The following is a 109,055-nucleotide window of genomic DNA, read 5'->3' as shown; positions in this document are numbered from 1 at the left end:
AGATCAGCATGTTGCATGGTTGCCTGAATAAGGGACCAGACACAGGTTGCAAAAACACATTGCTTCTAAATCAACTATACTCCAATAAAAATTTTTAAAAAAAGAAAAATAATAAAAAATTTTTGTAAAAAGCATTACTTCCACTGCTGATTTGTATAATCATGAAGATATTTGCATTTTTATCTAGTCCTCATGATTATCCTACGAGATAGGTATCATTATCCTCGTTTTATTTATTTATTTATTGGCCACGCCTTGTGGCAGGCAGGATCTTAGTTCCCACAGGAAGCGCAGAGTCCTAACCACTGGGCCACCAGGGAAGCCCTTATCCTCATTTTATAATTGGGAAGAGCTGAGGTTCAGAAAGACAAGAGAGGTTAAGAGTGACTTTCTCCATAGACTTCCATCCAGAAAATAGCCTGAGTGCCAGGTAAAAGGCTTGCACAGCCCCATTGAATTTATTTTTTTTTATTTTTTATTTTTTATTATTTTTTATTTTATTTATTTATTTTTTATTTATGGCTGTGTTGGGTCTTCGTTTCTGTGCGAGGGCTTTCTCTAGCTGCGGCAAGCGGGGGCCACTCTTCATCGCGGTGCGCGGGCCTCTCACAATCGCGGCCTCTCTTGTTGCAGAGCACAGGCTCCAGATGCGCAGGCTCAGCAATTGTGGCTCACGGGCCCAGTTGCTCCGCGGCATGCGGGATGCGGGATCCTCCCAGACCAGGGCTCGAACCCATGTCCCCTGCATTGGCAGGCAGACTCCCAACCACTGCGCCACCAGGGAAGCCCCAGCCCCATTGAATTTATATTCACGCCTTGACTTTACAAGGCCACCAAGCTGTAGAGTCATGACATCAACATTCAAATTCCTTGAGTATTTCCATCAGAGAGCCACCAGGTGATAAAGGACTAAGAAGCAGAATGCTCTTGTCTGGTTTTGGGACCCTTTGACATCCTCCCAAATTTTGCTTCCTTCTGTACAGGGAGGGTCTTTACCTCATCATGTGGCAGGCTGCCCACCATTTCTCCTGTACATTTGCTCATGTGGTTTTGCCACAAGACATTTATTTTCCTTCTTTCCCCCATCTATCTACAGCCTATGTATAACCTTCAAGGCCCAGTTCCTAAAATATGTCTTCCAAATGTTCTGTCTCTTCCATTCAGACTTCTTAGAGCACGTGATATAGCTTGCAGTTAGTCAGAATGTGGTATAGTTTGCTGCTGTTTTGGCCATGGTAGTGCTACCTCCAACTTGCCCTGTTTCTCCAGCTCAATTGTAAGCTACTTGAGGGCAGGGATAGTGCCTTATCTGTATTTGTTTTCTCTTTAGGGCCCAGCACAGTGGCTGGCATATGGCAGTACTTGAGCAGAGCAACAAGCATTTGTAGATGAAAGATTAAAACGTCCAGGAAGATTTTACTTAGACTGATGTGGATTGGAACAATTAGATTAGATTAATAAAAAGATGTATGTATGGGTGGACTTTCTGGGAGCGAGGATTTAACCCAGAAGACTTGCGAAGTGTCCTTCCATGACTCCGGCAGTCCTTCAGAAGAGGAGAGCCCCTGTTCCAGTCTCTAAAGAGGGTTAGATGCAGCAGGGCACAAAGGCCCAATTGTAAGCAGAGGCCCAGAGCAGAGGGATAACTTCTAAGACAGGACTGGCCTCACCTTTGGCCTCTCAAGGGAGAGAACACCCAGTCTATGCTCTTGGCCAATGAGGCGGCCTTGTGGGCCAGGTGGCATGGGGTTAGTAGAGGTTGGGCAGGGACTGGGCTGATAAGGGAGCACAGACCCCAAGTCAAAATTGGACTAGTTAAGAGGAGCACGGGGCTTCCCTGGTGGCGCAGTGGTTAAGAATCCGCCTGCCTATGCAGGGGACCCGGGTTCGAGCCCTGGTCCGGGAAGATCCCACATGCCCGGAGCAACTAAGTCCACGTACCACAACTACTGGAGCCCGCGCGCCTAGAGCCCGTGCTCCGCAACAGGAGAGGCCACCGCAATGAGAAGCCCACGCACCGCAACAAAGAGTAGCCCCTGCTCTTTGCAACTAGAGAAAGCCGCGCGCAGCAACAAAGACCCAACGCAGCCAAAAATAAATAATAAATTAATTAATTTTTTTAAAAAAGGGCGCATGAGGGCAGAGAGGATCTTACCTGGCACAGGCAGCTCAGCATCGGGCCCCCTTGCTGGTCTCATGCCAGTCCAGATCAGCAGCCTGGGCTTACTTTGCCTTGATCAGAGGGAGGGAGAAGAGTGGCCAGGCTCTCAGAGAAGACCCCACCTCTCCCAAGTCTAGCAGGAGCGGGGCTTCAGCTTCTGTCTGTTCTGAGCTCTTTCCTGTAGGCGTCTGGAGGGAACACACAGATGGGTTGGGCTGATGGAACTGGCTGAGTTGGGGGGAGGGAAGCTTGTGGCGTGTGTGGCTCCCCTCGTGGGGGAGGTCCTGCCGTCATCATCTTTAGACTTCTGCCCCATGAAAGGCACTGGGCCTTCTGGTTCCTCATCCTCCCCTCCTGCCACATTTGACCAGTGGTGGTACTCTTCCTCTAGAAAACCCTTCTCCCTGGGCAGTAGCCACTACCTGCTCAACCCTAGTTCCTCCACCACTTCTTTGGCAGCTGCATCCCACCTTCTTCATCTGCCTGTCCCCAGGACTCTCTCTTTGGTCCCTCTTCTTTCTCTGGAACACCAAAGCTTTGTTTTGTTTTAAATTATTTAGTTTAGGGACTTCCCTGGTGGCGCAGCGGTTAACAATCCGCCTGCCAGTAAAGGCGACACAGGTTCGAGCCCTGGTCCGGGAAGATCCCACATGCCGCGGAGCAACTAAGCCCGTGCGCCACAACTACTGAGGCTGCGAGCCACAACTACTGAGCCCTCGTGCCAGAACTACTGAAGCCCGCATACCTAGAGCCTGTGCTTTGCAGCAAGAGAAGCCACCACAATGAGAAGCCCGCCCACCGCAACAAAGAGTAGACCTCGCTCTCTGCAACTAGAGAAAGCCCACGTGCAGCAACAAAGACCCAATGCAGCCAAAAATAAATAATTTATTTAAAAAAATTATTTAGTTTATTTAGCCATAGTTAAAAACCCAAAAGGTAGAAAAAAGGCATGCAATGAAAAGTAAACCTCCTACACCTGTTGTCCACCCATCCAGTTCCCCTTCTCAGCAGCAGTCAGTACCATCTCGGCTCGTGATTTGTTGGGTCACAGACCCCTTTGGAAATCTGATGAAATTCGTGAACCTATTCTCAGACAAATGCGTGACTGCACAAACGCATCAGATTGTACCATTTCACAAGAATCACAGACCCCTAAAGCCCATGTGTGGTTTGAGGCTAAGGATCCCAACCTGTACTGCATCCTCTTAGTCTCCCCCTTAGTGAGTCCCTGCTGCAAAATGAAAATGCAGGGTTCCTTCTTCAAGGAGCCTTGTTTAAGCGACAGCAGAGCATTAAACTAAGCATGGGGCCCTGTGTGACTGCCCTGCATCTCATCCTTTCCTCTGGCTTTACTTCCATTGGTATGGCAGTTATTCTCCTATCTGTGTCTCTTGCCCTAACTTGTTTTGAATTTCAGACTCAGCTGTCCAGGGATGTATTTCTGAGCATCTCCAACTCAAGAGTCTCCAAAATGGAGCCATTTACCGGCTACCTCCCCTGCCCCCTAACTCCCAGTTCCTCACCATCCTCCCATCACCTGCAACTTCTCCCTGTCTTTATACCCAGCCACTCAGTTGTCAAGTCCCACAGATTCTGACTCTTAAGTTCCATGCTGCCTCTCCTTTCCCACTGCCATCTCCCTCAGTGTGGTCCTTCATTACCTTCCATGTGTATTACTGTGATTGTCCCCTAAACTCATCTCTTCAGGCCTTGCCTCTGCTGCTCCAGTCCATCTCCTTGCCTCCTCTTCCCAAAGGACCAGCCCCATCATGTCACTTACACACTCAAAACCCTTCAGTGACTCTCACTGCCTACAGAGTTGGGCACAAACTCCTTTGCCTGGCATTTAAGGTCCTTTGCAATAGGGCTCCCAAACTTCTTTTCGGTGCTCATCTCTTAGCCCTCCTCTTCATGTCCCTGAGGTTTCAACGCAACTGTAGGACCATCTGGTCCCTTAATGGGCCCGGTGTGTTTTCCTGCAGTTTACAATTTGCACTGCTGCTGTTCCTGGTCCCCAGAGTTTAGAGCTGGCTTACGCCACTATAGCCATGTAATTTCTCTGGCCCTTTTACCACAGCCACTGCCCATGGCTCTGCCCATAGTGTCCCCTGCATTCTTTCTACTGTCCCTCTCCCTCTTCCCATCATCCTCACTGAAGGGGAACCTCAGATGCAAGGCTGGATACAATCACCATTAAGTATCAAGCAGACGAATGTGCAATCCCAGCTCTATTGCTTATTGACCTCAGGCAAGTTACTTTCTGTTTCTTACACAGTAGAAGAGGTAGTGACACCTCATATAGTCATTAAAGAATTGAGATAAAGTAAATTAAGTCCTAAGGATAGTGTCATTATTCATATCATCATCTCACCACCTGTGCTGGGCTGGTCCCCCTTGGCTCCTCCCCAGCTGCAAGGACTCAGGAGACATCTCATCCCTCTTTCCATCGAGTTCTGGGAACCTGGGTGGGGTGGAGTGGAGGCCTGGCCCTCAGGTGCTCGGGTAGCTGTATTGTATGTCTAGGGGTGAGGGGAACTGCTGCCTCTGCTCTCTTTGTTCACACTCAGCTCAGGCAGCAGCAGGCGTGGGCGTCCCCAGGGGAGGCAGTGACAGCTTCAGCTCTCACAGGGACCTTGCAGGTGACAGCTGGGGAGGTGCAGGCCAACCCTATCACGCCCCAGCTGATGGGCCTCCCTGTTGGATGTGGGCCCCACCTTGAATCAGCCCAGGTCACAGCTGAGTGTAGTTCTGGGTGCAAAATGTAGCCTCCAGCCTGCTCCTTGCCGGATAAGGGGTAAAGTGATGGGGACTTGGTCACTGAGTTACCAAATTAATTCTAACGAGTCCCTGCTCCTCTCCAGGCCTGTTTTTTCATTGGCAAAGGGACAAGCTGGACTCCGTAAACTTTAGGGGCCTTTTGCCCCTTGTTATGACTACTCCAGGACTAAGTCAGTTCCGGAGTCTCCCTAGAACCGTTACAGACAAGAAAACTCAGGCTCAGAGGAGCAAGGAACCTAAATCCACCCATCCCTTCCGTGGGGGGGCTTTGAGAACAGAGAGTCAAAGTGAGCAAGTGCAGTAGAAAAATTCTTTATTGAAAAGGGAAGGGTGGCCCCCTTGCTGGTGCCTCCTGGGACCTGGCTAAAGGCGGGTTGCCACCACTCAGCTCTTCAGGCAAAAGTCTCTGCACACCTTCCCCTTAATAACCTTAAAGAGGAAGTGCCGTGGTGTAACGGTAAATCACAATCTATTCAGAAGAACAGCGCTTCCAGGCCCTTGCCTTTAAGAACTTCTTAAAGGCAAAGTGGACAAGTGCAGCAGATCAGAGCCAGGACGCTTTAGGAAAGTCTCAAAGAAGCGGCTCCGTGTCTTTACCTTTAAGAATCTCTTAAAGTTGAGGCATATTCGCGCCGAGTACAAAGGTGGAAAACTGTAAAGGAGTTTACAAAGCACTTTTCCAGTTCTTGCTTTTAGCATCTCTTTACGGGAGAGGTGGTCAAGCGTGAATTAATAAAAAAACAAAATACCTTGCAGAACTACTTCCCTCCCCGCCCGCCGGAAGCCGCCCCGCCCAACAGTCGCTGCGCGACCCCCGCGGGTCAGCGTCCTCGCCTTCCAGGAGCCCCGAGGCCGGGAGGTAACCGGGGGGCGCGCGGAGCGGGTGGGGCGACGCCCGCCGGGGTCTGGGGGCGGGGGGCCCGGCTCCCAAAGTCACACCGGGGCGTCCCGGGAGTTTCTGGTTTCCTAGACTGTCTTCACAGAGGAAGCCGGAGGGGGGCGGGGCGGGGCGAGGGGGCGAGCGGAGGGCGCGGTGACCATGGCGACCGCGGTGACCATGGCGACCACGGTGACCATAGCGACCGCGGCTCAGAGCACGGAGAGGTCGTGACACGACCTGGAGCGCTGCTTGAAGAACTTGGTGTTGCGCGGCACCAGGTTGGCAAGGAAGCGCTTGGCCTTCTTGGTGAGGCTCTCGCGGCGCGTGGGCAGCGCGGGGCCCTCGGGCCTGCCCCACTCGGGCTGCGGGCCCCCAGCGCGGTTCGGGCCCCGCCGCAGCCGGATCTGGCGCACCGCTCCCTCGAAGAGCTCCCGCGTGTTGTGGTGCAGCGCGGCCGACGTCTCGATGTGCTTGCAGCTCAGTGTCCCTGCCAGATGGCGGCCCTCTGCAGGAAGGGACGTGTTCAGGCGCCCGCCCGCCCATGGGGTTGCGCTGGGCCCGGGGCCGGGCGAGGCTGGGTCTGGGAGGTCCAGGGCGTGCAGTGGAAAGGGACTGGGGCAAATGGATCTCTTGCGACTGATAGAACAAGCAGGGATTAAGTGGAGGGCGGTGGTGGTGTGGAGGGGGAGGGAGAAAGGGGCCTTGAGAAGAGGTGAGGGGGAAGAGAAGGGAGTCTCGGGGCCCTAGGCGTGGGCATTGAGAGTCTGCCCTTAGCCTGGGGCTAACTGCAGTTTTGTGCACCCAGGAGGGTAAAAGGGCCTTATGGAGAAGAGGTGTCCTGGAAGGGAGAGGGTTCCCTGAGATTGCAAACATGGATGAGGTTCAGGGTACTCACCCTCCAGTGAGACCTCCCGGGAGCGGGCCAGGTCACTCTTGTTTCCAACGAGGATGACAGGCAGGTCATGGTGGGGCCTCCCAGCCCTGAGCCGTAGTAGGGTCTCTGGAACTTTGGAGAAGCTTTGTCGGTCGGTGACTGAGAAGACGATGAGAAAGGCATCCCCCGTCTGAAGGCAGTGGTCCTGCAGCCACCCCCCTGCATCCCCCTGCAGATGGGCAGAGAGTCGTGGAACGTCAGGGCTGGAGGCATGGGAGAACCTGCCCAGCACCTACACCTCAAGGATGAGGAGCCAGGATGTGAGGGAGAAGCCCACCTGCTTAGGACACAGAGCTAGTTAATGGCAGAATCTCCATACTCAGAGTGTGTTTGTGGAGGAGGGAGAAGTTTGTAATGTGAGCCCCACATGGGCGAATGGGGGACATAGGATCCTAGACTAGGGTAGCCCATCCTACTTTCTTATGCTTAAGCTCTTAAAAAATGAATGCCATTCAAGTATGTGTAATCTGGCCTCTCGTTTCTGCATAGTAATCATTTATGTCCAAATATTCACAAGTCCTCACTTTTTTCCCCTTCCCTGACATTACAGAGCCCTGAGCTTCTGTCCTCTCAGATCAGGATCTTCTAGGCTGAAAAATGTACAGAGGGGGTCAGTTTCAGGGTGTTCAGCCTGGCTTGCAGTTGCAGGGTTTGTCAAATCCAGATCCTAACTTTCCTCTGGGTCAGAAGATCCTGGAAACCAGACAGCAGCTCTCAATGCCATGGTATGTGCATAGGTGTGAGCCTTTGCTCTCTGAGACAATATATATGAAAGGTCAGGTTCCACTACATGTTAAAACCAGGGGCTGTAGTCCCACCAGCCTTCAGCCTTCAGCCATACTTGGCCCCTCCTCAGCTCTCCCAGGTTTCATCACCTGCTTGCAGCCACATCTTAGTTCTCACCTGTTCCCAGATGTCATAAACAACTAGAGTCACTTCCTCCTTATCCACCATGATGCGTCTCTCATAGGTGTCCTCTGTTGGGAAATAGGGACAGGGAATAGAGCCCATTAGGAGGCTCCCCAACACCTGTAAGACCTGGTAACCAGGGATGCCTTAGATCCCAGCACCAGGGACCCCCTCCAGGGAGGTTGCCACAGAAAGCATTGAAACAGCTTCTCTTAGGTTCTGGCCTCCAGGACTGTTCATGCCTTGAGCTCTTCCATCCCTGACTAGGGCTCCAGAGGCACCCTCAATCCTTGCAGGGCTCCCCCAAATACCTGGGTTCTCCGGCTCGTGAGCACTGTCTCCCTGGAGACCACCGAAAGTGCCTGCTAGGGTGCTCTTGCCCACGCCGCTCTCCCCCACCAGCATGACCTTGAAGATGCCATCCTTTTGGGTGGGGGCTGCCTCTCCTGAACCCAGGGAGTCAGAGGAGCCAGAGGATGAGGTTTGAGGTGGCCAGTCAAGTTCATCTACAGCCTGGGCCCGCCGCAGCTGGTGCTTGTAGGGGACAGGCATACTGCCTCTTCGTCTGGGGGCCCCCGGGGCAGGGGGTGGCCCGCCCCGGTCCAACCCCGCCAACAGTTTCTCTGGCTTCTTCAGCAGTGTAGCATCTGCTTCTGGGGGGGGGGGCAAAGAGAAGGAAGCTATGAGTGGGGTAGGCCTAGACACCTGCAGAGGACTCAGTCCTGGCTGCTCCAGCCTCAGAGGCCCAGTCGATGACCGTGACCCAGAAGGAGCTGAGAATCTTTGGTCCGACCTCTTCCACTGAACTCCACCAGAAGCCTGAACTGGTGGGGCTCCCAGGGGCTGACCTGAAGGCTTGCCCAGTGTGGTTCCAGCCACAACCCGTTCAAAACATGCCCCATGCAGGGGAGGCACCTGTGTGCAGGCTTACACACCCACTCACACTTCACACTGACACACAGGCACACCCCCAGACTAGGCCTCTGGCCGGGGGCTGCCCCTCCTTCCACCGGGAGGCCCTGCCCCCTCCTGCTTCCTGCACTGATGATCCCCACCCAGAGGATAAACTGAAGCTGCTGCCCAGGGTCTGGGGTTGGGTACTGATAGAGTCAAAAACTTTGTGGGGAGCCTGTTCCCAGGGAAGGGACTTGCTCACTGAGATGTGTGTGTTGGGTCTCCATGGGTGTGTTAAGGGGGCTGCCTCTTCCCATGGCCCTGTAGGTAAGCATCCCCCAATGCATGTCTGTGTGTGAGAATCCTTCTGCACCCCTGGCTGTCCCTGTGAGTCCGACAGAATATTGTGTTCATCGTGAGGCTGAGGGAGGAAGAGAGAGGGAGGGAGGAGGAGAAATAGCGAGAGAGCAGTAGCAGGGAGAGTGACAATGCACGGGTCAGGGTAACTGGAGGAGGAACCACAGACATAACAAAGGGGGATAGAGAGAGGCTGGAAATAGCCCAGGATCAATACTTGGCTGGCAGCCAGGGCCTCCAGGAGCCAGAGAAACCCTCAAAACAGTTCCCCAGGGTAGCCCCCTGCCCGTGATTCCCAGGCTTGTGGGCTGCCCCTTGTCTTTCCCCCTTCCCTCCTGCCCATCCCAACCTCTTGGGAATGAGGCAGACCTAGGGGCTAAGTACCAGTTTCCCCAGGGAAGCCCCCGGTGATGGGTGAGGGGACATTTAGGCAGCCCACCTCTGCCCCCTAGCCCCCCACCTCAGCCGAGCCCCAGTCCTGGTGTGGGCAGGAGGCTTCCCCACTTCCTGAGTTGGTCTTCCCCTCTTGCTGTTTGGGTTCGAGCTCCTTCAACCCCTAGTTCTGACCTCCCCACCAAAGCTTCAGCTCCCACCCCCATGGTTGCAGCCAGCACCTGCCAGCTCAGCCCTCACCTGGTGTGGGCGTCCCTGGCGGGGAGGCCCAGTGGCTGCCGGCGGGGCAGAGTGCTGTGGTTTCTGTGTCCGTGTCCATGTCGGTGTCGAGGTCTGTGTGCATCGGTGTGTGTGTGCGTGTGCAGCCTGGCGGCTCGCAGCACCCGCTCCCTCACTCAGCAGCACTGTCAGCTCTTCCCTTTAAATACCACCCCCCATGCCCTCCCCCTAGACACCTGGGGAAACAGTCCCACCCCCTGATGAGGTCACATATGCTAATGAGCCGTGATGTCAGCGGGATTCCCTCCTTTCTGCCCACCCCCCCCACCCCCTTTGCATCGCTTCCCTCTGGGAGCACACACACTGCGGAGTCTGGTTAAGACATGAACAGAACAAAGTCAGAGGGGCAGAAGAGACGGGTTCAGAGAAGTGGGGTGAGGGGTCAGTGGGCAAGGGAGCTGAGGATGGGAGGAGGCAAGGACCCAGGGCCTGGGTGGTCTTTCTCCAGGAGCCAGGACTATGTGTCATTTGTCTCCGTATCCCAGCCCCTTAGCCCAGTGTTCAGCCCGGAGTGGGTGCTCAGTAGCTAAATGGAGGGGCTAAAGGAAGAAACCAAAAAAGACGCAGGGACAGGAGGACAGCCACCCCACCACCAAGCTTCTCTGCCACCCCCTCTTCCCCATATTACCCCTTCTGGGCTAAGGCCCACAGCAGTACCCATTTCCCAGCCTGGCCCCTAGGCAGATGGGGGCTTTGAGGAAGGAGACATGGCTGCTTTGTTTGGCAGCTTCATTTTTTTACTAGGTTCAGGTGGGTACAAACCATTGTGGGGACTCCTTCCCCATCTCTCCCTCCCTGCCCGGCCCACCAACCTCGTGTTAATCAGAGCAGGAAAAAGGGGAGAGACAGCCCTCTAGAAGAAGTTCCCAATCCCCAGTGCAGGTGCCAGCCCCCCTCTCAGTGCTCTCTGGGGCAGCCCCAGGCCTTCTGGGCTACACAGGGCAGACACACAATGACACCTACCTCTTGGGGGGGAAGCCAGGATAGCGGGGCTCCTATACTGCTCCTTTTCTGCCCGGTCCCTTTCCCTTCAGGCTCCCACTCTTGTCTTCCTGATGCCCCCAAGGACCCAAACACACATTCCGATTTCCTGGCCCCTTCTCACCCCATTTTTGCCAGATGCTGTGCTAAGCACCTTCCTGCATTCTCTCCTTTCATCCTCATGACCCTGAGGCTCAGAGTGGTGGGTGAGTGGCCTGTCCCCCAAATCAATCATGCAGCTGGAAAATGGGGACACCAGGATTCCCACCCAGATCTTTCCAATGCCAAAGACTGTTTTTCGTCTCTATGCTATGCTGCCTTCCTTGTCTTAAATATTCCAACTGTCTCCTATTATTGGGAACAATCTATATTGCGATCTTCAGTGGACTTTTCCAATTGAAGAAGCAAATAGTGATCTCGGGGTTACTAGTGCAGTGACGCTTCACTTATGTGGAGGTCAACTGCAGGGTAACATTGTGGGGTCTAGAGGGAGCAGAAAGAACTCTTAAGCAGCTACAGTCTTCATGTGCTTCACTCACTGGACAGACTCTCCAGTCCTCAATCACAGCCTACTTGTTCTTACTTTATTCACAATTTTAATGTGTCCATGTGTGTTCCTGTGCTCAAAGATTAGAAGCACATTTATAGCAGCTAGTGACCCCTGATCGCTTGGTAGCAAGGGAAGCAGTATCACAGAAAACTTTTATTTTTTAAATTTTTTTTTTTTTTTTAAGATTTATTTTTTTTATTGATTAATTGATTGATTGATTGCTATGTTGGGTCTTCGTTTCTGTGCTAGGGCCCTCCCTAGTTGTGGCAAGCGGGGGCCACTCTTCATCACGGTGCGCGGGCTTCTCACTATCGCGGCCTCTCTCGTTGCAGAGCACAGGCTCCAGACGTGCAGGCCCAGTAATTGTGGCTCACGGGCCCAGCCGCTCCGCGGCATGTGGGATCTTCCCAGACCAGGGCTCGAACCCGTGTGCCCTGCGTTAGCAGGCAGATTCTCAACCACTGCGCCACCAGGGAAGCCCTTATTTTTAAAATTTTTAAAATTTATTTATTTATTTATTTTTGGCTGTGTTGGGTCTTCGTTGCTGCGCGTGGGCTTTCTCTAGTTGCGGCGAGTGGGGGCTACTCTTCGTTGCAGTGTGCGGGCTTCTCATTGCGGTGGCTTCTCTTGTTGCGGATCACAGGCTCTAGGTGCGCGGGCTTCAGTAGTTCTGCCCTGTGGGCTCAGTAGTTGTGGCTCGCGGGCTCTGGAGCGCAGGCTCAGTAGTGGTGGCACACGGGCTTAGTTGCTCCACGGCATGTGGGATCTTCCCGCACCAGGGCTCGAACCTGTGTTCCCTGCGTTGGCAAGCGGATTCTTAACCACTGCGCCACCAGGGAAGTCCCCACAAAAAACTTTTAAAGCAGTCATAAGCATTTAAAAAGTGGTCCAAGGTCATCTGGCATTAAGGCAAATAGCTTTTCTGACGCTGTTACAGCTTCTGAAAACATTGCTGCAGAGGTTTTTGGTGTCTATGAATGATCCTCAGCTATCCAGAAGGATTTATATTATAGTGCAGATGGGCTGAAGACGAGTGTAATGTTTTAGAGTGATCTCCTTCCAGAATGAGTTTTTAAAAAGTTTTAAATTGTAAAGGGGTGAGCTTTATGTTTCTGGAAAACTCATTTAGGTGGTAGAATTCATTTCTATGATACTAGATAAGAGTGTCAGGGGCTGGAGACCCCAGCGAGGATTCTTGACCATGACTTCCGCCTGCCCTCAATCCAGCCTTAGGCCACAGACGCATGCTGGGTTTCATCTTGAACCACCATCTCTCTTGTCCCACTGGTAAGAGGCTGTGCACTTGCCCAGCGCAGGGGCACTTGCCCAGCGCAGGTCAAGGCTCCCTCAGGAATTGGAGGTCCTGTGTAATAGTGGGACAGACTGAGATTTGGAACCAAGCTGATCCAGATTTAAGTCTGCCTCTCAGTAGAGACTGGAGCAGTCTTAATTCCTCGGAAGCTGCTCATGAGCCTGTGACTTGGGGCTGTGATGCCCACGGTACAGCCTTGTTGTGAGGGTTAGCTACGTGTGATAAAGGGTTTGGCACTCAGCAGGTTGCCCAACAATTTGGTGCTCCCACAGTCTCAGGCTGTGTGGCTGGGGGTCCCTTTCCTCTCCCAGCGTGGCCTGGAGCTTGGTTCAGGCCCAGATTCTGCTCCTTAAGGACCAAATTCTGGTATCTGCTCAGATTTATCTCAGATTTTCAGCCTGATCCCCATCTCATAACTGAGATCACCTCCCTCCTCCCCACCAAGGGCCTTTGCATGAGTCCCACACCCCCGATACTGGGCACCTTGGACAGTGGTGTCTATCCTGATAGGATCTGAAGTCGCCTCACTTCTTTTTCCTTGGGCCGTGGTGAAAATAACTTGGGTGACAGCCCCCTACTGCCCCACCCTTGCCTGGGTAAGACCCTCTATCTTAGTTTCCCCATTCTGCCTGTACAATGTCAGTCCCCTCTCCCCGCCACCTGGGGCTTCACTGTGGCTGACAAAAATGGTGTTACTGCTTGCACCTCCTAGATTACACACCCAGCACCTAGAGGAATCTTCTTTCAGGCCCATAAATCTACATGCACAGGGCTTCCTAGTGAACTCTACCTTCAAGTCCTCCCTCCAGCATTCTGAAGCATTCCACCACGAGGAACATTCTTCTACCTTAAATCTTTGTCCATTTTCAAGTTTCAAATACCCCTAGGAGGTAGAAGGTCTGGAGCAGGACAAGGATGAGGGTATCAGGCTGAAGGTTTTGAGGTGGCTATGGAGAAGGAGAGGAGCAGGGAGAGGCAGAGGCCAGGTGAGGGAGAGGCATGGGAGGGGAAATCAACATCCCCTGCCTGTTTTCACTGGGCCTGACGCAAGTGGGACCCAGTGATTGTTTGCACTGGGGAAGGCAGGCCCGGAGGGAGAACAGCAAGCAAGGATGAGAATCTCTGGAGCCCCTTCCCCAATCTCTGGAGAGGGCGTGGAGTGAAAGGTGCTTGAGTCTTCCCCAAGCCAAGATGCCAGTGTCCCAGGACTGTACCATATCCCCTCAGCCACTTCCCTAGGCTCCTGCTTGCTGCGAGAGGGGACGGTATGCAATTAGTGCTGGGTTGCTGGGTGTGAGGATGCTGGCAGTGTGTAATCAACAGGGCCTCTCCACCAGGGAGGTGGGGATAGGCCAGGCCAGGCAGGAAGGGTAAGGGAGCCTAAGCGGGAGCCCTTTCTCCGGGGACTGATTCTGTTAGGGAATGCCTCAGCTCTGCTCCTGCGGGCATCACACCCACTCCCATAGGCTCTTTCTAAATCCTTTGTCCCGGCTGATTTTACTTTTTTTTAATTAATTAATTTATTTATTTATTTTTGGCTGTGTTGGGTCTTCGTTTCTGTGTGAGGGCTTTCTCTAGTTGCGGCAAGTGGGGGCCACTCTTCATCGCGGTGCGCGGGCCTCTCACTATCGTGGCCTCTCGTTGTGGAGCACAGGCTCCAGGCGCGCAGGCTCAGTAGTTGTGGCTCACGGGCCCAGTTGCTCCGTGGCATGTGGGATCTTCCCAGACCAGGGCTCGAACCCGTGTCCCCTGTATTGGCAGGCGGATTCTCAACCACTGCGCCACCAGGGAAGCCCCTGATTTTCCTTTTAAACTCTGGGACAGCTCTGTCAGCTTGCTTACCACAGGCTGGGTCCCAACATTTCTCACAGATCATTCCCTCCTCCATTACCCTCTCCAGCTCTTTGGCTCTGGCTATTGCTTGTGCCCCTGAGCCCCTTTCTCAGGAAGTCTAGGGTCCCTCTTACAGCCCTAGCCCTCACTGTCTCCTTAGTTTGCTTATCGTATGGACTCTCACCCCGCCTAAAATTCACAATTCTATACCAGCTACTGACAGCATTCTTTAGGATCTAGTTTGGGCCCTCTTCCAGGAAGGCCTCTTGGATCTGGCCAAGGTGATGCTAGCATCTTCACATCCTGAATGATTACGATTTTTCTCTGGACGCATCTTTGCCCGCTTTGAGGCATCCTGGCTGAGAGTTCATCTGTCTTGCCTAGGACAGACTGAAAATGCCTGGTAGGGTGGAGGATGGAGGGCAGGAGTGTTTCACCAGGGACAGTCTGCTTCTGTGACTAATGCTCTGCGAGTACTCCATAAATGGGAAGTTTCTCAGCTGCAGGGCCCAGCGGCCTCACCACTTCCGGCCTGGCGGTGAGTAAGGAGGCTTGGTGCTCACTGCTGGTGTCAGTCACTGTAGAGCTGGGCCCCAGGCAGTGAGTGCAGGTGGAGAGGGTTAGTCTTAGGGTTCCTAGAATTTTCTTACCCTCTGAGTGGTATAAAAACCATGGATGGGTGGTTAGAAGATAAATAGGAAAAGGCCAGGAGGTGGAGGGCAGAGCAAAGGCCTTCACAGGGAGGAGTAAGGTGAGGGGAGCATAAGCTGAGATGGGCAGGGAGGCGGGGCTCGTGCTCACAGCTCATTTACAAAAATCTTAAATTTCTGATTCCTTTATTTTCAACCTTGGCTTCCTGGACAATGGCCTGGCTATGGAACAAAAGCATCTGCTGTGCTCTTTTTATGAGCCAGGCCTTGTAGGAGGGATCACCATTGGCAAAACCCCAGGGCCTGCCCAAATCCTCCCCTTGGGGGCTGGAAGTCTCCAGCCAATTGGCATTCTGGTGCTTAAGGCCACTTTTGGGTGGGTTTGGCAAGGATGAAGTGTCCAGGCCTATGACCCTTTAAGAACTTTACTTTTTAAAAAGCTACCCAAATGGTGGTGGTGTGGGGAGAAGGTGGTGGAGGACTGTGGTCTCTGGCCATGCGCAGAGAGGGGGGCTCTGTGTGAGCCCTCTCCCTGCCTGAGGGACACCTAACTTTATAGCAGCTACATGGGATCCATGGGAGTCCCATCAAGTGCCCTCACACTGAGGGACAGGGAGGGAAGTAGTGGACGGGAAGCTGAGCTGCCCTCTAAAGGGTTGCTGTCACTGTGAACAGAGCACCCAGGGGAGCCAGGTCACCTCAGGCCAGCAGTGGCTCATCTTCTGCTTCGACCACCCAGACCCCGGGCTCAGCCAGTGGCACCAGCAGCACATCGTCCTCGTCCTCTGGGGACAGGACTGTTGTGTGGGGTCCAGGTGGGGCCCGGGTTGGTCCTGGCGGCCGCAGGCTGGGCAGGAGGCGGCCTCGCAGGGCCTGTACCACTCCAGACAGCAGTGATGGCTCCAGGGGCGCCGCAGGCAGTGGCCCTGGGGCCTCGGGGACAGTGGGGAAGGCTGGAGACGTGCTGGCAGGTGGCAGTGGAGCCTTTACAGGCAGCGGGGGTGCCTGTTCCCCATCCTGCCCACCCACCGCCCCGCCCTCACGGGCTGGACCTGTGCTGCCATCTAAGGTCTCAGGGGGAGCAGCAGAAGGTGTGACCTGGGATCTGGTCTCAGAGGTCCGGGCTGGGGGACTGGTTCGCGGAAGCAGGCCCCAGCGGCGGAGACGGCGCACCAGGCGGCGCATAGAGCGGCCCCGCTGGCGGCGGCGGGTGCCTGAGGCGCCCCCTGGACTCATGTCCTGGCGCAAGATCTGTAGCAGAGAACGCAGGTTGCCCAGCACGGAGTTCTGCAAGGAGAGGATGAAAACACCAGAGTCAGAGGGGGTGGGGACAGCCAGAAGCCTGAAAGAAGGAAGGGCCGGGAGTGGGAGGTGGTCCGGCTGGGGAGGGTGACTTACGTCATTCGGGTTCTCTGTAGGGAAGTCCTCTACAGGTGGGATGGCGCCCTGGGCAATGAGCTGCCCGTAGGAGGGAGGCGCCTGCTGTTGCACAATCTCGGCCTCTGTCCGGGAGAGGGGGGCAAAGATGCTGGAAGGGACGAGGACGGCTCGGTCACGGGTGCTGCTCACCAGAGCCGCCTGCCCCAGCCTGGACAGGCCTCTTTCCTCCGCACCCAGGCCGGGGCACCTGGAGCTAGGCCACGGCTTTCCAAAGTCATCTGACATCCCCCTTCCTTCCTTGAGATGGCTTTCAGGATCTAGACCTGTCCCCCCCTCAGAGGAGCACGTCTGCCAAGCTAGACAACCCTAGGAGCCAACCCAGAAGCTGGTCACCAGAACCTGTCCCCAATGTGGGCACCCTCTGGTCTTCTGTGGCTGCACAGGCCCTGTCCCGCCCTCAGTCCCCACGCCCCTACCGCCAGCTGCATTCCCACTGACCTGTACTCCTGGGTACGAATGGCATAGAGCTTGCAGGTGCAGCCCAGGGCAATGACCAGCAGCAAGCCGCACACGAGGCTGCCAATGACCGCGGCGGTAATGACCTTGCGGGGCAGGGCATAGGAGCAGTCCCACTCGTCACTGCCGTCAGCGCAGTCTGGCTGCCCGTCGCACACCCACGTCTCGTACACGCACTTCTCGTCCCGGCACCGGAAGTTGCCAGGCTGGCAGTGCCGACAGCGTCTCTCGTCCGCTCCATCAGCACAGAAGGTCTGGTAGTTGCAGCGGTCAGCAGGCAGGTAGCAGGCTGTGGCACCGGGGGTGCCAGCGGCCCCACAGGGGTAGTGTCCAGGTGGACAGCTGGGGCAGTTCTCCTCGTCCGTGCCGTCGGCGCAGTCCCATGAGCCGTCGCAGCGCTGCGCCTCGCTGTAGCAGCGCTCGCCTAGGCCCTCGCTAGCCCCCAAGCCAGAGCCTAAGCCACAGGGTCGGTCCCAAGGCAAGCAGTAGCCCCGCACGTGGTAGGTGGCATTGAAGCCCCGACCACTGCTCCAAGCGACTGTGTGGTAGTCCACGGTGGCCTGGCCGGACAGTGTCTCCACGGTGACAGCCTTGCCATTGCTGAAGTGGGTAAGGCTGCGCAGCAGCCGGAGGGTCTCGGGGGGCCCGGCGCTGTCATACACGTGCACTGCATCTCCATAGCCCAGGTCCAGGGCCGTGAAGCGCACTGCCAGGCGCCGGCCATCATGGGGGTCCAAGAGCCAGAGGCAGGACTGGGGGTGGGAGACTGAGGCCAGGTGTGAGTATCCGAGGGAGGAGAAGACCCCATAGAAGTCTTCCAAGGTGTGATTGCAGGGTGGGGTGGGGACAGGGGCCGGGGTCAGGTTGGGGAAGGGGTCTGAACTGCAACCTGCCTCGTCAGAGCCATCGCCACAGGCATCGACCCCGTCACAGCGCTGGACCAAGGGCACACAGCGGTGGTTCAGGCACTGGAACTCTTCCTGCAGGCACATCAGCCAATCTGCAGAGGCACCATGGAGAGGGGCTGTGAAGCACTGGAGCTGGCAGGATCCTCCCCTCCTCCCTCAGGCTTCCACTGCCTGCCTGTTCTAGTAGCACTACAGACAGCCCTGTCCAGCCCACCTTGGCTGTAGGAGAGCAGGAAGCCCTGGCCCATGGGTGCTCTGGCCCCAGCATAGCTGTAGGTGATGGTGACGTTGCCTCCAGGCAGCTGCAGAGGGCTGGCAGGTGCCTCGCACAGGGAGATCTGTGGCTGGATGGGGGAGCGCAGGATTAAGCGCTCTGAGCCACAGGCCAGACGCAGTTTTTGGAACCTACAGGGGTGAAGGAGAGCAGGACGTAAGATATTCTTGACCACTGCTGGCTTCTTCCTCCCCCAGTGCTGTCAGGCCCGTTCTACTCCAAGAAGCAAGAACACCTGCTTATCCACAATCCAAATAGCCAAATGAAAATGCAGTTAGCCAAATTCCTTTGTAACCAAGGCAACAGCCCTAACAGAGGCCTATGGCACCATGAGACCATGAGTACATCCCAGAGCCTTTTGGAAAAACTGCCTTGTGTTCTGGACTGAGTTAGAACTGATTCGTTGCTTTCCTGTTGTTTCAGCACTGTCACCAGAGTTTGGTGCTAGCAGTAACCGGCAATTACCATACAGCTTAATTAACCAGAACTCATCATCCCCTCCCAGTGCCCAGTGGTGAGACCTGAGATCACCATGCCATTCTGATCCCTCTGCCCCAACAACCTCTCCCCAGATTGCCCTCTCCCTTCACCTACCCATTTCTGGGTAAATTCATGGGAAGTGAGCTGTGGGAAACAAATAGCCAGGTACTCAACATGGGCCCCAACCCCACGGCCCACGGTTGGAGGAGCCCAGGGAGACCTGGACTGTTTAAAAGATCTGGGGAGGGACTTCACTGGTGGTCCAATGAGTAAGACTCTGTGCTCCCAATGCAGGGAGCGTGGGTTCAATCCCTGGTCGGGGAAGTAGATCCTGCATGCCACAACGAAGAAGCCCACGTGCCGCAACTAAGAGCCTGTGTGCCGCAACTAAAGATCTCTCATGCCCCAACAAAGATCCCACGTGCCGCAACTAAGACCCAGTGCAGCCAAAATAAAATAAATAAATATTAAAAAAAAAAAAAGATCTGGGGAGGCTGAGGAAGGTTCTAAGCTGATGAAGGAATAGCTTTGAATCCCAGGCAAGGATGTGCAGTGGATTGAAGGACTCCTCAAAGCAGTCATATCGGAGCGCAAAGACTGTTCCTAGAGTGACTGTTGTCCTTCAGAGATGACAAGACCCAAACTAGATGTCCACTCCAGGCAGTTCCAATTCACCATGGAACAAGCCAGGCTTTTAGGGCAGACTAGGCCAAATCTAATTCTACTCTTCCCCCTGTTGACAGGGATGGAAGTTCCACAGAGAAATGATCCCTGAAGTCTTTTCCATGGTAGAGGAGGAGGGGTGGGGGAAAGGAATAAGGTCTTGCTCTGCTTCTCACCTGAGCGTTACCGTCTGCTCCTTGCTGCCCAGGATGAGCCAGGTACAGTTGGCAGGGGAGCTGCGGCTGTCCCGGCCCACGGGCCTCTGTAAGGTGCCCTGCACTTCCAAGAGCACTGCCGGGGGGTCCTCACAGGCTGGAGAGAGAGAGGAAGGTTGGGACATCGGTTGAGAGCCTCTTACCATGCCACGCCTCCTCCAAGGGCCTGGGTTTTTCAAGAAGGAGCACAGAAACTCCCCTGCCCCAGCGACACACACTCTAGAGGCACAGCCTTCAGCGGGCCCCTGTCTCTCCACACTCATCATAGTTCCACCTTAAGTATCAACACCACAAACAATATGAGGTCTGCTTTGTGCCAGCCACTGGGCCAGGAGAAACCGGAAATACTGTTTCTATCCTCGCGGAGACTACATTTTGGCTAGGCAGTTCAAGGATGGATATTTGGGGAAAAAATACATAACTACCAGCTGAGGGCTTATGCTGCGTCTCAGTTTCCCCATCTGTAAAATAAAGGGTGGATGACCTCCACTCTAAAACTATGGTAGGTACTAGAGGAATTCAAGGAAGAGAGAGTCTTTCTCTTGGGTCCTCCCTCATTACCAAGCCCATGGGACCCCAGGGGCATCCTCTACTCACCAGGATTTGGGAAAATGATCCTGTCTGGGTGGGCCACAGCGCCTCCTAGAGGAAGAGCGAGAAAGGGCAAGAGTCACGCTTCGGAGTTTTCTTCACCTGAGCGACTCAAGTAGGAAAGGGAGCCATCTGCGGCTTCCGGGTAGTTTACAGGAAAGGGTGGTGGAGCAGAGGAAGGCAGCGGTGTGTGACCTCGAAGGAAAGTCCGGCAGCACGGCCTATGGGGTGCGTACGGTGATCTACGGAAGCCAGAGGGAGGCTGCGGGCTGAGGAGAGCGGCTAGAGAGTTCCCGCGGATTGGGGCAGGCACTGCCGGGCACGGGCTGGCAGGGTAAGGTGAGGGGCCACGTAGGAGGAAGGGAGCTAGAGCCCCTGGGCCCGGTGACAGCCCTGGGAGCGGGTTGCCGGGCGAGTAGTCTCGTTTTCGGTTTCTTACCCAGGAGGAGGAGAAGGATGGCCGGCAGCATCGTGAGCCGTCCGGAGGTGCAGGAAGAGTCCCGGAGCTTCGGTGGTCTACCCAGTGGGGAGGCGGCGCCGCTCCGGGCGTCCTGGCCTCCCAGTGCCGCCTCCCCGAGGGGCCTCCATGGCCCGGGCTCCTCGACCGGTGCTCTGGAGGCCAGGGCTGGGGGCGGGTGGGGGGCGGAGGCGGCCCGAGCGCAGGGGCGGTGCCTCTCGCCAACTTCGGAGTTGTTTTCCCCGGCCGCCGCCGCGCTCTCTCCCGAGGCCGGCCCCCGAAGCCCCGGAAATCGGCTGGAAGACCGGCGCTGGGGCGCGCCCTCGCCTAGAGCCGGCCCGCAGGCCGCGAGCGCCCCGGTCCAGGCCTGGCCGCCACCTGCTGGGGCTTGAGGCCACTTCCTCTTCGGGCCAAACTTTACCGACTGTCAGCCCCCAGGGCCGGCCCGGGCGCTGCTCAACTTCTCCAGCGCGTCCAGCCCGCGGAACGCGGCAGGGGAGCGGAGGAGGGGGACAGGCGGCTCGGCACAGCGCCCAGTCCCTCGCCCAGACTGTACCCCCGCCAGCCCAGGGGTTGGAGGAGCCCGGGCGGAGGAGGGGGCGGGTGACGAGCCTGGCCCCACCCCTGCCAATCAACGCGCTCTCCGCCCACCCGCCCGTCTTAACCCCTTTCCGGTCGTGCAGTGTCTTGTCACTTGGGCTTTGAAGGCGCTCAGCTTCCACTTTTAACTCTGCTTTGTTTAGTCCTTTCCGCGTAACGTTAGTTACAGGACACGTCTGTCAAAGGGCAACTGCTTATTCCGTAACTATCATGTCTTTCCTTTGGATCCTTAAGCTCTCAGTACTTTTCTTGTCCCAGTGTCTGGGATGCGGTAGCACTTTTTTTGGTGAGCCTCTATTATAGCAATTACCACACGGTGTTGTAACTATTTGTTTACTCTCTCCCGCCCCTGCCCCTCCCCTGCTGTGGAAACTGAAACTTCCCGTAGGCTGGGGCCTAGACTGTTTACCTTTATACCCACAAGGCTTCTCTCCTGCTGAGACACAGTAATTCAATAAAGGAATAAATGTGCCTTCGCTTCTTGCTGGCTATGTGACGTTGAGAAAATTGTTTAACCTCTCTGTGCTTCTCAATTGTAAAATGGGGTTAATAATGTACAATTCCCTCTTAAGGTTATTGTCAACATTTAGGGAGATACCACAAGTTGGGTATCTAGGGAGTGTTTCATACCTGCTAGCAATTATTATTATTAGTCACAAGAGATATTTCTAATTTGTGTGGGCTTGGGGTTGCAGATTTCTTGTGGCGCTTATAGGTAATAATAGTAAACAATAACAATAGCAAATAGTTTTTGAAAAAAAAATAGTTTTTGAGCTTTTTTTCACATTTCAGGCACAGATCTAAGCACTTTTCAAGTATTTGCTCTTTTAATCCTCTCCACAATCTTGTGAGGTAGTTATTATTGTTACTCCCACGTTACAGGTAAGGAAACTCTGGTACAGAGAGGTTTAGTATTGCCCAAGATCATGGATCTAGTAAATGCTGAAACAAGGGTTTGAACCTAGGCGATCTGGCTTTGGACAGAGTGTACATTCAGAATCTTACTCCTCTCTCCTCTCTACAAATGGTACAAACAGTTTTCTGTTCATGACATTTGTTGTTGACATCAGTTTTGATGTGTTCAAAACTGAGACCTCAGCAGGGCCTGAAGCCATAGACTTGGCCATAAGAAGTCCTTCTGCCACTTGGATCTTGGTCCCATGCCAAGGGAACTTGGTTCCTTGGTCTCTCTATGTTCCCTACTATAGCCCTTGGGATTAATGAGGGGTGAAATAGAACCCTAAATGTGGGAGGAGGATGTTGAATAAAGGGAAGCAGGACAAAGAGGTTGGGGAAATTAAAAATACTTAAGTCCTGAAAGCGATCATGGAAGTTTTAGTTGAGTGCAGGCCGTGTTCTCTATGCTGGGTACTTAGCAGATGCCTGGAACTTGTAAGATTTCACTTTAACTTCAAGGAGCTTACAGAATAGTTGGGAAGAGAGCTCAGATATATAAATTTAAAAAGTCAGACAGCCATGGGGAGTACTTGGGAATGGCTTGTGGGGAGTTTAGAAATGAATTTAGAAATAAAACAGGAAAAGTGGTGGTGAGATGGGAAGAGTTGTAAGGGGCAGGAGGAGGAGGAAGAGAGCCCATGGTCTGGAATGCTGAATAAACTAAGATTTGGAAAAAAAAAAAAAATCAAGATCTAGGCTGGGGACTTCCCTGGTGGCGCAGTGGTTAAGAATCCGTCTCCCAATGCAGGGGACACGGGTTCGAGCCCTGGTCTGGGAAGATCCCACATGCCGCGGAGCAACTAAGCCCATGTGCCACAACTACTGAGCCTGCGCTCTAGAACCCTCGAGCCACAACTACTGAGCCCACGTGCCACAACTACTGAAGCCCACGAGCCTAGAGCCTGTGCTCTGCAACAAGAGAAGCCACCACAATGAGAAGCCCGTGCACCACAACGAAGAATAGCTCCCGCTCGCCGCAACTAGAGAAAGCCCGTGCACAGCAATAAAGACCCAACGCAGGCAAAAAAAAGAGTGAATTTGAGCCAAAAGAAAATAGGAAGAAATGAAAGAGAACCTATAATTAGTTTAAGCTTTAATTCGTTTAGTGATTTTAAGTGTCCAAGCCCATATAAATCACACTGTAGACCAAGTACATTTAGAAATGGGTCTGTGGAGATGTTCTTGGAACTCTGAGAATTGTGAAAAATAGTGGAAGTACTGGAAAATGGGCAGATATTTGGTTTTCAAAATGCCAATATCTAACTTTGATAGAGTACTCACCATATGTTTGGCGCTCTTCTCAGCACTGCACATATATCATCTCATTTAATCCTCAGCACACCTCCAGGAAGCAGGTGTTATTTTTGTCCTCATTTTATAATTGAGGAAACTGAGTCACAGATAGGTTAGATAACTTGCTCAAGATCAAACTACTAGCATGTGCAGCAGCCAAGGTGCTCTGGTCTGAATGTTTGTGTCCCTCCCCCCACCCCCAATTCATCTCTTGATTGCCTAACCTCCAAAGATGATAGTACTAGGAAGTGGGCCTTTGGGAGATGTTTCAGTCATGAGGTGGAGCCCTCAGAATGGGACTAGTAAAAAAGGCTCTAGAGAGATCCCCAGCCCTTTCCACCATGTGAGGACATAGAAAACACTGGCTGTGAACCAGGAAGAGGGCCCTCACCAGAAGGTGACTATGCTGCCACCTTGATCTTGGGCTTCCCAGCCTCCAGAACTGTGAGCAATAAATTCCCCTTGTTAATAAGCTACCCAATTGGTTGTATTTTGTTATAGCGGTCTGAATGGACTAAGATGGAAACTTGGTACTGAGAAGTTGGGGTGCTGTTGTAACAAGTACATAAGAATGTGAAAGCAGCTTTAGAACCGGGTGATGGGCAGAGGCTGGAAGACTGGAGGTGCATGCTAGAGAAAGCCTGCATTGCTGTGAATGGACAGTTAAGGGTGGTTCTTATGAGGGCTCAGAAGAAGAGAGCTACAGAGAGAGACTCAATGTCTCAGAGAATACCTAAGTGAACAGGATGTTGGTGGAAATATGGATGGTAAAGGTTATTCTGATGAGGTCTTAGACGGAGATGAGGAAGACATTGCTGGAAACTGGAGGAAAGGTGATCTTTGTTAAAAAGGGGCAAAGAACTTGGTTGAATTGTGTTCATGTCCTAGTGTTCCGTGGAAGGTAGAACTTGTGAGGAATGAAATTGGATATTTGGCTGAGGAAATTTCTAAGCAAAGTGTTGAAGAAGCAGCCTGGTTTCTCTCGGATGCTTGTAGTAAAAGATTAAAATGATTCAAAGGTGGAATTGTTCATCAAAAAGGATGCACAACTTAAAAATTTGGAAAATTCTTACCACTATCTAACATACTATATTCTACTCATTTATCATGTTTATTCCCTGCACCATACACAGGAATATAAGTTCCATAGGGGCAAGGATCTATTCTTTCACTGGTGAATCCCCAGTGCCAAAAGCAATGTCTGGCATAAAGTAGACAATAAATAAATATTTGTTGAATGAATGAATGAATGAATCAGTGACTGCCAATCATAAGCATCACGTGGATTATGTCTTTTAATCCACTCAACTACCCTTTGAATTATTAGCCCTTTTTTTAAAAAAAAAATATTTAATATGCATTTTTTTTTTTTTTAAGTAGAGGGAAGGATTATTTATTTATTTATTTATTTATTTATTTATTTATTTATTTATTTATTTTGGCTGTGTTGGGTCTTCGTTTCTGTGCAAGGGCTTTCTCTAGTTGCAGAGAGCAGGGGCCACTCTTCATCGCGGTGCGCGGGCCTCTCACTGACGCGGCCTCTCTTGTTGCGGAGCACAGGCTTCAGACGCGCAGGCTCAGTAGTTGTGGCTCACGGGCCTAGCTGCTCCGCGGCATGTGGGATCCTCCCAGACCAGGGCTCGAACACGTGTCCCCTGCATTGGCAGGCAGATTCTCAACCACTGCGCCACCAGGGAAGCCCTAACCCATTTTAAAGACGAGGAAATTGAAGCTCTGGGAGGACACACAGCTTGCTGAAGGTCACCCTACCAATAAGTCATAAAGGCTGGATCCAAACCCAGATTGTGTAACTCCAGAGTCCTTGTCCTAACCACTGTGTGGTACTGCTTCTCTGGGAAGCTACATTTTAAAAGACTGACAAAATGATTTAATCCAGAGGAGGGTGATGGGAATAGTGAGGGGTCTCTAAGCTGCTCCGTATGAAAGCTGTTTATGGAACAAGAAAGGCTTTTCACCTAAAAAAAGCTTAACTGTAGTGAGCGTTTGTATATATGAAAACTAGATCCAAATATTTGAAGAGCTGTAGTGTGGAACAAGAATTTGTTTATTCTGTACAGTCTGAAGGGCAGAAACTGGAATTAACAGAACAAATAAAGATAGTCTCTGCTCAGGGTACAGGAGCTGAAGGCACAGGTAGGGTTGATGCAGAGGGATACCACTCCTGGGCTTTCAGGGCTCCTTGAAAACTTTGACTTGTGGATTGTCGGATGGCAGAACTTCTGGGAAGACAAGGGCAAAGGAGCTTCTCAAAGCAAGTTGTGTTAGATGCTAATACAAGGCCAAAGAAAGTGAAAGCAGAGAGGAGGCCTGGGGTGGGAAGAAAGGGGTCACGAGGGCCTTTTAGGGAGAAGTTTCAGTAAATGCCTGGTTGGGATGCAGACATAGAGGTTGGGTTAAAAAGAAATGACTGCGGAAGGAATACAGACAGCTTTTGGAAAACCTTGGCTTGAGAGAAAAGGGGAAAATGAGAAAAATCATTCAAGATTGCAGCAGAATCCAGGAGAGCTTTTCAAGATGGGGAAACCTCTGTGTTTGAAGGGAATGGGGATTGAAGACTCTACCATATGTTGACGGGAGTAAGTTTCCTTGTGCTTTGGAAAGAATGAGATGCCGGGTCAGGGACACCCCTTGGAGGTTTGAGAGCCACCTCAATCATGTCCATTTTGGGGGCCTCTCGCGTATTAAAAAATTAAATACTAAGACTGTTTTGAAAATATTTGGTGTATTTTATTTATTATTTATTTATTTATTTTAAAAAATATTTATTTGTTTATTTTGGCTGCACCAAGTCTTAGCTGTGGTACGCAGGCTCATGGTTGTGGTACTGCGGCATGCACGCAGGATTCCCCGACCAGGGATCCAACCTGGGCCCCCTGCATTGGGAGTGCAGAGTCTTACCCACTGGACCACCAGGGAAGTCCCAATTTGGTGTATTTTTAAAAAATTAATTAATTAACTTATTTGTTTATCTTTTTATTTTTGGCTGCGTTGGGTCTTTGTTGCTGCGCACTGGGCTTTCTCTAGTTGTGGAGAGCAGGGGCTACTTTTCTTGTTGCGGTGCGTGGGCTTCTCATTGCGGTGGCTTCTTTTGTTGCGGAGCAGAGGCTCTCTTAGAGCACAAGCTCAGTAGTTATGGTGCACGGGCTTAGTTGTTCCGCGGCATGTGGGATCTTCCTGGACCAGGGCTCGAACCCGTGTCCCCTGCATTGGCAGGCGGGATTCTTAACCACTGCGCCACGAGGGAAGTCCCCCAACTTGGTGTATTTTAAGTGTTTATATTTAACAAATGAAAACTTTTAGCATAAATAGGCAATAATATAGTGATATTCACAAAACACCTACAGGCATTTTTATGAACTACAAAATTTAAAAATTTTATAAATGTAAGACTGGGATTAAAGGAGGCTCCCGGCCCCAGGGTGCAGATGACTTTAGGAGGATGGGTGCAAGTGAGAGTCCCCCCAGGAGGCTTGGGCATGACCTACAAAGGCCTCAGAGAAGTGGCACAGAAATGTCCCATTCTTAGATACAGGAGTCGCAGAGGCCCGCTTGCCTTGGCCAGAGGGAGCTCTGTTCTAGCATTCTGAGGTCCAGGAGTGCAGATCCACCTGGACAAGCCCAGGGGACAGGCATCCTGGAGCGATCAGTGTCTGAGGCGTCCACCGGAGGGCAGTGTGGCAACTCAGAGGACAGGACTCCAGTTCCCCCTTTACTTCCTCCCGCAGACCCTCTGTCCTGCACCCCTTCCACTCCCACTTCCTTCCTGGAGTTATTCGAGGACTGTTCACCAACCCCCAGCACAGGCACAGACGACGGAAACTGACTTTTCCCTCTCTGCAGCTGGAAGACTAAGGCTTGTCATCCTGTCGCGCCCATAGTCCCACCCCTTTAAGTACAGGTGTCCTGGGTGGAAGCGTGGAAAGTGGAAAGGGGGAAGGGACAGGCCGGTGGTGTGCTTGGCCCTGAGCGTTGCTGGCTTTGCCCCTACCTCTCGGTTCTCCGGGCTTGGCTTGCAGTGCCAACACCGAGCACGAGGGGGCGCTACCACCCTGCAAACCCTCCCCAGCGGTCTCTGCTGCAGAAGGGGCTGCGCTCAGACAGAGAGGATGGGGTGGGCGTTGCTCTGGGCCCCTTCTCCAGCTTTCCTCCACCCAGAACTTACGTGCAGTTTTGTGCAGGCATGGGGTGGGGTGGGGGGGACCTCTGGAGCACAGACCAGTAGAGTGGAGGAGAGACTCTGGGGACACCTGGCATGGAGCTTAGAGGAGTGAAGGGAGAGAGACCTTCCTGCTGGGTGCTCCAGGGTCCAGGTGCACGCTGTCCTGGGAGTGCAGCCTGGAGGATTGGTATTTCCAGGAGAGGTAGGCCAACACAACCCAATACCAACCATTCCCTGATTAAGGGCAGGCTCTGGGATAGGGCTGGAACATAAGGAGGAGGTCTGTAGGGACAAAGCCATTGTTCTGGAGTTGTGAACCTCTTCCCTCGACATATTTTCTTTCTTCTTTGAACCTGTTAAAGATTGAGGTGAAATATAAAGTAAAATTCAAAAAATGTACTAAACTTAAGTGTACAGCTCAGTGATTTTTTTAACCTATAAATTTACTATGTATACACATACTTATTACACGTGTATAGAATACTTCTGTATTCACAACTACAGCTGTTAACGTATGTATATCACAGCTCTCACTGGCAATTCAAGTCAGTAAACATTTATTAAGGGGCTCCTGTGTGCCTAGCGCCAGCCATCCTACTCTTTTGTAAGGAAGTGAGGACAGAACGTTCGGCTGGTGGCTGTGATGGGGTCAGTGGTATTATGAATCATAGTCATTCTTCGACAGAACTATACCACCCGTGCCTTGGAGGGCAACAGCTGCCTGTGTGATCTACCTGCAGTGCCCATATTTTTGGAATCCAAAATGGGAGCAATTGTCTGCTGTGTCTGAATATACAAACTCATGGAACCTCAGGAAGATATCATTGGATCCAGGATGTTGGGTCAGGGCAGCCTCGCTGCTAGCACAGAGCCAGGCACAGAGTGGCCAAGGAGAACGTTTTGGGGAATTGATCTTGCTCTCTGGCCTGGTGGTACATGTCTCTGGAAGCTGGGCGAAGGGTGAAGTCTTTGACCACAGGCTGGATCAAAATGAGCTGGAGCCAGTCACGTGTGTGTGAATCCGCTGGGCCCTTCGGAGGCACCCGTCTTTCCCCTGCTTTGTGGTCAGCCTGGCCTTGCCCCACCCAGACCCCATCCTGCCCCAAATCGGGGAAGTGCCCCTATCGGGAAATCAAGTGAGTGGGCAGGATGTGACCCATGGTGAGGCAGCTCCCAGACCTGGCCCAGTCCCTGAGTCAATGAGCTACTTCAGGCTCTCTGAGGAAGTGCTTCCTCCAAGTCACTACAATGTGGACACCTCTGCTTTCCCCTCTACTGCCCCTCCCTATCCAGGTGTGGGTCTTTGGGTGCAGGAAACTGGTCTCCTCCTCCTCTAAGCCACGAAGGCCCATTGCAGGAATAAGGGACCCTGCAGAGACCTGGTCTCAGCCTGGAGGCAGGGAAAGCTGCTCCCTTGGGGTGTGGTGACAGCCCTTGCCTGGGGTGCCCAATTGATCCTGTCGTGGAACCCCGGGGTCCAGGCCTGCTGAGGGACAGGGGAGGACAGAGGGGGCTGGGCCTGGCTGGGGAAGGCTGGCCTGGAAGGCACCCAGCCGCGGCCCAGGGCCAGGGTGGAAAGTATGTGTGTGAGCTCATTTGGAAGGTGGCTTCTGGCCAGTCAGGCCTGCCTCCTTTCCAGGCCTTGGCTGCCCAGCCCCCTCGAAGAAGGCTGCCTCTGGGTCTCCCCAGTCTCCCAAGACTGTCTGAGTGAGGAAGGCAGAGACCCACAGGCTAGGTGACTGATGGGAGTTGCTCTCCTAAAGGAGGTGAATTCAGATTTGGGCGATGGGTTGGATGGGGGTACAGGGACTGCAGAACAATAGAGCAACCTCACCTGGGTTCCCCAGGGCCTTAAGGAATGGGAACTGCCCTGAAAGCCTCCCCCTCCCACCAGGCCCCTGCCTCAGACGTTCACCACCCCCATCCCTCCCCCAGCTGCTGCCTTTGTCCCATTCACTTCCTCTGGCTTCTGAGTCCTGTGCCTCCTCCATCCCCTCAGAATACCTGTTCCTGCCCCCAAAAGGAAGGTAACTCCTGGTGAAGTGGACTCCTGAGGAAGAGCCCTTCTCCCCTGTGCTCCTGCTCCTGCGACACAGCACAGCAGGCAAGCACACACATGCTGACAGATTCCACAGAACACACACTGCCATGCAGACACCCAGCTACATGGAGTCCACAATGGAAGAGACACCCAAGAGACATGGTCAGAATCTGCCTGTACAGGAAAAAAAAGTCAGACAGACCTGGGTTTTAATTTTGGACTACTGAGCTGTGAGCTTGAGCAAGTCTTATCTGGGCCTCAGTTTCTGCATCTGTAAAATGGGGCAATGTTTGTGGTTTCCCAACACCTCCCATTAGCTGGAAAGGGAAGTGGGAATACAGAGGGTAAACAAAGGACTGGGAAGGCTGTCAGACTGTGGGGAGATGGGGCCTGGGAGAAGGACAGGGAAGGACCAGCAGAGCTGGCCAGATTGTACATGGGGTCACTCCGCTCAGTCCCCTCTCCTGTAGAGAGTCCAGCTCCTCTTAGATCTTCCCCTCCCTTCCTATCCCGTGGACCCAGCACCTGGCTGGCAGCCTTGCAGGCATGGGCCCAGCTGGTGGCAGGAGCCCCGAGAAGGGAGTCGATGTCAAGGGCGTCCATGGCTCCCCCCAAACGTGTGGGGTGCAGTGATGGGCAGAGTACAGTCCTATCTCCTGAGAGCCCGCTTCCCTGGGTTCTGCCCAAACCTCCTTGCAGATTCCCCTTGGCTCCCTCCTGGCTACTCTAACTCACATTTGCTGCTTTCGAATAAAGGAACTTGGAACCATAGAAACTGGGTCAGGCCCAATGGACAAAGCAGGGTAGGGCCAGTGAAAGCAATATTTGCAGGTCTCCCGGGGCCTTCTGCTCTCCCCTCACCCAGCCTGACCTGGTGGTTCACTCAGCTGGGGCCCGGTGGGGTCCCCGGGGCAGCCTCACTGGGCTGGATCCCTCAGACCCAAGGCACGTCAGAAGCACGGGACCTTGCAGCCTTCACCCTGCAATTCTCCCAGCTTGTGAAGCCTCTTCCACCTCTTCCCCCTTTGTCTCTGGTCCTCCATTCCCATCTCTCCCCCTTGGCTTCAGAGAGAATCTTGTGATTCCAGAATCAGGGCCAAACAATTTCCTCGTGATGGGGAAACCACACTCCAGACGCCAGAGCCCTAGGCACCCCCTCCTCTTCCCTCTGGCAGTCCCCCCTCCCCATGCTCCTCCACTGGCTCCAGCTGTGTTTTGCAGAACTCCCACTGGATAACATCTGTAATTGCCTCCAGATGTGGGCCACAAAAACACAAAAGGGCCATGAGCTCATCTCTGAGCTCCTTGCCACACGCTCGGGCCCTACCACCCCCAGACGCCCCTGACTTCTCAGGGTCCCCATCCCCTCCGGTGAGGGTGGCGGGGAGGTGGTGTCCAACTCCACTGAGACACACAGGCCCTGCCAAACAGCTGTTGGGCAGGAGAGGTGCAGGAGGCCAGGCATAAGGTCAGGGTTCCTGGCTGGCAGGAAGGGGGGGGTACCCCTTCTGCCAAAGCAATCACACCAGCCAGCCCTGACTAGCAGCTGCATCAAACGCCTGGCCTAGGCGGGGCCAGGGCTCTTGGAGGCAGGCCGTGGAGGGGGCCTGGGCCGGAGCCTGGGAGGGAGCGAGGGCCGGGCTGAGGCAGGAAGGGAAGGAGGGGAGAAAGAGGGCTGCTCCCTTCAGCTGAGCTGACTCAGCAACTGAGCGATTGCTCCCTCCAGGCTGGTTTGGAGGAAGGGTCGGTCGACAGCCTGGGAACCCTGTCTGGGGCAGCAGTTTCTAAGGAAAGAGGAAACAAAGCCCTGTCATTCTGCCCTTCCAACCCGACCATCCTGCCTCTCCTGGGCAATTGGGGTGAGACCCCTGTTTTGCCAGAGATAGGCTGCTCCTAACTGGCCACGGGGCAACCTCTTTCTTTCCCCTGTTCCTTCTGCCCCTGCAGGGGAGCCCCAGGCCTGGGAGAGGCTTAGATCCTCAGGGCTGGGGAGAAGGGCCTGTCCCCCACTTCCCCCCCCACAAGCCTGAGGCTGACTGTGATGGGGGAATCCCCCAGCAGCCACGCGAGGCCTGAGCAAACAGAGGGTCTGCAGCTGGATCACACGACAGGGTAACGCAATTTAGGAAGATTTTCCGAGTGGCTTCAGCTTGGCCACTTCCTCTTGCTTTTGCAGTCCTGGGCCTCAAAGGTAGCCTCTTAGGCCAGGTTGGGAGAGGGGAGCTGGCTGGGCTCTGCGGACAACTCCTCCGCCCCCATGGAGTATGCCCTCCTCCCCATCTCTGGGCCCCGGATCCCTTTCGTCCACCGAGAATAAACATATTCCATTATGAAAAATACCCAAACCCCACCTCACGGAAAACACCGCACGGCCCTCCTGCTTCCTATGCCCCTCACAGCCACGTCCCAGGCACACAAACTGCAGCCACACCAAGAACGTGAAACACTGTTTATTCTTTGTGGAAAGGTTGAACAAGGTCGAAAATGTCCTTAGAGGGCACTGACCCAGCCCCGCCCTGCAGGTCCTGGGGTCGGACGCCTCTGCCCCACCCCCACCCCTCCCCATGCCCCTTGTTAACAAAAAGGAACGATTTGAAGGGAATTCATATATAATAATTATAATAAAAATATACATTAAACAAAACAAAAAACCCAAACAAGACAACTTTAGCCGAACTGCCAGCACCGTTCACCGCACTCCTCCCACCCCTGACATCCCTCTCCGCTCACTGCCCCCACGTGGTCTCTCACTCTCCCAGGTCTCCGGGTACCAGGACCACCTTCGGCGGCCCAAGGAGACCTCAAATGGGTGGGCTGGGTGGGGAGGGGAGGGCAGGACACCTGTAGAAAGGGCTTGGGGGGGCGTCGGGAAGCGAGGGGCTAACCTGACAAAAGGCCCAGGCGCCTGCCCATTCCCGGAGGCTGGCGGAGGCAGGCTGATCCTCGGCTCCCTAGCTAGGTGGGTGCTCTCATCAAGGTCCCGGGTCGCCAGTCCCCCAGGCCTGCCCTCTCTGCTCCTTTCTCTGGCTCCCTGCCTTCCCCTCCGTGCGGTCTGATTGAAGCCAGGGCACCAAACGGGAGCAGGTGTGCCTTTCTCGGGCCCTTCCTGAGAGCTCCAATAAAATGTGCCCTCCCCCGGGTACCACAGCCCACCCTGTGGCGTCCCTGCCGGCCTGGCCTGCCTGGCCCCCGGCCGTCCACTCCTGCTGCACCTCCCTGGTTTGCCTTTTGGTCCTGTCCTGTCCTCTCTGACTGCTCTGCCCCTGGGTCCCTACCCCAGCTGCCTGCATTTGAGTGAGGTTCTTTCTCTGTGGCCCCCAGGCTCACCCCCAGGACTCCTGGGGCCCACCCTGGTAGCTGCACCCCCTGGTCTCAACTCTTCCAACCTTGACATCCCCATCCGAGGCTAACGTTTGGGAGGGTAGGGCTGTCAAGGGTTTCTGCAGCCCCAGGTTAGTCCTTAATGGCTCAGGCTCCTTCCGTGGAAGTTCTCGGGGGCAGGTGGGGCAGAGGTGGATCTCGGTGGAGAGGACTGACCCTCTCTGAGCTTTCCTCCCAAGGTCTTAGGGAAGCTGAGCGGCCCTCACCCCCTCACTCTCTCAGGGTCTCCCCCTCACAACAAGATTAGATTTCTTTCAGCCAGAAAGAGTGGTGGGAGGCTGCCAATTGGGTACCCCCGGGGGCTCGCGGGGCTAGCATGCCCAGAGACCCCTGAGGTCAGAGTTCAGAGGTTAAAGGTATGTCAGGGAATGGAAAAGGAGCAGATGACCCCATTTGACCTTTACCAGCGAGGTCTGAGGGTCCTGCCTTCAAGTGCAGAGCCCGGACATTCAGATGGGGCTGAACACACACCAAGCCACGGGGGCCCCTGAGGGGCAGGGGCTGGGAGGCCGGCCCCTGCTCAGCCTCCGGGGGAACCCATCTAGGGAAGAAGCAATGCCAGCGCGGAGTGGGGGAGAGGCCAGTCATGGGACAGAGAAGAAGGGACGTGGGGGGGCTGGGGAGGGGGCTCGGGACCGGCGGGAGCAGCCCACCCACCACCACCTGCTGCCACTGGCCTTCAGAGGCAAAGTCCTCGTGGGAGGAGTGGGCGGGCGGCAGTGGGGGTCAGACCTTGTCCAGCAGGGAGCGCTGGCAATAGAGCAGTCGCTTGGGGGTCCCGTGGCGTCGGAAGAAGAAGACGGCGAGGCCCACCGCCAGCACCAGCAGCAGCAGCAGCACAGGCAGCACCACGGCGGCCGCGCTCACTGCTCCGCTGCCTTCCTCGTCCACCTCGATGATGATCACCTCCGTCTCCTCCTCAGTCCCCTCATCCGGCCGGCCCCCCGACGACGGGCAGCCCATCCAGTCCCGCAGGGCTGACTTGGGGTAGCCCGGCTCGACCTTCAGCTTCTGGTTGTTGAATTTCCAGTATTTGTTCCCCTTGTAGAAGTAAGTGAAGACTGCAAGGGTCAGCAAGAAGGCGGCATGGCAGATGAGAGGTGCGGGCAGCGTCCGGAGATGAGCCAAAGAGAGAAGGAGAGCGGGAGAGAATCCGTCAGTGTGCGCGCCAGCTGAGGGAATCGCTTCGCTTTCCTGAGCATCGGTTTCCCCAGCTGTGGAACCAGGGAACTCTAGCGCCAGGTTGAGAGAGTGCTGGGGATTAAGGGGTCTGAAGCGTGGAAAGCACTTACTCAGTGCCTGGCACAGGGCAAGGGCTCCCCTGTCCTCCTCATCATTATTTTCAACCCCGATCCTCTCCGTCTTTCCTCCTGCTCTCTCTCAACTCCCTGTTCCGGTCCTCCCCTCACAGACGCCTCCTGTGCCCCTCTCACCTTCATCGCTGCCCATGAATGACCCTCTGGGAGACTCAGGGATTCCTTCCCAGACCTTGATGTTTTTGGGGTACTCGCTGTCCACTGCTCTGAGCTCCTCGTTGAAACGGTAGTACCTGGGGGAGAGGCAGGGAAGGGAAGTGGTTGGACACTGGGCATGTCCTCCGAGGGGAGTGGGACCTGGGACTGAACTCGCCGGTGAGCAAAGGGTGTCTGTGGATGGGGGGCGGGGGGACAGGGGTTTTGAGTAATGAGGGCCTGCAGCTGAAAGTGGTGGAAGGTGGGGGTGGGAGGGAGGGCCCAGGCTGCAAGGAGCCACCAGCGGCCCTTAATGACAGTGCCTGGCAGCTGGGGCGGTGGCACAGGGCTTGGGGCAGGAGGCGTCAAATGAGCAGGTCTGAAATGGTGACCCGGTCATACCCCACTCACTCAGCACCCCATGGAGGCTGCCCGTTGCTAGGCAACAGCACAGGCTCAGCCAGCTTCTTCTCCAGGGGAACATTTCAGGGGGAAAGTAGGTCTTCCTCCAGAATTGAGGAAACCTGGTGGTGGTGTCTGAGGAGGAAGGCCTGGGCCCCAGGGATTGAGGCCTTACTTGTTTCCCCGAAAGAAATAGGTCTTTCCATTGGGCATCCAGAAGAGAGCAGCATCAATCTTGTCGGTAGGCAGTCCTCGACCCAGCTCCTTAATGTGCTTGGGGTAGCCAGGCTCCAGGGAAGCTTCGTCAAACACCCAGTGCTTGTCTCCTGGGGAGGAGAGGGAAGGGCAGGATCTGACTCCACCTGGGCTCTGCGGTCTTTGGAGGAGTCAGGTGGAATTTGCTCCTCCAGGGAGACCCTCCCCACACCCAAAGACTATGGCAGAATGTCCGGTTACCTTTGAAGAAGACAAACTTGCCATCCTTCCTCTCATAGGCAGTGTTGATGGATGCGGGCAGGCCCCGCCAGAATTGGCCGATGGGCATGGGGTATCCATCCATCACCTGGTTTTTCCTCACCCGCCAGAACCAGCGCTCCTGGGAGGCAGTTCATTATATCCTTAGCTTTGTCCTCCAGCTCAGTCCCCAAAGCTCCCGCACTGCCTCAGTTTCAGTATTTAGTCCTCCTGCTGCTGTTTCCACCCAGCCTCCCGGTCATGGAGCCCTTTTGTCCCCCACACCAGCCCACTTCTTCCTCTCACCTTGAAGACAAACATCTCCCCTCGGAGCATGGCCACGGTGTCAAAGTTCCCATCACAGATGTTGGGCCCATAGGTGGGGTTTTTGGGCTTATCAGGGACAGAGGGCCTGGAGGTGGTCCTGGGTTGAGGGGGCGTCTTGGTGGGGGACCCTGACTCGCTCCCTGGGGCAGAGAACACGAGGGGCACTTCAGACTTGGTGGCAGAGTAGGAGGAAAGGACAGACATATGGGCAGATAACACCTTTGGAGAGGTGTGGCTGGGCCTTTGCGGGAGGCTGAAGCAATCAGCTGGGGAAGGACAGAAAAGGTGGGGTCTTTTAAAAGTGGGAGCGGATGGAGGCAGGGTCAGGTGGGGGGCCGGGGGGAGACTGTAGGGCATGAGGGAGGGGAAAATGCACAGGCCAGGGAGAACAGGAGAGGATAAGGAGCAGAGAGGAAGGAGCAGATGTGGGCATAGATTACTTGCCATAAAGTTGCTGGATGCCCCGGCGGTCATCATCGGGCAGCACAAAGTTCTCTGTGTCCATCCACTGGTAAAAGGGTGCCATGATGGCCGAGGGATCATTGGAATGCTCAAGGCCCAGGGCATGGCCCAGCTCGTGCACAGCCACCAGAAAGATGTCATTCCCTGGAGGGATGGGGATGATTATGATGGCAGCCTGGGTCCCTTCCCTCAGACTCCCTGCTTCCCCATCAGAAGCTTCAGGTTCACAACGAAGCCCGCCTCCCAAATTTTCCACCCAAAGTGACCAAATCCTGAGTTCCAGCCTCATATTTGGCAGAGGAGGCAAAAGCCGGCCAGCAACTCTTCTGGGTAGAGGCGAGAGACTGTTCTGGGGCTGGATCCAAATCCCAGCAAGGATTGGGAAGCTGAAGTCCTATCTGGGCCTCAGTTTCTCCCAGGAGCCAGACATGACATTTGCCTGGAAAAGTGAGTGATGCAGATGCTTTGAAGCCTTTGACTGGGAAGTCAATATTGGGCGAGAGAAGGGACCAGATGTAAATAGCTCAAAACGGGATTCCTGCTTTCACTGGAAGTCAGACCGGGAGATGTTTGTGGTCCCCCAAAGCCCTGAGATTTGGGGGTCTGAGGCTTGGGGAGGAAGCTGGAGAACCCCCATACAAATGACTCTTGATTCTTCCAGGGATAAGAGTCCCCAGGCTACCTCGCTCACCATTCAGATCCTCGTTCCGGACAGTCCAGGGCTCGGCAGAGTCAAAGTGGGTGTCCCCTCCAATGTTGGGGCCTGGGAAGTAGGCATGGGCCAGGAAGCCGCCCTCGCCATCGAAAGGCGTGCTGTCACCGTGGAAACCCTCAGCAAAGAAGATCATGATGTCGGCCTGCTTCTCGTGGCCCTCACGGATGTAGGCATAGGGTACCTCTCGGAAGCGCAGCGGCGTGGCACTCTCCCACACACGGAATGCCTTGCGGATGGCCTCGAATGTGGCGTACTCCCCCACCTTGGGGGTGTAGTTCTGGATGCTGAGGTCCAGCCACGTGGGGAGAGGATGGGAGTGTGTTAGGACAACGAGGGGCAGAACTCCTTCCCTGTACTCTCCCAGGTCTGACTGAGCTGTCCAGCCACCTTTGTCTGACCCAGCTCTTCCTGCCGCCTCACGATGCCTCTGTCCCAAGAACTGAGGGCTTTCTGGGCCTGGGAAATACCCTCCACCGGCTGCACCCCTCTCCAGGATGAGAGCCATTTTCCTCCCTACCCCCGAGGATGCTTCTCAGGAACAGGGGTGAGTAGCGAAGGGAGCCTCAGGGTCTCTAAGCACCACTGATAGGGAAGGGTGACCTGATGTGAGAAAGGCCATTTGCCTGTTGGACTCACCAGAAAGTGATCTCGTTATGCTGCCATTTGAGGCCCTGGATGGCATAGCGCTTCCTTCGAACATTGGCCTTGATCTCAGCCCCAAACTTGTCTGGAACACCACAGCGGGGGCGCCTCATGGCCCTGGGGTGTGAGGATTGTGGTCAGGAGAGCGTATGAAAGAGAAAGGTCTTCAGAGGAGAGGGGGACTCTCTGGCCCCAGGGTGAGTGTGGGGAAGAGACAAGGTCATGAGGTCTGGATGAACAGGAGAGGGTCGGGATCAGCTTGTGGGGATGAGGTATGGGGGTGGAATCAGGCATTCAGGTGGCAGCCTCTCTGGTACTCAGTGTTGTGTCGGTGGGTGCTGGGCAGAATTCCTGCCAGGGTCTAGCACTTACTTCATGGTGTCTGCATCAGCCTTGCCTGTCACTCGCAGACCGTAGAACCTCTGCATGGCAGCGATGGCAGCTGAGAGTGACTGAGGCGAGCGCTGTGTGTGGGTACGCAGGTCCCCAGGGGGCAGGTAGCCATACTGCTGCAGCCAGGCCTGTAGGGAAAGGGATGTGGCTTGGAGCATCCCCACCTGGCCCGAGGGGAGCCTCTGTTTCCTCACGGCACCTGGAATGCACCCTTGGCTTGGTGTGGAAAGGGCAGTGAGCTCCCAGCCTGGCTCTGGCAGTGGGTCTGGAGGAACTCCCAGGCTGGACCCAAACTCTGGCCCGGGTCCTAGTATGGCTGATCCTCTTGGAGGGGTGGAGAGCCACAGTGCTGGGCTTTGGCTGTAACTCTTTTGATGGGAGCCCTGGTGGTTTAATTGAGTTCTAGGATGTCTTCTCAGAGCTGGGATTCCTTCTAGTGCTTTCCTCCTCTGTGTCAAGTGTTCTTGTAAATACAGCATGTCCCACCTGAGGCTGGGGTGTGCCCATGGTGGATGGAGAGGGGAGAGGCTGAGGGGGCTCCACTTTGGGGCCTGGCACGAGGCTCTCCTGGGACAGGCATGCTGTGCCTCCGGGGTATACACAGCTGAGATCTTTCCAGAAAGGAGAGCAGAAAAGGAGCTAGGGCTCCGGCTGGCTGCTGATAGGGGAAGCTGGGGCGTTTGGAGGTGGTGCGGATGTGATCCAGTCACAGAGTCGGGATCCTGCCACTGTCGCCATCCAAGCAGCATCTGACCTAGGGCTTGGGACCTAAAGACCCATTTAAGGTTCTCAGTAGAGGGAGTGGGAGATTGGGATGGTGGTTAGGATTAGGGTTAGTATTTTACTTAGTATTTTGGTGACTGTAGTTTATTTTAGGTATGATGTGAATTGTCCATAATATAAAGGCTGGCATATTGCCTTAAAGTTAGGTTTTTGGTGTTTGTTTGATTGAAAGGTACCCACATTGCAAAGCCCTGCTGAGGAAAAAGTCAGCCTTTATTGTAAGAAAAATGGAGTCTTTTCCTAAAGCCTGAAAAGTAAAATGAGCCAAGTTTTATACGGAACATGAACATGCTCAGATCCTCCTACGGGGAGATGCTACCCGGATGGCTCTGGTCCCTGCTCCAGCTTTGCCTTCTTAAGGAGTCCAGAGGATGCTGCAGGTTGCCTAGGGCGGGAGCTTGGAGTGCAGAGTGGTGCTGCATCCCTTACTCCAGGTCATTAGGATGGCTCTCCATGTGGCCCTTCACCTCGAGGCCCAGGCCTGGACGGTGGTGCAGTGCTCTTGCACTGGGGCTGGGGGTGATTCAGGAGCAGCTGACTGGGGACCTGAGCCCGCAGGGGCAAGAATTGCAACATGGTTCTGGGAAGTGATCCCCTACGGCTGATGATGGGAGTTAGGGCCCGAGATGTAAACAACACAGCCTTTCCCCAGCCAACAGGCCCAGCCAGAACAACCCTAGCACCACCCGCTCTGAGAGCCCCTCCTCAGGGGAAGAAGGCGGGGAGCAAAGTTTAACCTCTGTTATACCGGAGCAGGGCAGGAGGCTCCGGTCTTGGGCTGCTCTCCCGGGAGCTCTAAACTTGCCCTGACCTGCGCTAACTGATGCCACAGCTAGTGCCTGCAGGAGGCCTCCTGTGGCCTGTGCCCAAGTATGCAGGAAACTCCCTTTGCCCCTGGCCTCACCTGTAGGGTAGTCACATCCCGGGCTTATGACCTCTCGTGGGGGAGCAGCTGCTTCAGCTTTGGGAAAGGATGGGAGCAGCCCACTGCTGGAGCTGGAAGACTGAGGTCAGGCCCCCTCAACCCTCAGGGAGCAAAGCTCCTAGGGCAGGATGACAGGAGGGAGGGTGGCAGAGAGATGGGGAGAATCCACATCTGGGAGCTCTGGGATACATCCCTCTTCCTGATGAGTCTTTCAAGAAGGTGGATAGGTCTAAATATTCACGCCCACAACCTCCACCCCATATGCAGTAGAGAAAGGTGGAGACTTAGTCAAGAAAGGGACTTCTCTGGAGTCAAGAGAGCCACAAGTCCTGGAAAGGAAGTGCCCCCATTCCTCTCCTCCTCCCAGGCCTAGGCTCCGAGCAAAGCAAGAACCACAGAGGAGACTATGAGGTCGGAACCACAGAAGAGAGGACTCTTGTGTCTGCGGCTGAGTGGGAGAAGGGCCAAGTGCCAGACTGGCCAAGGAGAGGAGAGGGCTGTCCCGGAGCTGGTGCAGGACCCTGGAGGTGGTGGGAGGAGGCCGGCTGTTTGAGGCCTGGGCCACCCCAGCTCTCCCTCCAGATTTGCCTGGAGAGGGAGCAACTCTGCAGGGTCAGAGAACTGAGTCGGCTGGCTTTGTCTGAAAACTGAGTGGTGCAAGGTACTCCTCTAGGGGAAAGTCAAGGACAAGGAACCCCTCCCACTCGTAGGCCCACTTCACCGGCCTAGGAGTCCTGGAGGGGGTTGGGGGGAATCTCTGGCTCTGCTGCAGGCCCTGGATCCCAGCCTCTGGGCCTGCTCCTCCCTCCCTCTGCCTCCCACCCCTCCATGGCCCAGAAGCAAATGATGGTTCTGGCACTGGGACTGCCCATGACCCGCTTAAAACAGAGCCAGGGCTGCCGCCCCTCCCCAAGGGGACCTAGTGGGGCAGGGAAGGGAAGGAAGGCAGGGCAGGCGAAGTTGGCAGCGGGAAGCCCCCAGATGCCCGGGCTCCTTTTGTTAGACGCTCTCCCCTTCAGGCCTCTGATGAAGACTCCAGGCCTGGAAAGAGGATGCCTCCTCCTCCTCCTGGACCTTGTCAGGCTTAGCCTCTGGGCAGATTTTCACTCTCCGTGGTCACCTCCATTCCTAGGGCCACACTTTTCCTGTCAGTCTCAGGACAGAGAGAGTGTGTTCTTTCTGGAGATGTTTTCTCCCGGGGTGGGACCAGGGCCGGGACCAGGAGGGAGGAAGCCAAGTCCTGATCCCTTCCCCCTGCTCAGGGGCCCTTCCTGGCCCCTCCCGACCGCACCCAGGCCCTGGCCGAGCTGAGTGGGTTGGGATGGCCCAAAATAAGAAGCTGATCAAATCCGTCTCCCACCTTCACCCCAAAATAAAAGAGAGAGAGAGGAAAAACTTCCTCAGACAACTCCCACGCGGCTTCCTCCCAGGCCCGGTGGGCCAGCGTCGGGGAATGGGTGGGGGGCAACCGAGTCAGTCAAGACCTGCGCGGGAGCCCAGGGCCAGGCCCTCACCCCGCTCCCCGTGCGACGCCCCGAGTCTCCCTGCAATTAACACAGAAAAGCAATTAACAAAAAGAGCCTAAAGGCGCTGAAGGGGGAGCAGGGAGCGGAGGCGGCAGCCCGGCCGAGGCCCCGGCTCACAAGGAGACCTTTGTGTGTCCGGAAACGCGGGCCAGGGCGCCAGCGCCGCGACCCTCGACGCCAGGGCTCCGAGCCGGGACACAGAGGGTCCTCTCGGGGAGGCGGGGGGTGGGGTGGGGGTCGGGCCCGCTCGGCCGGCCACCCCCGACCGCACCTGGCAGCCGACGCGTCCGAGGAGGGCCGGGAGCGCCAGCGAGGCGGCGGCCGCAGCGTGGGGGGCCCGGGCCAAGGGGCGCCGTCCCCGGAGCCCTCCCGGCCGGCAGAGCGCCGGCGAGCGCGGGCGGGAGAGCGCCTGCGAACTGGAAAGTCGAAGAAACAACAAACTCTCGCACATGACAAGAAACCAGGACAGCGCGGGGTCTGAGCGGAGTCCAAATATTTATCAGGCTCCCGACCGGTTCCAGAGCTGAGCTCAGAGCCCAGGGGAACTGGGGAGGGGTGGGGAGTGGGCCCCGGCTGGAAAGTTCTTCCAAGGAAAGGAATGGGAAAGAAAGTCGGCGGCGCGCGCGCGCGCGCGTGGGGGGTGGTAGTTGGAGGAGGCAAAAGTTGGATCGACTTTGAAGTTTGGAGATGAGGAGGGAAAGGAAAGGAAGGGGGACCCTGCAGGCCGGAGCAGCCGAGACGCCGAGAGCCCTCCTCTCCGAATGGGGGCTGTCCCCTCGGAGACCCCCGGGCTCGCCTCCCCGGCGGGCGCGACTCCGGGCAGGGCCGGAGGAGCTCACTTACTTCGGGGCTGAAGCTGCTTTGGGCAGAGCTGAGGGAGGCGAGCGCGGAGGCGAGCGCGAGCAGGGGGAGCAGCAGACTGCGGGCGGGTCGTGGGGCGAGAGACATGGTCCGCGACCGTCCGGGCAGCCGGGCCGTGCGGGCTCCGCGGCGGGGCCCAAGCCCTGGGGTCGCACCGCCACTCCCTCGGGGCGCCTTTTGTCTTCCGTAGGCACTGAATTTGGATTCCTAGAGCGCTGTCCGCTTGGAGATGAGGGGATTGTTCTTGAAAGCGCCTGTTTGCTCGTCCCCGCTTTCCCGTTTTTTGATCTTTCTTCTGCTTAGTCTGCGAACTGGATGGCGAGCCCTCTCTCGCTCTCTCCTCTGGTCCCTCCCTTCTCCCACAGGCTCCCTCCGCCCCCGCCCCAATGCCCTCCTTTCCCGGTGCGGACGTGGTTGTTTCAGTCTGAATCCAATTACAGCCAAGAGCAGGGTAAAAAAAAAAAACAAAAAAAACAAAAAAAAAAACCCTAAGTTGCCTTTCTGTGGTGGAGGCTGCCATCTGCAGGGGTTGAGGCCACAGCCGAGAGCGGGGGGCTTGGGGGGACTCAAGGGACGGGATGTGGGAGACTTTCTCCTTCTAAGCATATTTTGGGTGGCTTGATTCCTCTGCTTCCACCGTTCATCTCACCTCCGTGGGAAGCACTGGGAAGCTCAGCGCCTGGGGCAAACACGGAGCTCAGAGCCTGGGATGGTGGGGGCATCTTCCGTGTCCACGAGACCTGGTGTGCGGGGTTGTCTGCTGGGGTCTGTGGCTCTATTGAAAATTGTGTCCCTTATTCTTGTCAGCCACCTCCGTCCCTCCCCTAACAAGAAATAATAATATTAAAAAAAGCAACAATACCAAAACCCAACTACCCACTGACAAATCCCACCACCACACTGGATCTGGGGGTCCTGTCCCCAGAGAAAGACGAATGCGCCCCCTTTATTATTGTCCTTTGCAATCTGCTGCCCCTTGAACTAGAACTGGCTGGGGAGAAAAGGAGTGCAAGGCCATGAAGTCCTGGGAAAGGCAAATCAAGTTTGGTGAAACTGCGGAAAAGAGAGAATGGGAGTCAGGACTATGGGGTTTAGTTCCCGCTCTATACCGGAAAAGGAGATAATCCCTTAAAGAGTATAATCTCCTCCTTCAGGGGCTGACTAGACTCTGAGAACAAAAGGTGGAGGTATGAAGGGAAGGGGGAGGGCAGGCTAGACCTGATGGTGGGAAAGGGAGACAGATAAGAGGCTGAGGGCTAGATCTGGAAAAGCAACACAACAGAGGCAGGAAAAGTGTGGGACACAGAAAACCCGACCATCAGCGAAATCTAAGATCCAAGAACTGCATTGGTCAGCGAAGAGAGGAAGGAGGTTGGTGGGGGTGGCGGAGAAGGGAGGGAAAGAAAGCAAGGGAAGGAATAAAGGAGGCTGGACAGAAATTATGTCAGGTAGGAAGTTCCAGAAATCCTAGAGATAAAAGAACTGTCACATATTTGTGGCAGGAGAATGGAAGAAAAGCCCAGTGCTCGGTATTGTAATGGGAGCAAAAGTCCTTTTTCCCTCAGTATCCATGGGAGGAGCCATGATCAATAAAATGAAAGGTTTCCCTGGGGCCTGTGCAGCTAACAGATCTGTGGGAAGTATATGGTGGCTATTAGGTACCTATTCCACGGTCACTGTTTGGGGGCTGAGCACATCAGGGCTCCCCTACACAAGTGGGGGTTGGGAAGTACAGGCCTCTCTCCAACCAACCTCTGGAATTCAGTCAGAACCACAGAAACCTCAGGATCCCACTCTTTAGCAGAACATGCAACACCCAAGTCTGCTGTTCCCGTGTCAGCCTTCCCAGTGGGAGTATCCTCTAGGGCCATGTATCTGAAGTTTACAAAAACGGATACCAGTTGCTTGCCAAAAAGTGGATCTCAGCTGGAAAGCCTTTTCCATCAAAACATTTATTAATGCGTAACTGCATGAGGCCTGAACTGTGTATGGGCTGTTAAAGGCTTGAGTGTGTGGCTAAAGCCAGGAAAACTGTTGCCCCGTTTTTCACGTCTGCAGAGGAGGAAAGTTGGGCCAGTCCTATGGCCTGCAAAAGAGGGGGTCAATACCCCTGAGCAAGATTCTGCTGAACCGTAATGGAGCTGGGGTGAGGGCACTGTGCCAGCACTTCCAGGCAGTGATCTTACAGCCTGTTCTTCCTGGTGTCCATCCTCTTTTGCCCTGAAGACAGATAGGGAACATAAAGGCTTTCTTCTGGCTGGGATGACACATCTAGGTGATAGAAAAGAAAGCCAGAGCCAGGCTGGGGGAGACAGGAGTTGCTTTTTATTGACTTGGTCGGGGGTTCTGCAGTAGAGCCCCTTTGGGTTTAAGAGCATTCTGCTGCTTCCTTTCTTCTTCCTGCAACTTCTCTTGCTGCCTGAGCTGCCATGCCTGTAATCCAGCATCCATTTCCTGTGACAGCAGTACAACTCGTCTCTGAAACAGACAGGAAAACAGTGTGGATAACATCTGGGGCTTGAGCTCTGCACCATATATCCTTTCATTCACAGATCAAAGTCAGAGGTTTCAGCTGGAAAATGACACCACTGACTGGGGAAGGGGTGGAACCAGGTCCTGGGCTGGGAAGCAGGAGGAAGGCAGCAAAATGGGTGTCTACTATTGGTTCCTGCCCTAGGAGTGCCCCACTCTATCCTCCCTTCTCCCGGTACCGTTAAAACCTTTGGCAGATAAAACCTCGGAGTGACGGGTACGTGTTAGCTTAGGTGCCAACTAAAGACAAATTACAATTTAAATTTTCCCCCTGATTACACACAGTTTGCTCTGTGTGGGCTCTGGCCACTCACTGCAAACTTTTCCCTTTGGGCTTTTCTCCGAAGCTGGCCTTTCATTGGAGGAGCAGGGCGGCCATCTGCAGATAGAAGTGAGAGAAAAGGCAAGTGTTAGAGATGGCCTGCAGGACCCTGGGAAAGCGGCTGTGATAGGAAAGAGGGAAGAACAAATCTTGAGCTCCTCTTTTCCATTTCACACCCACTGTACCTTAATTCCCCTAGAACACTTCCCTCAATGGTGAGGTATGCCAGAACCACCAAGAATAAGCTCCTAGGCATGTTCCTACTCTATTTTACTTACCCCTCCCTCATTAGCCTAGAATTCAAGGTCCTTTGCAATGCTGAATCTCCTGTTTTATCTTCAGAAACCCTCCACTCAAGCAATCTGATTACTGTTCTAATTACCAGTGAGTCCTTGCTGAGTTCCGTCTCACTCTATAATGAAACACCCTCTTTTCCTTTCCTTCCAGCCAATTCTCATTCTTAGGCCCACCTGAAGCTCTACTTGTCCCAGAAATCCTTCTCTTACCTCTTCAACTCTGTCAGCTCTCTCTTCTGAAAGAAATGCATCTCCATCATTTAATATTCATCTCTCTGTCTGGGGACATTTATTGTGATACTGATTGTTTTTAGCCTTATTTAGCCACCTCAAATCCTTCTGGAAAGAGGCAGAGCATTGAAATATTATTACTTAATTTTTAAAATGTCCATGCTTTGTTTTTCCAGCTAGACTTTAAGTTCCTTGGGATTAGGGACTGTATCCCTTACTTTCACTGTAGTATAGTGTAGGCCCATAATAAAAATCTTATAAATGTCTGCTGACTTGCTGAAAAAATGCAGTATCTGATCTCAAGTAGTTTATAACAGAGATTAAAAGGATACTTACTTTCTACAAAGAAAGAAACAGTGAAAACTCTGTCCAAAAGTTTGAAGGCAAGACAAATAAGAGATAATATTCATCAGGAAAGGGAACCAATACTGTGTATATCAGGTGCTTTACACTGGTTGTTTCATTTTATCCTTCCAAGAACCATCGGAGATAGGTATTCTTCTTTTACAGATGTGGAAACTGAGAGATACCATTAAGTAACTTGCTAACCACAAAGTTAGCAAGTAGAGAAGCCTGGATTAAGAATCAATTCCATGGGCTTCCCTGGTGGCACAGTGGTTAAGAATCCGCCTGCCAATGCAGGGGACGTGGGTTCAATCCCTGGTCCGGGAAGATCCCACATGCCACGGAGCGACTAAGCCCGTGCGCCACAGCTACTGAGCCTGCGCTCTAGAGCCCGTGAGCCACAACTACTGAAGCCCAGGCGCCTAGAGCCCGTGCTCCCAACAGGAGAAGCCACCACAACGAGAAGCCCGTGCACCGCAACGAAGAGTAGCCCCTGCTCGCGGCAACTAAAGAAAGACCCAACGCAGCCAAAAATAAATAAGTAAAAATAAAATAAAGTAAAAAAAAATTCAATTCCAGACTCTTCCCAATAGTCCATACTACTTCAAGGAGCTCCTAGGCTTCCTACAGTAAATAACAAGTAGGAAAAGAATCTTCACCATCCTCCTCAGCCACCAAGTATCTGATTAAGAAGGTTCATACTCCTATAGAAACCAGTACTCAGGTTTCTGTGCTGTTGAAGGGGGCCTGGCCTCTGCCCAGTTCTAGTCCTGGCTTTGCTATTATCTAGCTGTGTGCTCCTGAGCGATTTACTTCTGTAGGCCTCAATTTTACCACCTGTGAACTGGAGTCCCAATGCAGTGGGGAGTGGCTTCAACTTTTCTAAGGTCCTTCCTTTCTAGGGCGTTTTGTTTTGTCTTGTTTTAAGGTAAAGGAAGAAACTTTTCTGCAGAGAGCCCCGTCATCCTCTGTCTTCACTCTTCTAAGCCTCTCTCTGAGACGCTCATTTAGGCAGCCTTTCAAAGAGCTCTACCTGCACTTGGTAACAAATTCTCAACAATGTACTCACCACACAGAAGGGCGGTTCTTCGTAACTTTAAAAACACCACGTCCCTCTTAGACACATGAAGTCTTGTCCCTCCCGCGGGATGCCCCACATCAGAGTTAGCTTCTGCTTATCCCCACAAGCCAAGAAGATCCTGTCTAGCTTTACTTTCCATAGGCGTAGTTTAATTTATAAAATAAACAATAGGATTTCTTCCCCCCAACTCCAAATATAAAGTTCAATACTTTGTCCACTCAGACACAACCCGCACCTTGACACGCCCCCCCACCCCCCTCCGTCCAGGGGCGTTCCCTCTGGGTGAAAATCTCCGAAGTAGAGTTAACTGTCAGATCAGCGCTCACCCGCATAAGACCAGTCTGGGAGCTCCGTAAGGGGCCCGTAGTCGGAGGGGTTGGCAGCAAGGCCCTGCCTGGGTGGAGAAAAACAGTTCCGTGAGGACTCAGCCCAGCTTCTGGCCCCTCAGTTCCCCCCAGACCGGCACTCACTGGAGTCGCCACTGACTGCCCGCCCGAGCCGCGGCGCCGCAGTGCAGCCTCCGGACACCTGCTGGGAAAACAGGGCAGAGTTGGGAGAGAGGCCGTGCAGCCAGCCCAGGCGTCCCGGGCCCGCCTCCACGAACCCCCGAGCCCCCATACCCTACACCCGCTTACTAGAGAGCACTAAACGTAAAGCAGCCATGCTGAGGCGCAGGAGCCGGAAGTGGGCGTGGCCTCGTGGCCACGCGCGACGCTGCGCGGGAAGCCGGAAGTCGCCATCTTGAATCTGGTTTTCAATCAAGGGCCACGCCATCTTGGTTCATCGTACGGAAAAGAGGGACAAAACTGCTTCCAGAGATTTTTGGGCGAGAACGGTCGTTCAGCGTATGCATTCTCAGTGGTGGTTACAACCGTGCGGAAGTCGCGTGCGCCCAGACTTAACCGTTCTGAACTGTTTCCCCCCACCTCCACCCCCTCCATTGCCCCGCAGCGGTCTCTAGTCCTTTGAAATTTATTCTTTTATATCAGTTGAGTAACATCCACGTGACCGCATTCTGTCTTCTGGCATCACTGTAACGTATTTCCCCCAGCCTAAAAGTCAAATTTAGAGTGAATCAGAAAATTTGGGTTTCAGTTCTCATTTATCAAACGAAATTGAAGAACTTGTATGTGATAAGCACTGTATTCGGTGTGGAGAGCAGAGCAGACGTCCCTATTCAGATAGAGCTCCTAGTCTAGAGAGAGATGATGATAATCAAATAATCATACATATTACTGTAATATTACAGCTGAGATGAGTGCTGGGAAGGGAAGTAGGTGCTGCTTGTGAGCATAGGATGGGAACTTGATCTGGAGTAGGCTGTCTAATAAGGCTTTCTTGAGGAAGAGGTATTGGAGCTAAGATCTGATTCCATTTTTATAAGACCTACCACCACAGATTGTGTAATATAATCCTCGCAAAAACTTTGTGAGGTAGGTAGTAGTAAGTGGCAAACCCAGATCCGTGGCTCCTTCCCTCTTTTTTTTATCACTCACAGACATACTTTTATTGTGCTTTGCAGGTACTGCATTTTTTACAAATTGAAGGTTTGTAGCAACCTTGCACAGAGCAAGTCTATCAATGCCAGATTTTCAAACAGCATTTGTTCTCTTTGTGCCTTTCTGTCACATTTTGGTAATGCTTGAAATATTTCAAGCTTTGGCATTATTATTTGTTATGGTGATCTGTGATCAGTGATCTTCGATGTTACTATTGTAATTGTTTTGGCATTTTTTTAGCAATAAGATATTTTTCGAATAAGGTATGTACTTTTTTTTTTAGACATAATACTATTGCACACTTAATAGACTTTAATATAGTGTAAACATAATTTTACATGTACTGGGAAACTAAAAAATTCCTGTGACTCACTTTATTGTGATATTTGCTTTATTGTGATGGTTAGCTCCGAGGTATGCCTGTACTTGCCTTGGGGAAGTCATTTATCCCTAATTTCTTCATTGAAGAAAAAGCTTAAAATACATCACATTTATGAAAACATTTTAAGAACAATAAGGTAAGTGAAAGTGCTTTATAAATGGTGAAGCGCCTACAAAAGTGGCCATTACTCTTGTGCTAGGCTAGACACTTAAACATATGCTGACTGGGGGAAACTGAGGGAGTGGTGTAATGGCCTATCTGGAAGTTTATTGTTTCCTTCTGCAAGACTGGGAAGTTTTTCCACAGGAGGTGGCTCTGAACTGTGCTTTGAAAGAGGGGAAGGGTGGGTCCTGGTTTAAGAAGTAAAAGCAGCTGTTACGATAACAATAAGAATGGTATAGGGGAGGGCTGAACTAGAAGGGATGGGAATAAAAGAACCTTGGCTATGAGCCAACGGATGGACCCAAAAAACTAAGCAAGGGAAGTAAGACAATAGATTACCATTACCATTTTACATTTGTACACTTAATTTTCAGTTATCAAAACACTTCTGTATAAATGATACAAAACACTTCTTTATAAATTTTCATAATAAACCCGTAAAGTAGATAAGACAGACCAGGAAGCAATCACTGTAGAGATAGCTTGTAATTTTCAAAGATCAGGAAATTGAACCAAAATGTGGCTGTGGATTTATTGTTTCACAGTTGCAATAATGACTGAGTAACACCTTTCCCAGGCTAGGCTCCATGTGCCTTTGGCTGGTTCTGAGATAGACGGCTGAGGCAGACAGCACTGCAATCCCATTACATAATTTACAGTTGGAGAATCATGTAATAGGAGCCAAGGGCTGGAAAAATAACGTCGGTGTCAACATTCAAGATTTGTAGGAAAGATGACAGGCTGGCACTACCATCAACACTATATAAAGGAGCTGAACCAGCAACACTCCTCTATCTTTTAGTAGCTCACACACTATGGGTGCAAAATCATAAAAAAGGCCACATGCATTAAGGGGAAGAAATAATGTGGACAATATGAACTCCACATGCAGAACTGAACACATGCACTAATTTAATAGTCGTGGGAGTCAAGGAGCCAGAGCTGGAGGACTTTGGGGCAGATGGGAATCTTGATCTGGAAAACTGGGAGGGGAAAGGTCTTTGGAAGGAAGATGAGTTCAGCCTTTGATGTGGTTAGAGTGATGTGGCAGGGGGGACAATCCATGGGTTGGAAATATGGGTTAGGATTTTGAGAGGGAGAGAGAAAGAGAACTGTAGTGCTGACAGCTAACATCATCAGCATTCTCAGGGACCTCATGGAACACTGTTGCAGGGGAGTGGGTCTGGCACTAGGACAGCACTCCTCAATGACTTCATCAGACTCTAAGCCACAGGAAAGCGGTTTCATCATCCCCTAACTGAATGTCTTTCAACCTCTGGACGTCATCTGGCAAAGGCTAGAGTTAACAACGGTGGGAAGCATCCGGAATCTGAGCTTCATGTCTTTCCTCTGTTACTTAAACTCCTTTGCCTCTCCAGGGCATCACAGCCTGCATTTGGCTTTAACACATTGTTGTCCATTCATGTTTTCGTCCAACATGTTTATTCAAATATCCTTCTGTCAGGTCTGTATACAGTAATTTTTGTACAAGTGCACTGGGAAAGTTGGTGCTTTTTGAACTGTTGTGATGAATAATGATGATGTTGGAGAAAGAACATTAAGTGAAGGTGACTCTGGGTAGCTAATTCCACCTCATTTCGCAACCTCTTCCCCTTTTTGCATACCGTGACTAAATTGAAGGTTGAAGAAGAGCGAACTATTTGGGAAGTGTCTTACTTCATGTTCCTTCATTGGCTTCCTCCTTAGGACGGCTCAAAAAAGATCAAAATCACTGTCACCCCAAATCACTGTCACTCCATGAAAGAACTGTGGGAACTGACAGCTATAAACCACCCACTCACACAATACATTGCTTTGCATATTATTTCCTTATTACTTACATAATTTATTGTAACATATTCCTTTTCTTTTCCCATGGCTGTCAAATCCCTGCTCAATCAGTACAGGCTAAATTCTGTGTTAAATGACCCAGCTTCAGGATGAGTAAATTATGACCTCGGGCTACACTCTTTTTTTCTTGCCTGGTAGCTGGGAAGTCTCTTAAGCTGTGTGCCTTTCCACCAGACTGGTCTTGAACGGGGGTGGTTCTCTATGAATCTCTGCAGAGTGGCTTTAAAAGGTGCCAAAGCTGGACTGTCCATAAAGTATACTAAAGGAAATTGTATTATTTACAAGTCATCTTTTAGGTTTAATACGTGGTGAAACATTTTCACATCCCTTTCCCCAGCAACTTCCTCTTTTATTGGTCCACTCTGCCACTAAGACTCTTCAGATGAAAGGTGCGGTGGGGACTCCAGCCTCCCGGACACCCTCAGCCCGGACATCTTTGGTTAAGTGCTGCCTCCTGGCGGCGGCCCTACGGCCCGACACCTTCCCGGCCCGGTGGAGACCACTTTCTTTAATTTGGGATCTCGAAGCTGATGCAACAGCTTCCCCGAGGGGGCGGAGAGTTGAGTCGCCCTTCCGGGAGACCCCTCCCCTGGCTCCAAGCGGGCGCCGCTCCCTCCCCTCCCCCACGGGGCTTTGCGATCTACAGTCCCTCCCGAGTTTCAGCCGAGAGCGTCTCGGGGCTGGAGGCGGGGTTGCCTGGGTTCGGGGCCCTTGCCCAGACCCCCGTCGGGCCCGCCAGCTCGAGCTGGATTGGGAGGGAGGGAAGAGGAAGCTGAGCGTTCCTGGGGCGGAGGACGCGTCTAAGGGTATCCGCGGTCATTTTCATTTCCCAGGGGCAGCGCAGCTGTGCCTGAGCCAGGACAGGGCAGGGGAGCGGCTTGCGGGGCCTCCCGGTTCTCGGACCTTTGCGATCTTCGCCTACACCCACCACAAGCCCTCTCTTCTAGCGCTTCCTGGAGCCCGGGGGGCGGGGGCGGGGGCGGGGGCGGGGACTGCTTGGCCAGGTGGAGGGAACGAAGGGGTCCGGGTGAGGCGGGGTCGTGGTGCCCCAGGGCAGAGCCCGCCTCGGCCGCCGCAGCCAGACCTGGACTTCGGAGGCGACCGAGCCTCCCAGAGGGGCTTTGGGAGCGGGCGGTGGCTGGGTCGGGGTGCGAAGGAGAGATCTTCGGGCCGCAGACACGGAACCGGGGGCCGAGAGAAAGGGAAGTAACGGGAAACGGCGGGGACGACGTCAGGGGGCCGGGCCGGGAGAGCTAGGCTGGGAGGGGGGCAGGGCGGGAGAAACGGGCAAAGGTGAGCGCTGCGCGCGGACGGGGCGGGGGCGGAAGGGGGATGGGGCGGGGCGAGGAGCGCAGTGGGGGCGGGTCTGGGAAGAGTTCTCGCTGAAGGGCGTGCGGTTCCGCCTTCCTCAAATCCGCATGCATTTGCGTGAACCTGAGCGCTCGCCTCTCTCTGCCTTCGCCCCCTCTGCCCTTTCACCCCTACTTAGCGCACCTGGCGCTCGCCGCACCCAGAGCGGCCACCTGAGCCTGGGTGTGGGGCAGAGCAGCCGGGAGCTTCCAAGCCGGGGAAGGCGCGTTAGATGAGGGGCTTTTTGTCTTTGTTTTCCCATTGAGGAAGCAGAAAGTCCCTTTCAAATCATTCTAGACCGCCAAGTAAAACTGTGAAAACTATACTCTTTTCCTTCCCTTCAACCCATTACTATCAAAAAGAATAAATACCCTCCCCCCTCAATACTCGTTGATTAGGAGCCAGAGCAGCTGCAGCATAGGTGGGCCTGAAGGGCAAGTTCAGGACATTCCCGGAGCCCAATTGGGAAATCAGTCTAGGAGGAAGGGCATTTTCATTCATTTATGCTTCCAGCAAACATTTGTTTGTCTGCACGGGCCCTACGCTGGGGATACCAGTGAGTAAAGCTCTGGTGGTGCTGCATGCTAGTGGGGGAGGTGACAGCAAACAAACTCCAGGTGATAGTGGGTGCCTTTGAAGAAAAGTCCGGCCCGTGAGGGGGATGGAGATTGGCAGAGGGAAGAAGTTACTCCTTCCGAGACTCCTCAGGGAAGGTCTCTGATAGAGTGGTGTTAAGTACAGACCTGAATGGAGTGAGTGAGGGAATGAACAATAACATGGGGGAGAATGTTCCAGGCAGAAGGAACAGCCATTGCAGAAGCCCTGAGGTGGCAGGGAGCATGCTTGTGCGGCAACAGCAAGGAGGCCAGTGCGGCTGGAGTGGAGAGAGAGGGAGCAGGGGCCAGTGCCAACAGGGGCAGCTTTAGGGCTGTCTTCCTAGGAACTTCCCTCATTTACAACTTGGATTTGAGCCCAGAGTGGGATTAAGGGGCAGGCCAGCTGGGCAAGCAGCCTGGGTCTAAAAGGGCGCTAAGTTATCCTTAGGGTAATTCAGACGTTTGGAGCCAATGAACTCGGACTTCTGTCTCTTGGTGAACTGTAAGTTGGCTCCCCTCCACTGACAGAATCCTTGACGACTGCTCACCTAGACCACCTATCTCTAGAATAATTCTGCAACACGCAGGTACAGGTACAAGTTGCAGGGTTAGACCAGCCAGCTGATAGTTGCCTAAAGGCAGCGGTCACAGCTGGAATTCTGAAAATGTGCTACACGATGTGAAGTGCCACTCCCTGAGATTTATGCCATTGTCTACATTCAGAATGGTTTGATATGCCTACCAAGAAACTGTCTGCTTCAGAAAACTGCATGTAATGAATTCATGCATTAAGCTCTAATTTTGAAGAGAAAGAATGAGGCTTCCAGTTTTTATTCCGAGAAAATCGGTATTCCCCCACTTCTGCTACATAAACATTCAACAGATATTTAAATAATGCTGGTTTGAGGGGGTGCCAACTCATTGGCTTGCCCAGGGTGCCAGGACTTGCTCTGGTCCACTTGGCCGGCTCTTACCTGGCAACGCACACATCACGTGAACCACCTGGGGACCTGAGATGTGAGTGGGCTTGCTTAGTGTTTGGATGTGTGCGTGGCTATAACCCCACAACTGGCCTTCCTTGGCATGCATTGGCTTACATAGGGGCTGAAATGGCACTGAGGCTCTTGAGATGGGACCACAGAGTTCCAACGCCCTAACCATGGATCCTGTGCCCTCCACAGGGCCAAGGATAGTATGTGAGTGGGAGATGAGTAGGGAATAGAATGAGCAGGGAAGGGGAGTTGTAAAGGGCATCAGGAGAGCACCGTAGGTCCTAGGTCGCTGGAAGAACTCAAGAGCTCGGTAAATGCAGGACAACCAGGAAGTTCAGGGGCTGAGGGGAGGAGGAGCTGAGTGGAGAAGGTGCCTGGAGGCGGGCAGGCCTTGAGGTCCTCTGGGTCTGAACAGGCTGTCCCAGCTGCAACCCGTTCCCTGGCCCCTCCCTGCTGCCGGCCAGAGTCACACATGTGTTTTCCTGTTTTCCATATCGGTCCCCGGAGTCACACTCTGCCTTTTCTGCTCCTCAGAGCCAACAGCTGCTGGAGCTCGAGCCTTACCCCGGGTTCCCTTTCCCAGCACCTGCCCCTCCTCCCGAGCACTGGTAGCCCCTCCTCCTCGCACCTGCCCAAAGATCTCAGGACAGGTAAGAGATGGGAGAGGAGGGACAATGGGCGAGAGGGGAAGTGCCAGAGGAGGATGGAGTGAGTCCTGAGAATTGGCTGAACCGGAGATCCAAGAGCCTCTTATTTTCCCAGCCCCAGCCCTCCCGATGCAAAGCCCTCTGCCCAGAGACTTCAGTGCTACATTCGTGGAGGCCCTGGCCACAGAAGTAAACACTTTCTTTCTTTCTGCACTTTTTTTTTTTTTAAAGGGACTGTCATAGCTACAGTGGAATATAGAAAAACAAATGGAGAATGGGGGAGGGAGTAACTGAGCTCCCAGCTCGGAGAGATGGGGGAATCCATCTGTAGCAGAGTGTGTCTGTTTTCTGTTCCTGTTATTCGGGGAGGCAGCACAGCTCAGTGGGAGCTAGGAAGGCAGGACGTGGGTGTCTGGGGGAGAAAGTGTCTTTTCACCTTAGCTCCCTGAGCTTGACCGAGGAACCAAGAAGCTGAACTGTACGCTGGTCCCTGGAGGAAGCGTGTTTTGGTTTTGCCATATTCACAGGTGGGGTCAGGGTGCGGGGCTCCCCTGCCTGCTGGGGCCCTGCTCCCTGTGTTCCCTGAACCCCTGTATCTGAAACTTCTCCTGTAGGATGAATGTGCTGTCCGTAATCTCCTCTAGGTCCTCAGAGAGGTACGCACCTCAGACAGGAAGGAGACGGGGTGCTGCGTATCTGGAACGCTGTTATCTCCTAGGATTCCAGGCTCTGCAAGTTTCTCTTGTAAAGCCTGGGGTGGGAGAGCACTTCAGGACAGGTCCTGCTGGTTCCAGGCTGCCTGAATGGTGGAGGCATGACCCTGAGAGCTGGGGTCTCAGGAAGGAATGCGAGCTGCCAAGGATGGTGCCTTCCTGCCCACGGAGCTGGTGCTGGGCAGTGGTTGAGAAAAGAGGGGGCATCTTTTCTCTGAAGTCAGCCTCCTCCGTCGCGTTTGAGTGGGTCTACTGAAGAGTAGGCTAGGAAAAGGATTCCATTCATATAGATAAGCACTTCCTGGTGAGACCACTAGGGTGTGCTGTTTGCTGGAGTGTGGGTTTCACCCCAGTGGGTTTTTGTCTCAAGATTCCACGATGAGGATTTCACCTTTCAGATACCACCAGCCAGAAAATAAACCCTGCACATGTCTCTCCCCACTTAACCTTACAGTTTCCCCTTCGTTTGTCCCCCCTTCACTCCTTTTCCCTATGCCCCATTAGGACACATGCCCACCCTTGGTGCCAGGGAATTTGATCTTAAAAGGCCTGGCGTGATGATGTGTTTCTGTGTGTTTTTGTTTGCTTTAGAAGTGGGCACCCTAGCAATAGCAGCACTGCCAAGAGGACTTGTAATCGTTTCTCATTCCTGCAAAGGGATGAGAAAGGGGAGGAGCAACCAGGAAGGAGATGGGTGGGCTTTGTTGGAGCCTTTAGCCTAGACTTTATTTTATTTTATTTTAAATTTACTTATTTATTTATTTATTTATTTATTTATTATTTATTTTATTTATTATTTATTTTTGGCTGCGTTGGGTCTTCACTGCTGTGCGCGGGCTTTCTCTAGTTGCGGTGAGCGGGGGCTACTCTTCGTTGCGGTGCGTGGGCTTCAGTAGTTGTGGCTCGCAGGCTCCAGAGCGCAGGCAGAGTAGTTGTGGCACACGGGCTTAGTTGCTCCGCGGCATGTGGGATCTTCCTGGACCAGTGCTCGAACCTGTGTCCCCTGCATTGGCAGGCGGATTCTTAACCACTGCGCCACCAGGGAAGTCCCCTAGCCTAGACTTTAGAGTGAAGGACAGCAGAGACTTTCTTTTAATCTAATCACATCCTCCCCAGGTAGTTCATTAGAGAGCCATCTAAAGGGCTTTCTTGCCTAAGAGGAGGGCTAGAGACTGTGCAGGTCAGAGGGGGTGGGGAGGTTGGAGAGAGAGTACAGAGCTTGGGCTTTGTTGGCTTACCTACCCGCCTCCCTTGCTATGGCATCCTGGCAGGTGACTTACTTAGTGTCTGCCTTAAGGGGCTGCTGGGGGGATTAAATGAGATAAGACATATAGGTGTTTAGCAATACGTCTGGCTTGGTTAAGTGCTCAATAAATGACAGTTACTATTATTATAGGAACGTTTAAGGGGGAGCTGGGAGAAAAGGACAGTCTTCTGGATGGATTTCAGAAGTTTTTGTGAGAGTGGCTTGGGAGACATGATCTCTGGGAAGGCTAACACCAGGGTCCCCCTCCTGGGTGAAAAAAAAAAAGTTTAAGGGACTAGAAGGGGAGGTTGTAGGGTAAAGATAAGCACCCCCCTTACCCCAGGGCTTTTTAGATCTTTGTTCTCTGGTAGTTGAATAACCAAAGGGGGTTTGAAAGGGCACGAGAAGGAACAGAAAGACAGTTGGATTTCAGAATGAGTAGGGTGTATTTTTGTTGGTAAAGGAGACCCAGAATACTGGAGTTAAGAAGACTCTAAAAACAGAATATATGCTTTCCCCACATTGCTCAACTTCCTCTGTCTGTTCTGGGCCTGTCCAGTATAGCTCAGTGAAATCTTATTTCCCCATAGTTTTAGGAAATTGGAGGAAACTTGTATTTGGGGAAGGTGTTTATAGGAATTTATGCTTAGCCCATAGATCCTGGTATGTTTTCTTAAGGATGAAAGGGCCTGTGAGTTGGGCATGGATGCAGCCAGAGGTTTCAGTCTCATTTCTTGACCTTGTTTCCTCGGAAGCAGCTTGAGAATCAGCCTTGGGGTCATGGCGCCAAGTTTCGGGCGGCCACCTCTCACTCTGTGTGGGGAAGTGTGCAGAGTTCTCTTAGGACACCCGATCACGAGTTGGACTGTACTTACACTTCCTCTAATCACATATGAACAAGCCTCTGTGGCACAATGTGCAACCTTCCTGCCTTTCTTGTTCAGGGTGAGAGAGAAGTGGGGCTAAGCTGGGGCCTGGAGAGAGAGAGAGGGCTGTGCATTCTTTCTCAGCCGCAGCCCTGTCCTCAGCTAATTTGCTTGGGGACAGCTTCCCCAGGGCTGCAGAAACTGTACCCACCCAGCTGACCGGCAATCCTTTCTTCTGGGTCCCCAGTCCTGGAGCAGAGCTGACAAAGGAGATTCCTGAGAGAGGGTGCTCTTATCACAGAAAGTGCTGAGCCAAGAGCTCCTAGCCTTCCCCTTGCAGACGTGAAGGACCAGTGAACCTTGGACCCAGACAGTTGCTTAACACCCCTCTCCCCCTCCCTCTGTCCCTCTGCCCTTCTTGACTTCTTGATATGACTTAAATCCATAAGCATTTGCCTGGCCTTTCCTTTTACTGCTGGCTGAAAGGTAGGAGTGGTCAGATCACAGCTCCCAGAGGCTGTGTCTCTGAATGTCCGCTGCATCGGGGACCTGCTTCCACCCAGGGCCAGGGAGTGAGTGTGCTTCCCACCCTCTCCCTCAGCCCCGCTCATCTTGCCCACTCTCCCTTTGCTGCTCTGCAGTGTCCAATCGCTTCCTTTCCTGAGTGCCTCTAGCCCTAGGATCCGTCCACTTGCTTGGCCAGCCTGGCCTGTCCTCTCAGCACCTCCTGCTCCATGATGCCCAGAATTTGCTACCCCGCTTCAGCTGTTTCCTTGCCTCTGCTTTGGTGCTGTCTCTCCAGCAGCAACTCCTGGGTGGGGAGTGGTCATCAGCTGCCTCCAGTCATCTCTAGGTTGGGCTGCACATTTGGATCACTGATCTCTCATCCATACTTTTTTTTGGGTGATGCAACTATGCAGGGATTTGATGGCCGGAGACCTACAACACTAGGGGCTGGGAATGGTATCTGGGAAAGGAAAAGCACGGAAAAGAGAAGGCCTGTCTTCCTTCTGGGTGGGGCTGGGCTGCTTGGGCTTTAGCTGGGGCTGAAGAGTTCAGCTGAGGGTTGTTAAGGTATACTCCCTGAACAGGGGGATGGTTGTGAGTTTCCAGCAAGAGCTCTCCGAAGCCTTTAGGTTTGCCAGAGCCAGGGTCCTTGGGGGAAAAGGGCAGTGTTGTGAGGAGAACCCACAGACTAGCTGCTTGCAAGGTTGGTTCCCAAGGTTGCATCTCATCACAGGTGACAGGTGAGACTGAAATTGGAGGGAAGACAGACTTTTTTTGGGTAAGGCTGAAAAGCACAGGCTCAAATCATTATGGTTACACGTGGGAACAGCCAAATTGTTCGTCTTCCTGGCTCCAGTGAGCTCAGATAGAACTGGGATTTAGTTTTCTATCTTGTAAATCAGGTGGGCAGTGCCAGCCTAATGATGAGAAACATGCTTTCTCTCTGGGGAATGAATGCCATCCTTTAAAGACTCGAGTTGGCAAGCCAGATGGAGAAGAGGTTCATGGGAGGTGGGAGGTGAGAGAGAGGTCTCTGAAATGCTGGGTGGGTGGGTGGCTTGCCCACTCTGGCCCCGGTGGGGGAGAGTTCTCTGTAATTGCCGACCTGCTCTATGTCTTCACCTTTCTTCCTTAGAGGGCAATGCCAGGAAGCTGGTGAAGGCTTTCTTCTCCTCCTCCACCATGGTCAACGGCGTTAAGTATGAAGTGGCCTCCCAGCATGAGAGGGACGCCTCTCCTTTGGCCGATGAAGCCAGCCCCAGGTCGGAGCAGGTAAAACTGAAGAAGGAGATCTCGCTGCTGAGCGGCGTGTGCCTGATTGTGGGGAACATGATTGGCTCAGGCATCTTTGTCTCCCCCAAAGGCGTGCTCATATACAGCGCCTCCTTTGGCCTCTCCCTGGTCATCTGGGCTGTCGGGGGCCTCTTCTCCGTCTTTGGGGCCCTTTGTTATGCGGAATTGGGCACCACCATTAAGAAATCTGGGGCCAGCTACGCCTACATCCTCGAGGCCTTCGGGGGATTCCTTGCCTTCATCCGACTCTGGACCTCCCTCCTCCTCATCGAGCCCACCAGCCAGGCCATCATTGCCATCACCTTTGCCAACTACATGGTGCAGCCCATCTTCCCGAACTGCTTAGCCCCCTATGCTGCTGGCCGCCTGCTGGCTGCTGCCTGCATCTGTAAGTGGGGCTGGGCAGGAGGGGTGGGGTGGAGCGTGGGGCAGAGGCCGGCACGTGAGTCTGCATAGTCAGTAAGAAGGAGATGGAAAGGAATGCCTCTGCAAGACACTTTTTTGTTGTTAAATTAATGTACGCTAAGTGTGAAAATTCAAACAGCATCAGTGTCCAAAAAAAAAAAAAATCCTTTCTTCCAACTTCCCTTGGTAAACATCATTAGCAGTCTCCACCTTTGCTGACTTTTTTCTTCTTCTTTCAAGGGATGTAGTTTTGTTCTGTTTTACAAAAATGGGATCATAGTACACATATAATTCTACAGTTTGGTTTTTTTCCCAGAATTTATCAGTGATGTTCTTTTCGATTTACAGATCTACTTTAAAACAGTGCTTCATGTTATTCCATGTTAATTTTAAGGATGTATTGTATGTTTAACTAATTAGGCCTCTGTTAATGGTCATTTCAGTTGGTTCCAGTTTTTCAGTCTTACAGATAACACTCCAGTGAATATCCTATTGCGTTTGCATGAGTTTTTCTGTGGGCTAGATTCTTTTTTAAAAAAATTTATTTCATTGAAGTTTAGTTGATTTACAATGTTGTGTTAATTTCTGTTGTACAACAAAGTGATTCAGTTATACTTATATATACATTCTTTTTCATATTCTTTTCCATTATGATTTATCACAGGATATTGAATATAGTTCCCTGTGCTATACAGTAGGACCTTGCTGTTTAGCCATTGTAAATGTAATAGTTTGCGTCTGCTAATCCCAAACTCCCAGTCCATCCCTCCCCTCCCCACTCCCCCTTGGCAACCACAAGTCTGTTCTCTATGTCTGTGAGTCTGTTTCTGTTTCATAGATAAGTCATTTGTGTCATATTTTATTTATTTATTTATTTATTTTCAATTTTTAAAAATTTTTGGCTGCATTGGGTCTTAGTTGCAGCACGTGGGATCTTCGTTGAGGCACGTGGGATCTTTTGTCGCGGTGTGTGGGCTCTTCGTTGCAGCGTGTGGGCTTCTCTCTAGTTGTGGCGTGCAGGCTCCAGGGCACGTGAGCTCTGTAGTTGTGGTGCGCGGGGTCCAGAGTGTGTGGGCTCTGTAGCTTGCGGCACATGGGCTCCGGTTGAGGTGCGCGAGCTCAGTAGTTGTGGTGCACGGGCTTAGTTGCCCCGCGGCATGTGGGATCTTAGTTCCCTGACCAGGGATCGAACCCACGTCCCCTGCATTGTAAGGCGGGTTCTTTACCACTGGACCACCAGGGAAGTCCCTGTGTCATATTTTAGATTCCACATATAAGTGATATCATATCGTATTTGTCTTTCTCTGTCTGACTTCACTTAGTATGATAATCTCTTGGTCCACATGTTGCTGCAAAACACATGATTTTGTTCTTTTTTATGGCTGAGTAATATTCCACCGTATATATGTACCACATCTTCTTTATCCATTCATCTGTCAATGGACATTTAGGTTGTTTTCATGTCTTGGCTCTTGTAAATAGTGCTGCTATGAACACAGGGGTTCATGTATCTCTTTGAATTATAGCTTTGTCCAGATATCTGCCCAGGAGTGGGATTGCTGGATGATATGGCAACTCTGTTTTTAGTTTTTTTGAGGGACCTCCATACTGTTTTCCATAGTAGCTGCACCAATTTACCTTCTTTCCATCTCATAAATAAAATATTATTTAAATTTGTACATTCAGCAAAGCCTCTTTGGAGGTGCTGAGAGGCTGATCCTCTGCAGCCCTTTCCCTCAGCTGCCTCTGTTCTAGAAAAGTGCCCTCCCAGCGTGAGAGACCCTGGGACCTTGGAGACCCCGCCCGCCCCCGGCTGTGGAGAAGCTGAGTGGTCCTGTCAGTTTCAGGGGCAGCTGTGGGGGACAGGCATTTTGCACCAGGTACAATTGCTTGCTGGATCAACCCTCTCAATCAGCCTCATGTGCTCCTTCCTTTCAGTTTCTCCACTGCCTCATTTTACTCTCAGCTTCCTCTCCAGCCTCCCTCTTTTGACTGTTGTGCAGAGAGCTGGCTGTCCTCTGTAGGCTCCTCCCGTGTTTCTTGTGCCTGTGTGTGGGCTCGGACTCATGTCTGTGTGTGGGGCTGTTTGTCATGCTGGCAACGGTCAGGGAGGTACAAAGGCGCTGCCCTGGGTTGCAGGAAGGGGGTTTTCCCTTGAGGTCTTAAATGCGATCTGTAGTTTCTCTGGCATCATTTACAGATGAGCTGGTGGGCTGACTTTCTGATGAAACTAATTTTAGGATCTGTTGGTCTCGGAGTCCCCTCAAACGTGGGCATATACTTACGTATCTTGTGTAGAGTAAGGATTATTCCACTTAAGTAAAATTTCCAAGAGGTCTGCATCCCTTTAAGCACCAGAATTCTATTTTAGCCATCTTGGTTGAAATCTCTTTAAAACCAGTGATATGTCTGCTTGCCCTCATAACTTGACTTTTTTTTTTTTTTTTTTTTGGTGACTCAGGGTCACCACTGCACACGTCAAAGCTTGTATGACTGAGGCCCCTGGTCTGGGGATGAATGTTTGCTTCCTCAGTGGCCTCAGACAGCTGGCCTGACTTCAGTGCCTCAGGTTTTATTCTTTCATGATTTTGATGTGTGTTGTCTCTGACAGCTATTGTTCCTTGATTCTGGCATTGGGCCTGCCTTCATCAGTCTTTTTAATTTGCTGCTTCTAATTTGGGAATAGAGACGTACTCAAACTCTTGGGCACCCAAGTACACATACACACACATGTGCACCCTCCTAAGAATGCGTGCAAAGTAGCCACAGTTACGATTAGTCTGGAGAGCTCCCCAGTTAATAAAAGACAGAGTTTTGTGCTGGATTTATGGCATATATTTGAGACAAGCCTGATAGAATGAAAAGCATTCCAGACTTGTGTTTGAGGCTGGGCTCAATAACTGTGTGTAGTGACTGTTACTTCCAGATTCCTGTGAGCATGACATGAGATTCAGTGAAAACCATAAAGCATGACTCAAGTGTAATGTATTGATGATTATGATTAAAATTGCTCTCTCTCGGGTTGCTTATAGGACTTTGTTCTATCTCTAATAATCTTCAGAGGGACATAGAGATCTGGAAGAAGGTTCAGAAGGGCAACCGAGATTGTAAGTAAGAGTTCAGGGGCATATGATTCATGAGTTTCTTCCTTCAGCTCTTGTTTAATGAGCAACCAGTACAAGTCAGATGCTAAGATATTCTGTCCAGATAGGATCTAGGCAGTAATAGCTCATTTATCTAACCATAACCCTTCAGGAGAAAACCAAGAAGTAGGGAGAGGAAGAGGCTTACAAGCAGCCAGGAAAGAGGCACCCTAGGAGCAAGGGAGACGACTTTCCTCTTGTGGGGAGGAGCGCTTAGGACGACAGTACAGGGACTCTGATGTCTGAACTGAATTTTGAATAGAAACACAGCCATCTCCTCAGACACTTCTCACAGAGGGAACTGCGTGTGAAGGTGCAGGGTACAAAAAGGCGCAGAACCGGTCCAAGAATTCCAGGTAGTTGGTATGGCTGGAATGTGGGTAGGAGAGGAATGAGAAGGGAGAGACTGGAAATGTAGCCCCAGGGCCAGCTCCGCAGGGGTTTATATGGTGCCAAAACAGGTTAGACTTTATCTTGAGAGCAGGCAGAAGTTGTTGACTTTAAGTGGAGACATGAAATCACATTTGCTTTGAAGAAGAACTCTGGCTTTGTGGAGAGTGTATTTGGAAAAAAGTGAGAGACAGAAGGTAGGGGTACCCGGTTAGGGAGCTGCAACCTGAAGGGTAGTGGTGGCCTGCACTGTGGGCGGTGCCTTTGGAAGGGAGATGAAGGGATGGATAAAGAAATAGTCATAAGGTGGGATTTCTAGGACTTCTGGGTGTGGAGGGCATGGGAGCTCTCAGAGATAATGCTAAGGATTCAGGCTTGGGCAGATGGGAGGTGATGGGGTTGCCTTCTGAAATAGGGAAGGTGGGCTGAGTGATGAGGTAGAGGGGCCACCTGGGGCTTCTGCTGGGATGCTTATGTGCCCTTCCAAGAGCTGTGCCTTCCTAGGGTCATCATGACCCAGAGTCGGTCATTTTCCCACCAACTGAGTCACACTTACCTAAAAAAGAGGTACATGTTGATGTCAGTCTATTAATGTACATGGTGAGCATACATGTATGATTTCTTTTTTAAAATTATTTTTAATTATTTTTATTTTTTGGCCGTGCCATGATGCATGTGGGATCTTAGTTCCCCAACCAGGGATCAATCCCGTGCCCGCTGCGTTGGAAGCGCGGAGTCTTAACCACTGGACCGCCGGAGAAGTCCCACATGTATGATTTCTAATGGGCAGAAGGCATGTGTTCGCTCTCAAGACACCCCCTTCCTAGTACCATAGTCACTGGGGAACCCATCTAGTAATCAGGGAATTCCTTGCAGGGCATGGAACCAGAACAAAGGAAGAAAGTTTTGACTATTTGAGGAAAATTTACTGAATGTGGTGGGTTCTCTAAAGTATGAGGCTGAAAGGTAGAGCCCTTCTTGCAGGGAACTCATGGTTAGTGGAGAAGAAGGGCAAAAATAGTCAGTGAAACATTGTATATCGTGAGTGCTGGGAGGGGCTTGAGTGCGGCTAATTCAGGAGGTGAGGTCCGCAGTCAATACCCAACACCGAAGGATGGAGAGGAGTCAGTGGGGGGGGGGGTGTGAAGAACCCACTCACCACAGCCTACAGAGCCGACGCCATCTGACGCTCTGACACATCTCATCCCTCTCACCCTCACTCTCTCCCCTGCAGCTCCGGGCCTCTCCTTCATGCTTTTCTTCCAATTTGCCTGGCACACTCCTGCTTCAGGGGCTTTGTACGTATTGTTCTTTCTGCCGGGAAGGCTTTTTCCCCAGATGCCTTCAGAGCTTATTCCTTTACTCCATTCAAGTCTTTGCACAAATATTGCCTTACCGGAGAAGGCATCCCATCTAAAATGGTCACTCGCAGTCTCCCAGCCGGTTTTGTTTTTCTCTATAGACTTCTTACCACCTGACATTAATTCTTTACTTGTTTATTATCTATCTTTGCCTCTAGAGTATCAACATCATGAAAGTAAGGACTTTGTTTTGCTCACTGCTGAGCCTCTGGCACCTAGAACAGTGCCTGGTGTCCGCTAGGTACTCAGTAAATATCTGTTGAATGAAGAAGGCGTAAGGAATTCTAGGCACAGGGAAAGGCAATGTAAAGGCACAAAGGTGAGAAAAAGTGTGGGGTGCGGGCTGTGCATGGGGGATTATGGGATGTGAGGGGACAAGGGGAGGCAAGGGGTTAGCGCACGGGGCCAAACCTTCCTAGAGGGTTTAGATTTTCTCCTGAAGCCTATAAGGAGCCATTGCAGGATTGGAAGGAGGGAGCAGGGCAGCTGGGGTGGGACCTAAGAGCAAGTCTGGAGGCAGAGACACGGGTTAGATAGCTTTCTTACCGATCTAGGTAAGAAATGACAAAAGCCTGAACTGCTGTTTTCCCAGCACTGGTCATTGTCGTTATGGAGCTCTCGTGTGTGTGTGTGTGTGTGTGTGTGTGTGTGTGTGTGTGTGTGTGTACAGGATGGGCAACCCAGTCCAAGATTACAATGGATCATGAAGAGTGTTGTGACTGGTGCGGCACAGGGAACCCAGGAGGAAACCTGAATAGCCTAGGGGTTTGGAAGCTCTCCATAAGGAAGTTGACACCTGAATGAAGAAGAATTAACTGAGTAGAGAGGGAAGAGGAGCATCTCAGGCAGCAAGAACGTATGTATGAAAACTTGAAGACAAGAAAGGACATCTTTGAGACACCGAAAGGAGCTTAGGTATTGCGTTTAAGGTAGGAAATGTTGAGAGTTGGCCTGCAGAGGTAGATGGAGGTCATAGGATAGGTTGTTCAGGGCTTTATATAAACTGTTCTAGTTATTATTGCTGTGTAACAAATCACACAAAACTAAGTGTTTTCAAACAGTCATTTTATTCTTTCGTGGTTTCTATGGCTTAGGAATTTGGGAAGGGCTAAGTGGGGCAGTTCTGGCTCAGGGGCTTATGTGGTTGTAGTCAGATGGTGGCAGGAGCTGAAACAGGCGAAAGCTGAAGCAGATGCAGGCTAGATGGGCATCTTTTTCTCAAGTCGCATCAGGGCTTTTCCATGTGGTCTCTCCATATGGACTACATTGAGCTTTCTCACATAATGGCAGCCTCAGCACAATCAGACTGTTTTACTTGGTGGCTGAAGGCTTCAAGAATGAGTATCCGAGCAAGCAAAGTGGAAACTGCATTGCCTCTTATGACCTAGCCTCTGAAGTCACATGGTATCACTCCTGCAGTACTATATAGGTAGAAACATTCACAGAAGACCATCCAGTTTTAAGAGAAGAGGCATAGACCCTACCTCTTGATGGGCAGAGTGTTAAAGTCACATTATATGAAAAGCATGTGGGATGGGAGATATTGTTGAGATATCTTTGGAAAATATAACCTACAGCACATGCTACATTAAGGAGTTTGGTGGGCTTCTTCTAAGGCAATGAAAAACCTCTTTGGGCTTTCAAAGTAGAGGAGTGATATTTGTGATTTAGATTTTAAATAATTTGTGATTTTTAGGAAGATTATTCTGACTTTGCAGGACCAAAAGCAGTGGGACCAGTTAGGAAGCTGTTGCCATGATCCTGGTGAGAGATGCTGGTGGCTTGGACCAGAGTCATGTTTTGGGGATGAAGAGCCTGGTTAAGACTTGGACACCAGTTAGATATGGGTAGAGATTGTCAATGATGATAAGATACTGAGCTTTGGCATCTGGCTTGGGCAACTGGGTGAATGGTGATGCCGTTTACTTATAGGGGGAACACTGGAGGAGCAGTAGTAGGTTTGCAAGAAATTGATGGGATCAGTTTGTGCCTGGTGATGTTGAGTAGGTGGTTAGATATTCCTATGTATGTGGAATCATGACAGTTGGGCTGGTGATATACTTTTGGGAATCATCAGTGTATAGTAGTTGAAATCACAGTAGCAGATGAGATGATCCTGGGACAGGATATAGAAAGGGAAGAGAAAAGGGCTTTGGATAGCATTCTTGGAATTCTTAGAATTATAAGAATCCTTAGAGTACCAACGTTGAGGGAGAGGTATTCTGCAAAAAAGATGGAGAAGCAGCATCCAGAGAAATAGGGAAGCGTGGAGAGGGTGAGTGGAAGAGAGCAGTTTGAGGAGCCCGTGGCCAACAGTGTCCAGTCTGCTAAGAGGTCAAGCTAGATAGGACTGAGTGGAGTTGTTTGGATTTATCAACATGAAGATCACTGGTGACTTTGGAGAGGGAAACTTCAGGGAAGTGAGGGCGGAGTCATTTCAGAGAGATCGTTTCTTTATCCAGCATGATTTATTGAGTATCAACTCTGCCTAGTTCTGGGTTAGGCCCTGGGGATACAAGGATAACTGTTACCCAATCTCTACCCTCACATAGCTCACAGTTGATGGGAGAGACAGATATGTAAAGTGTTCCGAGGAAAGGCAGTGCACCCAAGGGAGGTGGGTTTACACTCAAAAGTAGCCTTTCTCGGAAGAACTGTTAAATAAAATATGGAATGGAACATCGTTGGAATTGACAAGAAGGAGGTCAAGGGGAACTTTGGCAGGCTTTTCACTGGAGTAGTGGAGCAGATGTCAGACTGCATTGTGGAGAAAGGGCAGAGAAGGGAATATAGATGTGCTTTCTAGAAGATGGACTCTGGAGGCAAGGAAGGCAGTTGTTAGTGGAAGGGACCGAAGCTGAGGGGGGAGTTTATGGGAAAGACTTAAGCCCACCTTAGGTTGGTTTGGCGGTGTGTTTCTGGAAAACTTGGATGAAATATTCATACCCTACAATGAAGTCTTCCCCATGGTTGGAATGCTTGGGATCCTGGAGTCAGCGTTTCTGTCCCTTGAACAGTCCAGGGCGCATCCTCATCCCTTTGAGAGGCAGCGGTGCATGGTGGTGAGGAGCATGGCATCAGGCAGGTTAAATTCATTAGTCTCAGTTTCCTCATCTGTAGAATAGGACTCTACCTCACAGAGGCGTGATCTATATTTCTACCATACTTTCACCCTTTCCTATTCATCAGTGACAATTTCGGGAGAGCAAATACGGTTTCTACTTCTGTCCGGGTGGCTTACGTTTCCTTTACGGGTGTAGTCCTCCTTTAGAACTGCTGATGAACTAACTACAGCCCTAGATAGGCTAGTATTGCTAATAGACCTTGAAATCATTTACGGATTATTGCTTAGGTAAGTTTTTTGTATGCATGGGTGACTTCACTCATTGCATGGTCAGGGTAATCACATGCTGCCCTCTCTACTAGGAATTCCACCTCCCTTCCCCCTACCCCAGCATTAGCCTCTGTACACTCAGTGCAGGTAACAGTGGTCCTGGTGCCCACCTGCACCCACTTCACTGCCCCAGACTGGATGGGTTGCCTCTCAGTGACTTTCATAACACCTGATTCTTATAATCATCCAAGTTTACTTTTCTGGGAAGGCTGGGGACTGGGTCTTAATCAAAGAGTCTGCACAGGGTCTGGAACACAGTGGGTTCAAGCTCAATACATGCTTATTGGATGGATGGATGCATGGAAGAATGAATGGATGAATGGATGAATTCTGAGTTCTGAAGGAATCTTGCTGTCCCGTTCAGGGCTCTATAAATGGTTACTTTTCCCAACCAGAGGGGTGTGCATTCAGCCCCTCCTGAAGCTGATTACTCTGGCTTCTTAGAGCTCTTTGAGGATTGCTCCAGTTCTCTGCAGCCAGGAAGCCCTGTTACCCCAGGGGGAGATAGTCCCACTCCCCGGCCCACATCCTTGCATGCAAATGGGGGGCAAATAGTGTAGCGGAATGTGTACAAGCTTTTGAGCTGGCCACTGGCTGAGTGGCCTCAGTTTTCTCAATTGTAAGATGAAGATAATAAACCTACTCTGTCAGATTAAATTAGGTGATGTATGTAAGAATGTCAGCGACCCTGTGACCCAGTTTTTTTGGTCTAGATTTCTGCCTTTTGTTAATGGGATGTTTTATCTCCTATGTATTCGGTCTGCCTGCTGTACCAGTCGGCCAGCAGCACACATGCGGGGCCCCCTGTGAACAGACTACTCTTTAGAGATCAGGCGGTCTCGGCATCCCTGACGCTTGACCCTCGTGATTTGCGTGTAGTAGGTGCTTTTCAGTGAATGTCGGCTGGAGGAGTGAACAGAAGGTACAGCTCCAGATTCAGCTTGGCCGAGAAAGGCATTGCATCTCTTGGCTCTCAGGGTGTTGGGGGCTGAGGGCCACTGTGGGGCCCGGGCAGAGGGGAGGGTGGCTGCTTGAGCCGCTCGTGGACGCTCTAGGACTTCAGATCTCTGAGAGCTTTGGCCACTGTCCTCGGGCAGCTTTTCCTGGTACCAGAAGACTTCGTGTCCTTGTGGCTAACGAGGTGGAACAGCCAGATGCTGGGCCCCCAACTGCCTTTTGCCCTTTGAACTTTCTACTTGGAAGCTAGTTGCTTCTTCCAGAGGGATTATCCATTTTAAGCTGGGGGTGAGGAAGCTTACATTTCTTTTTTTTTTAAAATAAATTTATTTTATTTATTGTTTATTTTTGGCTGTGTTGGGTCTTCGTTGCTGTGTGCGGGCTTTCTCTAGTTGCGGTGCGCGGGCTTCTCAGTGCGGTAGCTTCTCCTGTTGCAGAACTCGGGCTCTAGGCTCACAGGCTTCAGTAGTTGTGGTGTATGGGCTTCAGTAGTTGCGGCACGCGGGCTCAGTAGTTGTGGCTCGCGGGCTCTAGAGTGCAGACTTGGTAGTTGTGGTGCACGGGCTTAGTTGCTCCGTGGCATGTGGGATCTTCCCGGACCAGGGCTCGAACCCGTGTCCCCTGCATTGGCAGGAAGATTCTCAACCACTGCGCCACCAGGGAAGCCCAGGAAGCTTACATTTCACGTTCCACATTCACAGCGGCAAGGGGACTAGAGTCAGAGCGCTGAGGTCTTTCTGGTATGGGGTAAATGTGAACTTCGGAACAAACTCTTCAACAGCAGGGAGGGAGGTGGAGCTCTGTGCTGGCCTGATCCCGAAAGCTTTTCAGGGGTTCACCCTTGGTCTCTTCCTTTTTCTGTTCTCTTTCTCTCTGCCTCAGAAGAGGCTAAGGGGACAGCCTAGAGGAAGCTGGGGAAGGAGCTAGGGACAGTGGGTCCCAACCTCGGCTGACCATTGGAGTCACCTAGCGGGTTTAAAAAAAACACTTGGGACTTCCCTGGTGGCGCAGTGGATAAGACGCTGTGCTCCCAATGCAGGGGTTAGGGTTCAATCCCTGACCAGGAAACTAGATCCCACATGCATGCTGCAACTAAGGAGCCCACCTGCTGCAACTAAGACCCAGCACAACCAAATAAATAAATAAATAAATATTAAAAAAAAAATACTTCTGGCCCCTTCCTCTCCCTCTCTTTTCCCCCAGCCAAAGAACTCTGAACCACTGGGCAGAAGAATGGAAATTAGCTTGGAGAACAAGACTTGAGGAAGCAGAAAGTTCCTGCCGAGGAGAACTGATGGGGGCCTTGGGAAGAGAGGTTCTCAGTTGTCACCATGCTTTAGAATAACCCAGGGAACTTTAAAAACATGCCGATGCCTGGGCTCTACCCCAGAGCTTGACTTCATTGTCCTGGGTGGGGCCCGAGCACTGAACTTTGTTGAAGCTCGTTGAGTGATGCTCGTGTGGAACCAGGAATGCTGAGTTAAGTGAGGGTCTGGGCTTGCTCTGATCAAGGTGGTTCTCTAAGTGATGATTTTGTTTTGTGATGACCTAAGGTAGCCCAGAGCAGGCAGGTCATCAGGCTCCCCTGGCGAGCCCCGTCTCAGACCTCCTGAACCAGAACTTCAGGGGTGGAGCCCCAGAGCTGTAGGTTCACACTCCTCAGGGGATCCTCAGGCCATCCTGATGCTCAGTCGGCCTTGGGGACCCATTCCTGAGAACCTGAACTGGACCTAGCTGAGCAAACCAGTAAGGATCCTGTCACCAAGGACTCGCTGGCTTTGAGACGGGAGCCGATGGAGCCGTTAATCGGTGAACCTCCTGGTGCAAAGTGCTTGCTTGCTCCCTCCTGTGGTACAGACCCACAGCAACTGAAGTGCTGACTAGGCTCCAGAAGGCAGGGTGGGAAGATCTGATCCAGTGACCCACAGGGCTTATGCTCCGTGTGTCTTCTTGCCGGATGCTCTCACCCATGAAGCCTGAGTAAGTGACATGGTTATGTAGCCTGAAAAGGTGAAAGTGTTTGAGGACCAGCTGCTATCTGAGAGATGCAACAGCACCTAGGAAGTGCGGAAGAAATAATCGATCAAGGAATCAAGAAGAAAAAGTGGTTTTTAAGTTGTAGAGAGTATCCTAAACCAGCATTCAACAACAAAAAACAAAACAAGCAGTAAAGAAAACAAGGAAAAACTTGAAATGTCTGGCTTTAGGCAGAAAAGCTGAGGCTTTTTTGGAGAGCTTAAATCTGGTCCTTCTGAGGGAACAGCCTCGGTAGAGTATTCTGGAGACATCTGGGTATTCGCAGGCCTGAGCATACCAGTTAAGGGGCTGGACTGCTCCCCAGCAGTGTGACTCTGACTATGCATAGACTAGCCTAATGCAGAGACGGGTGGTTTTTCTTGAGTAACACGTGACAGAGAGCTTGCTCACCCCAATTAAGCCCACAGGCCGCTATCCTTCTGCTGATTGCTGGGGGATGAATGACGTCACCAGTCAGAAGACACATGAGATGTGTCACTGGTGACTTTGAAGTTCACGATAGCGAATGGAGTGGCAGGTAGAATCTTCGTCTCTTTGTCACTTGAAGTCTGTGTATGTGAAAGAAAAAAGAGAACACAGAACTGAGTCCTGGAATGTAAATGCTAGGATACCAGAGGATACACTCTGGTGAGGGATGGAGCAGATGTTATAGAGATTGGGAGAGATGCATTTAATAAAGCTTTAAACTGAAATTTTAGAGGAAGGGGAAAAATACACAGATAAAAGTATACATCTGGGTAGTTTGGAGGCTATGAGGTATTATAGAGAAAGAAGAATAAAGTTGGAAAAATTGCTCAGTAATGCATTTGGAGAAGCTAGAAGATTGGGAGTGATGCTTTTGGACTCATCAACATTCAAGGAGGCTAATAAACACATTTGATTTTTACATTTACTGCAAGGAGGAAACAATTTATTTGATTAGAATATGACAGTGACAGAGTATACCTTGTTTGGGCTTCTCTGGTGGTGCAGTGGTTGAGAATCCGCCTGCCAATGCAGGGGACACGGGTTCGAGCCCTGGTCCGGGAAGATCCCACATGCCGCGGAGCAACTAAGCCCGTGCACCGCAACTACTGAGGCTGCGCTCTAGAGCCCGCGAGCCACAACTACTGAAACCCGTGTACCTAGCGCCTATGCTCCTCAACAAAAGAAGCCCGTGCACCGCAACAAAGAGTAGCCCCCGCTCGCCACAACTAAAGAAAGCCCGCGCTCAGCAGCGAAGACCCAACACAGCCAAAAAAAAAAAAAAAAAAGTATACCTTGTTCAAAAGTGATGGATTTGCTAGAAAAGCTGAGATTGATATAGTATATCAAAGAGATGTACTTGTATGAGGATCTGCTATAATAAGGGATGCCTGCTCCTTCTGGGCAAGGTTATGTTTTGAGTCTTTTCATTGCAGTGAGAGGGAAATTTCAGGACCAAGACACAGAGACCCTGTCAAAGGATTTTACCTCCCCTTTCTCTCTTTCCCAAAAAACGTAACGGACAGTACTACCCAGTACTGCCTCCAGCTTTTTGCCTGCAGGAGGGCTGCTTTTCACAACTAAACAGGAGAAGTCTCTTTCTTCCTTCCTCATTATAGATACATGGCCCATCTCTTAGAAAGGACACCAAGGCCCTGGCCTCTGTTAATCCCATCTGCTTACCTTGGGAAGAAGAATTATTACATAGTGCTATCAGAGGGCTCTCAGATACCAGTTAGGGATTTTTCCTGAAGATCTCCCATAGTAAAGTATATGGAAATAAACCCCCATCCTAAGGGAAGAAGCATGGTGAAGAGAACACGAAGATAAAAGCAAAAAGAAGTAGGAATGATGTAACTGTGGGCATTTACTGCACACTGTCAGATCAGAAGAATAAGTGTTTTGCTTTCCTCATAAAAATCATAAAATTTGTACAAAAGGGAAATATGGTAGCAATGGAAGCTTCAATTCCCTGAGCACTTTTGCTAAAATCAATTGCATTCTATTAGAAGCAGTACCTCTCTACATTAAAAAAAATGGTATATTACGGAAGATTTCAAACATATACAAAAGTAGAGCAAATTGTACAGTGAACTCCCAGGGTTCAAGCACCAGCATCAATGATTATCAACACTGTTTTATCAACATCTATGCTCCAACCACCCCTTCCTCACCCACACTAGATTATTTAAATCAAATCCAAGACATCAAACCATTTAATCCATAAAGACTTCAATATGTATCTCTAAAGGATAAGGATTTATTATTATTATTATTTGACATAACCAGGGGCAATGTGGAATCCTTGTGAGGAAGTGATTATGCCTTCTCAGAGTTGGTATGTCCCAGAAAAAGAAATGCTGGATTTCCTCCAAAATGTACTCTAAATTTTAGGCAAAGAGATTGCAGAAAAGTTCAGGGCAAAGAATTACAATTTTACAGCCAGGGATTTAAAAACAGAAAAAAGACCAGGAGTGTCTTCAAAATGAAATTCTTTTTTTAATATTTGTTTATTTATTTTGGCTACACCAGGTCTTAGTTGTGGCATGTGGGCTCATAGTTGCGGCATGCGGACTTTTTAGTTGCGGCCTGCATGCGGGATCTAGTTCTCCGACCAGGGATCGAACCTGGCCCCCCTGCATTGGGAGTGTGGAGTCTTACCCACTGGACCGCCAGGGAAGTCCCTTCAAGATGAAATTCTGATACAATAATTAAATTATCTTATTTAGGAAGAACAGGAGAATCATCTGAAGAAAGTGATGTGATTGAACACATTGATTTTTTTAAACTAATTGATTTTTAAAAATTTATTTATTTTATTTATTTTTAAATTTTTGGCTGTGTTGGGTCTTCATTGCTACGGGCTTTCTCTAGTTGCAGTGAGTGGGAGCTACTCTTCTTTGCAGTGTGCGGGCTTCTCTTTGTGGTGGCTTTTCTTGCTGCGGAGCAGGGGCTCTAAGCACGCGGGCTTCAGTAGTTGTGGCACGTGGGCTTAGTTGCTCCATGGCATGTGAGATCTTCCCAGACCAGGGCTTGAACCCGTGTCCCCTGCACTGGCAGGCAGATTCTTAACTACTGCGCCACCAGGGAAGGCCCGAACACATCGATTTTTGATGAGCTCAGATTTTTAGAAATGATACGCAAGAGATAATGAGAGGTGACATAATCAAGACTAAATAAATAAAGGAGTGACCCTGCAAGGAGAGTGTCCTGAAGGTTAATGCCCAGCATAAAGTAAGACCTGAAGAAGTAACTAAGGCCAACAAAAGTTTCCGAGAGCAATGTTCAGAGTGAGAACAGCACGGGCAAGGCTGGATGCTCTGGGGGCAGTTAGATCTATAATAATAGATGGTGGAAAGGAGAGGCCACAGTCCCACTTTTCCTCTAACTTTACCTGCAGAAGGATTGCTCACCTAAGAAAGGGTTCAATAAAAACCCAACAGGCCGATAGATCTAGGCCAACAAAAAAACAAGACCAAGAGAGTTGAGGAGATAGTAATAAACCGTGTCATTGCTTTAAATGTTTTTAACTATACACTTGCAAACAAATGGAAAGAATTGATAATTAGCTGAGATGACAGAATGACTACTAGGCATCTCCGGGACCTTGGAGAACAGGAAGGGTATAAAAAGGAAACTGTTGAGTGACGTATTAGTTTCCTATTGCTGCTGTAGCAAATTACAACCAATTTAGTGGTTTAAAACAACACAAATTTATGATTTCACAGTTCTGTAGGTCAGAAGTCTGAAAAGGGTCTCACTGGGCTAACATCAAGGTGTCAGCATTGCCATGTTCCTTTCTGGAGGCTCTAGGGGAGAATCCATTTTCTTGCCTTTTCTAGCTTCTAGGGGCTCATGGCCCCCTTCCATCTTCAAAGCCAGCAGTAGCTAGTCAAGTCTTTCTCACATCAAAAGTCTTTCACACTGACTCTTCTGTTTCTCAGGGCCACTGTGCCTACCACAAGCGATAACCTGGCTTTCCAAGAAAGAGAAGGAGGGACTTCCCTGGTGGCACAGTGGTTAAGAATCCGCCTGCCAATACAGGGGACGTGGGTTTGACCCCTGGTCCGGGAAGATCCCACATGCCATGGAACAACTAAGCCCGTGTGCCACAACTACTGAGCCTGCGCTCTAGAGCCCGTGAGCCACAACTACTGAGTCCAAGTGCCACAACTACTGAAGCCCACGTGCCTAGAGCCCGTGCTCCACAACAAGAGAAGCCACTGCAATGAGAAGCCCGCACACTGCAACGAAGAGTGGCCCCCGCTCGCCGCAACTAGAGAAAGCCTGAGCACAGCAACGAAGACCCAATGCAGCCAAAAATCAATAAAGTAAATAAATTAAAAAAAAAAAGAAAGAGAAGGAGGTGGATTCTGAGCATTCTGCACTGGTAATCTGAGGTTGATTCCTCCCCAAATTCTAGGCTCATCTGTTAAACCTGGTTAGCAAAGTGTGAAGGTAAGAAAGGAGGATCTGGGGCTTCCCTGGTGGCGCAGTGGTTGGGAGTCTGCCTGCTAATGCAGGGGACACGGGTTCGAGCCCTGGTCTGGGAAGATCCCACATGCCACGGAGCAGCTGGGCCCGTGAGCCACAATTGCTGAGCCTGCGCGTCTGGAGCCTGTGCCCCGCAACGGGAGGGGCCGCGATAGAGAAAGGCCCGCGCACCGCGATGAAGAGCGGTCCCCGCACCGCGATGAAGAGTGGCCCCCGCTTGCCGCAACTGGAGAAAGCCCTCGCACGAACCGAAGACCCAACACAGCCAAAAATAAATAAATAAATAAATAAATAAATAAATAAATAAATAAATAAAGAAAGAAAATCCTTTCATTAAAAAAAAAAAAAAAAAAAGGAGGATCTCTAGTAACCTGCAAGCTAACCTCATTTTTTGTTCAATTTTAATTTTTTATTCAAGTGTAATATACAAAAGGAACTGTGCACATGTCATAAGTGTACAGCTTGATGAATTTTCAAACTGAACACACATATGTAACCAGCATCCACATCAAAAAAGCAGCCCCCTGAACCTCTCCTGTGTTTCTCCCAGTCACTCCCCTGTGCCCCCCATGCACACGCTAAGGGAAATCACTGTTCTGACTTCTAGTAGCATAGATTAATTTAGCCTGTTTTTATGTAAATGGATATAAAGGGTATGTATTCTCTTGTGTTTGGCTTGTTCACTTAATAAGTTTGTGACATTCATCCATAATTTTGTCTGGAGCTGTAGATGGTTCATTCTCATTGTTGTTTAGTATTCCATTGTATTCATTTAGCCATTCTATCATTGATTGGCATTTGGGTTGTTTCAAATTTTTTTTTTTTTTAAATTTTTATTTATTTATTTATTATTTTTGGCTGTGTTGGGTCTTCGTTTCTGTGCGAGGGCTTTCTCTAGTTGCGGCGAGCGGGGGCCACTCTTCATCGCGGTGCGCGGGCCTCTCACTGTCGCGGCCTCTCTTGTTGCGGAGCACAGGCTCCAGACGCGCAGGCTCAGTAGTTGTGGCTCACGGGTCCAGTTGCTCCGCAGCATGTGGGATCTTCCCAGACCAGGGCTCGAACCCGTGTCCCCTGCATTGGCAGGCAGACTCTCAACCACTGCGCCACCAGGGAAGCCCCTCAAATTTTTGACTATTACAATGGTATAGCTATGAACATTCTAGCATAAATATGTACTAATTTCATTTGAATCATTATTTGATAGCATCATTAGATTTCTAGAGCAGAGACATGTGTATACAGATTTCAGAGAGGTTCTTGGCAAACTCTTGTGATATTCTTGTTGACTAGGTAGAAAAAGGTGGACTAGATAAAAAAAATAGTTTGGTGGATTCCTGGTTGACGTTGTGGAATAATGACAGCAGAGAGGAGGGTCTATAGTGATAGACTACAGGGCTCTATCCTAGTCAACATTTTTATAAGTGACTTCAGTGAAGACCCAGAGGGTTTGCTAATCAGATTTGCCGATTTCACAAAATTGAAGGCATTTGAACTGATTAAAATTAAAGGGGAAATCCATTTCTGGTAAATGGAAATGATGCCTAAAAATTCAGAGAGGAAAGTTACTAGGAATAAATGTAAAGCCCCATATTTGGGATTAAAAAAAAATCACTTTTAATAGGCCCAAACACAGGGAGAGGGAAAAGTTCATCAGTTTGGGAGAAAAAAAGGAGTTACAGTTGACGAATTCAAACTGAGACTCCGTAGCCTGCAACAATATCTGGAGTTTTCTGTGTGGGTCTCAGTTTCCAGGGAGACACTGACAAAGTGCAATTAATACAGAGGAGTGAACTGGGCTGGTGAGTGGGAAACCATATTTATCACACAAGATGTTGAAGAAAATAGGTCTTTGGCCTGAAGAGGGAAGACTCAAGGGGAACGGGATGTCAGTCTTTAATGATAAGAAGGGCTTATCATGATGTGCGAGAGGCTTTAGCTTGATGCTCTGTGGCTTCAGAGGACAGGTCCAGGACAATTAGCTACAAGTTGCGAGGAAGAAGTTTTTGGCTGGGTGGGAGGAAGAGCTATTGGTGGTCTCTTTACAAACGGCATGAGTGGCCTAATAAATTACTGAGGTTTTTACAGTCCCTGGGAATTTGAAGCAGAAAATGGCTTAAATAGCAGCCTAAGTTGTGTGTTATGTCGAATGTATTTAAAACTAATGGTGCTGGGAGAATTGTAGGCTGAATGTTCTTTTTCAGGGACTGTTTAGTTTGCGCATCTAAACTAAATCTGGGCGTCTGATCCTGAATGGGCCTGCCAGCTTTGTTCACTTCTGGATCAAGCCAGGCATCTGCTCTCCTTGCTTTTAGTTCTAGAGCTGACGCTGGGCCTTAGCGCTGGAACTAGCCTCCTCCTCCAGGGGGCCCATGGAGGCTGGGTTTCATGACCATTCAGGAGCAGCTCTTTAGATAATTATAGGAGTGACTTCTTCTCAGCTGCTTCTTCCTCCAAAGCAGGGGTCAAAGCAGGAATGGGGTGCACCTGAGTCAAGGGTCCGAGGTGAATTTCAGACTGTCTTCCGGTGGTCTTGGCCCAGTGTTGGGTGGGGATTGAATTGCACCTAGAGGTAGGAGGGTAGGGCATCTCTGTCCTTGAGGTTAACTTGCAGTTGCCTCCATATTATTCTAACCCCATGTCCTACCCCCACCCGCTTCCCTGCCTCTGAAGCAGGAGGTCAGGCTCCACTTCAAGAACAGTGCACTTGGCTGGGCTCTGGGGCCACCGGTCAGCTGTATCCGCTGGGGGTGGGGACAGAGAGCCCAGTCAGCACTGCTGCCTGCCATACCCATTTCCTGCTCCCACGGCCAAGAGGCCCTGGAGGAAGCTGTGTGCTGGGGAGGATGAGGGCCAGCGCTCTTTCCAGAGGATTCCCTTCTTCGTTCAAACCGAACCTCCTGTGCTCAATACAGAGAGCAGATCAGGGCAAGATGGTGGGTCAGTGGCTGAGAGCGAAGGCTCAGGAGCAGTGGAGGAGGGAACACTGGTGGGTAAGAGGAAGGATACAGATGGATGGATATGGAAGTAGACTAGAGAAGCTGTAGGGATTAAAATGTAAACAATCCATGTATTTTCTTTTCAGAATTTGTTGCAGTAAAGGATAAGGAGTTGGCTCTTCCCTGTCCACATCCTTGGACAGAGCTGAGAACAGAAGCATGTGGCATGTGGCTACAGACTGACTCTGAACCGGAACCAGTCTCTTAATTCTCAAGCCTATCCCAGTTTAGTGTTGTCCCCCTGGTGACCCTGAGGGCTACCCATGAATTTTTTTTTTTTTAGTTTATTTATTTTTGGCTGCATTGGGTCTTCGTTGCTGTGCGCAGGCTTCTCATTGCGGTGGCTTCTCTTGTTGCAGAGCACGGGCTCTAGGCGCATGGGCTTCAGTAGTTGTGGCACACGGGCTTAGTAGTTGTGGCTCATGGGCTCTAGAGCGCAGGCTCAGTAGTTGTGGCTCACGGGCTTAGGTGCTCGGCGGCATGTGGGATCTTCCCGGACCAGGGCTCGAACCCACGTTCCCTGCATTGGCAGGCGGATTCTTAACCACCGTGCCACCAGGGAAGTCCACCCATGAATTTTTTTTTTTTTTAATAAAGGTGTCATTTTTATTATAATAACATTAAAAATAATCCCTCTAAATAAGATGAACTTTGTCATATTAACTAAATTAAAAAGCCCATTTTTCACAGGCAACAGAAAACATTATGGCTACTGAATTCTTATTCTTGTACTAGGAGAAAAATATATTAGAAATCATCATTCTGAATAGCTGGAGACCTGATGAAATACATGCAGGTATCATAGCCAATTATATAGTGAAAATGAGATCTTAAGAGGAGACTTACGTTGTCAAAGAACAGTCAGCTGCTTTTCACATCAGTATGAAAAAGAGAAACACAACAACGGACAGAGGGGACAATAATAATACCTCTGATTTGTCTTCTACTGATTGCAGTATACAAGAAAATTGCCGATCAGTATCTTCATTTCTTTGCCAATGCAAAAGATAAATTTATCACTTAAAAATTCAATTACATCCTTTGGTGTACTTTTGTATGCATTTCTGTTGGGTATATTCCATGGAGTGGGATTTCTGGGTCATTGTATGTGTGTATGTTCATTTTAATAGAAAGTGAAAGTTTTTCAAAACCCATACATCAATTCATACTCTCTCCAGGCTTGGATGAGAGTTCCAGTTATACCACATCCTCACCAGTATTTTTACTTGGTATTGCTATGTGACACATTTGATTTCAGCCACTCCCTAATGAATACTTGGTTTGAATCACTTTTCATAGGTCTAATGGCTTTTTTATATCATTCTTTATGAAGTGCATTTATAAGCCTCGGGTTGTTTGTCTTACCCAGGGGCGACAGCAAACTGGAATGAATGGTCATTCTGCATATTTTTGACATATGCAGTCTTGAAAATTCAAACCCAGTTCAAATACATAATAAGTACTTACCATGTTTTTTTTTAATTCTCAAAAATAAGTCTCAACTTATTTTTTTAGTAGAAAGGCAGGTTTCTTTATACAACGATATATGTTTACAGTGTGTAGCTTTGGAAAATGACTGATATGAAAACTGCTGTATGACTGAGTGATAAGCCCAGGGGACAGATGCTTAATGTGTAAAGCTACAGTGGGTTCCTAACCATTACTAGAGTCGAAGCATTACTACAGATACAATGTGGAGGCAGTTCTGTTTACCAGGCCTGTTAGAAACAAGCGGTGTGAAAATTTGTCTGATAAGCTACTTGAGATAGGAGATGAGATACCAAGAATTACGCTTGTATAAATATTGATGATCTCGATAAATGACTCTCTAACGTCAAGGGTAACTGTGCACTTCTGATTGATGGAGTAGAGTATGTACTTTTGGGATCAGAGCGGAAAAAAATGGGAGTGATCTCTGCTAACAGTAGATCTGGATCCCTGTTGAATCCAGGAAAAGGATGACCCCATTCCTCTGTGAATATGGTAGCTCCAGTTGTCCCAGATGCTTCTAATCCAACCTGGCTTGAGTTATATTAGTAAGTCAGCAGCAGAGCCTGAGGGTGAGGGGTGGAGGTTACAGGATGGAGAGAAGAGGCAGGAGCCAGAAGTCTGGTGGGGAGTAAAGGATGGGCGACTGGCTGAGGAGGATCAGCAGATCTGAAAGATTTGCCCATTTTGTGGGATGCTTGTGGAGACTACATGCTTGTGTCTTTATTAACTTAACACTACGTTGGCCTGGAGTTATGGGTGCATTTTTGCCCAGCCCTGTGATAAGGTTTGGTTGTTCATTGGCTTGTTTATTAGGCAGAAAGGCAAGTGTTTGTTTGGGACAGGAATGCCCCCTTTCTGGAAGAGCGGAAAAGAACTTGGGCAGTAAGGGAGGGGGAGACAGAAGGTGAGACAGCTGTTCTGAGGGGCTGCTCTTTCCTGCCTCTCAGGATGAAGTAGCCTCTGGGCCAGAGTGTGATGAGACCAGGACACAACAAAACAGAAGGACTGGGGACACTGAGGGCCACACCACTGCCAGAACTGAGACAGGGAGTACTTGGGACTGAGTTGGTGGCTTGAAGCAGGCAAGCCCAGCGCTTTCTCCTCTGGTAAGGCAGGCTGGCTCTGATCTTGTCTTCGCAGCCCTCGGGAGAAGGGCTGGCTGTTAAGCCCTCCTTCTAGCGCTCCAGTTGCTGAGCTGGGACGGAGGGCGCAGTGAAACGATCCACTTTGCCACAGCGGGGAAGGTACGGGGTATGTGGCTGCCTGCTTGTTTAAGAGGCTGGTGGGGGATTGAGGAACATTCTGCTGAATTTCAGAACTGTTTCTTTTGATTTTCTTCCCCTCTTGAATTTCTTCTTCTGAAGTAGCAGATTATAGCTTTTTTGGGGTGGGGTGGGGTAGTGGATTTCTCTGAGATTCTGGTGAAAGTTATGGACCCTTTTCTTAGAACAATGCATATTCTTTGGACATATGTACGTAACACTTTACAAAGAATTTCAGGCCTGTGGAAGCCCTAGGTTAAGAACCCTGGCTCTAAGGGCAATCCATGAATTTTGCTGAAGCTCATCCAAGTAAAGGGATTGCCTCTACCCCAGGATAGAAGGACTTGAGGAATGTTTGTGGCTCTGACTTTTGCATTGTCCAGTCAGGAAACATGCCCCATCCCCCTTCTGTAGGAACCTCAGTTCCAGGAGTCTTTCCAAGCATGCAAACAAGCAGCTGAGCTGGCCAGCAGTAGCAGGAAGTCTGGCCTCCAGCCTAATCCTGGCCACACATCCTGACCTGCTGGCCCAGACGTTGGATAAGTCACAACAGGACTCATCAAGGTTAACAGTAATCCCACAGCATCAGAGTGCTGGGTCCTGGAGTCCATATAAGGGGATACAGGGCTGGAGAGGGGGAGAGACCATGACTTTTCACCAACAGCTGGAACGCATCACTAATCCTGTTCCGCTACCAGTTGCCTCCTATTGCTGTGGGCACTTTTGTGTGTAAGCAAATCCAGTTGCTTTGTTTTGTCTCTTGTATAAGTGCTGAGGGCGTGTGTGTGTGTGTGTGTGTGTGTGTGTGTGTGTATGTTGCTGTGTACACAGGTGCTCAGCAAGTGCCTTTGAATGATAATGGTGAGGGCATTCTGGGCAGAGGTTTCCAATGAAGAGCAGGTCAGAGCCCCAACAGTCCTGTCTTTGGCCAAAGGGTCTATTTTGGTGACTGGTACTGGAAAAATTGCTTGGGAGGTCTAAGGCCCTCTGGATGGTGGGGTCAGTCACCAATCAGTATTATTTTTCTTTCAGGTCTCTTAACCTTCATTAACTGTGCCTATGTCAAGTGGGGAACCCTGGTACAAGATGTTTTCACCTACGCAAAAGTATTGGCGCTGATCGCCGTCATCATCGCAGGCGTTGTTAGACTTGGCCAGGGTAAGAAATAAGAGTGACAGCAACTAATGTTTGTTAAGCATTTTCTATATGCCATACTCCTCTAAGTGACCTCTGTGCATGATTTCATTTAATGGGTACTATTATTATTCCCATTTTGTTTATTTTTTTGGCCATGCCCCGAGGCTTGCAGGATCTTAGTTCCCCCACCGGGGGGGGGGGGGTTGAACCCATGCCCCCTGCCATGCAAGCACGGAGTCCTAACCACTGGACCGCCAGGGAAGTCCCTAAAGTCCCTAGCTTAAGTAGTGGAACTGAAATCTGTACCCAGGCAGACTGACCCCAAAGCCTGTCCTGTCACGTCTCTGCACGCTGCCTCCCAGAGGAGGTTGATCTGGGCAAAAAGGAGCCATCTCCCGGGAGCCGGTTTTTGCAGATTGTCGAGCCCAATGCTGTGGCTCTGACTGTTCTCCCCTTGGGAGCGGACAAGGGCAGAAATGAACCTCTTGTACCCACTCCTCTCCCAGTTCCCAGGTGTGAACACCTACCCTGCAACTACTCTGTTGACTGGGCATACTGAGCCCTGCCCTTCCTCCACTCCGTGTCAGCTGTCTGGGTTAGGAAGGGGGCAGACAGAACTGCATCACCCCCGTTCTCCAGCCCTCTGCTCTGTCGTGGTTCCTTCCTCTAGAGAGCCGCCAGGGTCCTTCCTGTGAAGATCCCTGTGCTGCTGCCTGCACTCTGGCCCGTTACTGTAGATGTCTCTCTTCTGCTCCCCATTCCTTCGCTGGTACCCTTGCTGCCAAGGTGTTGTAAGCCACACACATTCTATTATCGTCACATTCTTCCTCTCCTTTACTGGATCAGCTTGTAGTTGGGGTGTAGGCCACTAATCCTTCTGCCTTTCCATGTTCTCTGGGTTCCAGGAGCCTCGACTCACTTTGAAAATTCCTTTGAGGGTTCATCATTTTCAATGGGCAACATTGCTCTGGCACTGTACTCGGCTCTGTTCTCCTACTCGGGCTGGGATACCCTCAATTATGTCACCGAAGAGATCAAGAATCCTGAGAGGTAGGTACCTCACCATCAGCTTTCCATGGCAATGATAGCCATCATTTATTGAGCTCCTACTGTGTGCCAGACAGCATACCACAACTGGTTGATTTTATCAGTGTCATTTTAATAGACTGGAGGCCGGAGGCCCAGAGAAGTAACTTGTCCATGATCACAGTAGCAGAGCTAAGAGGTGAACTTTCTTGCGTGTTAAAAAAAATTTTTTCTTTCCAGGCTTTTTCTCATTTGTTCATGCATTTCTGAATTAATCAAAGCAAGTTGTACCATGTGCTCGTGTATGCTTTTTTAAAATTTAAAAATTTTTTTTAAAAAAACAGATTTTCCTTGATAGATTTTTCACCCACCCTTATTCCCATATATATAACTTTAGGTCACAGACTACCAGAAACCTTCCTTTCCCTTCTGATCCCTTCCTTGTTTCTCAAATTCATACTGACTTTGAATTGCGGTATTGTTTGTTTCAGGACACCGTTTTTACCCTGAATTGCCCTGTAGTCACGCAGAGTAAAAAGAACACTGGGCAGGGAGTCAAAGGGCCTGGACCTGTCTTTCCACTGATTTGTTGGATGACCTTGAGGGAATCCCCTGCCATCTCTGCCTGCTCCTTATCTGTAATTGAGGGGGTTGAATTATATGATCTCTAGAGCCTTTCCTGGCTCTGAAATTCAATGATTCTAGGAACTAAGATTTGCCAGGGAGTGAGGTTTCTGTAAATTTCTAAGTCAAAATAATAATAAACTCCTTTTGGCTTTGAGAAACAGAGTATTCCTGATACACATCTAGCGCTGCAACCCTGGGAGCAGATAATAGCAGATCGAGGCCTGGGCGGTGCTTCCACCTACTGGACAGAAACTGAATGACTTGAGTATTTGCCCCTCTCTCCTTTTTTTCTTTCCCCCAGTCTCACTGTGAAGAACGTTTATAAAGATCATGACTTTATTGGGCCAGAGGGACCTTGAGAAGTCTTTATGTTTTTCTCTTGGCCTCTGGTTAGGATGGCACTCAAAGCTCTCAAACTGAGTAAGGGGTTGGGGTGAACATATTTCTCAGATTGCTTGTTCAGATACACATATTGTTCTTTCTACTGAGGGCCTATCTTATTCTCTGGAGAGGTTAGATTTCAGTTTCCCTCTATAATTTCTTCTTTCATATTTAACCTTAATACAAATTTTTCAGTGTTGACAGCCTTAGGGGAGGAATCCTGATACTAAGAGACCTCTAGAGTAAAACAAACAAAACTTACCTGTGCTGTTATCATGCTGTGACACAGTCATCTGTTAATCCTTTTTCCTTTTTTTGTGTAGGCCTTTCTCGGAATGCGATGTTCCTTTCCCTGATTGTCTTTAGTTCAGCGCTTAAGCCACTATCCTATCCTATCCTAGGCAACTTCAAAGGCAAAAGCCCTGGGGAAATGCCACGGGAGGCCCCATCCCCGGATTAGTGGGGCAGAGTCTGAGAATGAGAGTGGGGATGAGGCTGTGGGGCTAATATATCCACTATTCTGTTTGGCTGTAGGAATCTGCCCCTCTCCATTGGCATTTCCATGCCCATTGTCACCATCATCTACATCTTAACCAATGTGGCCTATTACACGGTGCTCGACATGCGAGACATCCTGGCCAGCGATGCTGTTGCCGTGGTAAAGGGTTTTCACTAGCAGAAGGGAGAGGGTGTGTCTGTGGGCTTTGGGTATCGGTGCTGCTCTTCAAAGTCCCAGAGAGCGGGTAGTCCTTGAAAAGAGTATGCCTAGAGTACTGGGCTTACGAGGTCCTGTTAGCCCTGCTGTGGAAGAAGGGTTGGGGTGCTAGTAGGGGGCACCAGGGGGCATGCTTGTCCTTGCCTTCCATCCCCGTTAGGTCCTGCTAATGACTCTTCTCCATTCCTTTCCCTTAGACATTTGCAGACCAGATTTTTGGAGTGTTCAACTGGACCATTCCAGTGGCGGTTGCGTTATCCTGCTTTGGTGGCCTCAATGCCTCCATCGTGGCTGCGTCTAGGTATGCGTGTCACCTTTTACTGAGGGGTGAAGTGAAGAGCTATGGCAGGGCAGGGCAGGACTTACAGGACCCAGACTTCAGTCACCGTGATCCCGAAGTGACAGTCACAACCCTTTGGCCTTGTTCGCATCAGCAGCCTCCAGTTCTTATGAGTCTCAGCATTGAACTCCATTCCAAATTATTCAAACCCTTTTGAAGGAGGGGATGCCAGCGAGGGAGGGCCTTGTGGCACAACAGCCAGGCCACACCCACGTCCCACAAGTTTCTCAGCCTCTCCTATCTTACCCAATATAGGCTTTTCTTTGTGGGCTCAAGAGAAGGCCATCTCCCTGACACCATCTGCATGATTCACATTGAGCGGTTCACACCAGTGCCGGCTCTGCTCTTCAATGTAAGTGGTCTCAAGACTGGGGCTGAAAGCCAGATTGTGGGGGAACTTTAGTAACAGTAGATACAACCGTTCTTAGCTCCCCAGAAGCTCTAAAGAAGATTCTAATAGAAAAACTGTTGATGGACCATCCACTGTGGGCAAGGCACTGTGCTATAACTGCTGCAGTGTTTTTTTTTTTTTTAATTTTTTTTTATTTTGGCTGTGCTGGGTCTTGGTTGCGGCATGCATGTGGGATCTAGTTCCCCGACCAGGGATCGAACCTGGGCCCCCTGCATTGGGAGTGTGGAGTCTTACCCACTGGACCACCAAGGAAGTCCCTGCTGCAGTGGTTCTTGAGAGAATCCATATTCTCTAAGGAATGGTGACCTCCTCTGGTCCAGGATGAGGCATAAAGTTCATGGAATACACGGTAACGACTGCCGTGGCAGACAGTGATGTAGTGTTCAAAGGAAGAAATGGTCACTCTGTGGGGGTAGAGGATGAACGAGGAAAGACTTCCTGGAGAAAGTGAATTTGAAGTGGATTTTTAAGGTTAGGGTTGCAAATAGTAGCGATGAATGGGCTTTAGGTTGAGAGAAACAGCATCAGAAAGTCCGGAGGTTAAGCAGTGTGGAGTTGGGTAGCAGAAGGTAAAAGCTGGAATTGTATGTTGGAGCCATTCTGGAGAGGCTCTGGGGCAAAAGCTATTTGAGGAACTGTTTTGAGCTGGGCTGTACAGAGGATTAACCTGGAAAGGGTTTGAAGAATGGGCTGAAAAAGGCTACTGACTTAATAGGAAAGGAGCGAGGTGTTGAAACTAAGGTGGTAAACGGGGTGGGAACAGAAAAGGACAGCTGCGGAGACTGAGGACTTGACAAGGGGGTGGGTTTGTGGGAGATAAAGGGGACTGGCAAGTGCCTTGCATGACAGGCCTTGAGAGCAGCTGATGTGGGCTTGCGCTTGCAGGGTCTCATGGCGCTGATCTACTTGTGTGTGGAGGACATCTTCCAGCTCATTAACTACTACAGCTTCAGCTACTGGTTCTTCGTGGGGCTCTCTATCGTGGGTCAGCTTTACCTGCGCTGGAAGGAGCCTGACAGGCCTCGTCCTCTCAAGGTAGCTCCTCTCCGTCCCACCTCCGCTGCACCCGCTCCAGGGGGTTCCTACATTTATTCAGAAGCCTTTGCCCGGAACTTGAGGGTGGTTCCGAGCTGAGGAAAGGGGTGACAAGAACACTCAGTGCTCTGCTGGTCACAGGAGGTGGGGGTAGTCTTGGCTGTCCACCCTGAGCTGTCTAACCTCCACTTGTTTCTTCTGTGCCCTCAGCTCAGCCTTTTCTTCCCCGTTGTCTTCTGCTTCTGCACCATCTTCCTGGTGGCTGTTCCACTCTACAGTGATACCATCAACTCCCTCATCGGCATTGGCATTGCCCTCTCAGGCTTGCCCTTTTACTTCTTCATCGTCAGAGTGCCAGAACACAAACGACCTCTTTGCCTCCGCAGGATTGTGGGTAAGCCTTGGATCCTCAAGTCGGCTCAGCTATTGTACAGCCTGTTTTTTTTTTTTTTTTGGCTTTTTCTGCAAATCTAGTCTCCCAAATCACCGTTGCCATAGCTCCTACCTGTTGTTGAGGCTTAACTGTAATTGTCCCCTTGGGCCCAGCCCCATTCAGTGCCACCTGAACTCAGCCCAGTTGACCTCTTCTCAGTTTTGACTCAAACTTCTCTTTGTAGCATCTGCCACGTGGTATCTCCAGGTCCTATGTATGTCAGTTGCTGCAGAGATGGATTTGGAAGATGGAGAGATGCCCAAGCAACAAGATCCCAAGTCTAACTAAACACCACAAGAAATCCTGAGATGTGGGAAGCAGGGGCCTCATCTCCTACTGGCTGGAGCCAAGGAAGCTGAAAAACTCACTTCTTTGGAGGCGTCTGTCCAGAAGCCTCTTAGGCAGCTTCAACAACCTCTGAACTTGCTTTCTGAGAGATGGAGAGTAATTTATTTGTTTTGCTACATGTTGTTCCGTATTTCTTTTAAAGGGACAATAAAAAGCAGACTGCGATGGGGAGCATGCCAGGTGTGGGCTTGGAGGTTCCAGTGGCACGTTCCCATGTGTTAAGGCGTCCACTCACCTCCAGTGTGCCTGCCCACTCCTCTTTCCCACTGAAAGACCCAATAATGCTCCAAACTTCCCGTCTCCTTTAGAGACGTGAAACTATCAAAGGTGCTAGACAATAAAAGGGTATGTTCCTGAGCTCTGAATGGCTTCATTTTTATATAGCGTCTCAAGGACAGCTCCCATTAGCCTGGCAGGAAGACTAAAAACAATCTTATGCTTGAAAGAATCTGAGTATTTCTCCCCTTTCGAGCCAGTGGCTGAAGGCTGGTGCAACCAGTCTCTACACAAGAGAACACCTAAGCTACTGTAGCAAAATGCTAGGTTGTTCGATAAAAGCTTTATCAACTTCCATTCCTCTTAATTATCACTAAAAACTTAAGCATATCTACTTCTTGAAGGATATTTTATAGGTAATCTTGGGGTAAATGAATGTGGTTCCTCCAGATACAGTCTCCACCTACCACACATACCTCTGACCACAAAGCAAGTACGGATGGGACAACACATCTAAGCCCTTAATGCCAGCTTACAACACTGAGACGCCTCCTAAGAGCATGGGCCAGCAAGAACAATCACCACCCAACCTATTCTTTTTTCTGAAGCACTCCATCCATTTCCCTGTTTAATAAGTGTCAGGGAGCAGCATGTAGTACAGAGGTTTACTAACTCAGCGGATGGGAAGATCACTTGGCTCCCCAGTGTTCTTTTACACTTAGGTGGAAGAGTCTGTAGTGGAATCCACTTTTAAAATGAACATCAACATGTCCCCCAGTTTCTAGGTCTGGGGCAAGGACCCAGCATCAATTCTTGTTCTAAGGTTGAGTCTCTGAAGAGAGAGAGTTCCTGCCAGTATGAGCAGGGAAGAGAGTTCAGCCAAGTGTGTCACTCCAGGGATGCTTTGACTTTGGTTTGTTGCTGCTGCTACTGGGGGTGTTGGGAGGTCCATCCTTTCCATGCTGTAGCAGAGGGTTGTGGGTAAAGGTCTGTCGTAAGGGACCTGGGGGAAGAAGAGAAAACCAATCTCGATGAACAAAGGAAAGGAAGAAACAAATGACAGAACTTAGCCTGCACAGGGTTATTTACCCCTGGCCGCCAGCTCCAAGCGATCCTGCGTGCGTCGCTCCCGCTCCCGCAGCCGATGTGCCATTTCGGCACTCTTCCAGCCTGTGTGAAAGGAGGAAGGCAGTTGGCCCTGTTCCCACTCCTAGGCCGCTCTCCCCGGGTCCTATGCACGGAGGACAGGCCCCTACCTCTTTTGAAGCTCTTTATGAAGCCTTCCCGGGGAGGTAGTTTGTCTGCGTCATGCACAACGCGCTGGGGGATTTTAAGTACAGTGCGTACAGCTGGAATACGGAGGCAGGCCACCTGGCCCAGGGAAAACATGTTGGAGGAGAGCCAGTACATGAACACCGCCTGGATGAGAAGGAAGAGGAGGTACTCGGAAGCTGCGTCCCTGGTCAGCTTGCCGGGAGACTTGGGAGCCAGCCCCTAAGCCATTACCTACCGAGGGGAAATGGATGGTTATGGGCAAGACTGCCAGGGGCATCAATCTGATAAAATTTCTCATCCACTGAAGGTCAGAACTTTGCATGCCAGTTTCAGCACCTAGCTGCAAAAAAAAAAAAAAAAAAGAGGCAGGGGAAGAATAGTAAATGCATGGCAATTTTAGTTGAATGTGGCTCAGATTTCTTACCCATCAACTCTATTTCTCCAGGGAGCGAAGAATGACCATTCTATACAACTAGTTTCCCCTCACTCCCCATTCTGCAGGCCTGGCACTCGGCGAACCTGGGCTTACCTCAAGGACACCCCACATTGTAGCAGTGACCACCAGAGGTAATATGTAAGTGGGGTCAGATAGTGTGAGATCCTGGAACCACCAGAGGCCACCTGTCTGCAGGCTGGGCACAGGAAGGTTAGCCATTTCTCTCAAGGCAATGAAGAAGGAGATGAAGATCGGGGCCTATGACACAGGATAAACAGTGTCAGGACCCTTTAGTAGAAGGGACATTTTAATTACTCCATTACTGAAACCCATGTAGCATAGTATCACCACCACATGCTTTTTTGGGGGTCTAGGGCATGGGAAACACAGAGGAGTAATCTGATTGGTTCTGATGAAGTTAAAGAAGGGAAATGTTTTTTGCTCACCTGAGTCAGAGGTAGAATGAGAGGTCTAAAGAGTTTAATATCATGCTTTTTCTGGTAGAACGTCATCTCCGAGGAGGCCCTGTAAACTGTGAAGGGAGCGGAAGCTAACGGTTGGGCTAACAGCTAGGTCGGAGGAGGTGACCATCCTCATCACCTGGCCCATGAGATTTCTAACTGACCCTGGCTAGTCACTGGAAGCATTAGGCCTAAGAAACAGGTAAATGTTAGAACTTGCCCAACTGTAGCAACTCCTGATTTAGGCTGCTCCCCCCACCTGAGCTGAATGTCAGGGAAAGCGCAAATGTGGTCCTCACCCATGCTCATTCTGCAACGGACTCACATTCAGTGTGGTTTCCTGTCAACCTGGCCTCTCTGATTCGAGCGGAAAACTTCTGAATCTCTGGCAAGTGGTTGTGGATGTTAGCGGCCTCTCGCTGGCCCTTCACGATGAGAGGAAACACCAGGCAGCGGGCAAGGACTGTACCTGGAAAACACGAACTAAGACTGGAGTGAAATTCAAGCCATTCTGCAGCTAGAAGGCTGAAGGTTTTTAGGTCCTCACTGAAAGGGGCTCTTAGCCCAGACTTTTCCACCCTGTGACTCATGCCCAAAGGGCCCCAAAACAAAGGGTACAGGTATGACTTAGTTCCTTCGAGGCTCAGTCTTCTGCTTTGACGTCAAAAGTCTGGCATTAACTTCTCTAGGCAAATGACCAGGAATCTTGTTTCCTTGAACAAAAAGGTGACAGAAGCCACTTTTGTAGATCAATGGTTTCCAAACTTTTCTATGATCAATGGACTCCTTTTTTCCCCAACTCTAAGTGTAACCCCAATATACGTAACAAATAAAATCAAGCTGCCCTGGGTGAGGAGGTAGTCTGACTATAGGATTGTTCAAGCTCTGGCCTTTGCTTTGCTCAGAAGCACTTTTACAGAACTCTGGGGCTCCCAGGAATGAAGTTTGAAAGCCACTGTCCTAGAACTGCCTGCAGTAGGAGGTAATCTGGTGGCCTACTGCTTTAGCTCCCTCCTATTTTTCTTACACTTCACATTTCTTGATCATTTCAACAAATATTTATTTAGTTGATGGTATCTGTGGGTAAGCAAGTGGGCCTGGGCTGAGAAGAGACCAGGTGGAGATACAGGTTTAGGCTTTATCAACATTATGATGAATGGTGTGAAGTGGACAGAGAAGGGAGCTAAGGATGGAACCTGGAATCCCAGCACTAAAGGGGCAGGTAGAGTACTGAGCAATGGAGATAGGAGGGTGTGGTCAGAAAAACAGGAAGAAAATCTACAAAGATTGTCGCAAAAGCCAAGGGACAGGGCTTCCCTGGTGGCACAGTGGTTAAGAATCCACCTGCCAATGCAGGGGACGTGGGTTTGAGCCCTGGTCCGGGAAGATTCCACATGCCACGGAGCAACTAAGCCCGTGCGCCACAACTACTGAGCCTGTGCTTTAGAGCCCGCGTGCCACAACTACTGAGGCTGTGTGCCGCAACTACTGAAGCCTGCGCGCCTAGAGCCCGTGCTCCGCAAGAAGCCACCGCAACTAAAGCCCGCACACCGCAAGGAAGGGTAGCCCCCCCACTCACCGCAACTAAAGCCTGCGCGCAGCAAGGAAGACCCAACATAGCCATAAATAAATACATAAATACATACATAAATAAATAAATATTTAAAAAAAAAGAATCCGCATGCCAATGCAGCGGACACGGGTTCAAGCCCTGGTCTGGGAAGATCCCACATGCCGCGGAGCAACTAAGCCCGTGCGCCACAACTACTGAGCCTGCACTCCAGAGCCCATGAGCCACAACTACTGAGCCTGCATGCCACAACTACTGAAGGCCGCGTGCCTAGAGCCCGTGCTCCGCAACAAGAGAAGCCACCGCAATGAGAAGACCGCGCACCTCAACGAAGAGTAGCCCCTGCTCGCCACAACTAGAGAAAAGCCCACGCGCAGCAACGAAGACCCAATGCAGCCAAAAATAAATAAATAAAGTTCTAACCCTAAGCCCCCATTTCCTCTACTGTTGTACAAGATATATCCCCCTTACATGCAGCAATGGCCCCCCACCAAGGTAGGCCTAGGTTAACATGCATAAATTCCAATAAGTTCTGGATCAGTCCCACTGGGGTGTATGACCCCAGCCCAAGCTCAGTAAAGCTCTGTTCTGCAGCAGCCAGGATGGTATCTGTAGTGTCTCCAGAAGCCACCTCAGGTACTGCTGTAGGTGGGGGAGTTGCAGGAATGACTGGAGGGGCCTGAACCTGTGGGGAAAAAGGAGGGGGAAAAAAAAAAAAAAGCCAGGCGTTATATTCGGGGAGGAGGGGACACACACACAGAAATCGAGGTCCCTCTTATGATAACCGATACTGGGGTACTCTCTTGACTCCCTGTTTCTCATTCTCCCAGGGTAGCCTACACTGTCATAGAATTCAAAGCTTAAAAAGAACATTTTATGCCAGGAAGTCAATTAAAAAATACATTATTTTCCTGGATTTTGTAATGCCTGTGGTATTTGTCAGCTTTTAAAAACCATTACTTTGTAAAGATTTCTTACTCTAAGTAAATATTCCCACTCATATTTTTTAAAAAAGGATATTTTATTTCCCCCTCTAGGCAGAAAGATAAGTTACTCAAAATAAGACGTCATGACTCTCCTTCATGTTGGGAAGTTATCTGTGCATTTTCCAAACTTCAGTCATTCGAGTATCACTGGCACGATTCTGCATACACTGAAACTATTATAATTTTTCTTTAAACAACTCAGTTTTTAAGATCAAAAATATCTACTTGGTCTCATCCTGAGAAATATTAATGTCCATGAAATCAGGGATATACAAGTTATAATCAAAGATATACAATTATAAATTGTGTCAACTGAAAAAAAAAATGCACGACCTAAAAGTTGAGAACTGTGTGTTATTTGGGGGCATTACTGAGGACTTAAGTGCAGGACACAGCCTCTCAGCTCTGAGGGACTGTTCCGAAGAGGTAAGGGAGGAGCCAGGATGTATAGGAGTTTTTTGCAAACAAACAAAAAAACAACCCCAAAAGCCAGGTAGTCAAACACCAAAAAATTACTGCTAATTAAATAAAAACCAGATGTCCCAGGTTAATGAATTTAGTGCTTTTCTATGTATGGAAAGACACCAGAATTTGGGTTTATCGAAATCATTCCTTTGATTTGTACCTTAACTATCTAGGGCCAGTATTCTGTTTCTCCATCCTGAATTCCCTCAGGGTGCAGTGCTGGGAGTGGCTACAGTGGCTGATGGCCCCAACATACTTTGTTCAGTGATATGGCGGGTGACATTCTTTGTCCTCAGCACCTCCTTCTAGGTCATAAACTGGAGCAACAATTGGGAGGCATTTCATGACCAATTTTGTCCCATGGCACTAGGAAGGCTGATTCTAGATCAGGCAAAGATTCTGCTGATAGGCTACTCAATTTGCTAATTTTTGGATCAGGCCCTGTTGATAATCTAAAATTCTCTGGATCGCCTGTCTTATGTGGATGAAGAATGTTGCCTGCCGTATCAGTAAATAAAGGATGCTGCAAGCCATCAAGCCATCAGCCACCCTCAACTATATACCCTGAGGGGATTCAGGATGGAGAAAAACAATACTGGTGCTATACAGTTAAGGTACATATCAAAGGAATGATTTCAACAAGCCTAGACTCTTAAATCATTCCACACATAGAAAAGTGTGAAACTCATTAACTTGAGATGTCTGGCTTTTAACACTAATCTTTTGATGTTCTGACTACCTGGGTTTTTTTTGCAAAATTCCTACATATCCTGGCTCCTCCCTTACCTCTTCGGAGTAGTCCCTCGGAGCTATCTCAGAGGATGTCTTCTGGCTTAAGTCCTCAGCAAGACCACTGAATAAAACATATTTCTCAACTTTTAGGTTGTGCATTTTTTTTCAGTCAACAATTTTGGTGACCACGAAGGGACCCAGAGCAGAACTCTCTCCTTTGCTCGAACTGTAAGAGAATCCAGGGCCTGGTACCAGCAGAGGCCTCTTGGGCCTGTCTGCCTCCTTGGAGAGTCCAGACGAATTTGGGTGATTCTTGGATCTCCTGATTATTGGTTGATGATCCTGAGTTTTATTTGGCAGTGTCTAACTGCCCAGTTGAAAGCTACTGGGGAAACCAGGTAGAAAGACTGGGAGTTGCTCAGTTGAGACAATAAGGAGTCTGGACTGGGTGATTAGGTGAGAGGCTGGCCTAACATCTTTGCCTCTAGTTAAACACTCTCGCCAAGTCTATGTACGTACAAAACTTATACTTACAAGTACTCACTTAATTGGGAATTAAAGGAAATCTTGCCCTGAAAATAGCCCATATGGGGCTTTTTTTTTTTTGCTGCATCTCACGGCATGCGGAACTTTCCCGACCAGGGATCAAACCCACACCCACTGCAGTAGACGCGAGGAAGGACCACCAGGGAAGCCCTGGGGCCCTTTTACTGCATACACAGTTAAGTTAGAGAAACAGCTTGATAAACCATCTTTTCAGAATTCTGACCTTAAAGAAATAAAAGCCCTTCTGGGGGAACTTGCAAGTCTCTCCCAGTGTCTGAGATGTAAATGTTTTACTTGATCTTCTTAAGTGTGCAAGTGCGAGTGAGTATGTGTGTTGTGTTTTGTGAGAACTTGGTCTCTGCCATCCAGAAGGTACATATATTTTGCAGCCAACTGAACAGACTGAGATTCTGAGCAGTCTTTTTCCTGACTGTGCGAACTCTCGGGGCTTTTTGCCATTTTAACTTTTGCTGCGTCAGCCTGTACAACAAAGGCCTTTACTTTCTTAGGCTATTTTTGGGAGTAAACCTTCTGTATCTTGCTTAGGTGGCACCCTTTGCACTCTCTTGTGGGGATGCTTCTTTCGTCCGTCCCATTGGTCTGACTCACAATTAAGATATATCTCATTAATGGCCAGATGACAGGTCTTTTAAATTGGAAAAACTCTAAATTGGTAAATCTTTAGAGAGTCTCATTATAAACAGCTGTTTTATCGGGACCCATGGAAAAACCAAATTAGAAGGTGGAAAAATATATATAACGGTTAACCTAAGAACTCCTTTAGTTTAAACTAAACAAAAAACTGGTTTGGGAAGCCTTATTCCTGGTCTCTGCTTCCCCTCAATGGGTGTTACAGATGCTAAAAAAAATAAAAATCAATAATGTTAATTAGGTTCATTAACAGGGAAATAAGAAAAAACTGAAGGGAAGGTCTAGAGACTTTTTCCCAACAAGGTGGAAATTTTAAAGGGACTTGTCCCAAAAGATAAAAAGTCTCTAGATGGTTTTTAAGAAATGGAATAAATAAAATGGACGTTAATGGGACTAAAACAAAAGGTTTTGGTACAATATTACCTAACGTTGGATGGGCTTTAGCCCCCTTCAGGGATTCCCATTGATCTTCAACATTAAGGGGCCCCAAACAAGTCTGTTCTATTTATCCCAACTAAAAAAAAAAAATGTATGTTTAAAAGGCTGGAAGAAAATTTCATTGAGATATCTGACCAACAATTACTTGGGGCAACATATAGGCCAATTAATCAAATTAAAAGATTGACAGGGATTTCCCTGGTGGTCCAGCAGCTAAGACTCCGCGCTCCCAATGCAGGGGGCCCGGGTTCGATCCCTGGTCAGGGAACTAGATCCCACATGCTGCAACGAAGATCTCGCGTGTGGCAACATAAATAAATATTAAAAAAAAAAAAAAAGATTTACAAAGGGTCTGAGTCCCTTGGCTCAGCCCCTCACTGGGAACCCCAGTGCCTTTTATTTTTAAAAATATTTATTTATTTATTTGGCTGCATCAGGTCTTGGTTGCAACATGCAGGACCTGCGTTACGGTGCGCGGGCTTCTCTCTAGCTGTGGCGCGTTGGCTCGGTAGCTGTGGCTCGCGGGCGCTCTAGTTGTGGCACACTGGCTTAGTTGCCCCATGGCATGTAGGATCTTAGTTCCCCGACCAAGGATTGAGCCTGCGTCCCCTGCACTGGAAGGCGGATTCTCAATCACTGGACCACGAGGGAAGTCCCCCAGTGCCTTTTATACAAAAATACTATTTTATATGGTCAGCATAAAAAGAAAGATTTCTGCACTCCTTATAAAACCAAGGTTTGTTGATGGGGTCCTAATAGAAACTAAAGTTAAAGGTATAAAAATTGAAAGAATGGAGACAAAGGTTTATAAACATTGGTATTAAATGAGCTTTATAGAAGATGGTTACATGTCTTTTACCTAATTATATTATGGGAAAGACATGTTTTACTGGGGAATGCTTCCTCGCCTGATATAACACAGGGCGTATAAATCTGCCCCTCAGGAAATATAATTAAACACACTAAAGGAAACCAACAGGGTTACCTGGGCCTGCACAACATAAAATAAAAACTGGGAGCAATATTCAAGGGCTAATAAAAATAATAATAGAGATTTTGCTCTGGATTTAACTTGTGAACTCAGAAAGAGGACTTTTGTTGAATGTCTTATGCAAGCTTTTTAAGGCATGGTTAAATTAAACCCTAAAATTCTAGAACACAGAACTCATGAATTTCAGTTTAGTTGGAAATCTTCTCAGTGATATAAAAAAGCAAATAAAAGAAAATACAGTTGGGCAAATCAAGCTTTTAATATCCTTTAAGCGGCAAACCAGTTCTTTGGAGAATTAAAAGCAACTGTCTTTGTCTTGCAAATCTCTACAAATCAAAAATATAAACACAGCTCACAATGACTTGAGGCTGAGCCTAATTAGCTCAAGCAGGTAAAATCTGAAACCAAGGAAAAAAGAGAAGAAGGCCTTTTAAAACTCAAACTGCTAGAAAGGCTCCCTCACTCAAAATCTAGTTCATACCCTTTAAAGGATCTGTATTTGTTTTTGAAATCTTTTGTCACTTTGGTTAAGTGAATAAGTATTGTTTCACAGTGACCTATGATCCTATGTGACCACGTGTTTTGAAACCTTTTTGATATTTTTGACAAGCTTACAAGTAACAAATTCTAACTAAAGTTATTTTAACCTCCAGCTAACTCTGGGATGCTTCAAAGAAACCCTGAGGCATCTCAGAGACAAATTTAAACGTGGGCTTATGTGGTATGTTTAAATTACTTGAGAAATATTGTCAACTGATTGGAGACAAACCTTAGGTTATATTGTATGGGTAAATGTCATTAATATAGCTATTCCAAAATTTATATGGAATTCCTAAAATTCCTGGCATAATGTTATCAGTCATAATTCTAGTTATTATCTTAAAATGCTGTACATCACAGAAATATCCAAGTTTCTTGTCAATTACACTGTAATCAGATTTTTTTCTTTTTAACATCTTTATTGGAGTATAATTGCTTTACAATGGTGTGTTAGTTTCTGCTTTATAACAAAGTGAATCAGCTATACATATACATATATCCCCATGTCTCCTCCCTCTTGCATCTCCCTCCCACCTTCTCTATCCCATCCCTCTAGGTGGTCACAAAGCACCTAGCTGATCTCCCTGTGCTAGGCGGCTGCTTCCCACTAGCCATCTATTGTAACCAGATCTTTAACCATGCCATTTTAAGTCTTTTGTGGTTTATAGATAACCACTGTTTTACTCTGGTGCTTTTATAAAATGAAGATCTTCAAGAAGATTCATAAAAAGAACTTTCTGGGACTTCCCCGGCGGTCCAGTGGTTAAGACTCCGTGCTTCCACTGCAGGGGGCGCAGGTTCGATCTCTGGTCAGGGAACTAAGATCCCATATGATACGCGGCGTGGCCAAAAAAAAAAAAAAATAAATAAAAAGAACTTTTTGACAAATGTAAGTTTCTGATAACTTTTAGATCATACCACTAACTTGGGTAAGAAATTACAAAACTCTAATGAAAAACTTGATGACTTCATCCAGATCAACAGCAATTAATTACATGGGACTGAATGAACTGATAAATATGATTTATAATTTTCTGAAATATACTGGCTTTTAATCTTTGTTTTCCAGGAAACCTTTCTTCTTAGGCTATGATCTAAAGCAAGTTGATAAAGTATATGTTTGTAAACAAAGATGAAACATTTATCTTTCTACCTGATCCATCCAGAATTTGGCTTCTCTAGCTGGCTCTCCTGTGGACTTGATGGTTTGTTTTTTTTTTTTTTAATAAATTTATTTTTGGCTGCATTGGGTCTTCGTTGCTGTGCATGGGCTTTCTCTAGTTGCGGTGAGCGGGGGCTACTCTGTTGTGGTGCGCGGGCTTCTCATTGAGGAGGCTCTAGGTGCGTGGGCTTCAGTAGTTGTGGCACGTGGGCTCAGCAGTTGTGGGTCGTAGGCTCCAGTGCACAGGCTCAGTAGTTGCGGCGCACGGGCTTAGTTGCTCCGCGGCATGTGGGATCTTCCTGGACCAGGGCTCGCACCCATGTCCCCTGCATTGACAGGCGGATTCTTAACCACTGGGCCACCAGGGAAGTCCTGACTTGATGGTTTATTGTGTGACCAGATTACAACTATTTATACTAATCATTATTTTAATTTGTTCTCTTTGTTTCCAAATTGTTTATGCCTTGTGTTTCTCTCTGCTGTACTATGATCTGATTAACGTTACTAGCTATAGTATGTATCCTGTCTATTTTATTTTTATTTTTGGCCGCGTCGTGTGGCATGCAGGATCTTAGTTCCCCGACCAAGGATCAAACCCGTGTCCCCTGCACTGGAAGCATGGAGTCTTAACCACTGGACTACCAGGGAAGTCCTCCTGTCTATTTTATAAGATTGTCTCTTGTATTACACAATGTGTAACCATGGCTAAAAGTCTTGAGACAGTTGACCATATATGTAACTCTACATAGAATAATTGTAATAGTGCAACTCTAGATATGGGAAGAAGCAACAAGGGAAAACATTTCCTGGATCCTAATAGATGAGTAAGACAGGTGATCCAGAGAATTTTAGATTATGAACAGGGCCTAGTCCAAAAATCAACACATTGGCCTATAAACAGAATCTTTCCCTCATCTAGGAATGTGTCTTCCTAGCAATGTGGACAAAATTGGTCACGGAATGCCTCCCAAAAACATTGATCTAATTTATGACCAAGAGGAGGCACTGAGGACAAAGAATGTTGCCCGTCATATCAGTAAACAAAGGATGTTGGGGCCATCAGCCACTGCAGCCACCTGCAAAGGTGCACCCTGAGGGGATTCAGGATGGAGAAAAACAGAATACTGGCCCTAGATAGTTAAGGTGCATATCAAAGGAAGGATTTCAATAAGCACTCCTCCCCGCCAAAAAAAGCCCAGACTCTTGCATCTTTTGTTACATAGAGAAGTACTAAACACATTAACTTGAGACATCTGGTTTTTCTTTCATTAAGAGTAATCTTTTGATGTTCCGACTATTTGTTCTGTTTTGTTTTTTTTTTGGCAAAACTCCTATATATCCTGGCTCCTCCCTTACCTCTCTGGAACAGTCCCTCAGAGCTGAGAGGCTGTATCCTAGTTAAGTCCTCAGTAATGCCCCAAATAAAACACAATTCTCAACTCTTAAGTTGTGTAGTTTTCTTCAGTTGACAACTCGTACCTCATTTACCTTTTTTTTTTTGCTGCACCCTGTGGCTTGTGGATTTTATAACTTATGAAAATATCACCAAGTTAATTTTTTTTCTTGCTGACAACTCTGCAACAGAAATAACATGAACTTATTGACCTTCAGTAAACCTAGGTACAATAAAAGAAATGTCTATATTGATTAAACCAGCAAGCTTAAACTAGCTTTAACACCAGATATTAATTTAATATTGAACATTTCCTAGATCACATGAACCTGAAATTCATTCCGGCCAGTTTCCTTTATATTTAGAAAGATTTAATTCGTAAGCGCTTACTTTTAAGTCAATTAAATAGAGGTCTTTTATAAATTTAGAGAGTATATCCAGAGGTAGTGACATCTCATATGTATAATGTCTACACACACGTAAACAGACAAAACTAGAGATCTCATAGTTTCACTTAAAAAACTTAGCTATGAATCAGGTATTACAATATAAACTTACTAGTTTATAAATAACCGTTGGAATAAATTAAATTCATTCGCTCAGACGACTAAGGCTTTGCTATTTGTGGAAAAGGCTTTTAAGATTTGTATTTCTCCTTGATAAACCCTAAGGAGGGTACGAACTAGATTTTGGGTGAGGGAGCCTTTCCACTGGTTTGAATTTTAAAAGGCCTTTCCTCTTTGGTTTCAGGTTTTACCTGATTGAGCTAATTAGGCTCAGGCTCAGGTCTTTGTGGGCTGAATTTACATTTCTGATTTGTAGAGATTTTCAAGACAAAGACAGTTGCTTTTAATTCCCCAAAGAACTGGTCAGTTGCCTAAATGATACTAAAAGATTGATTTGCCCAACTATATTTTCTTTGTTTTTTTAATATCACTGAGATTTCCGACTAAACTGAAAACCAAGAGTTCTTAGGGTTCAATTTATCATGTCTTCAAAAGTTTGGGGCTTCCCTGGTGGCGCAGTGGTTGAGAATCTGCCTACCAATGCACGGGACACGGGTTCGAGCCCTGGTCTGGGAAGATCCCACATGCCGCGGAGCAACTAGGCCCATGAGCCAGAGCCACAACTACTGAGCCTGCGCGTCTGGAGCCTGTGCTCCGCAACAAGAGAGGCCGCGACAGTGAGAGGCCCGCGCACCGCGATGAAGAGTGGCCCCCGCTTGCCACAACTAGAGAAAGCCCTCGCACAGAAACGAAGACCCAACACAGCCAAAAATAAATAAATAAATAATTTTTTAAAAAAAAGAAATGCAAGACATTAAAACAAAACAACAAAAAAAGTTTGGACAAGGCATTCATCAAAGGCCCTCTTTCTGAGTGTACCAGTTAGACCCAGAGCAAATCTCTATTACTATTTTCATTAACCCCGGAATATTAGCTCTCAGTTTTTACTTTGTATTGTTCAGGCTCTGGTAACCCTACTGGTTTCCTTTAGGATGCTTAATTAATATTGTCTGAGGAGCAGATTTATATGCCCTGTCTTATAATAAATACCAGGCAGGGGAAGCATTCCCCAGTGAGACATAATATCTATCCTACAGTATAATTAGGCAAAAGAGATGTAACCATCTTACATAAAGTCCATTTAAATATACCAATTTTGATAAATTTTTATCTCAAGTCTATCAACTTCTATACCTTTAACTTTAGTTTCCATTAGGATCCCATGAACAAGCCTTGGTCTTAAAAGGAGTCCAGAAACTTCCTTTTTATCCCAATCATTTAATCTATTTTTGTATAAAAGGCTCTGGGGTCCCTAGTAAGAGGTTGAGCCAAGGGACTCAGGCTCTTTTGTCAATCTTTTAACTTGACCAATTGGCCTGTGGCCTCAAGCAATCGCTGGTCAGGTATCGCAGTGTAAGTTTCTTATAGCCTTTAGAAGGGGTGAAAAAGTATATACACACACACACACACACACACGCACATTACACTGGGGTAAATGGAGTGGACTTGTTTGGGGCCCTTTAATGTTGGGGACCAATAACATTGGTCCATCCAACCTCAGGTAGTGTTGTACCAAAACCTTTTGTTTTAACCCTATTAACATCCATTTTATTTATCTCATTTCTTAATAGCCATGTAAAGATTTCTTTATCCATTTGGGATGAGTTCCTTTAAAATTTCCACCTCGTTGGGAAGAAGACTCTAGACTTTCCCTTCATTTTTTTTTTAACCTCCCTGTTAATCAGCCTCATTAACATTATCTTCAATGTTTTTATTAGCATTTGTAAGACCCTCTGAGGGGAAGCAGAGACCACAAATAAGGTTTCCCAAACCCTTTTTTTTTTTTAAACTAAAGGGAGTTCTTAGGTTAACTATTGTGTGTGTGTGTATCCACTTTCTAATTTGTTTTTTTATAGGTACCAATAAAACAGCTGTTTATGACAGCTCTCTAAAAATTTACCAATTTAGAAGTTTTTCCAATTTACAGGATCCAATGGCTATTAATAGGTGGTATTTTAATTACAACTCAAACCAATAAGATGCAAGAAGCATCCCCACAAGAGAGTGCAAAGGATGTAGCCTTCACAAGATCTAGAAAGTTTACTCCTAAAAAACAGTCTAAGAAATTAAAGGTCTTTGTCATAGGCTGACGCAACGAAGATTAAGATGACTTAAGTCCCTGAGAGTTGGCGCACTCAGACAAAAGACTGCTCAGAATCTCAAGTCTATTCAACTGGCTGCCAAACATACACCATATATGTACTTTCCGGATGGCAGAGACCAACTTCACACACACGCGCACGCGCGCGCACACACACACACACACACACACACACACGCACGCGCAAGAAGATCAGGTAGAACGTTTACATTTCAAAGACAGAGAAAAACGCAAGTTCCCTAGAAGGGCTTTTGTTTCTTTGTAAGAAACAAAGAAAAGATGTTTTATCAAGCTGGCTTTCTCTAACTTAACTGCGTATGAAATAAAAAGAGCCTCTATTGGCCATTTTCAGGGCAAGGTTTCCTTTAATTCCCAATTAAGTACATACTTGTAAATGTAAGTACAAAAACCTGGCAGGGTGTTAATTGGAGGCTGGCTTTCTGAAAAAACGTTAGGCCAGCTTCTCAGCTAATCACCCAGCCCAGACCACTCAGAGTGTCTCAACTGAGTAACTCCCAGTATCTTTCAATTGTGCAGCCAGGTGCCTATTAGACACTGCCAAATAAAACTCAGGATCATCAAGCAATAAGTGGGAGATCCAAGAACCAGGAGAGACTCACCAAAATTTGTCTGGACTCTCTGAGGAGGCAGATGGGTACCAGAGGCCTCTGCCGGTACCAAGGCTCCAGTTCCTCAGATTTCAGGTGAAGGGGAAAACTCTGCTCTGGGTCCCTTCGTTGGTAGCCCAGGCTATGACTGAAAAAAAATGCACGACCTAAACGTTGAGAACTGTGTGTTATTTGGGGCATTACTGAGGACTTAAGTGCAGGACACAGCCTCTCAGCTCTGAGGGATGTTCCAAAGAGGTAAGGGAGGATCCAGGATGTACAGGAGTTTTTGCAAACAAAACAAAACAAAAGAAAAAAACCAGGTAGTCAAACACCAAAAAATTACTGCTAATTAAATAAAAACCAGATGTCTCAAGTTAATGAATTTAGTGCTTTTCTAAGTATGGAAAGACGCAAGACTTTGGGCTTATTCATTCCTTTGATATGTACCTTAACTATCTAGGGCCAGTTTTGTTTCTCCATCCTGAATTCCCTCAGGGTGCACGGTTGGGGGTGGCTGCAGTGGCTGAAGGCCGCAACATCCTTTGTTTACTGATATAGCAGGTGACATTCTTTGTCCACACTTGATATGCAAGTTATAATTTTTCTAATACACACACAGAATCACATCTCATATCACCATCAGTGGCTTGCCACCATTCTGGCAAACAACGCCTAGTACATAACGTAAATCTTTCCTCCTGTGCTCTCAATAATTTCCCCACTGATTTGAAAATCTCTCCCAAGCAGAGATGCTATCTTTTGGCGAGTTGGGTGGAGTGTGAACAAGAACTCTGCTCCACATTCCCCTCCCCCAAGCCAAAGCAAAATAAAAACAAATCAGAAAGAAGCACCACTCCTAACATTGCAGGGACGAAACGTCTCTTACCTGGGCTTCTGCAAAAGAGATGGCAGAGGTACTGAGGCCCCGGGGGCCTGGGGCCGCGAGGAGGACACAGTGCGGGTGCCCGCAGCAGCGGCCGTCTGGGAACCGGAGCCTCGCTGTCAGCGCTTTCCGGGGCCATTGGCAGGGCCCTGCGACGCTGTGGAACTGAGTGGGTAAAAGGAGGATGAAAGCCTTTTACCGGGTGAACTCGCTCATTATGCTCACGGCCCGCCCCCCGCCAGACAGGCAGCCAGCTACCACACGTGAGCACATTCTACTCCCCGCGCTCAGACTGCGAGCCTGAAGACTTGCAAGCTGTGAGTCCTGCATCTCAGCTACCACAGACCCACCCCGGGGCCCAGAGGTAGAGGCTGAGGTTTCCTTAGAAGGGGTGACGCTTGTTCCCAGGAACAGACCACGATACTAGGCTGCTGATCCCGCGGAGTCGGGAACGGAACCCTCCCGCGTCCTCATGTGACCCGAGGTCACGAGACGCAGGTCCCGGTGAGCAGATCAGCGTCTGCTCATGCCCACAGCACAAGTCATTCCTGGCTCGGGTCACAGGGGTAAGGGTGGCATCCTGGCGCTCGGCTCCGGGGCATCCTTACCTGACGCTGGGGCCGTAGCAGGCGGAGAAACTCCCGGCGTCCGCACATCAACCCCAGCGCCATCTTGTCAGGAAGAGGACTTATGTTCGCGTCTGCGCACTCAGAACCGCAGCCTCGCGGGAGGAGGCCCTTTTGGAAATGGGCATGAAGCCAGAGCTGTCGCCACGCTCAGGAGGTAAAGGAGACTGGAGCTTGACGGCCATATTTGAAGTGGGTAAGAAGCTGCAAAGGGCTACATTAACAAGATCGCGCAGAGAGTGTTTTCGGGAGATTGAAGTTAAGAGCCAAATCACCACCGGCTTTCGTTAGTGGCTGCATAAACCTGGGAAGTTTTCTTTGTCCTTAAAATCCGCGATTCTCCTGCGATTTGTTAAACTAAAAGGTACCCTCTAGACGATCTTGGCTGTCCTTGGTGTGGGGTTGTCCTGGCCAGTGATGTTTGATTCTTGTTGCTAGATGATACTGTAATCGCAGAACCAGTGAAATTTGAGAGTGGTCTGGAGTTTGACAGAAATTGAGGGAAGGCAGCTTCTAGGAAATATTTTCCTTCCAGATAAAAAGACAAAGCTTCAAGAGGAGGCTCCATCTTTCCCCTTCCCTTTCCTTAGGGATTGGTTGAGGAGCATCTTGTGACATTGAGGGGACAAATCTTTAAAGATGAAAGGTGGATCGTTAGGGAGTTTGAGATTGACATGTACGCACTGCTATATTTAAAATGGATAACCAACAAAGACCTACTTGTATAGCACAGGGAATTCTCAGTATTATGTAACAGCCTAAATAGGAAAAGAATTTGAAAAAGAATAGATACATGTATAATGTATATGTATAATTGAATCACTTTGCTGTACACCTGAAACTAACAATATTGTTAATCAACTATACTCCAATATAAAATAAAAAGTTAAAAAAAAAAAAAGCTAACATGCTGAAGATGGTTGTATGGAAAGATAGAAAACCCCTGAATACTTGATGATGTCACTGAGCTGCTGCAGCAGGCTTGGAAACACCTATCTCCAGATTTTGTTGTGTAAGATAATTGAAGGTCTTTTTTGTCTAGACTCGTAGGTCTCTGTTGCTTGGGTTCTTGAAACTGATAGCATTTCTAGAGATACATGAGGTGAAGTTCCCCTCCTCCAAAGAAAAAAAGTAAGAAAGGTGGGAGTTGAGTATATTTGAACCCCTACGAAGACTCTCAAACTACAGAATGCTTTTGAAATAGCAAAGTATAGTTTGGGAAAGATACAATAGCCTGAAATGATTTCAGTCACTGCTAGTTTGGGCTGGTTATACATGTACCTGACAGGAATGATAAAAACAGAAGGCAAAGAAATATAATACAGATTTAGTAGTAATTAGGGGTATGACCTATTAATCACATATGTTGGACACCATTGTAGACAAGCTTTTTAAAGATTACTTTGAAAAATCAATACAGTTAGAAGTAATGACAAATATACAGCTACAGAACACTTGGCAAAAAAACCAAAAACCAAAAACCAAACAACCTATCATATGGTAGACTGTTACTTTGGTGGCCCCAAATGAATCATTCCTCTCAGTTTTGCACCCCTGATAGTTACCTCCTCTTGAATCTGGGCTGGCCTATGACTTGCTTTAATCCATAGAATTCATTTTAGGCCTATGCCTTAAGAAGACAATAGCTTCTACTTTTGCATTCAGGGAGATGCCACTGTGTTGGAAGTTTGACTTCTCAGACTTCCATGCTGTGAAAAGCCCAACCTAACCACACGGAGGAGCACTGAGGCCTTGGCTAACAGCTTCTGTTGAGCTCCCAGCCAACAGTCACCACCAACTCTCCAGCCATGTGAAGAAGGCCATCGTGGAAGTGGTTTCTTCAGCCTCTACTGTAGTTACTTTGGGTGACTCTATGTGGAGCAGAGATAGGCTGTTTTCTCTGCTCAGCTCTGCCCAAGTTGCAAAATACAAGCAAGTAAAATGATTGTGGTTTTAAGCCACTGAATTTTGGAGTACTTTGTTGTCTGGCAGTAGATAACTGAAATAAATTTTAATGTTACGTGAATAGGTTTTTGTGCCTGGGAAAAGCGCATCTCCTTACCACTAAAGCTAACCGATGTCTGCTTATTTTAGTTTGCACTTATTTCTGATATTTCTGTATGTTTTTATTGCCTTTTCATGGGAATTGGTCCTATTTTCCCTTTTAGATTGTACATTTCTAGAGGCAGGGAACAAGCCTCCTATCTTTTGCACTTTTTCCCCCTCATTAAGCTTTTTTTAAAAAAATTTTATTATTTTTATTTTTGACTGTGTTGGGTCTTCATTGCTGTGCGCGGGGGCTACTCTTCATTGCGGTGGGCGGGCTTCTCATTGCGGTGGCTTCTCGTTGCAGAGCACGGGCTCTAGGCATGTGGGCTTCAGTAGTTGTGGCACGTGGGCTCAGTAGTTGTGGCACACGGGCTCTAGAGCGCAGGCTCAGTAGTTGTGGTGCACGGGCTTAGTTGCTCCATGGCATGTGGGATCTTCCCGGGCCAGGGCTTGAACCCGTGTCCCCTGCGTTGGCAGGTGGATTCCTAACCACTGTGCCACTAGGGAAGCCCCATAAGCTTTGTTTTAATGGAACTCAAAATTCTGTGACAGATTTTTGGTCAAGTTGTTTCCATTAAAAAGTACTGATTTTCATACACACTGCTATATTTAAAATAGATAACCAACAAGGACCTACTGTATAGCACAGGAAACACTGCTCAGTGTTCTGTAATAACCTAAGTGGGAAAAGAATTTGAAAAAGAATAGATACGTGTATATGTATAACTGAATCACTTTGCTGTACACCTGAAACTAACAAAACATTGTTAATCAACTATACTCCAATATAAAATAAAAATTTAGCATGCCACAACTAAACATCCCACATGCTTCAACTAAACATGCCGCAACGAAGATCCCGCATCCCAGCACAGCCTAAATAAATAAATAAATATTAAAATAAAATAAAAAATTTTAAAAATTGTTCAAAAGGGGAAAAAAAAGTACTGATTTTAAAACCTAATAACTTAAAACTGCCCTACACAAAACAAATGGTCCACAAAACATTCTCCTTTTCTTCTGAAGGTTTTATGATGCATGTTATCATTAAGCAGTCTTTTTTTTTATTGGAGTATAATTGCTTTACAATGTTGTGTTAATTTCTGCTGTACCATTAACAAGTCTTTTACTATTAAACTTAAATGAAAAAAAAAATCTTAAATGGCCAATTGAGACAAACAGTTCTGAGACTGTTCTTCCACCACTGATTAAGACTGGAGTGGCAGGTATTGGGGATAATATTCATTTAGCCTCTGAGCTTTCTGGGAAGACTTGGTGACCTCGCCAGCTCTAGCTGCCTTCTTGTCCACTGCTTTAATGACACCCACAGTAACCGTCTGTCTCATGTCATGAACAGCAAAATCGCCCAGAGGAGGATAGTCAGAGAAGTTCTCAACACACATGGGCTTACCAGGAACCATATAAATGATGGCAGCATCACCTGATTTCAAGAATTTGGGGCCAACTTCCAGCTCTTTCCCAGAATGACCATCAGTCTTCTCCTTTAGCTCAGCAAACTTGCAAACAATGTGAATGGTGTGACAATCCAGCACAGGTGCGTATCCAGCACTAATTTGGCCTGGTTGGTTCAAGATAATCACCTGAGCTGTGAAGCCAGCTGCTTCCATTGGTGGGTCATTTTTGCCGTCCCCAGCCGCATTGCCATGATGAACATCTTTGACAGACATGTTCTTGACATTGAAACTCACATTGTCTCCAGGAAGGGATTCACTCAAAGCTTCATGATGCACTTCAACAGACTTTACTTCAGTTGTAACATTGACTGGAGCAAAGATGACCACCGTGGCAGGTTTGAGAACACCAGTCTTCATTCGACCCACAGGGACAGTACCAATACCACCAATTTTATAGATGTCTTGGAGGGGCAGACGCAGGGCTTGTCAGTTGGATGAGTTGGTAGCAGGATGCAATCCAGAGCTTCAAGCAGCATGGTTCCTCTGTCGTTGCCATCTTTACAGGTGAGTTTCCATCCCTTTCCATTTGGCTCCAGCATGTTGTCATCATTCCAACTATAAATTGGCACAAATGCTACTGTGTCGGGGTTGTAGCCAATTTTCTTAACGTAGGCGCTGGCTTTCTTAACGATTTCCTTGTATCTCCTCTGGCTGTAGGGTGGTTGCATAGAGTCCACTTTGTTAACACCAACAATTAGTTATTTCACACCCAGAATGTAGGCCAGAAGGGCATGCTCACAGATCTGCCCATGCTTGGAGATGCCTGCTTCAAATTCACCAATACCAGCAGCGTCGATCAGGACAGCACAGTCAGACTGAGATGTGTCTGCAGTCATGTTTTTGATGAGGTCTTTGTGTCCTGGGGCATCAGTGATGGTCACATAGTACTGTTGGTCTTGAATTTCCACAGGGAGATATCAGTGGTGATACTACGCTCACGTTCAGCTTTCAGTTTATCCAAGACCCGGACATACTTGAAGGAGCCCTTTTCCATCTCAGCAGCCTCTCTCTCAAAATTTTTGATGGTTCTTTTGTCGATCCCACCACATTTGTAGATGAGATGGCCAGTAGTGGTAGACTTGCCTGAATCTACGTGTCCAATGGCAACAATGTGTTTTAAAATTTATTATTTTTGTCTGTGTTGGGTCTTCATTGCTGCACTCAGGCTTTCTCTACTTGCGGCGAGTGGGGGCTACTCCTCACTGCGGTGCAAGGGCTTCTCATTGTGGTGGCTTCTCTTGTTGCAGAGCACAGGCTCTAGGCGCACGGGCTTCAGTAGTTGTGGGATGTGGGCTCGGTAGCTGTGGCACATGGGCTTCGTTGCTCTGTGGCATGTGGGATCTTCCCAGACCAGGGCTTGAACCTGTGTCCCCTGCATTGGCAGGTGGATTCTTTTTTTTTTTTTTTTTTTTTTTTTTTTTTTTTTTTTAAATTTATTTATTTATTTATGTATTTTTGGCTGTGGCGGGTCTTCATTACTGTGTGTGGGCTTTCTCCAGTTGCGGCAAGCGGGGCTACTCTTCATTGCAGGGCGCAGGCTTCTCACTGTGGTGGCTTCTCTTATTGCGGCACATAGGCTTCAGTAGTTGTGGCATGCGGGCTCAGTAGTTGTGGCTCGCGGGCTTAGGTGCTCCGCGGCATATGGGATCTTCCTGGACCAGGGTTCGAACCCATGTCTCCTGCATTGGCAGGCAGATTCTTAACCACTGCACCACCAGGGAAGTCCGGCAGGTGGATTCTTAACCACTGCGCCACCAGGGAAGTTCCCGTTTAAAGTGTTTTAAAGAGAGTATATAATGAAGTGTTAGGTAACAAAATATATATTAACTGTGAGTG

The 109,055-nt window shown here is 49.6% G+C and overlaps 6 protein-coding genes and 1 pseudogene across 14 annotated transcripts; 1 reads left to right on the top strand and 6 right to left on the bottom strand.

Moving 5' to 3' along the window:
• Nucleotides 1-6,028: 6,028 nt before the first annotated feature.
• REM2 (RRAD and GEM like GTPase 2) lies at nucleotides 6,029-9,649 on the bottom strand. The gene is made up of 5 exons (XM_007180539.1): nucleotides 9,547-9,649; nucleotides 7,974-8,315; nucleotides 7,657-7,730; nucleotides 6,715-6,922; nucleotides 6,029-6,324 (listed from the first exon to the last, which is right to left on the bottom strand). The coding sequence occupies exons 1-5, from the start codon at nucleotides 9,647-9,649 to the stop codon at nucleotides 6,029-6,031; spliced, it is 1,023 nt and encodes a 340-aa protein (XP_007180601.1).
• A 5,431-nt stretch (nucleotides 9,650-15,080) lies between these two features.
• Nucleotides 15,081-20,512, bottom strand: LRP10 (LDL receptor related protein 10). The gene is made up of 7 exons (XM_007180538.3): nucleotides 20,378-20,512; nucleotides 19,945-19,989; nucleotides 19,309-19,444; nucleotides 17,930-18,120; nucleotides 16,790-17,807; nucleotides 16,310-16,439; nucleotides 15,081-16,198 (listed from the first exon to the last, which is right to left on the bottom strand). The coding sequence occupies exons 1-7, from the start codon at nucleotides 20,406-20,408 to the stop codon at nucleotides 15,611-15,613; spliced, it is 2,139 nt and encodes a 712-aa protein (XP_007180600.2). The 5' UTR covers nucleotides 20,409-20,512; the 3' UTR covers nucleotides 15,081-15,610.
• An 11,388-nt stretch (nucleotides 20,513-31,900) lies between these two features.
• On the bottom strand, nucleotides 31,901-42,170 carry MMP14 (matrix metallopeptidase 14). The gene is made up of 10 exons (XM_057542343.1): nucleotides 41,770-42,170; nucleotides 37,672-37,820; nucleotides 37,294-37,416; nucleotides 36,634-36,941; nucleotides 35,921-36,086; nucleotides 35,460-35,616; nucleotides 35,157-35,295; nucleotides 34,876-35,026; nucleotides 34,281-34,396; nucleotides 31,901-33,908 (listed from the first exon to the last, which is right to left on the bottom strand). The coding sequence occupies exons 1-10, from the start codon at nucleotides 41,872-41,874 to the stop codon at nucleotides 33,574-33,576; spliced, it is 1,749 nt and encodes a 582-aa protein (XP_057398326.1). The 5' UTR covers nucleotides 41,875-42,170; the 3' UTR covers nucleotides 31,901-33,573.
• Nucleotides 42,171-44,090: 1,920 nt separating this feature from the next.
• On the bottom strand, nucleotides 44,091-47,333 carry MRPL52 (mitochondrial ribosomal protein L52). Of its 4 annotated transcripts, none has more exons than XM_007180534.2 (5): nucleotides 47,230-47,333; nucleotides 47,065-47,125; nucleotides 46,921-46,988; nucleotides 44,634-44,698; nucleotides 44,091-44,265 (listed from the first exon to the last, which is right to left on the bottom strand). In XM_007180534.2, exons 1-5 carry the CDS (start codon nucleotides 47,255-47,257, stop codon nucleotides 44,113-44,115), a joined length of 375 nt encoding a protein of 124 aa, XP_007180596.2. In that variant the 5' UTR covers nucleotides 47,258-47,333; the 3' UTR covers nucleotides 44,091-44,112. The 4 variants fall into 4 exon arrangements, with proteins under 4 accessions (XP_007180596.2, XP_007180597.2, XP_028021876.2 ...); XM_007180535.2 differs by having other exon boundaries at nucleotides 47,065-47,122; nucleotides 47,230-47,272; XM_028166075.2 differs by having other exon boundaries at nucleotides 44,156-44,265; nucleotides 44,627-44,698; nucleotides 47,065-47,122; nucleotides 47,230-47,272.
• Nucleotides 47,334-51,179: 3,846 nt separating this feature from the next.
• Nucleotides 51,180-87,403, top strand: SLC7A7 (solute carrier family 7 member 7). Of its 6 annotated transcripts, none has more exons than XM_057543602.1 (11): nucleotides 51,181-51,294; nucleotides 53,961-54,076; nucleotides 58,541-59,086; nucleotides 81,625-81,750; nucleotides 82,635-82,779; nucleotides 84,298-84,421; nucleotides 84,676-84,779; nucleotides 85,074-85,170; nucleotides 86,116-86,265; nucleotides 86,476-86,659; nucleotides 86,883-87,403. In XM_057543602.1, exons 3-11 carry the CDS (start codon nucleotides 58,588-58,590, stop codon nucleotides 86,984-86,986), a joined length of 1,533 nt encoding a protein of 510 aa, XP_057399585.1. In that variant the 5' UTR covers nucleotides 51,181-51,294; nucleotides 53,961-54,076; nucleotides 58,541-58,587; the 3' UTR covers nucleotides 86,987-87,403. The 6 variants fall into 6 exon arrangements, with proteins under 6 accessions (XP_057399588.1, XP_057399585.1, XP_057399583.1 ...); XM_057543603.1 differs by lacking the exon at nucleotides 51,181-51,294 and adding an exon at nucleotides 54,189-54,262 and having other exon boundaries at nucleotides 53,952-54,076; XM_057543605.1 differs by lacking the exon at nucleotides 53,961-54,076 and having other exon boundaries at nucleotides 51,180-51,294.
• Nucleotides 87,404-87,913: 510 nt separating this feature from the next.
• On the bottom strand, nucleotides 87,914-103,792 carry OXA1L (OXA1L mitochondrial inner membrane protein). The gene is made up of 10 exons (XM_007180532.3): nucleotides 103,678-103,792; nucleotides 103,073-103,234; nucleotides 91,476-91,689; nucleotides 89,760-89,903; nucleotides 89,420-89,505; nucleotides 89,067-89,231; nucleotides 88,773-88,877; nucleotides 88,519-88,681; nucleotides 88,352-88,432; nucleotides 87,914-88,265 (listed from the first exon to the last, which is right to left on the bottom strand). The coding sequence occupies exons 1-10, from the start codon at nucleotides 103,738-103,740 to the stop codon at nucleotides 88,138-88,140; spliced, it is 1,311 nt and encodes a 436-aa protein (XP_007180594.2). The 5' UTR covers nucleotides 103,741-103,792; the 3' UTR covers nucleotides 87,914-88,137.
• Nucleotides 103,793-106,952: 3,160 nt separating this feature from the next.
• On the bottom strand, nucleotides 106,953-108,336 carry LOC103019576 (elongation factor 1-alpha 1-like; annotated as a pseudogene).
• Nucleotides 108,337-109,055: the final 719 nt, after the last annotated feature.

The sequence above is a fragment of the Balaenoptera acutorostrata genome, chromosome 3, assembly GCF_949987535.1.
Source record: "Balaenoptera acutorostrata chromosome 3, mBalAcu1.1, whole genome shotgun sequence".
Lineage (NCBI taxonomy): Eukaryota > Metazoa > Chordata > Mammalia > Artiodactyla > Balaenopteridae > Balaenoptera > Balaenoptera acutorostrata.
The sequence above is the reverse complement of the archived record's forward strand: the minus strand, read 5'-3'. Positions and strand labels throughout refer to the sequence as shown.

Excerpts from the sequence above, each read along its gene's own strand:
- REM2 (XM_007180539.1), bottom strand. The coding sequence starts at position 9,649 with ATGCACACAGACCTCGACACCGACATGGACACGGACACAGAAACCACA. Across the intron at positions 8,316-9,546 it reads GCCAGGGACGCCCACACCAG|AAGCAGATGCTACACTGCTG; the intron begins GTGAGGGCTGAG and ends CCCCCCCCCCAG. Across the intron at positions 7,731-7,973 it reads TCACGAGCCGGAGAACCCAG|AGGACACCTATGAGAGACGC; the intron begins GTATTTGGGGGA and ends ATTTCCCAACAG.
- OXA1L (XM_007180532.3), bottom strand. The coding sequence starts at position 103,740 with ATGGCGCTGGGGTTGATGTGCGGACGCCGGGAGTTTCTCCGCCTGCTA. Across the intron at positions 89,506-89,759 it reads GACAGGAAACCACACTGAAT|TTTACAGGGCCTCCTCGGAG; the intron begins GTGAGTCCGTTG and ends CTCCCTTCACAG. Across the intron at positions 88,433-88,518 it reads CATAAAGAGCTTCAAAAGAG|GCTGGAAGAGTGCCGAAATG; the intron begins GTAGGGGCCTGT and ends CCTTTCACACAG.
- MRPL52 (XM_007180534.2), bottom strand. The coding sequence starts at position 47,257 with ATGGCTGCTTTACGTTTAGTGCTCTCTA. Across the intron at positions 47,126-47,229 it reads TTTACGTTTAGTGCTCTCTA|CAGGTGTCCGGAGGCTGCAC; the intron begins GTAAGCGGGTGT and ends CTGTTTTCCCAG. Across the intron at positions 44,699-46,920 it reads CCCAGACTGGTCTTATGCGG|ATGGCCGCCCTGCTCCTCCA; the intron begins GTGAGCGCTGAT and ends TTCTATCTGCAG.
- MMP14 (XM_057542343.1), bottom strand. The coding sequence starts at position 41,874 with ATGTCTCTCGCCCCACGACCCGCCCGCAGTCTGCTGCTCCCCCTGCTC. Across the intron at positions 35,617-35,920 it reads ATCCAGCAACTTTATGGCAA|CGAGTCAGGGTCCCCCACCA; the intron begins GTAATCTATGCC and ends TGCCCCAGGGAG. Across the intron at positions 34,397-34,875 it reads TATTTCTTTCGGGGAAACAA|GTACTACCGTTTCAACGAGG; the intron begins GTAAGGCCTCAA and ends CCTCTCCCCCAG.
- SLC7A7 (XM_057543600.1), top strand. The coding sequence starts at position 53,899 with ATGTGTTTTCCTGTTTTCCATATCGGTCCCCGGAGTCACACTCTGCCT. Across the intron at positions 54,077-58,540 it reads GCCCAAAGATCTCAGGACAG|AGGGCAATGCCAGGAAGCTG; the intron begins GTAAGAGATGGG and ends TTTCTTCCTTAG. Across the intron at positions 86,266-86,475 it reads ACAGGCCTCGTCCTCTCAAG|CTCAGCCTTTTCTTCCCCGT; the intron begins GTAGCTCCTCTC and ends CTGTGCCCTCAG.
- LRP10 (XM_007180538.3), bottom strand. The coding sequence starts at position 20,408 with ATGCTGCCGGCCATCCTTCTCCTCCTCCTGG. Across the intron at positions 18,121-19,308 it reads GAGCAGACGGTAACGCTCAG|GTTCCAAAAACTGCGTCTGG; the intron begins GTGAGAAGCAGA and ends TCACCCCTGTAG. Across the intron at positions 16,440-16,789 it reads ATTCGTACCCAGGAGTACAG|CATCTTTGCCCCCCTCTCCC; the intron begins GTCAGTGGGAAT and ends CGTCCCTTCCAG.